Consider the following 124,816-nt stretch of genomic DNA (forward strand, 5'->3'; position numbering starts at 1 on the left):
GGCCATGTTTAATCTTAGGTGCCCTGTGATTGGGCGGATGGGGTCATATGCTGCAGCAGGCCTGGCTTGTCCGTGAAGCCAGGCCCGCATGCGTGAAGACTGTTCCTGAAGTCCTGTCCCGCCTCCTTATTTGAGCCGCCAGCCGCCGCCATCGTCTCCTCCTCCTCTCCCCCTGACCACGCCGGATCTGGAACATCATCAGTGAATCTTTCCCTGTTGACATTGTGGCAGACTGATCGATGAGGAGGGAGCAGCCGCCAGCGAGCGATCAGTTAGGGAGAGTCACGCCGCCTCCATGCACTAATTTCAGCCAGCGAGCACACATGCAGTATGCCTGACAGTGTAGTGTAAGTGGGGTGGGCAGTGCAGTGTGGTGGGCATTGTAGTGCAGTGGGGTGGACAGTGTAGTGTAAGTGGGGTGGACATTGTAGTGTAGTGGGATGGGCAGTGTAATGTAAGTGGGATGTGTAGTGTAGTGGGGTGGGCATTGTAATGTAGTGGGGTAGGCAGTTTAATGTAGTGTAGTGGGGTAGGCAGTGTAGTGGAGTGGGCTGGGCATTGTAGTGTAGTAGGATGGGCAGTGTAGTTTAGCGGGCAGTATAGCGTAGTGGGGTGGGCAGTATAGTGGAGTTTAGTGGGCAGTGTAGTGGGGTGTGTAGTGGAGATAAGTGGGCAGTGTAGTGTATTGGAGTTTAGTGGCCAGTGTAGAGTTTAGTGGAAGACTGTTCCTGAAGTCCCGTCCCGCCTCCATATTTGAGCCGCCGGCCGCCACCATCGTCTCCTCCTCCTCTCTGCCTGACCACGCCGGATCTGGAACTGGGACATCATCGGTGAATCTTTCCCCTTTGGCATTGTGGCAGACTGATCGATGACAAAAAGCAGATGAGTCGTCTCAGAGGAGGGAGCAGCCGCCAGCCAGCGATCAGTTAGGGAGAGTCACGCCGCCTCCATGCATTCATTTCAGCCAGCGAGCACACATGCAGCATGCCTGAAAGTGTAGTTGGGTGGGCAGTGTAGTGTAAGTGGGGCGGGCAGTGTAGTTTAGTGGGCAGTGCAGTGTAGTGGGATGGGCAGTGTATTGGAGTTTAGTGGGCAGTGTAGTGTGATGGAGTTTAGAGGCCAGGGTAGTGGAGTTTAGTGAGCAGTGTAGTATAGCGTAGTGGCGTTTAGTGGGCAGTGTAGTGTATTGGAGTTTAGTGGACAGTGTAGTGTATTGGAGTTTTAATGGACAGTGTAGTGGGGTAGTATAATGTAGTGGAGTTTAGTGGGCAGTGTAGTGTATTGGAGTTTAGTGGCCAGTGTAGTGAGATGGGAAGTGTAGTGGAGTTTAGTGGTCAGTATAGGAATCAGGCTGGTCGGCGAAGGAATCAGGTTGGTCAGTACCATTGTAGGAAAGGAAGGGACTCAGGAAGTCCGGAGGTTGGGGGTGCAAATTACTCACTTCCGCCCAATGCTCTTAAAGGGAATTTTTTTTTTTTAGAATGACATGAACATTATTTATTTGTATTTTATTATTGCATTTTTGATCCCAGATCTTGTGTTTAACCACTTGCTTACTGGGCACATAAACCCCCTTCGTTCCCAGGTGAAATTTCAGCTTCCGGCACTGCGTCGCTTTAACTGACAATTGCGCGGTCGTGCGACGCGACTCCCAAACAAAATTGGCGTCCTTTTTTCCCCACAAATAGAGCTTTCTTTTGGTGGTATTTGATCACCTCTGCGTTTTTTTTTTTTTGCGCTATAAACAAAAAAAGAGCGACAATTTAAAAAATATATATATTTTTTTTTACTTGTTGCTATAATAAATATCCCATTTTTTTTTTTTTTAAACTTTTTTTTCTCAGTTAAGGCCGATACGTATTTTTCGACGTATTTTTGTAAAAAAATAAATAAATAAAATAAAATCGCAATAAGCGACTGGTTTGCGCAAAAGTTATAGTGCCTACAAAATGGGGAACAGAATTATGATTTTTTTTATTATTTTTTTTTTTACTAGTAATGGCGGCGATCTGCGATTTTTATTGGGACTGGGATATTGCGGCGGACGTATCGGACACTTTTGACACAAATTTGGCGACATTCACATTTATACAGCGATCAGTGCTATAAAAATGCACTAATTACTGTATAAATGTGACTGGCATGGAAGGGGTTACCACTAGGGGGTGAGGAAGGAGTTAACTGTGTAGCCTGGGTGTGTTCCAACTGTGTGGGGGGAGGGGGGTGCCTGGGGGAGGTGACCGATGCTGTGTCTCTATGTACAAGAGACACAGATCGGTCTCCTCTCCTCTGACAGCACGTGGAGCTCTGTGTTTACACACAGAGCTCCACGTCCCTGCTGTCACCTGCCGTGTCACCGACGATCGCGTGTACCCGGCGGACATCGCGGCCGCCAGGTACACGCATCGGGTCTTCGGCGATGCGCCGGGACAGTTTTTACCCGCCGCGCGCCACCCAGTGGCGCGCGCGGGTAATGCACATAAAAGGCCGTGTTTAAACAGCCACTTGGCACTTGAGAGCCGCGCTGCGGACGTATTTTGTCTATAGCGCGGATCTCAAGTGGTTAAGAGTTTCTTCATGTAATCCCAGACAGACACCATGATGTTGAGATCAGGGCTCTGTGAGGGCCAAACCATCACTTCCGAGACTCCTTGTTCTGAAGATAGTTCCTAATGACATTGGCTGTCTGTTTGGGGTCATTGTCCTGCTGCAGAATACATTTGGGGTCATTCCAAAGGTGTTCTATTGGGCAGAGTTTAGGACTCTGTGCAGGCCAGTCAAGTTCCTCCACTCCAAACTCGCTCATTAATGTCTTTATGGACCTTGCTTTTGTGCACTGATCTAAATCATTTGGTGGATGAGGATTATGGTGTGGGATTGTTTTTCAGGGGTTAGGTTTGACCCTTTAGTTCCAGGGAAAAGAACTCTTATGCCGCGTACACACGATCGGTCCATCCGATGAGAACGGACCGATGGACCGCTCATCGGTTAACAGATGAAGCTGACTGATGGTCCGTCGTGCCTACACACCATCGGTTAAAAAAAACGATTGTGTCAGAACGCGGTGTTGTAAAACACAACGACGTGCTGAAAAAAACGAAGTTCAATGCTTCCAAGCATGCGTCGACTTGATCCTGAGCATGCATGGATTTTTAACCGATTGTCGTGCCTACTAACGATCGGTTTTGACCTATCGGTTAGCAATCCAACGGTTAAATTTAAAACAAGTTGGCTTTTTTTTAACCGATGGTTAAATAACCTATGGGGCCCACACACGATCGGTTTTGACCAATGAAAACAGTCCATCAGACCGTTGTACTCGGTTTAACCTATCGTGTGTACGAGGCCTTAGGTTGTCAGAATTCCAAAACATTTTGGACAATTTTATGCTCCCAACAGTTTGGGGATGGTCCCTTCCTGTTCCAACATGACTGTGCACCAGTGCACAAAGCAAGGTCCATAAAAGACATGGATGAGCGAGTTTGGGGTGGAGGAACTTGGAAAGTATGGATCGCTTTTCAGAGGACCAGCATTTTTTTACTGGTACTATGAACAAGCACACTGTGCTTTCACTTTAGGTGTAATCAGTGCAACTAGCTCCCCGCAGTGGCGATTTACAGTTCGGCTGAGGATCGGGGAGCTCGGTCTCAGCCGCCCTTCCTATCAAGGCATACAGGGGGCCCGGTCGCCATGACAACTTCTGCGCCCCCTATACGTCCGCCACTGACAAAGCCTCTACACATATATATGTGTGTGTGTGCGCGTGATTTAACCCTTCTGTGATTCGACCTTTATGATTGCTTAGTTAGTCCTATACTGTACTTAAGTCATCCAGTGTATACCACATATAAAATAAACATATTTCAAAATCAATGTCACAGTGTTCTGAAGCTCATTTTATTGTATTTGTTTACAGTAGGAAACAGAACATTCTGGGAGGATGTAGTACGTCGGAGGCATCCTAGATCAAGATCAGTACATTGGGCTTTTCTCCTCTCCTTTAGGGTTTGAGATTTTCTCAAAGTTTTTGTAAATAATATCAAAAATTTCAACCTGAAACAGATAATACAAATATATTTATCTTCAAAAAAAAAAAAAAGGTGTTTAGAAACAGTACTTGATTATTTTACATAGCACCCAAATTAAACCAGTGGTTGGCGTTAAGACTTTAAAGTGAAAAGCAAAAACGTAAAAAATCTGTAGCTATCCATAACAGTAATCAGTGTGTGATACCTTTTAAATTATTTCTCATTAGTCGGTATGCCTGACAGGGGTGTTTTCACTGTCAGGGCCATAAGACTGTGAAACTCTTCCACAATTAGTGGTGGCATTTTGGTGGTGGATATTTTTAAAAGACTCTTGGATGTGCATTTTAAAGAACACAACAGACAGGGATATGGAAAATAATTATAGATACTGACACATGTGCACCCACACAGGTTGAACAGGATGGACTATTGTCTTTATTCAAACTTTCCTACTATGAAACACATCAGACCGTAAATTTCAGGTAGCAGTTTCTATGGGCTGTAGTGGTGGCACCCATTAAAATGGTGGCGATTATGACAGGTGAAAACTACATATCAAAATGATCAACAGACGTTAAAAGGCAGCTGATGTAGCTTTTCCGGTAAACTGAGTTTGGCCATCTCCTAAATCTTCCTATTGGTCAAGGAGGCTGCCCATCACTAGAGTTCCCAATATGAGGCTTATGCTGCGTACACACGGTTGGAAATTCCGTCAGCAAAAATCCGATGTGAGCGTTTGGTCAGAAATTCCGACCGTGTGTATGCTCCAGACTTTTGCTGTCGGAATTTCTGCCAGCAAAAGATTGAGAGCAGTTCTTCATTTTTCAGATGGAAAAAATTCTGATTGGAAATTAAGATTGTCTGTAGCAATAACGATGTGCAAAATTCCGACGCATGCTCGGAAACAATTTGATGCATGCTCGAAAGCATTGAACTCAATTTTCTCGGTTCGTCGTAGTGTTGTACGTCACCGCGTTCTTGACGGTTGTAAGTTCAGAGAACTTGTGTGACCGTGGGTATGCAAGCCAAGCTTGAGCGGAATTTGTCGGGAAAAAACATCCAAGGTTTTTCCGACTGAAAATCCGATTGTGTGTACGCGGCATAAGGATTCTTCACAGGTTTTGAATAGGTCTTTGTTCCTGAACTTAGACACAAGCCAAATCAGAGGTAGAAATCTTTTTCAGAAAGAAAAAAGTTGTCACATACTCCTACTGAACCAACCCAGGCACTTGTGCAAAACAAAGAACACAATCACCCATACTACTAAACAGAAGCTGTACTTAACAAGGGGCTCATATACCAGTTTACAGCACCATGTGAAATGTAAGTGGGCAGCCTCCTGTAAAAGGAAAGACCACGTTAACTGAGAAGGTAGGGACAATGGAAAAAGCCCACAGCAACTCTTAACAGGTATTAGGCCCCTTTCACACGGTTTAGCGCTAAAAATAGCGCCTTAATACCGCCTGAAAAAACCCTGCCCGAGGGCTTTCACACTGAGGCGGTGCACTAGCAGGACCGCTCCTGCTAGCTGCATCTTTGGAGTGGTGAAGGAGCGGGGCGTTTACCGCTCCTCCACCGCTCCTTTCCATTGAAAGCAATGGGAAACCGCGGTAATCCCGCCGGCAATGCGCCTCTGCTAGCGGGGGTCAAAACCGTACCACTAGCGGCCGAATACCGCCGCAATTCCGACGGTATATCGGCGCCAAAATACCGTCAGCACACCTCCAGCCCCAGTGTGAAAGGGGCCTTAGGGAGGCCGTTTATGGGTCCTCAAGCCAGCATGCCCACTCTTTGTCAAATTTTCTTTTGCAACCCTGGTCTTTGTAAGTATCTCGATATAGATAGAGGTTCGAGTTAACCATGTATTTCCATAAAATGACAGGGGGAGATCGATATTAAACCACTCACTTCACATTCCAGTGCTACATTCACATGGCTGTAACACAGCCATAAACATTTTACTGATCATTAGGCAAGGAACAACAGTTTCTGCATAAATGATCAGTAAATAAATACATTTTTAATCAAAAAAGTTTATCATGTCAGAAATTCAGAGCTGTTCTATGTCCACTGCCTGTGTTATCCCAATGAGTCTAATAATTAGCCCCTCCAGTTGTTACTTTGGAATACAGAAAAATCAATGTGCATTTCTGTCAAATCAACAGCAGGGTCTTTAAAATGTCTAAAATATGGGGAACGGGGCATGCATTTCAGAGGTCTATTGCTTACTTACCGTACTTTTTTGTGCACTTAAAAAAAAGTACTCAAATAAATGAGACCCATGCCCCTTAGCCTGCTAATGTTCAAAGGAAACACTGGGCCAGATTCACAGATACGCCGTCGTATCTGTTGTTCTATCTATGCGACTGATTCATAGAATCAGTTACACATAGATAGCCATAAGATCTGACAGGTGTAATTGTTTTACACTGTCGGATCTTAAGATGCAATACCACGGCCGCCGCTGGGGGCAGTTTGCGTCGTAAACCAGCGTCGGGTATGCAAATTAGGTTTTTCGAGTTCGCTACGTCGCCGCTAGTCTAGTTTCCCATCGCAAAGTTAGTCTTTTTTTTTGGTGCCTTAACTTTACACAGCAATCGTATTGCTGTATAAAGTATGGCCGTCGTTCCCGCGTCGAAATTTAAAAAATAACGTCGTTTGCGTAAGCCGTCCGGGAATACGGAATTACGCTACGCGTGTCGCCGTTCGAAAAAATGACGTCACTTCGCGCAAAGCACGGCGGGAGTTCGGAAACGGAGCATGCGCTCCGGCGTAGGTTTTCATCGCAAGTGCTTGGTGAATCAGGCACTTGCGATGAAAAATTGCAGCGGTGTAACGTATCTACGATACATTACGCCGCCGCTCATCTACGTGAATCTGGCCCACTGTTCTTGTTTCATATGGCAACTAAACACTATTTCCCTTTTATTCTACCAGTACAGGACTGGTGAGAACACAAGCCAGAATCCAATTAATTGTCAGCAGATACAACAAAGGATGCTTTGATAAATATTTAAGTAATGAATCAGAACCTCTTATTAGAAAAATATGAAACTCACGTAGATATTTCTCACTTCAATGAGAGCTAATCTTAGCTCTACAAAGGCACCTTCATCTTTGTCATGGACCAGGGCTCTGTAGTCCATCTAGGAAAAAAAAAAAAAAGAAGGAGAGAGAGAGAGATCAAGAAAATGAGAGGCGGGGTAAAAATAATTCCGAATGACAGAAAGAATAATGTAAAATAAAGGAAAACAGGAGAGCAAAGTCTGAAATATACAGTCTCTCACCACATGTGTTTCCTTTGAAGCTTTAGCAACAGCATCTCCTCGTTCTGTGAAATACCTAAAAGGGCAAAACAGTAGACAAGTCTTTCCTTTATTTATATTTATCTAATGGATACATTTGGGAATGGAGAAAAAAAAAAAAAAAAAAAAAAAATTAAAAATTATATATATATATATATATATATATATATATATATATATATATATATATATATATATATATATATATATATATATATATATATATATATATATATATATATATATATATATATATATATATATATATATATATATATATATATATATATATATATATATATACATACATACATACATACATACATACACACAAATCTACCCCCCCTCAATTTTGAAAAAATCCCTATTCTACAATGGTAAAATTATTTTCATGGTTAAAACCACTGTCAGTCATTTATTTTCATATATTGGTCCCATATAATGTGTAGGACACAACAGGGAGTGAGATTTAATTCCTCCAAAGTGAGGGAAATGCTGCCTTAGATAGTTGTCCCTAGAACATGTGTCCCCATTGGAAGATTTCCCATCTATTTATGTTCTAGGGACTCAAAACTCTGAAATTTCCCTCACTTTTAGTACAGTGGCAATGGTCACCAGGAAAAGTAGAATAAATCTCCCTAGCAGGGACATCGACAGTAATAAAAACCTGACACAGATTCTAACCCCTCACAACTTTATTCAAATAAAAAAAATTAACAAAAAAATGGCTTAGATTCCACAGTGGATATTGAATTTAATATGTACAAAGGGTACACAACAAAAAGTCATCTGAAAAGGTGTTACCGTATATACTCGAGTATAAGCCGAGTTTTTCAGCAAATTTTTTTGTGCTGAAAATGCCCCCCTCGGCTTATACTCGAGTCACCTTTTTGCACCTGATCTCCCAGACTTTGGGGACTCGGTACCGGCCGGCGGTCCCCTGGAACCCAAACTTGGCACACATGTAGCCCCCCTCTGCAAGTGTGCAAAGTTTGTTGTCCGGGGGGGACCTACGGCCGGGGAGCACCGATTTTTCAAAACCGGCACCGCTTCCATAGACTCCCATGTTAAACGGTCATTTCTCCGGTGAGAAAAAAATAAAAAAAATAAAGGGGGGGGGGGAGGGAGAAGGGGGGTGGAAAAGGGTAAAGTGGAAAAAGGAGTCCTGCAGCCTGGGGAAATGTATGTAAAGACAATTAGAGCCGGTTCACACTGGGGCTCAGCCGCCTGACGAGTCGCGTCCAATTCTATGCAATAGAACCGTTCTAATAGGAGCGACGTAAGTCGCTTCGACTTAGAAAAAGGTTCTTGTACGACTTCGGGGGCGGCTTCAGGACGACTTGCAGAGTCGCCCCCGAAGTCGTGCCGCCACAGTGTGAACCGGCTCTTAGGAGAGGCCCAGGCCATTTGGATCCAGGGTGGGGAGAGCATAAGACCACCAGAGTGACCATACTTCGAGAAATTTGGAGTGCTAGTGTGCTAGACATTTTTTTCATTGATCAGGAGGTTGGTCAAAATGCTCTTCACCATTGCAAACTGGGAGTTGTATACTGTGGGTACTATGTAAAGGAAAGCGGTGTGAAATACTATTCCTCTGTATAGTTTTTATCATATTCTTAATCTTTTAGATATTGTAATAAAAATAGTAGGTTTTTAAAATAGTTGGTTTTGTGTTCTGGCACCTTTAAAATCCATCTTTCCTTTTTGCATTAATCCCCTAAACATAACAAGCAATTAACCTTTCCACTGTAGGTTTTTTTTTTTTTTTTCTGGAGCTGGACTTAACATGTATGGAACATTTCTAACTTGAGCTTTCTTTTGGCAAGTAGTTATACCAGTGGGTCTAGTTCTGCTTTAAGCAACTGCCACCTCCTCCTTTTCAAGCTCTTGACTTGGAGGCTGTAGCTGACCACAATCAGATTGTAACCTACCATGTCTAATATATTTACCAACATCATGCTTGGTTGGTGATAAATGTAGTGGAGCAAATCATCATTTAGCTGCTAATGGCAACTTAATATCGAATTAAAGCTCCTATATGGTAAAGGATGATACAATATCGAATTAAAGCTCCTATGGTAAAGGATGATATAATATCTAATTAAAGTTCCTATGGTAAAGGATGCTATAATATCGAATTAAAGCTCCTATATGGTAAAGGATGATACAATATCGAATTAAAGCTCCTATGGTAAAGGATGATATAATATCTAATTAAAGTTCCTATGGTAAAGGATGCTATAATATCGAATTAAAGCTCCTATATGGTAAAGGATGATACAATATCGAATTAAAGCTCCTATGGTAAAGGATGATATAATATCGAATTAAAGCTCCTATGGTAAAGGATGCTATAATATCGAATTAAAGCTCCTATGGTAAAGGATGATATAATATCGAATTAAAGCTCCTATGGTAAAGGATGATATAATATCGAATTAAAGCTCCTATATGGTAAAGGATGATATGATATAGAATTAAAGCTCCTATATGGTAAAGGATGATATGATATCGAATTAAAGCTCCTATGGTAAAGGAGGATATAATATCGAATTAAAGCTCCTATGGTAAAGGATGATATGATATTGAATTAAAGCTCCTATATGGTAAAGAATGCTATAATATCGAATTAAAGCTCCTATGGTAAAGGATGATATGATATTGAATTAAAGCTCCTATGGTAAAGGATGAAAGACTAGAAGGTTATAAAATGTGAAATCAAGTTTTAGGATATACTTACTTGTTGATATTAGTCTGAGTGGTTTCTACTTTGGTTTTTATGGCTGTAACACGTTCTAAGACTTTTTCCTATGTGTTTAAAGAAAGGAATAAATGTTTAAGAAAGTTTGTTAAACGACCATTTATTTGTAGAGGTTTTCAGTAAAAAAAAAAATAATAATAATAATAATATCTGTAGATTGTTGAATAACACATTTTATCTATAATGCCCCGTACACACCCAATCGGAAAAAAAAAAAATCAGATGAGAGCTTTTGGACGGGAATCCCGGCCGTGTGTATGCTCCATTGGACTTTCCCCCCCCAACTGGAAAATTGCTGAAAAAAATAAATAAATAAAAAAATAAAAAAAGGAGAAGGAGCAGGATCTCTCCCCCCCCCCCTGTCAGGAAAAATCCTAGCGTGAAAACCATTCGTCTGTATGCTTTTCCGACACATAAAAAACATGCATTCTCGGAAACAAATGGCCGCATGCTCAGAAGCATAGAACTTCATCTTTTCGGCTCGTCGTAGACTTTTACGTCTTGGCAGTCAAAAGTTCAACGAACTTCTGTGTGGCCATGTATGCACGGCAGACTTGAGAGGAATTCTGTCGGAAAAAACATCGGTTTCTTTTTTCCTGATGGGAAAACCGCTTGTGTGTACGGGGCATATGTCATTGCTATGAACTTTCACCTTTCAAACTGGCAACATAAATAAAGCACTCTGTATGAGAATATACACAAAATTGCATACCTGTACTGAAACTCCAAAGTCATTTCCATCCTCAATTTTTGGAATGACATGATGGATCCAAGTGATAATCTACAAGAAATAAAATGCGGATATCAGGTTTTTGTCATTTGCATTCACTTTTCACAGGCCACGGATTTCTATCACAGCCTTACCAGTGCACATCCCTCACGCAGAGTCCTTATCTCAGGTAGGACAGTGTTTAGGATTTTATGAATCTTTTCATTTTCCTTCAAGAATCCACATTTAGGAGCTGTGTAAACCATAAAATCCAAGTCAGCATAGCAAACATATCTGCAGTCAACCCAAATGCATTATTTTTGTTGTAGGTGAAACCTGGTGTGTGGTAAAAGCCAGCAGATGCGTTAGGCCTCGTACACACGATAGGTTAACCAGAGGACAATGGTCTGAAGGACCGTTGTCCTAGGTTAACCGATGAAGCTGACTGATGGTCCGTCGCGCCTACACACCATCGGTTAAATAACCGATCGTGTCAGAATGCGGTGACGTAAAACACAACGACGTGCTGAAAAAAATGAAGTTAAATGCTTCCAAGCATGCGTCGACTTGATTCTGAGCATGCGTGGGTTTTTTAACCGATGGTCGTGCCTACTAACGATCGGTTTTGACCCATCGGTTAGGCGTCCATCGGTTAAATTTTAAAGCAAGTTGGCTTTTTTTTAACCTAAGGTTAAATAACCTATGGGGCCCACGCACGATCAGTTTTGACCGATGAAAACGGTCCATCAGACCGTTGTCCTCTGGCTAACCCATCGTGTGTACGAGGCCTTAGCATATCTTGCGCCAGCTGAGATTCAAACCATGAATGGGCAGGCTGAATGTACCCAAGTTGATTGATCTAAATACGATAAGTGTGTACTGATTCTTTAATACAGAACTTGAAAGAAAGAAGGGACATGTGTTACCTTTCTTTTCTTCTTTATCGGTTTCCATTTTAGAATCCTGAAAAGAAAATATACTTTGTTCAAGTGTTTAAAAAACAAATACATAATTTAAAAAAGCATGAGCATGGCTGTAATAAAGATTTCTGTACCTCCATGGATTTGTACCCAGGTTTATGTCTAATTATTACAATTTAAGGGGCAGATCCACAGAGATCTGCACCCGCGCAGCGTATCAGAGATACGCTACGCCACCGTATCTTACCTGGCTTTAGTTCGAATCCTGGAAGAATTTGCGCCGTAAGTTACGGCGGCGTAGTCTATCTCTGGCGGCGGAATTCAAATCGGCGATTAGGGGGCGTGTTTCATTTAAATGGACGAATGAACTGCGCATGCTCCGTTTCTAAATTTCCCGCCGTGCATTTCGCTAAATGAGGTCGCAACGACGTCATTTTTTTTAACTTAGACGTGAATTACGTCCATCCCGATTCACGGATTACTTACGCAAAAAAAAAAATTCAAAATAAGCACGGGAACGACGGCCATACTTTAACATGGCAGGTCTAACTATACGCGACGAAATGCCAGCTTTAACTATACGCCGGAAAAAGCCAACTAGAGACGCCGTAAAAAATGCGCCGGCCGCTCGTATGTTCGTCGGAAATAGCTAATTTACATACCCGACGCGGAAAACGACGTGAACGCCACCCAGCGGACGCCGAAGTATTACATCTTATGCCGCGTACAGACGAGCAAACATGTACGATGAAACCGGTCCGCCAGACCGTTTTCACCGTACATGTATGCCCGGGGATTTCTGTATGGTGGCTGTACTCACCATCATACAGAAATCCGCACGTAAACAATACGCGGGGCGTGTCCGCGCCGTCGCGACGTGGGCGGCCCTGCCAGTTAAATGCTTCCACGCATTCGTCGAAGTCATTTGACGCATGCAAGGGATGGCGGGCGCTCGGACATGTACGGTAGGTCTGTACAGACGACCGAACATGTCCGAGCGGGCAGGATTCCAGCGGGCTGTTTTAAAACAAGTCCGGAAATATTTGCCCGCTGGGAAAAGGCCCGGCGGGCAAATGTTTGCTGGAATCCTGTCCGCTCGGGCCTACACACGACCGAACATGTCTGCTGAAACTGGTCCGCGGACCAGTTTCAGCAGACATGTTCGGTCGTCTGTACGGGGCCTTAGATCCGAAGGCGTACGAGGACGTACACCTGTCGAATCTTACCCAGATGCCGTCGTATCTTGGTTTGAGTATTCAAACCAAAGATACGACGCGGGTAATTTGAAAGTACGCCGGCGTATCAGTAGATACGCCGGCGTACTAGCTCTGTGGATCTGCCCCTAACTATTTTGGTTTGAGTGAGGAAAAATTAAAACTTCCATCAGATTTTCATTGCAGTTTGTTTCCTCACTGGGGAGATTTTTCTTAAATTGTTTTTATTCCAATGGGGCTTGTTAGAGTAGAAGAAATGACTGGAGAAACCATCCACTGGGAATGCATGCTCTGGTGACAGTGGAGTTGATTTACTAAAACTGGAGTGCTAAATCAAGTGCAGCTCTGCACAGAAACCAATCAGCTTCCGTATTTTTTTTTGTCAAAGCTTAAGCCCAGGTTCACATGGACAGGTTTGAAATTGTGCGCGTTCAGCTGAACTTGCGCGATTTTAAACCGGAAATGCAGTCCAACTTACAGGGCGATTTGACAGACATTTGTGCCGGTTCATGCACAGATGTCTATTCAAATGGCCCCTGAAGTCGCCAAAAGTAGTACAGGAACTACTTTTGGGAATTGGCGCTGTACCGATTCAGACAGTGTTGTTGCTAGCAATAGCCAGTGATTTGACATGTGAATCGCATGTCAAAACAGCCCGATGTGAACGTGGGCTAAATGAACAAGCTGAAATCGGAAGCGGATTGGTTACTATGCACAGTTGCACCAGATTTTGCACACTGCAGTTTTTAGTAAATCAACCCCATTGAAAGGCAATTTTTTTTCTTGGATCTTATGCCCCATACAGACGGTCATTTTTTGTGATGAAAAAAAAATGACGTTTGAAGTGATGAAAAAAAAACGACATTTTTGAAACTTCATTTTCAAAAACGATGTAGCACACACACCATCATTTTGAAAAATGATGAACAAAGTGACGGCACTCTAAAGGGGAAGTTCTATTCGCCTTGAGGCTGCTTTTAGCTGGTTACTTGTTAGTAAAAGATGATTCGTGCTTTTTTGTCTGTTACAGCGTGATGAATGTGCTTACTCCATTATGAATGGTAGTTTTACCTCCCGTCTCAAAACTTGCTTCTGGGCATGTGCGGGTTTAAAAACGTCGTTTTGCCCACACACTATCATTTTCATTGACACAAAAAATGACATTTTGAAAAACGACACAAAAAATTCGAGCATGTTCGAATTTTTTTTTTGTCATTTTTCAGAAGACATAAAATGACATTTTGCCCACACACGATCATTTTAATTGACATTTTTAAAAATGTCATTTTATTTCATCACAAAAAATGACCGTCTGTACGCGGCATTAGGGACAGGAAATCTGCCCTTGTAAGTTCTTTTCCTTACTGGCTCTATCCAAAACTAAAAGTTTGGAAGGTCTGCAACCCAATGACCAACTGAAGCAGCACACCTGGCAGGCTGACAATGTTGCTGCTAATTCATTAGCTTAGCTTTTCCCTTTATTGTTTACCCTTTTATGTCTCTCACCTCAGATTCTTGAGAAGGAGGGTCAGGAATAGGAATATTCAACTCAGCATGAAGTGAAGTCAGATCCTTGACACTGAAGAGGTCACTCTGAGAGAGGAGAAAATGATCAAGTCACCTGGACTGCAACTTTATAAAGTTCATATATTTGAGACAACCTGTAAGGAAGTTAACCCAAAAATTATTTAATATTTATAGGTGGAACCAGGGGCGGACTGACAACTCATGGGGCCCCTGGCAATAGAAGACTATGGGGCCCCTGGGCTTACAGATGGCCACCATGCCAGGAGGCAGTGCAGAGGCGGGGCAGCTAAAATCTCGGGATTTTCACATCAGAAGCATGTTAGTTTCAGACATATCAGGGACAGATGTAAAAAAAAAAAAACAAAAAAAAAAACACACATAGATTTGTACATACTATCCCTGGTTTTACTGAGCCTGGCAACCCTGATGGGGCCCCCTAGTGACATGGGGCCCTCGGGCAGTGCCCGAGTGACTCAATGGTCAGTCCGCCCCTGGGTGGAACCTAGTGAAAGAATTACCCCCCGACTTGCTCATACCTCTTGAGGCCTATGGTGACAATATCTCCACAATATAGATCCTGGCTCTGCTGCCATTCACTTCTGGGTGTAATATAAAATTATTTAAAAAAAACAAGCAGGGTGTAATCCCTTAACGCGGAGGTTCACCCTAAAAAACAATTTCTACCATGCCATCCAGCATACTAGCGCGAGCTACAGTGTGCCTTGATTTTTATTTTTTTGCGCCATACTCACAGTTTATATCCCTTAGTTAAGTTTCAGACTCCCCGCGGGGAATGGGCGTTCCTATGCAGAGGGAACATGATTGACAGCCGGCTATGGCGCATCACGCTTCCCGAAAATAGCCAGAGTAGGACTCGGCTCTTCATGGCGCCTGCGCACAGACTAGGAGCTGACTGCGCAGGCGCCGTGATGAGCCAAGTCCTATTTCGGCTATTTTCGGGAATGCGCCATAGCCGGCTGTCAATCATGTTCCCCTCTGCATAGGAACGCCTACTCCCCGTGGGGAGTCTGAAACGTAACTAAGGGATTAAACTGAGTGCGGCGCAAAAAAATAAAATAAAAGGCATACTGTAGCTCGCGCTAGTATGCTGGATGGCATGGTAGAGATTTTTTTTTTTTAGGGTGAACCCCCGCTTTAATAATGGTAATTACATTAGACCCAAAATCTCAAAATATATTCAGGTGGACTAAACTCTCAATGATATTATGGTGTAAACATATCAAGGAAACTACTTCTAGACTGCTAAAAGTTGGATTTAAAAGTCAAAATGTAAAGCTTTTTCTGTTTACTGCACACACGCAAACAACGTAAATGGACAATGAACCCCAATTCATTCTGCAGTTCATTTATACCTTCAACAGACTATCCAAGTAGTGAATTTTCTCTGGGACAAAATCAGATAAGAAGTTTTGGACCTGCAAAGAGAAGAAAAGTTATTAGCATCACAATATAATTCTAGTGGAGAACATTAACTTTATTTTTTGCTTGGTAGAGCTCTGTGACAATGCTTTGTGAATGTTTATCCTATTGCTGTGTATATGTATGTGTGGTTTCAGGAGTGACATTTTAAAAAGGCAAAACACAATCGGTACTGAGCATTAACATGCAAAAAGCTTGTATTATCATGTTACCGTAATGCACAAGTGCAAAGTCAGTCTTTAACTCTTCAGGCTGATTAATTTACAGGCTTATAATAACCTATTATATTTGTTAGATCGTTGAAGAAAGAGGTGTCAAAAAACATAACCCTCATCCAAAAAGCTGTGCTGGTCAATACTTGACATGGAGGGCTCCCTGAGATTAGGCCGCAGGCCTGCAACAGTAGATGGTTAGAAACAGTGGTGGCTGATGCTGTATATATTGTGGGGAAGGGGGCGGAAAATGAGACACCTGTTGCCACCCACAGGTCGGTTGCTAGTCGGTTGCTCGCCCAGAGGCGATTCAGTTTGCATGTGTTGCGCTATATAAATTTCTCACTCACTCATCTCCCCACACTTACCTCATCTAGCAGCTTTGGGTCCTTCCTGCATCTCCTCCTCTTCGGCGTCGGCTTCACCGTAGCTTTGTCCTCGGTGGCCTACCCCAACGGCCAATACAAATCGCTTCTCTTTTAGACCCGTTTCCTGATTGGCCAGGAGGAGAAGCAGGAAAACAATAGCGAATAATATGCTATTGTCACACAACAGGGTGGGCTCAGGGCGCAGTACTCTGCATCCCAAGCCAATCCCCTTTGAAGCCAATTAGAACCTCTGGTGCACGTGCTTATAAAAAAAAAATATTATAAAAAAATCAAAAACATTGGAACACATGTGTCCGGCGTCCTGCATGTAGATTAGGGGGGGCAGCCCTGCGCCCCTAATGGGTGGGCTGCCACTGGTCAGAGACTACGGGCATGCCTTAGAAGTGGTTTGAGAATGGAGACAAGCTTCAGCAGACACTCACAGACACATTACATGAATCTGTTAAACTATTAAAGCCAACAAATCAACACTTCCACATGTGTGTCCCCTTAAAAATGATGTGTCTCATGTAATATTTCTCCCAGCAAGATATATTACAAAAAAAATATATATATATATATATATATATATATATATATATATATATATATATATATATATATATATATATATATATATATATATATATATATAGATAGATAGATAGATAGATAGATAGATAGATAGATAGATAGATAGATAGATAGATAGATAGATAGATAGAAAGGGATAGACAACCCAGAAAATGTAAGATGAAAGAAATAAGCCAAGTAATCGAACTACTAGAAACCAGTCTAAAGAATATTTTTCCTTTACTGGCCCGAGTACACACCTAAACACAGACTGCAGTCTGCAGGGGCCCCGAAGGCTGCACAATATGTACCAAAAGACCGCATACGGCCTCCATGCTGCAGGCTGGGCCCCATGGCTCTATAGCCTTACTCGTGGCATATAATAAATGAAAATTAACTTGACATCACTGTTAAAGTTACCTGATTGTACCAATCCTGGCATAAATATATTAGTCTCGCGTGCGGGCCGCCTTTCTACCGTTTTTACCCCTTTTGTATGTTTTTTTTTTTTTTTCGGCTTGTTGTTACCCGTTTTCTCTGTGTGTGTTATAATACCAAATAAAAAGATAACAAAAAAAAAAAAGTTACCTGATTGTAAAGGTTTGTACAGAATCCATCCACCTGTAAAACAGAAATAAAAGATGTTAATATTCAGTGGCACTGGGCTCTTTTATTCTTAAAAAATTATATTAGACAACCAGAGGGTTACCTACTACCCAAAAACATTTTACGTGGCCTTGTGTTGAAAGTTATGGTCATGTTGTGTCAAGCTTTAGCATCATACTCAAAAAGACTTGAGGCTGTAATTAGTGGCAAAGATGCTTCAAAAAAAAAAATTGTTTTTATTTTTCATAAATTTGCAAAGATTTCAAACAAACTTCTTTTATGTTGTCATTATGGGGTATTGTAATATGTAAACCTCTCTGTCACTTGTAACCTATAGGTAAGCCTATAACAAGGCTTACCTATAGGTACTGTAAATATCACCTAAACGTGTGCCATTTCAGAGATATTTGCCATAAACTGCGCGATGATGTCATCGGCGCATGCGCTGTGAAGAAACGGCCCTCTGAGCTGTTTCTTTAATAGCAAGTGCTGTGACTGACGGCTCCCATGCGCATGTGTGACGTCACGCGACTCCGGACAGTCACAGAGCAAGAGTCCGCGTTCCCGAAAAGGAAGAGGGGCGAAGATGGATGCGGCCACCAGCAGGAACAACGTGAGCTTCGTTTGCAGGTAAGTGCCCAATATGCTTTTACTTTGCAGGGAAAAAAAGAGGAAGTAAAACCCACCAGGGTTTACTTCCTCTTTAACAGAGCATGTCAGAGCTCAAACCAAGCAATGAAGTCCAAGGAATTGTCTATAGACTTCCGAGACAGGATTGTATTGAGGCACAGATCTGGGGAAAGGGTACAGAAAAATGTCTACAGCATTGAAGGTCCCAATGAGCACAGTGGCCTCCATGATCCATAAGTGGAAGAAGTTTGTAACCACCAGGACCCTTCTTAGAGCGGGCTGCCTGGCCAAACTGAGTGATCGGGGGGAGTAGGGCCTTAGTCAGGGAGGTGACCAAGAACCTGATGGTCATTCTGACAGAGCTCCAGAGTTTATCTGTGGAGAGAGGAGAGACAGAAGACACACCTCAGTAAAAGGCACATGACATCCCGCCTGTAGTTTGCTAAAAGGCACCCGAAGGACACTCAAGTCCATGAGAAACAAAATTCACTGGTCTGATGAAAAAAGGATTGAACTCTTTGGCCTGCGTCATGTCTGGAGGAAACCAGGCACCGCTCATCACCTGTCCAATACCATCCTTTCAGCGAAGCATGGTGGTGGCAGCATAATGCTGTGGGGATGTTTTTCAGCAGCAGGAGACTGGGAGACTAGTCAGGATCGAGGGAAAGATGAATGCAGCAATGTACAGAGATATGTACAGAGATATCCTTAATGAAACCTGCTCCAGAGCGCTCTGGACCTTAGACTGGGGCGAAGGTTCATCTTCCAACAGGACAGCAACCCCAAGCACACGAGGAGTGTGCTAAACAAATTGTAGTCTTTATTAAAATAAAAACCTGGCCTCTGACGCGTTTCAGTGCAAAACACGTCAGTGGCCGGGTTTTTATTTTATTTTGCTGGGACTTGTAGTGCTGTCCTTTTAATAAAGGCTACAATTTGTTCAGAGTGCGGCTGTCCAGAGACAGAGTTATCTGCAACGGAGGATATTCATCTGGGTTCCCACCTGGAGCGGCTACTCCCTTTTCCCTTGCCATTTGAAATCACCAGGAAAGTGGAGCAAATGTTTTATTGAATTTTCCTGAAAGAGACTAGAGGATCATAATAGCACAAGAAAATAAAAAAAAATTATGGTATTCATTTTTTGAGTGTTTAACTCTTGAAATCCTAGAGTAACGTAGTTTAGAGATATACAGTATGTGATGTATTGCAAACAAATAGTTACTGTATATACAGTATCTTGCAAAAGTCAGTACACCCCTCACATTTTTGTAAATATTTTATTATATCTTTTCATGTGACAACACTGAAGAAATAACACTTTGCTACAATGTAAAGTAGTGAGTGTACAGCTTGTATAACAGTGTAAATTTGCTGTCCCTTCAAAATAACTCAACACACAACCATTAATGTCTAAACCGCTGGCAACAAAAGTGAGTACACCCCTAAGTGAAAATGTCCAAATTGGGCCCAATTAGCCATTGTCCCTCCCTGGTGTCACGTGACTCGTTAGTGTTACAAGGTCTCAGGTGTGAATGGGGAGCAGGTGTGTTAAAATTTGGTGTTATCGCTGTCACTCTCTCATACTGGTCACTGGAAGTTTCACATGGCACCTCATGGCAAAGAATCTAGGATCTAAAAAAGAAAAAAAAAGAAGAAGAATTGTTGCTCTACATAAAGATGGCCTAGGCGATAAGATGATTGCCAAGACCCCTGAAGCTGAGCTGCAGCACGGTTGCCAATACTATACAGCAGTTTAACAGGACAGGTTCCACTCAGAACAGGCCTTGCCATGGTCGATCAAAGAAGTTGAGTGCACATGCTCAGTGTCATATCCAGAGGTTGTCTTTGGGAAATAAGACGTATGAGTGCTGCCAGTTAGGTGGCACAACAAGGGTTCTCCGATCCAATGAGTTTTCACACAAATGTCATCTACTGGGAAACGCCAGATATATGTTTAATGATTGAAGTTTACAGCCTTGTTCTTGTATCAGCTTTACATTTTTGTGTGGTTTTACACTATGAGGCTTTTTTCTTTCCTATCTATATGATTTTCCAACATTGGAGTCCCATTCAATATACAGCAGATGTAGTGTTTCAATCATACACCTGAGACACCCAAGCTGGCAATTACCGTGATACAAAGGAGCTGCAGGCTCATGGTATTAATCTTACCCTTTGGTTCTTACAACACCTGAGTGCTGAAGCGTTGGATCTTGGCTAATCGGGAGAATCATTAACATGTTAGTGGTCATATCCACAAAGCAAGTTTTATCTCTGTAATAGGGATCCATCCTGTCCAGTAAGAGACCACTCTTTCTATATGGGACATCATGTGATCTATAATAGACTTCTTTCAACATTTATCATTGATCTCTGCAGATGAGAGCAATATATGGGACTTCTTGCTTAGATTTCATTTTAATTTTCAGCAATCATATGAGCACTAACAATTTTTTTTTTGTGTATGTTGAATGACAGTACACAGGCATGTATTCATACGTTGTTTAACTTCTGTAGTAATCTTTGTGGTTGATACAATAATTTGTTGCGATTATATGAGCACCGATCGTTTTTTTTTTTTTTTTGTTTGTTTGTTTTTGTGTGCGTGTGTGTGTGTATGTGTGTTGAATGATAGCACACTTAGGCTGCATTCACACCTGAGCGTAGGGCGTTCGGTCGTTTTTTCGGGCGTTTTTTTTCGCGCGTATTCATGCTTATTTGCGCGTTTGCATACAGCTATGTGCGACGTTTTTGTACTTCGGCGTTTCTTATTTTAGCCAATAGGAAAAATTATCATCTTTTCATCACTTGTTGCTATGTTGGTAGATTTTTTTTAATCTTCTGCATGGGCGACAAGTTCTATTGATTAAAGCGACGAAACGCCCATAGCAAACGCCCGTTGTCGCGCGATACGCTCAATACGCGCGTTTCCCATTACTTTCTATGGGGAAAAAAAAACGCTCAAACGCCGCTGTCGCGCGATTCGCGCGACAAAAAAAGGTCCGGGACTTGTTTGAGCTTCGCGCGACAGGCGTTTGGGCGTTCAGGTGTGAACAGTCACCATAGGGAATAATGTTAATTCTCCCCTCTGGCGTTTGTGAGCAGTGCGCTTCAGGCGTAAAAACGCCTAGGTGTGAATGGGGCCTAAGGCCCCTTTCAGACTGGGGCGGGAGCCGCGGTGGCGGTATAACGCCGCTAAAAATAGCGACGTTATACCGCCGGGATTGCCACGGGAATCGGCTGCTAGCGGTGCGGTATTAACCCCCGCTAGCAGCCGATAAAGGGTTAATACCGACCGCAATGCGCCTCAAAGGGTTAATACCGACCGCAATGCGTTTTCAATGGGAAGGAACGGGATACATGCCGCACGGCTGCAAAGATGCTGCTTACAGGAGATTTTTTTTCTCTCCCGCCAGCGCATCGCCTCAGTGTGAAAGCCCTCGGGCTTTCACATTGAGTAGGCAGTGCAGGAGTTTTTCAGGTGGTACAGCGCTAAAAATAGCGCTGTACCACCTGAAAAACTCCTCAGTGTGAAAGGGGTCTAACACTCAGTCAGACATTGTTTGATGTTTGTAGCAACCCTTGTGGTTGATACATTTATTTATTTCAATTTTTTTCACCTAGCACCATATCTCATGTATGCACTGGTCACTTTATTTATTACACTTCATTAAACTAAGTCACAATTATAAATTTATACATTTTTTGTGGTTAGTGCTTCTTCGATCAAAGTTCTGAGTTCTCCAATAACACATTTTATTGTATAATGTTAATCAAGCTGCACCTACGGTAACATGGCAGATTACAAATAAATGTTGCTTTGTACATGTCAGTATTTTAACTGAACAACACAGGTCTGCCAGCTCATCGTTTTAATTACTGACCTTTGAATTACACAGGTTCTAGGCTAGGGACAACCCAATGCAGGCAAGAATATATTGGATATGTCAGTACCATGTTGTAGATAGATCAGTGGTTGAGACTGAATCAATATGAGTAAGCTGACAATATGCAGCTTGCTAGTGCTTAATATCTTTTTCTTAAATTGGAGATCCACCCAAAAGGGAAAGCTCTGCCTGTTTGATGCCCTTCCTCCGCAGTCTTCTGGGACTTATCACAGGTTCCAGAAGACTACAGGACCATTCTCAAGGTGCGACTTGAACATGTGCAGTAGGAAATAGGGTGTGACCCCGCCAGGATTCACTTCCTGTTTCCCTTACTTGAGATGCCTGCACCTGCACCTGAAGCTGATTGAAGAATCGGCTCTGGCGCTGGATCCCTGGACAGGCAAGTGTCCCAATATTAAAAGTCAGCAGCTACAGCATTTTTTCTGAAAGAGCCTGGAGCTCCTATTTAGTCTGAACACTATACCACCTCTGTGCAATTTCCTTCAGGCTGGCCCCACGCTATACAATTTGATTGGTACAATCTCTTTTAGATTTACCAAAGCTATACAATAAAAGGACAATCCAAAACAATTATTTTGCATCCAATCAGCAGTCCATTGTACTATATTGTTGATGGTAGATCTAAAGGGGATTGTTCAATCAGATTGTGCAGTGTATGGACACCTTTAGGCCCCGTTCACACCAGAGTGATTTTCTGCTTGAAGCTCTAAAACGCTCAACAAGCCAAATCCCATTCATTTCAATGGCCCCTGTGCACATCTGAGCGTTCTGTCGCCTGAAGCACAATGCCTGAAGCTTAAAGTACATGAGCTTCTTTTTGGCAGATTACAAGCGTTTTTTGGCCCCCTAGACTTCAATACAAATGCCTGACTTGAGCGTTTTGTCGCTTGTTTTCTGCAGCTCTCTTCCCCCTAGTGCTTTTTATTGTCTAATCAAAAACGCCTGAAGCTGTAATACGCTTCTAAAACTCTTTTAAAAAAAGCTTGTAAAAAGCTGCGAAACTTAAAACACACACACACACACACACACACACAACTCTCAGCTGTGAATTAAGCCTTAGGCCGGGTACACACGGACAAACATGTATGGTGAAAGCGGTCCGTCGGACCGTTTTCACCATACATGTCTGCCAGAGGGCTTCTGTACGATGGTTGTACACACCATCGTACAGAAGTCCGCGCGTAAACAATACGCGGGGCGTGTCCGCGGTGTCGCCGCGTCGATGACGCGGTGTCGCCGCGACAATGACGCGGCGACGTGGGCGGCCCGCCTTTAAAATGCTTCCACGCATGCGTCGAAGTCATTCGACGCATGCGAGGGACGGCGGGCGCCTGGACATGTACGGTAGGTCTGTACTGACGACCGTACATGTCCGAGCGGGCTGAATTCCAGCGGGCTGTTTTAAAACAAGTCCAGGAATATTTGCCCGCTGGGAAAAGGCCCGGCGGGCAAATGTTTGCTGGAATTCGGCCCGCTCGCGCCCACACACGAGCAAACATGTCTGCTGAAACTGGCCTGCGGGCCAGTTTCAGCAGACATGTTTGCTCGTGAGTATGGGGCCTTAGAGTAATATGAAAACAGACCTAATGTATTTAATTGATAGAAAATCAGGAAGGCACTTGTACTACATCTTTGATGATAGATTTAAAGATGATTGTACAATCATATTGTATAGTGTATGGTCACCAGTTTTAGTGGCAGGGATGAACTCAGGCATGTGGATTCTAGCATGAACCTGCATATGCGATCCTGCCAGGAAGATGTCACTGTGGACCGCCAAACATAAGCGGGCAAGGCATTTCTCACCCTGCAGTTGCGCGTATAGACGCAGTCTGCAGTGACAACTTCCTGGTGCGATAACCCAGGCAGGGTTTGGACTAGCATCCAACGACGCCTGAGTTTATCCATACATAATGGTAACTGAATAACTTTATTTCACATGGATTATAAGGCTACTTTCACACTGGGGACGCTTTGCGTTAGCGGTAAAGCGCCATTTTACTGTTGTTTTAGCGGTGCTTTTCGGCCACTAGCGGAAGTCTTTTAACCCCTGCCGGTTGCCGAAGGAAGGGTTAAAACTGTCCGCGTTGCGACGCTGCCAATGCATTCCAATGGGCAGGGGCGGTTTAGGAGCGCCCCAAAGATGCTGCTTGCAGGACTTTTTGGAACATCCTGCAAGCACTCTGGCTTTCACACTAGGGTTTTTGGGGCGATATTTTTAGCGCTAAAAAGCCTGGAAAACACCTTCAGTGTGAAAGTAGTCTTAAGATTCTGCTTAGATATTATTATTATTATACAGGATTTATATAGCGCCAACAGTTTGCGCAGCGCTTTCGATGTTAAGTAGTATTTATATTCCTCGTCATTGTCTTGTTCCTTTGTGTCTTTAGGCCGTTTTTTTTCTGCATTGTATTGATTTATTTATTTTTCTCCCATAACCTCTGTATACAGTATCGGGATTTATCGTTTATCATTTATTGTTACGGTACTTTAACACTCAATAAAATGTCACTGAAAAAAAAAAATGTCTGTGCTTAAAAGGATGAGTCAGCAAACGTTGTTTTTTGAAAATATGAAGTATATGCAGATAAACTTTTTATGGCATTACTTGGGCTTCTATAGGCATTGTCAGGTGTGGAAAGCCCCGAAAAACGCCAGTCATTGTATAATCAGCCTTAGGCCTGCTTTATGTACTTCTTGCACTGTAACTTCCTGATCTAATTACTGGGCCTGAAGGGGTTTCCGTACATTACAGCGATAGGCGAAATAAAACATTGCCAGGGCACTATTTCTATAAAAGTCCTAAATCTCTTCTGTTTAGAGAAGTTCTAAAAGCTCCCAGTCTCATACATGTACTGCTGGCCTGAAATCTGCATTAACACACACTTACCTTTTCTTTGTTGGCAGGACTGATCTTCAGAGTGCATCCTCTAGACATGTCTGCAGGTTTTCTAAGGCCTCTTGTCTGTCCCTGGACTGTCCTTTGGTCACTTCTTCCACCAAGAGCTCTTTTGTATTCTTTTTTTCTGTCTTCGGGCCTTTCCTACATTCGTCTGATCTGCCTGCTATTGCTCGGTCTCAGATACTTTCAGTTTCTCTTTAAATGAACTGTGGCTGTTTAGAGGAAGGCGGGTATGGGAGTGCTTAACCAAAGGGACTTTCCAGCTCTAAACTGATTATACACATGCTGTGCATGCATATCATTTTATGGTCTAGGAACAGAAAGGAAAGGATAAATAATAATTAGGGGCTCAATTACACTTGTGATTGGGGATGTTAAAGACAAGGGCCCGGATTCACAAAGCACTTACGCCGATGTATAACAAGTTACGCCGACGTAAGTGCAAATGTGCACCGTCGTATCTGTGCGCAAGACCAGGCTACACCCCGCCGACGTATATTGCTTACGCCGGCGTAGAGTGGGCGCACATTTAGGCTGGGAGCATGGTGCCGCTCCCATTGATTAGTCATTCAAATATGCAAACGAGGGAAATACGGCGATTCACAAACCTGCGTGCGCCCGACGCCGGCTACGATAGGTGCGCGTAAGTTGTACGTCTGGCGTAAAGTTAAGCCCCATAAAGGAGGTGTAACCCAGCAGCAGACATGCAAAGGTCTGCACCAGGGAACCCAAGCCGGCGTATTTTACGTTGGACGTGTGTCTGGCTGGGCGTAGGTTACGTTCATGGCGTATGCAGTGATCCGGCGTATCTTAGGCAGTTGTTCCGACGTGGTTGTGAGCATGCGCAGGGGGATGCGTCCACGGCAGATGCGCAGTTCGTTAAACGTTCTTGTCTGGCGCTCGGACCATCATTTGCATGGGGTCACGCCTCATTTACATGGGTCAAACCCACTTCCACCTACGCCGGCCTGCGCCTTCGAAACCTACGCCACGCCGACGCAGCGTTGGGAGCACTGGCTTCCTGAATTCCATGCTTGCCTCTCTGCGCTGCGTCGGTGTAGCGTACGCGTTACGGCGGCGTAATGTGCGCCCAACTCTCTGTGAATCCGGGCCAAGGCGTTTAAGTCACATTGTTACGTCTCTCCTAAGGCAGACTGACAGGGGTGTACACTTGCCAGAGCAAAAGTTATCCCCTGTTGCATCAAGTGAATGGGCACACACCTCAAAAGCAGGTATAATTCACGCCGTTGCAGTGTGGTGGTGCAGAATTTATAGGGTTAAAACAGTCCATGAGGAGGCAACATATCGGATCATCATTGCCTGTGAAAAGCAATCCACTGCAGATTTCTTTTCAGAGGGGCGGCAAGCACTGCTGCATATGTGAACTTTGCCTCCCCTTTGCACTTTATAAGAAACCTCAGCGCACAAACTTTTTTTAATGGATTTCTATGCAGTAGAGGGACCACAAAGCTCCAGCTCCTTTGTGTAATGTAGGGTTTCCACCTGTCTGGGATTCACCCGGACAGTCCGGTTTTGAATCATTTGTCTGGGTTTCAGGCCCACATTTTTAAGACATGAATGATGCTCGGAACAGGGCCTGACAGGAGGGTGAGGGGGCACTATGCGCACAAATTGTCTCAGGTCTGTTATCCTATATTGCAGTGGTTATCAACTCTGTCCTCAGGGCTCACTAACAGGCCAGGTTTTATGTATTACCTTGGGGAGATGCAGACTACAATACTGCAATCACTGAGCAGAAAGTGATATCACCTGTGATGTATTTCAGTTATCTTGCAAACCTGGCCTGTTAATGGGCCCGGAGGACAGGGTTGATGACCACTGCTATAGTGTATATACAATATATTTATACACTATATTTTAGTGTATAAAAAAAAAAAAATCTGTCCGCCTCTAATGTGTTGGGTTTGGCTTGAAGAAAAAGTGGCAACCCTAGTGTAACGTGAAGGGTCAACATCAGTTCTGAGTCACAAAGAGCTGGGACATCTCAAACTGTGTGCCGGGGCAGTTTTGCCGGTGTGCCGTGGGATATTTCGGGAAGCTGTCACTGTAACAGCGTTCAGACTCCGTCAGAGTGACCATAAGACCCAGGGGCCAGGGTGGGAGGACAGGCAGTCTGTGTTGGAGTGCGGCCTGACACGCAATGCCCGACGGAGAGTGTATCGCAAGGAGGAAGTGTTTTTAGAGCATGCGCAATAGCCCAGAGAGGCTCCTTTTCTTAATCTTTTCGAGCCCTGTACCCGTGTACCAACCTCTGTGCCAGCACCATAGGTGTGTGCACAGGGCCGTTGATAGGGGGGGACCACCAGTCCTCCTGTAGGGGGCCCGGGCACACAGGGGGGGCCCAAACAGCAGGGGGAATTAGTGTGCTTTGGCGGAGGGGCAATTACAGAAGGATGCCCTGTGCAGCTCTCTGCAGCAGCTGAAAGCTAGTTTCTCCCCCTCCTGCCGGCTATAAGCTGTTGCAGGGAGAGACACAGACACAGGGCATCATTCCTGTAATTGCTTCCCCGACACTGGTTCCCCTCCCTTTTCTGCCTGCTTCTGACCCCCCCCCCCCATGTGCCACCTTGTCACTGTGAATATAATTTAATTTTTCTTATGTAAAAAAGGGCTAATTCACACAGTTTCTCTGTTATGTTTTGTTTCCACTAATAATGATTTTAGTGTATTTTTTTTAAAATATGGTCTTAATATTTTGGGAGGGGCCCTGCCAGGTAGGCTGTACTGGGCCCCGTGATTTCTAACAGCAGCCCTGTGTGTGCAGCATATTGCATTCAATGGCGGATCCATTTTTTTTTTTTTTTTTTACTATTTTGTTTTAAACTGCTTTGTGGCAACGGCGGATCCAGGGGGGGGGGGGGGCAACATGGCAATTGCTCCCCCCGAAGCAATCATGTCACATTGGCTTTTAAACTGCTTTGCGGTGCCTGCAGCTCCCGCTGCCGAGTCTCTAACTCTCTCTCCCTCTCTCATCACCAGGGCTGGTAGGCTGCTTTGAGCTGTAGCTGACTGCAGCACTCCCCTCTCTCCTGCGTGTATGACACCGGGCATCTCTGGCTGTGTGTGAGAGCTGGATCTGTGTTCGGCTGTGCTGCCTGTGCTAGACCTGCTCGTGTGATAGTAGATGGAGATGGAACACTGATTGAATCAGTGTTTTGTCTATCACACAAGCCCGTCTAGGGTGGGACTTTGCTAGAGCCGAACACAGAACTACAGCTCCTGTTTGTTCCATGACACACGTCGGGAGAGGAGATACCTGCTGTGTGTGATCGAGGCAATGCCATGGTGAGTGCCATGCACAGTGTGGCTGCATTAATAGACAAAAGTGGGGCTGCATTCATATACAGAAGTGGGACTGCATGTATATACAAAAGTGGGACTGCATGTATATACAAAAGTGGGACTGCATTCATAGACACAAGTGGGACTGCATTCATAGACACAAGTGGGACTGCATTCATAGACACAAGTGGGGCTGCATTGATATACAAAAGTGGGGCTGCATTGATATACAAAAGTGGGTCTGCATTGATATACAAAAGTGGGTCTGCATTGATATACAAAAGTGGGTCTGCATTGATATACAAAAGTGGGACTGCATTGATATACAAAAGTGGGACTGCATTGATATACAAAAGTGGGACTGCATTGATATACAAAAGTGGGACTGCATTAATATACAAAAGTGGGACTGAATTTATACACAAAGGTGGGGCTGCATTCATATGCACAGTGAGGCTGCAATGGTGGGCACTGATGAGGCTGCATTGATCTCTTGTACCATGTGTTCAGTCTCTGACCATCCCTTGTACCATGCCTGCAGTCTCTGACCATCTCTTATACCACGTCTGCAGTCTCTGACCATCCCTTGTACCATGCCTGCAGTCTCTGACCATCTCTTATACCACGTCTGCAGTCTCTGACCATCCCTTGTACCATGCCTGCAGTCTCTGACCATCTTTTATACCACGTCTGCAGTCTCTGACCATCCCTTGTACCATGCCTGCAGTCTCTGACCATCTCTTATACCACGTCTGCAGTCTCTGACCATCCCTTGTACCACGTCTGCAGTCTCTGACCATCCCTTGTACCACGTCTGCAGTCTCTGACTATCCCTTGTACCACGTCTGCAGTCTCTGACCATCTCCTGTACCACGTCTGCAGTCTCTGACCATCTCTTATACCACTTCTGCAGTCTCTGACCATCCCTTGTACCATGTCTGCAGTCTCTGACCATCTCTTGTACCACATCTGCAGTCTCTGACCATCCCTTGTACCACGTCTACAGTCTCTGACCATCTCCTGTACCACGTCTGCAGTCTCTGACCATCTCCTGTACCACGTCTGCAGTCTCTGACCATTTCTTGTACCACGTCTGCAGTCTTTGACCATCCCTTGTACCATGTCTGCAGTCTCTGACCATCCCTTGTACCACGTCTGCAGTCTCTGACCATCTCCTGTACCATGTCTGCAGTCTCTGACCATCTCTTGTACCATGCCTGCAGTCTCTGACCATCTCTTATACCATGTCTGCAGTCTCTGACCATCCCTTGTACCATGCCTGCAGTCTCTGACCATCTCTTGTACCACGTCTGCAGTCTCTGACCATCCCTTGTACCACGTCTGCAGTCTCTGACCATCTCTTATACCATGGCTGCAGTCTCTGACCATCCCTTGTACCATGCCTGCAGTCTCTGACCATCTCTTGTACCACGTCTGCAGTCTCTGACCATCCCTTGTACCACGTCTGCAGTCTCTGACCATCTCTTGTACCACGTCTGCAGTCTCTGACCATCCCTTGTACCACGTCTGCAGTCTCTGACCATCTCCTGTACCACGTCTGCAGTCTCTGACCATCTCTTGTACCATGTCTGCAGTCTCTGACCATCTCCTGTACCACGTCTGCAGTCTCTGACCATCTCTTGTACCATGTCTGCAGTCTCTGACCATCTCTTGTACCATGTCTGCAGTCTCTGACCATCTCTTGTATCATGTCTGCAGTCCCTGACAATCGTCTACAAACTATGGGATAGATTTATGGCATTTATATTTAAATATTTTTTACTAGTAATGGCGGCGATCATTGATTTTTTAGCGGTACTGCAACATTGCAGCGGACACATCGGACACCTAATTGAGTTCTGTAAGCAACACCTTATTTTCTGGCAGTGCCCCTCCCGAGACTAGACTCTGGATCCGCCCTTGATTGCATTAGGGTGTGCACTAGGGCTGCAACTAACGATTATTTTCATAATCGATTAGTTGGCCGATTATTGTTTTGATTAATCGGATAATAGCCTTAAAAAAAAAATTGCATTTTTAAATTTTTTTGGGCCAATTTGTTGGGCAGATTACAAAACACAAATTGCCGCAAAAACATATTACATGCTTTTCTGCAGCTTCTCCATTGAAGTATATTGAACAAAAAAAAAAAAAAATAGCACCGTTTTGCGTTAAAAAGTCCTTGTCCTTTCCAAATACGCAGCAGCTGAAAAAAAATCATGGATGTGAACGTAGTGTCCCACTGTATGGGACACTAGGCCAAGCACAGACATATCACGTATTGCTTACTTACTTCACTATCACTTTTCAGGGTTGTACACTAGAGTGTATGGCTGACATGCACCTTTTAAGTCGGTAATCACTACACTTATTTGAGAAGTGGCCATATGGAGGTAATACATGGCCCCATCTGGCCATATGCATTAAGTATATTTATACTCAACCCCACAGCCTTTCACTTCTGGTTTTTATTACTAGGACCTTTCACATAATAATTTTATGTGTAATTTCTATGTACAATTACACTTATTTCACAATCTCTCTTTCACACTTGGACATAAGTCCATTAGTCACTTTGCTACTAGGAACGATCACCTTGAATACACTCGTATCCTGTGAGTCTTATGACAACAGTCATACACAACCTTCTTACCTTCTCACACTTCGTTGGGAAATTTCTTTGCACATTTTATACTTGGCAACCCATAATCATAATTTTAGGATCAAGCAGAACGATGCCTATAAGTCTCTGTTGCATGAACTCCCGTTTCTCTCGTTCCACACTATTATTATTTTCATGACCCCCCACTACCAACTATTCTAATACAAACATAACCCCCACTCATGATTTTATGGGTTAGGCATAAGGTTATCCTAACTGCATGACACTTGCTGTGTTATTTGGCTTCTAGATAACAATGTCATCACGTTATGTTTGTAAATACATTTCAGCAAGATATGTTTATGGGACACGCCGCACCGCAGACCCAACAGCCTGTGGCTGTATCCAGCATTGCATCCATGTTAGTGTAGTCCCTTAGGATAACATTACTGGTCTAGCTGCTGGGGATGGGAGGAGTATAGAGGTCCGGCGACTCCCATAAATTAGATGAGATGACGTGACACTGACAAGCCTCCGAGGACGAATCACAATTCGAAACGTACGTCAGGCTACGTCACGTGCTACGTCACTTCCGGGTTACGTCGGGTGGTTCGGCTGGAACGCAAGCCAAACACCCAGACAGCACACGCTGTCGTGCTTAATAGCCAGGTGACGGTACCCAACGCCGGCTACTAGCAGCCCTTTGAGCTGTTAGACTGCAGACAACGACTTCGCCTTTTTTTGGTCTTTGTTTTTTAATTTTGTTTTTCTTTTTTATACATTTTAAACTTGTTACCTGCACATATTCTGAGTGTCTGCTCTGCACACTTTGGCGCCAGAGCCACGTGTGGATTCTGGTCTTATTACACCTATTGCAGTAGCCAGATTTATAGCAGGTTATGTTTTATTGTTTATTTTAAATAAATACATTTTTTGAACTTTGGATAAGCACTTTTTTGGCCATACGTTATTACACTATTGGAGCCCCTGGTCTTGTCTCCTTTGAGGAATCAACACAGCATAGGAGCGGAGACTCTGGATATCTGAAAGCTATAGGAAGGAGAAAAGTTGGAGCAGAGGAACGCCTAAATTACGTGCCTGTTACCCCAAGAGGGGACCTCTTTCTGGTGAGTGGGGAACCTGGAGGGGAGCACCGGGAGCACGTCGGAGTGTGGTATAGGAGCACCCCCCTCTTTTCACCATCCAGACCTCTACACTGGACTCCAACAAGATTTCCATATCCCAATATTATCTCCTTTCGGATATTTATAGACATTGTACACTACTGGCTTATACAGGCTATTAGCCAGCTGTTTATATTTCCATTTTACATTGTCCTGTGTATACCACAGGGTGGACTGGTGTTGTTGGCTGATTATCCCTTATCTGTGCATGTATTGTTTATGCAATTGTTTCCAATTATTGGTTTATTGTGGTTATCTCACTCAGCTATTTACAGCGACCATTTGCATATATAATGCTTGATGAAGATACATAGGGCGTACCTACTGTAATCTGTGTATGTTTAATCACTGATGCCCAAAAACTGTGCTAGTGTCCACATTACAGAGGTATATTAGCCCATACATCTCACTGACCACCAGCACATCATCGGAGCACATTTGTATGGTTCATTCCCTTTTCCCAGTGCTCTTGGTGTAGCTGTAGGTCACGTAGCTCATGTCCCCTCAGTCTTCTGACCCTGTGGGACCTCTACCAATATAAGACCTTAGTTGGTTCAGTCAATAAGTGGAGTATACATTTACGACTTTGGTCCAGGTAGACCCACACCGGGACTTTAAAGTGTAGCAATACGCTTAGGCAGCGCCATCATTCCTAACCCTTTACATACTATATGGATGTGAACGTGTCCATAGGAAAACATGTAAATGACTGTAGTGTGTTTCTGCAAAAAGCACCAAAAAACACAGAGGTGTGATCCCAGACCTGAGATGTTTAGTAACATAATGGGGTTAAAAAAACAAAAAGAGCAAATAATCGCTACTGTATGGGGTTCATTTTTTTACTGTGAGACAGTGAAAGTAATATTTGCAGTAGCGATTTGCTTTTTTGTACTATAAAGGGCTAATTTTAGTTTTTTTAACCCCATTATGTTACTGGCCGATTAATCAATTTATTAAAATTGTAATCGATTAATTTCATAATCGATTAGTTGTCGATTAATCGGTTAGTTGTTTCGGCCCTAGTGTGCACCCCAAGGTGCACACTAAGGCAAATGGGCCTATCTTGAGGAAGGGGCCTGAAGCTGCAGTTCCAATAGCCCCTATGTTAATCTAGCCCTGCACAGAGGCAGCAGATCTGCACCTCTCCAGTCCCCAGCAGCATGGCCTAGTCCTTAGCACTCTGGTCCTCACAAGGTTCTCTCCTGGTGCAGGCATAGCTCTCAACCATTCCTGATTTTGAGGGACTGTCCCTGATTTGGAACAAAGCCCCTCTGTCCCTCTTTTCTCCTCATTTGTCCCTCATTTTGATCTATATAGTTGTACATAAAATGTACTTTTTATCTTTCAAAAAGTGTTTCCCAGTGCTAAACCTTTCATCCATTTTCTAAATTGCTGCATTTGTACATTTACAGTATAAAGGTATATTAGTGGTAAAAAAAAAAAACACTTGTGAGTATAACCACTTAAGACCAGGACCATTATGCAGGTTAAGGACCTTGCCCCTTTTTGTGATTCGACACTGCGTCGCTTTAACTGACAATTGCGCGGTCGTGCGACGTGGCTCCCAAACAAAATTGACGTCCTTTTTTTCCCACAAATAGAGATTTCTTTTGGTGGCATTTGATCACCTCTGCGGTTTTTATTTTTTGCGCTATAAACAAAAATAGAGCGACAATTTTGAAAAAAATTCAATATTTTTTACTTTTTGCTATAATAAATATCCCCCAAAAATAGGCCGATAAGTATTCTTCCACCTATTTTTGGTAAAAGAAATCGCAATAAGCGTTTATCGATTGGTTTGCGCAAAATTTATAGGGCCGGATTCACGTACAGCCGCGTAAAATTGTGCGGGCGTAACGTATCTGATTTACGTTACGCCTCCGCAACTTACACAGGCAAGTGCTGTATTCTCAAAGCACTTGCTCCGTAAGTTGCGGTGGCGTAGCGTAAATCGGCCGGCGTAAGCCCGCCTAATTCAAATTTGGATCAGGGGGGCGTTTTTTATGTAAAACTACTGTGACCCGACGTGATTGACGTTTTTGCGGAACGGCGCATGCGCCGTCCGTGGAATTTCCCAGTGTGCATTGCTCCAAAGTACGCCGCAAGGACGTCATTGGTTTCGACGTGAACGTAAATGACGTCCAGCCCCATTCACGGACGACTTACACAAACGACGTAACTTTATCAAATTTCGACGCGGGAACGACGGCCATACTTAACATTGTTACGCCGCACTTATGCCTCATATAGCAGGGGCAACTATACGCCGGGAAAAGCCTAACGTAAACGTCGTAACTTTACTGCGTCTGCCGCGCGTACGTTCGGGAATTCGCGTATCTAGCAAATTTGCATACTCAACGCAGAATTTGACGGAAGCGCCACCTAGCGGTCAAAAAAAAATGCAGTTAAGATCCGACGGATCTAATGGATATCTATGCGTTACTGATTCTAAGAATCAGGCGCATAGATGCGACGGGTCAGATTTGGACTTACGACGGCGTACATGGCGCTGCGCTGTCGTAAATCCTTTCAGAATCTGGCCCATAGCGTTTACAAAATAGGGGATAGCTTTATTGCATTTTTATTAATAGTTTTTTTTTTACTACTAATGGTGGCGATCAGCGTTTTTTTTTTTTTCGTGACTGCGACATTATGGTGGACACATCGGACAATTTTGACACATTTTTGGGACCATTGTCATTTTCACAGCAAAAAGTGCTATAAAAATGCACTGTTTACTGTGAAAATGACAATTGCAGTTTAGGAGTTAACCACTAGGGGGCACTGTAGGGGTTAAGTGTGACCTAATATGTGTTTCTAACTGTAGGGGGGCGGGGCTGGGCTTAAAGAGACACGTACAGGTACGTGATTGTGCCCAGCCGTGCCATTCTGCTGACGTATATCGGCGTAAATGGGTCCTTAAGTGGTTAACTGATAATTTTATTGTATAATTCTCCTATAAGGGAGTGTGGCATGGGGTGTGTCCTATGCCAACATAATTTTGACAATAGGTATCCCTTGTTCCCACTTCAAAAAGTTGGGAGGTATGGGTAGGCACACACAGCAACAGGTCTACACACTATGGTACACACTACTGCTCTGCTCAGACCTCCACGCCCCTCAAGAACTACAAATCCCAGTGTGCTGAGCGGCTGCAGAATCTTCAGGTGAGGGGAGGGGGGGTTCCTCACTTAGCTGCACGGTCCGCAGTTCAGCGTTGGGGAAAGGGGAGACAAGCAGGCTGGAACAAGGACACACAGTCCAATCTGTGGCACGGCTCACAACACAGCAGCAGGGATGGGACCCCAGCTCTCCTCCAGCTGGCAGGTATTCAACTACACTCGTCTAATTCTATAAGAATATGTATGGAGGTGCAGTGTGGTGCAGCGGCAGTAAACACCCAGAGTCCAGGAACAGAACTGTATTGCAAATGTAGTTCAAACCAGCGCAACTATCCAACAGGAAGTCAACCCCACCAGGTGCACTCACAGTATGTTGCAGTGAATAGTGTAGCAGCTGGATTTTAGAAGCCCGGACAGCACCTGTCTCGAGGGATGGAATTCAGCCTGGCCGGTCTGTGCCCAAACAGGGAGGTTTCCAGGAACGATAGTGTGTCCCTGCTCTTCCCAACTGGAATCTCTCCCTACCACTAATACTGCCCCTGACAGATGGTTGACCTCTCCCTTCACTACCCACAGATGAAATGCATGCCAAGCCCGGGAACCAGGATCCTAAATAGACTCTGCCTGACCCAAGATGGCCACCAGAGTCACATGGAGCAGCAGTATGCACTCGGATAGCTTTCCCAGTGACCCAGGAAACGATAGAGGAACCATGTTCCTCTTCACGTTCTCTCCATCAGCAATGCCACTGTGGTTGAGTACCACCTGCATTGGAGAAAGTAGACTGCACCTGCCTACACCGCTTTCCTCTTTTGTCAGATGATGTCCTTGGCATTGCAACACAGTAAAGAACAAGAGAACTGCATTGAACATAGTTAAGGCACAACAGGAAAAAGTTTAAACAACAGAGTCAGAGTACTTAGCTGGGAGCTGCCAGTGGTTAGACTGCAAGGGTGGTGAACAACAATGTCCTCTATGGAGTCACATTGCAAGTGTAGCATTACCCCTGGAGGAGCTGCTGGATTTTTGGGCGGCACATTACCTCATGGCTCCTCCGAATTCCTAGGGGTGAATGATGCGTATTGCATATAGTAGATGTAAAAGAATGTCCACGACAGGTGCTCTTTGCTGTGCTCTTTATTACCCAGCCGGGTAAAAAACAGTAAACTTGTGGTGAGGAAAGTAAAGTTGAAGAAGAAGGAAGAATAGCAGATTCAGGCGTAATGATAGGGAAACAGTCCTGCTGTCGGAGTAGGTTTAGTGTACCCGGACAGGCCTCTCTCACTGACCTGGCAGCCGAAGTATCACTCGGACAATTTGTAGGATAAAGTCTCTGCCACAGACTCTCCTTGGTGAACTTGAACTTGGGGAAAAGTCTCTGCCACAGACCCTCCTCAGTGAGCCTCAGAAAGATACCTCTGCCACAGGCCCTCTCTGCATTGAATTCTTGGATGAGTTACGCCTGGATCTCCTTCAACTTGTCGCCCAGGTACCGACTGATAGGTGATCAATCCCTCAGTGTCCGGCTACCCCAATCCCCGTTGGTTTGTCCAGGCCCTTTTGGACTACCAGCCTCTCAATGGCACTCCTCAGACTGACTCCCCACCGAACAGCAGTACAGCTTGGGATCCTCAAAGGTGCGAACCCAGTCACTCACTGGGTCCCCGTTGCTGTTCAGATGCTCCGGGCCAACATGGCCCCGGAAACAGGAACACCGCGTGGCCCCCCCCCCCCCCCCCCGGCCAGGTAGGCCATAACGCCGGGGGCGCCGTGATGTGGTCACCCTAAAGGTGGGTGCCACACTGGACGAAGAAGGCCCAGAACTAATGGCCTCTGCCTCATAAATTCCCCAGCATGCACAGCGAGGTCAAACCCTCCTGATTGGCTGCTGGGTAAGAGCACCCAAACCTCGACTCCACCGCTGCCACCTGCAGCACCGGGGCTGGAAGAACACCCCAGTACAGCAGAATAAGCCTACAGAACAGCCAAGCTGAGACAGAGACCCTGTTTTGCACTTAACAATCTGGATCATAGTCTAACTACACTCTGATCTACCCTTAAATTTAACTAGCACCGGTACCATAAAGTACACAGGCGCTACACAAGTAATCATCTTTTGATTGTAACTTCAGTACCACAGGTAGATGAGGGTCAAAAGGGCCCTCTATACGCCCTTCACCCGTGCCCACAACTGATTCCTCAGACACACCTGAACCCTTTGTTGAGCTCACAGGGGCTGCTGGGCTGTCCGTAGATGCTGTACTGGGGCTTCCTGCGTCTGTAAGGGCCAGAGCCTCAAGCAAGAGAGGAGGCAAGTACCATTCAACAAGAACCTCCTGCACTGGTGAGACATCGAATACCCCTCTGACTGGTCTGGCGGAGCAGTCACCACTTAGCACACAGGGTTGAGGTGGAGAATCTCTTAATGGGATTGTGGCTCTCTGAGTCGTATACTGGAGTTTCAGGAAAGCGATGTTGTTCGTATTCAATAGTTTTTGTTGAAAAGCATTTTACAAGAGAAAGGTATAAATCACATTATAAGATAACATTGGGGGAATTCCAAACCATACATCTCCATAACCTTACAAAATAAAGACAAAATAAAGACAACTAACATCACAAATGGTAAGGAAATAAGGACCTACCGAAGAAGTCCATGGTTGCAGTGAGCCTAGCCTCCTACATACGGATAACCGAATCTTACCACCATGGTACTTGGCAACCTAAATGAGCCAAGGTCAAGTTAACCACTTTATCGTACCAATAAACCACCAAGGCACAAGGTGACCTCCACAACTCATGCCGCGTACACACGGTCGTTTTTCGGCATGAATTTTTTTTTCAGCATGTCCAAAAAACGAAGTTTTTCCAACTTCATCATTAAAAACGACGTTGCCCACACACCATCGTTTAAAAAAAATGATGAACAAAGCGCGGTGACGTACAACACGTACGACGGCACTCTAAAGGGGAAGTTCTATTCGCCTTGGGCTGCTTTTAGCTGATTCCTTGTTAGTAAAAGACGATTCGCGCTTTTTTGTCTGTTACAGCGTGATCAATGTGCTTACTCCATTATGAATGGTAGTTTTACCTTACGTCTCATAACTCGCTTCTGGGCATGCGCAGGTTTAAAACGTCGTTTTAGCCCACACACGATCATTTTTTACAACCCGAAAAAACGACATTTTAAAAAACGACATTAAAAAATGCAGCATGTTCGAATCTTTTTTTTTTGTTTTTCAGAAGCCGAAAAACGATGTGAAGCCCACACACCATCATTTTAAATGACGTTTTTTAAAAATTTCATTTTTTTTCATGCCGTAAAAAGGGCCGTGTGTACGCGGCATAAGCCTCAACAGGAGACATCCCATTGGCCAAATACACACTCCACAGTAGGCATAATACGTGGCTCCCGATTGGAGGCGATGACTTTGCAACCCAAAAAATCGACATCCCACACAATCAGTATGGGGACCCAGATTCCCAGAAAAAAAGGGGGGGGGGGAGTCAGACAGAAAATAACTAAAAAGAAAAGAAAGGAAAAAGGAGAAGGAAGGATGTGCAAAACACCTAAAACCCAGACCACAGATCTAAACCAAGTGAGTCTGGGTGTCTCCCGACAGATATTGAATCCCAAGGGGTCCAGGTTTTCTGGAACAGCTTGAGTTTATCATTTAGTATTGCAGATAGAAAAGCAGTACCCTAAAGAATGGAAAGCAGGGCCAGAGGAGCCATAGTGTCGGCCACAGATGAAGGTAACGGGTTCGGCCTGGCAGAGTAGTCGGCCACTGGAGCGGCAGCATCCACAAGAGGCAGAGCTGGAGTCGGAGCACCTCCATGTTGCAGCAGCCCGGAGGAGGAGGAGTCAGAGCCACCCAATCACACTGTAGCAGGCACTTGGATGGTTTCAGCTGGCTCCGGGCCAAGCCGAGCATCACAGCCATATTTTTTACTGTCAACCTTTTACTGGCCTGTTTTTAACCACTTCCTGCTGGCCGTGCGACTTTGTACGGTCGCATTGTGGATCCCAATTGCCGGGAGGCCGTCTATATACGGCCTCCAGCCACTGGGGGGCGCGCGTGCCCGCCGCATCACTGAGATGCCAATGCGCATGCCTGGCGGCCGCGATGTCCGCCGTGTACCCGCGATTGGCGGTTACACAGACAAGGACGTGGATCTGTGTGTGTAAACACACAGATCCACATCCTGTCAGGGAGAGAGGAGACCGATGCTGTGTCCCTTGTTCATAGAGACACAGATCGGTCACCTCCCCCAGTCAGTCCCCTCCCCCTACAGTTAGAACATTCACTAGACTACACATTTAACCCCTTCCTCGCCCCCTAGTGATAACCCCTTCCCTGCCAGTCAAATTTATACAGTACTTAGTGCATATTTATGCCTAAACTGAGAAAAATGTTTTTTTTTTTTTAAATTGGGATATTTATTATAGCAACAAGTAAAAAATATTGATTTTTTTTTTCAAAATTGTCGCTTTTTTTTGTTTATAGCGCAAAAAATAAAAACCGCAGAGGTGATCAAATGCCACCAAAAGAAAACTCTATTTGTAGGGAAAAAAGGACGTCAATTTTGTTTGGGAACCACGTCGCACGAATTGTCAGTTAAAGCGACGCAGTGCCGGAAGCTGAAATTTCGCCCAGGCAGGAGGGGGGTATATGTGCCCAGTAAGTAAGTGGTTAATGGCTGCCAGTAAAAATACTGATACCTCCCAACATTTTGAGATAAGAATGAGGGACACCTACTAGCAAAAGTATGTAGGCATAAGACACGCCTCCTGCCACACCGCCTTAAAGGAGAATTAACCAAAAAAAAAGGTTAATTAAATGCACAAGGGCTTTTTTTTACCACTACTATTCTTTTATTTTGGCTTTTAAATAAAAATGCAGCAATTTAGAAATTGGATGAAAGGTTTAGTACTGGGAAACACTTTTTGAAAGATAAAAAGTGAATTTTATATACAACCATATAGTTCAGACAACAATGAGGGACAAATGCGGGGGACAGAGGGACATTGCTTCAAATCAGGGACAGTCCCTCTAAATCAGGGATGGGAGCTATGCAAGCATTCACAATGTGCATGCAGTACTACTACTTGGGCACATTACAAAGCAACAGTGCCTAGTAAGGATGAGCTCCAGTATGTTCGCATAGTACACGTGCAGAGCCCACCAGAAAGTGTGCACGGCGCTGCGCTAATCACAGCCAGAGAGACATTGTCCCGATGCTCGGCTGCAGAGATCGGGAAATGTCTCTCTGGCTGTGATTAGCGCAGCGCCGTGAAGACTTCCTGGCGGGCTCTGCACGTGTACTATGCGAACACGCTGGAGTTCATCCTTAGTGCCTAGTGTAAGTACACCCTAAATATACTGTGGAAATATACAGTGGATTTGGTTCCAGGAACCTGCAATTCTCCTGCATCCATATCAGGGTTGCCAACCGTCAGTAAATTTACAAACAGTTTGTAAAATCCGTAATTTTTGCATCTGTCCATAAATGTTTATTTCGGACATACAGACTACACGTCCATAATGGACATTTATGGACAGATGCAAAAATTACGCATTTTACAAACTGTTTGTAAATTTACTGAAAGTTGACAACTCTGATCCATATTATAGCGGGAGTTCACCTGAAAAGTTAATTTTTAACATTAGATTCATGCTCGTTTTGTGAAGGGGAATCGGGTATTTTTTTTAAAAATCGAAGCAGTACTTACCGTTTTAGAGATACATCTTCTCCGCCGCGTAGGGTTGCCACCTCATCCCTTTAAAACCGAACACATATTAATTACACAGGTTCTGTGGCTAATTAGGGTGGTAATTAGACTCATTTGGTGCCTTACCTGCATTAAATCAGCCTCAGAACCTGTGTAATTCATATGTGTTCGGTTTTAAAGGGATGAGGTGGCAACCCTACCGCCACGTCCGGGTATGGGCTGCGGGACTGGGCGTTCCTATTTGATTGACAGGCTTCCGACGGTCGCATACATCGCGTCACGATTTTCCGAAAGTAGCTGAACGTCGGTGCGCAGGCGCCGTATAGAGCCGCACCGACGTTCGGCTTCTCGTGACGCGATGTATGCGACCGTCGGAAGCCTGTCAATCAATTAGAAACGCCCAGTCCCAAAGACCATACCCGGAAGCGGCGGAGAAGATCGATCTCTAAAACGGTAAGTACGGCTTCGATTTAAAAAAAAACTACCCAAATCCCCTTGAAAAAATGAGCATCAATATAATCTTAAAAAACTCCCGCTTTAAATAATTTAACATTTTAACATTTTTAACAAACATCATATACTGTATATATTTTTTTCTTGCCGTGTTTACTCTGAAAACAGCTACATGTAGTCTAACATCATAGCGGCCCAATAAGCCCACACACTGTCATTTAGAGTTGGTTGTTTATGATCCAAGCTGTCATGGGAGGGGTGATGCAGTCATGGGATAGGTGTACTGATCCCTCCGGCCACTGGGTGTCGCAGTTTCTCAGCCGGCGCGTATGACTTGCTTGCTGTCACTTCTTGGAAAGAGGAAGTAAGAGAAAAGAAAAGAGCGAGCAGGTAAGTGCGGCCGTAGCTTGGTAAGAGGGGCATAATACACACTGACAGGAGGTAGGTGGCTGTGTGGGGATATATATTGAAGACTGTGCGTGTACAGAACTAGGGGAAGCTGCTAACAGAAAATGAAGCGGGGTTGTGCTGTGTGAATGGCAACACTTTGTAGGACCACAGGTTCCAGCGTGTGGAGGGAATGAGGACATGGGAACCCCTGTTCCTTGGCTGTCCCCATTGGAGGATCCAGCCATCTCTGTGTTCCTCCTTCCTGGTGTGAAGACATACATATACTAGAAGTGTTCTATTACTCTATTATCCAATCACTCAATTTCTTTCCACACTCTCTCTGGGATATAGAAAGATTTTTACAGCCTGACTAGCAATATAACAGAAAAGAATTGTAGGAAAAATACCAGCAGGACTAGTGATCACCCTGATTGGTGTGACATGGATATAGTATGCGTTTATGTACATACTGGTGGTACCCTCAGCACTATAGCAGCCTTTCTCAACACACAGGACCCCCTTAAAATATCTTTCCAGGCTCGGGGAGCCCCTGCTAATTACTGTATCTATAACTTATGGTACAATAATGTGTAGGTCAGTGGGAAGAATGCTTCTTACACTTGTGGTCACTGAGAAGAGTTACCCCCTTACATATAGCTACAAAGATCAATGATGGCGGGAACTTTACTGAGAGGCAGAAACTGCTCAAGGAACCTCTGCAGGAACCCTAACGTTCCATGGAACCCTGGTTGATAAACAATGCTCTATAGCAGGGGTACTGAATTAAAATTCAAGGAGGTCCGGTCGCCAAAATTTTCTTTGGGCCGAGGTCCGAATCTCAAGTCTGTGCTATGACTCAGAAAGATTGTAGTCACAGGTGTCCCCATCACAGCAGCGCCCATTTACATCAGGCGTTCCCTTCACAGAGCTTCTTTACATCAGGTGTCCCCATCACAGCAGCGCCCATTTACATCAGGTGTCCCCATCACAGCGCCCCTTTACATCAGGTGTCCCCATCACAGCGCCCCTTTACATCAGGTGTCCCCATCACAGCGCCCCTTTACATCAGGTGTCCCCATCACAGCGCCCCTTTACATCAGGTGTCCCCATCACAGCGCACCGTTATATCAGGTGTCCCCATCACAGCAGCGCCCCCTTTACATCAGGTGCCCCCATCACAGCAGCGCCCCCTTTACATCAGGTGCCCCCATCAGAGCGCCCCTTTACATCCAGTGTCCCCATCAGAGTGCCCCTTTACATCCGGTGTCCCCATCACAGCAGCGCCCCTTTACATCAGGTGTCCCCATCACAGCGCCCCTTTACATCAGGCATTCCCGTCAGAGTGCCTCCTTACATCAGATGTCCCCATCAGAGTCCTCCTTAACATAAAATATGCCCATCAGCGTGTCCCTTAACATAAAATAAGGGTCACGTTGATGGGCACATTTAATGTTAAGGGACACTCTGATGGGTACATTTTATATTAAGGGGCACTCTGATGGGCACAACAAAATGTGGCCCTTAACATAAAATTTGCCCATCAGAGGGCTCCTTAACATAAAATATGTCCAACAGCGTGCCCCTTAACATAAAATTTGCCCATCAGAGTGCCCCTTAACATAAAATATGCCCATCAGCGTGCCCCTTAACATAAAATAAGGGTCACGCTGATGGGCACCTTTTATTTTAAGGGGCACTCTGATGGGCACATTTAATTTTAAGGTGCACGCGGATGGGTATATTTTTTTAGTGCACGCTGATGGGCACATTTTATGTTAAGGGGCACTCTGATGGGCACAAGAAAATGTGTCCATCATTGTGCCCCTTAACAAAATATGCCCATCACTGTGCACATTAAAAATATACTCATCAGTGTGCCCCTTACAATTAAATGTGCCCATAAGTGTGCCCCTTAAAATAACATTTTCCATCAGAGTGCCCCTTAACATTCACAACATATGCCCAGCAGTGTGCACAATAGAAATATGCCCTTGAGTTATCACTAATGGCCCACATACCTTGAATGCAGGAGGGCACTGAAATACCGAAGGGGGTGGAAGCTGCGAGATAAGGAGCCAGGATTCCGAAACCGCGAGCAGCAGGGGGCGGAGCGCACGTGACATCACGCCCCTATTTGCAAGGAGAGCCAGAAGTGGACCCGGGAACCGGAAAAAGCAGGGGGCGGGGCGCGCGTGACGTCACACCCCTAATCGCTGTCCGTGAGTCTTCTGTGAACTCCGGACCTACAGCGAGGAGCAGGGGGCAGGCGCGCGCACGCATGCAGGCAGCGTCACTGGTTGCTGGGGAAACCCCAGCGGTCCCAGCAAACCAACGCTTGCTGTCATTTTAGAATTATACTGGCGGTCCGGGCAGAAGCGGCACTCGGGCCGGACTCGGACCGCGGGCCGCCATTTAGTGACAGCTGCTCTATAGCAATGACCAAGGGTGTAAATACAAATCACGTGACCCTATAGCACAGTAATGATGGGGAACTTCAGTTAGCTCTGTCAGTACATGTCATTGACCTTAACCACTTGCTTACTGGGCACATATACCCCCTTCCTGCCCAGGAGAAATTTCCGCTTTCGGCACTGTGCCGCTTTAACTGACAATTGCGCGGTCGTGCGACGTGGCTCTCAAACAAAACTGATATCCATATTTTTTCCCCCACAAATAGAGCTTTCTTTTGGTGGTATTTGATCACCTCTGCGGTTTTTATTTTTTGCGTTATAAACAAAAAAAAAACGTAAATTTAAAAAAAAAACACAATATATTTTTTATTTTGCTATAATAAATATCCCAATAAAAAAAAAAAATTTCTCAGTTTAGGCCGATACATATTCTTCTGCATATCTTTGGTAAAAAAAAAAAAATCGCAATAAGCGTATACTGATTGGTTTGCGCAAAAGTTATATCGCCTACAAAATTGGGGACAGAATTATGATTTATTTTTTTATTGGGACTGCGACATTATATTGGACACTTTTGACACATTTTTGGGACCATTCACATTTATACAGCGATCAGTGCTATAATTATGCACTGGTTACTGTATAAATGTGACTGGCAGGGAAGGGGTTAACGGGGCAAGGAAGGGGTTAAATGTGTTCCCTGCTAGTGATTCTAACTGTGGGGGAAGGGGACTGACTGGGGGAGATGACCGATCTGTGTCCCTATGTACAAAGGACACAGCATCGGTCTCCTCTCCCTGACAGGACGTGGATCTATGTGTTTACACACACAGATCCACGTCCTTGTCTGTGTAACGGCCGATCGCGGGTAACCTGGCGGACATCGCGGCCGCCAGGCAGGCGCATCGGCACCTCAGTGACGCCGCGGCGCTCGTGCGGCCCCCAGTGGCCGGAGGAGCCGAGAACGTCAATAGAGCATCTGAGAGCCACTTTGTGGCCATCTTTTGTCTATGGCCGGGGCTCCAAGTGGTTAAAGCAGAGTTCCACCCAAAAGTGGAACTTCCTCTTTAAGGCCTCCTCCCAGCTCCTGTTTGTGAAGCAGAGCTTTTGGGGAGGAGGAGGGGGGAGCAGGTTCCCGAATTTAACAGGCACCTGCTCCCACTTCCATTCCGGCCGCCTAGGCGATCGGAAGAAGGAGCTCTCCCTCCTGAAGTGTTCTGGGACATATCACAGGCCCTAAAAGACTTCGGGACCAGTGACGGAGCGCAGAACCGCTTGCACATACGTAGTGGGCACCCGGCTGTGAAGCCACAAGCTGTCACAGCCAGGTGCCCAAAGTAGAGATGTCGGCGTTGCCGAAGTAGGACGCGGGAACTTTTCTGTGGACTGTGGCTGTTTATTAAAAGTCAGCAACTACACTTTTTGTAGCTACTGAATTTTAATAAACAAAAATATGACTGGAACTCTGCTTTAAAGCTGAACTCTACCCACGAAATCTTACTACAGATTTATGATGAAGTGTATGTATGTCTGGTAAAAAAAATATAAAAAATGTCTGCAGTATATACACATTTCCCCAAGTTTTATAATTGTAATGTTCTAACTTACAGGAAAATCCCTGTTTAAAGCTTTCAGAAATCCAAAGCGGTTATCGACCTTACAAGGATATTCTTTTCTTGACTACAGGGCAGGGCTGACAACACTGCTGGGGTTTTCAGTGCAGCGGAGATGGCGTCCTCCGCTTAACCACTTCCCGCCCGGCCTATAGCCGATTTACGTCCGGGAAGTGGTTATGAAATCCTGACAGGACGTTCCAGAAAGTCCTGCAGGATTTCATGCCGCGCGCGCCCGTGGGGGCGCGCATCGCGGCGATCGGTGATGCGGGGTGTCAGTCTGACACCCTGCATCTCCGATCTCGGTAAAGAGCCTCCGGCGGAGACTCTTTACCACGTGATCAGCCGTGTCCAATCACGGCTGATCACGATCACGATGTAAACAGGAAGAGCTGTTGATGGCTCTTCCTCCACTCGCGTCTGACAGTGACAAATAAAAACCGCAGAGGTGATCAAATACCACCAAAAGAAAGCTCTATTTGTGGGGGAAAAAGGACACCAATTTTGTTTGGGTACAGTGTAGCATGACCGCGCAATTGCCATTCAAAGTGCGACAGTGCTGAAAGCTGAAAATTGGCTTGGGCGGGAAGCTGCGTAAGTGCCTGGTATGGAAGTGGTTAAACAGAAAATTAAAGGCCAAGTTCACCTTTTGGGAGCATGTTGCTCTTAGTGACCCACCTCCCGCTGCCAGCACTCCTTGCTTTGTGACAGCAGGCCGGGAGCTATCTCCCCCCCCCCCCCCCCCCCCTTGCACCCACTGTCACAATTTGAAAACAGTGCATGGCTCTGCCCACATGGCCACATCATTCATTAAGAGTTTTCTTGTGAATAAATTAGACCAGTGTTTCTCAACCTTTTTTTCATCAAGGCACCCTTTAAAAAATATGGACAATCTCTAGGTACCCTTTAAAAAGTATGGACAGTCTTCAGGCGCCCATTCTAAAATGTAAAACCTATTATAATCGTTTTATATAATGCAACAACATCCACAAGTCCAAGTAGGACACCCAACATTAGAGGTGATTTATTCTTTCAAAGCAAATACATTTTGCAAACTGCTACTGACTAGTATCCCTATGTTTCTCTTCTTCCTCACTTTTTCTCCATCACTCAGCTAATGTTGCACCAATTCTGATGGAGAGGGGCAGGGGGAGGGTCAAACAAGGGTGCTATGCAGGTGACTGACATCCTTTTCGTCAACTGATGATGCTATTGGTTATTAGGAGGTTGTAATAGTGCATAATAAAAAACCTGTGATTTGGTGTGACTAAAAAGGCAGCCTTCATCCACACGCCGGCTTGTATACAATTTTTGAACAGTTTTTAGGCATTTTGCCTGTGCACCCTGGTTGAAAAAGGCTGAATTGGACTACAAGTACCATTGGGCCCTGCGGCCAAAGGCTTGTAGTTCTTAATGAACTGTGAGGGCTCTGGTGAGCATTCTTGTAGTCCAGGGCTCGACAAATCCCGGTCGCCAGGACTAGAAATAGCATCCTGGCGACTTGGCTTGGAAGGTTTTTTGTGAAGTCCCCAGCTCTTCCTTGTGTGAGCTGGCGCCATCTGGTGGTGGCCGTTGGTATTACAAGTTAAGCATTACAAGTTAAACAGCAATTCTAATGTAATTTTTCACTATTTTCACTGCCATCTTCTTCCCTCTAATTAGAACCCCCAAACATTATATATATTTTTTATCCTAACACCCTAGAGAATAAAATGGCGATCGTTGCAATACTTTCTGTCACGCCGTATTTGCGCAGCGGTCTTACAAGCGCACTTTTTTGGGAAAAAATTACACTTTTTTTAATTAAAAAATAAGACAACAGTAAAGTTATCCCCATTTTTTTTTTATAATTTTATGAAAGATAATGTTACGCCGAGTAAATTCATACCCAACATGTCACGCTTTAAAATTGCGTCCGCTCGTGGAATGCCGACAAACTTTTTCCCTTTAAAATCTTCATAGGCGACGTTTAAAAAAATCTACAGGTTGCATGTTTTGCGTTACAGAGAAGGTCTAGGGCTAGAATTATTGCTCGCGCTCTACCAATCGCGGTAATACCTCACATGTGTGGTTTGAACACCGTTTACATATGCAGGCGCGGCTCACGTATGTGTTCGCTTCTGCGCGCAAGATCGTCGGGACGGGGTGCGTTTTCTGGCTCCTAACTTTTTTAGCTGGCTCCTAGATTCCAAGCAAATTTGTCAAACCCTGTATGTAGTCCATTGATTTTTCCAGCCATTCAGTAACTGCTTGCCTGTATCGGAGGTATGGGCAGACAGTTTACTGAGTGTCTACATTATCTACTGATCACGGCTACAATGTAAAAAAATATTACAATTACATTTTTTTACTTGCAAAAAAGATGTGCTGTAATACTGAAATGTTTGATACAAGTTGCATGCAGGTTGTTTTTTATATAGTTTTATCAGCAATTCCTGCATGTTAATACTGTATATTTACATTTAGTATTGAAACTGTCCGACTCTTTTTTTTTTTTAATAAATCTAGCCCTGTTCAAGGGATATATTTCTATAATTTTCCTCTCTCTGTAATATACAAAGGTGTAAAGAGATGTTTGTGTGCATGGTAATGCATGTTATTTATATACATATTTTGCTATGTTTTTTTACACAAAAAAAACACAACTGCAAAGAAGCATTTCTGCAGAACTCTACGCTTATTTTTATTTATTTTTACATATTGCATACAGAAGTGTAAAGATTATACAGTAGATAGGTACATTACTGGAAACTAAAGCAATATCTGCATCATTCAAGTCCCAGCATTGCCTGAAACACTGTAAATGGGGATATATAAGAGTAATGGTAAAATCGAAGCACCATTGTGGCCTTAATTGACCTCCAGGGAAAACTGGAAGTTTAAAAGGAATTCTGTAGAAATATCGGAGAAGTAGCAAGTGTACTTATTGAGTTCATTCTCAGTCTGTGAATAATCCAAGAGTTCCATGAAGTAAGTCTATAACTGTTCCAGTACTACATTTGCCTTATTATATGTTTTGTAATAAGCTTTAATAAAACTTTTTGATTGACAAAAAAAAGTCTATAACTGCTCGTCGATTTAGGATATTTCAAGAGGGTATCCAGCGGGTTCAACCAGGTCTTGTGAGACAAGGTTTTGATGGTTGCAGTAACATAAGGTTTCACAAAGGGGTTGTTGGGGGGGGGGGGGGGGGGGGGGGGGGATAGGATTTTGGAGACATCAGAGGAGGTAAATGCTCTTTGTGGAAGTGGAGAGCATAGGCATTAATATGCGGTAAAACTATTTGAGCAAGAACAAAATCAGTGTACAGTGATGTACAACAAATCCAATCCCTATTATATCTTTGGATAGAAGCCAAATTACACAGTTCACACTCATGCAAATTCAGTCCACCATTTATGGGGTGCTGATGTAAACAATGAAAACTAATAGTCGCTCTTCTTCCACCCCAAATGAACTCTCTGAATGGCCTGTAAAGACTGCTCCATTAGATCAGGGTGGGCTTGGAATGTTTAAAAATGTTTGGGTAAGCTACAGTTTTAATGAAACTAGTCCTTGTAATTCTATTTCTTAGGTCTTTATGCTGGCTATATTGGCAAGGCCATGGCGAATGAGCAGCTCAGAGATGTTCTGGAACTTGCTTTAATTAACGAGCCAGAGGCTGTAACAACGGATCTGCTTGACAAGATGTTCGAAGTCCCTTTCAGAGAGCGATATCGTAGGCTGGATTTACCGAGTCTTCTTTCAGGAGGAGCACAGGTAAATGTTAATTATATCCCTTTTGTCCTTATAATATAATGTATACCAAGAAAGCTTGAACCCATGAAGATGCTTCCTCCACATTTTTACTGTAAGTTGCATCCATGAAGATTCACTTATTCTAACAATTGCTGTGTCTTTTTTCCCTCTATATGAACTCAGGGACCAGCTCTGCGGTCTGTAATCACAGCTCTCAATATACTAGAGAAATATGGGAAAAACCTTCTTTCACCAAATCGACCCAAATTCTGGAGAAGTGTCAAGTTTAATAATCCTGTATTCAAGACAACAGTGGATGCTGTTGAGGTGATATTTAATGTGTTAAATACTTTTAGTAATTTTATACCCTTTTGGAAAGTATACTTTGGGCCTGTTTGTTTGAGCTGTACCTTTTTTGTCATTACTTATGTTTGTTAATGCATTTATTTAAGATTATGCCAGCCCCTCTATTAGTGCCTGGCATAGCACACTGTGTAAGTTGTTTTGTTTTAAAAAAATGAGCGTTCTAAATACCGAATTTGTGGCCGCTTTACAGCTCCGTTGGATGTCTTCCGCGGGAGGGGTCGTGATCTCTCTCTGACGTTAGCCAGGGAGATCACATGGCTGCTCGTCTCCTCCGCAGAAATCAATCCATCAGAGCTGTAAAGCGGCCGCGAGTTACGTGACCGGCCTGAAGACATCTAAAATTCGGTATTTAGAACACTCGTTTTTCAAAACAACTTACACGGTGTGCTATGCCAGCCTCTAACAAAGGGGCTGGCAGTGACAATTTTAGGTTTTTGTCATACAAGACTAGCAGGGGGGCGGGGGGCGACGCTGGGCCAGAGACAGACAGAGAGAGGAATATGAAAGGCAAGAAGGGCAGCGTATGAGGGAGGAAGGCACTCTGACCATGGCTCAGCTTCGTGGTCAGCGCAGAGCGGGCATACAGGAAGTGGCAAGTTACTTTTTTTTTTAAATGCCTTTTTATTATACTAAAATTATGTCATTTGGGGGGAAAAAAGGCGTCAAAATCGCAACGGAACTTGGAGAAAGTAGTGCATGCACTGCTTTAAAAACAAAACTGTGTACTGTGGCACTATGTGATTTGGTGTCTGCAAACACACTGCTTTTATGATTTGCCTTTGGGGTGCCATGGCACCCACGGCTGATCACAAAGGCAGTGTTTTTTGAAGTGTAAACCGGCTCTTACAGAGTGTGGGAGGTGAACTCGAGCACGTAGTATGAAAAGGTGTAAGGTCCTGAACTGTATATTGTCTGCTCTCCTGTTTTTAAGAAAAGTAGCAAATAATTTTTAATTAAACGTGTAATTTAAAGGACAACTTCACTAGAATCAAAGTTTATACTTTTTAGAAGTGGGTGTAATTAACATTCATGTTTCAGCTCTGACAAAGCTGGAAGGTGGCAAGGGATTCTGGGTCGTTAAAGGGGTTGTAAAGGTTTGTGTTCTTTCACCTTAAAGCGGGGGTTCGCCCTGTTAAAAAAAAAAAAAAAGTTTTTTTTTATTAGACAATTAAATTCGGCATCGTAGCGCGAGCTACGGTATGCCGGTCTTACATTTTTTATGCCCGTACTCACCGTGCTATCGTTGATTGAAGAATCCGGGGAATGGGCGTTCCTATGGTGAGAGAAGGTGATTGACGGCCGGCCCTGGCACGTCACGCTTCTCCGGAAATAGCCGAAATAGGCTTGGCTATTCACGGCGCCTGCGCATAGCCTGTGCGCAGGCGCTGTGAATAGCCGAGACCTACTCCGGCTGTCTTCGGGGAGCGTGACGTGCCAGAGCCGGCCGTCAATCATCCTCCCTCTCCATAGGCACGCCCATTCCCCGCGGGAGTCGGATTCTTCAATCAACAATAGCACAGTGAGTACGGGGATTAAAAATTTAAGACCGGCATACCGTAGCTCGCGCTACGATGCCGAAAGTAATGGAATAATGGGTTGAAGGAGGGTGAACTACCGCTTTAATGCAGCCTATACATTAAGGTGATAAAACACCTGGCAATCCATGGGCCCCCCAGCCCCCCCTGTTTTTACTTGCCTGAGCCAGTTCACCTGCTCTAGGCGTCCCTGGCATCCTCTTCTCTACGGAGTCTCTGCATTAAATGGAAAGATTGTTAGCAGCGCAGCCATTGGCTCCCGCTGCTGTCAATCAAATCCAATGATGCGGCTGCTGGGTGGGGCCGAGTCATACACTCAGCGCCTATGGATGCTGAGTGTATAACACGGGAGCGCGCCCACAAGGTAACCCCTTCGGGAGAGAGCTTCCCAGAGGGGGTTAGTTATTGCGGGGAGTAGCCGCCGTGGGTCCCCAGACCACAAAACAAACTGCACAGTGGAGGTGAGTATGATATGTTTGTTATTTAAAAAAAAAAAACGAACCTTTACAACCACTTTAAGTTTACCTTGTGTAGGAGGCATTGTTTTTTTTTGTTGACAAGTCAAGTGTGCAAAACATTAGACATATTCAAGTTTAACCACTTCCCGACCGCCTCATGTACATTTACGTTGGCAGAATGGCACGGACAGGCACATGTACGTGCCTGCCTAGACGTGGGTCGGGGGTCCGATCGGGACCCCCCCGGTACTTGTGGCAGTCGGGTTCCCTCGGGGAGCGATCCGGGACGACGGCGCGGCTAATTGTTTATAGCCGCTCTGTCGCGATCGCTCCCCGGAGCTGAAGAACGGGGAGAGCTGTATGTAAACACGGCTTCCCCGTGCTTCACTGTGGCGGCGTATCGATCGAGTGATCCCTTATATAAGGGAGACTCGATCGATGACGTCAGTCCTACAGCCACACCTCCCTAAAGTTGTAAACACACACAAAGTGAACACTAACTCCTACAGCGCCCCCTGTGGTTAACTCCCAAACTGCAACTGTCATTTTCACAATAAACAATGCAATTTAAATGCATTTTTTGCGGTGAAAATGACAGTGGTCCCAAAAATGTGTCAAAATTGTCCGAAGTGTCCACTATAATGTCGCAGTCACGAAAAAAATCGCTGATCGCCGCCATTGGTAGTAAAAAAAAAACAATTAATAAAAATGCAATAAAACTATCCCCTATTTTGTAAACGCTATACATTTTGCGCAAACCAATCGATAAACGCTTATTGCGTTTTTTTTTTTTTTGTTTTTTTTTACCAAAAATAGGTATACGAATACGTATCGGCCTAAACTGAGGAAAAAAATTTTTTTTAGATCTGTGTTTTTGGGGGATATTTATTATAGCAAAAAGTAAAAAATATTGCATTTTCTTCAAAATTGTCGCTCTATTTTTGTTTATAGCGCAAAAAATAAAAACCGCAGAGGTGATCAAATACCACCAAAAGAAAGCTCTATTTGTGGGGGAAAAAAGGACGCCAATTTTGTTTAGGAGCCACGTTGCACGACCGCGCAATTGTCTGTTAAAGCGACGCAGTGCCGAATTGTAAAAACCCCTTGGGTCATTTAGCTGCGTATTGGTCCGGTCCTTAAGTGGTTAATAAACCTAAATCAGTAGACCCATCAATATGTTTTCTTAATTGCTTAGGTTTGTGGGGTGTGGGAATTTTATTGTTAGGCCATCCCAGGATTTAAAACCTCTAATGCAGTGGTTCTCAACCTGGGGGTCGGGGTCCCCAAATCCTGGACTGTTCCTGAAGCCCGCACTGCTCTCCCGGCCTTTTTGGTGGCCGCCCAGCAGGGCTGTCCCTGGAGTGATGGGGGGGGGGGGGGAACAAATTAGGATAGAGAGAGATAAGGGAAAGAAGTGAGAACAAAGAAAGAGTGGTACATCCAAAAATGTACCATAAGGGGTTTTAATACTGTACAAGTGAAAGGGACTCAGGGAGAGCTAAATGTCCATGGGTTAGGGGCACAAATTACTTGTCGTGCCTTGGGGGCTGACAACCCACGCTACAAAAATGATATTTTTTTGGTTAGGGGTCCCCACAACTTGGGAAATGTTATCAAGGGGTCACGGCACTAGGAAGGTTGAGAACCACTGCTCTAATGCATTCCTTATCTGAAGGTATGTGCAAACGCTTTCTATTGGACATATTTAAAGAAACCTTCAGTATGTACCAACTTTCTCCTACAGTTATTTTTTGTCTATGTCTTTTCTTTCGTGTCCTTTATCGTTAATACCTCAGTTTAATGTCCTATAGGGTGGACGCCATGTGTTGTCATTGTATGGATACACACACTCTCTTCCGGATGGCCTCAGCTTTCCAGATTCAGCGGCAGAGCCAGATACAACTGAAGTTGCTGCAGTAACTGCTGATGTCCTTATCCTCCATCGGGAACTTAATCTTCTGATTTCAGTTAGTGTTGCATTGTTGAACCTAAACCTTGTTATTACTATTAATTTTTCAAAAATGTACTACTCCCATTTTCTTTTAGAGTTTGCTGATATTGTTATGGGTTTCCTTTTACAGAATTCTCACCCACACCAGGATGAAGCTGCTCAAGAACTATTGGGAGCAAAACTGCCACAGGTAGGGTGACATGACCGTGTAGAGTAGATCATGAGGATATGCTGTGCTTAGGCTTAGTGTTACGTTTATTTTGCCTTTACGCAGTTCTGTCATAGGGAAATGCACTGCTGTCAAGCAAAAAGTGCATACAAGTGGTTGTAAACCTCAGACATGATATATGAACAAATCATATCCCTCTATAGTGTGTGCTTGTCTCAATCCAGAGCACTAAGTGTAATTTGTCTGATGTCTTGTTCCTTTACTATCTGCATGAGTCACGCAAAACATGACAGAAGAGGGATATCGAGCACACAGCCTGTGATTGACAGCCTTGGCTCTATTCCTGTGTGCTGTGTGAAGGTGGATGTGTCAGTCCCCCCCAAGCAACTCTCCTCATTGAGCTCTGCAGTGTATAATCTTGGCTCTCTGCTTTCTGACAGCTCAAACAAGCTTTATAAATACTGGACTTTGAACAATTTTAGAGAAGACTGCAGATAAATGTGCAAAAACTTATCTAAAGGTAGTCACTGTTGTTAACAAGTTAGTGAGTGAGTCCTGAGAGTCCGCCAAGTAAACCAGTGTATCATTCGCATAGAGAGAGATCTGCTCCTCTATACCATTTATGGGTAATCCACGAAGAAGTGGGGAAGTACGGATCCGAATAGCAAGGGGCTCCATAGCCAGGGCAAACAGAAGGGGCGATAGAGGGCAGCCCTGTCTGGTTCCCCTGGTAATCTGTGAGTTAATGCGAATACGGGCGAGTGGCATGGTATAGAGGAGTCTGATCCAGGCAATCAGCCGAGGGCCAAAGCCATATAACTGCAAGACTCGAAACGGGTATGGCCATTCCACACTGTCAAAGGCCTTGCAGGTGTCTAGGGACACCACAACCCGAGTAGGTGGACAGTCGTGCGTAAACGTCAAGTTATGGAACAGTCTGCGAATGTTCATCCTGGTCGACCGACCCGGTATGAAACCACTCTGATCACATCCCACCAAATGAGCAATCGCCCTATTCAGACGGTTTGCCAGAGCCTTAGCCAGAATTTTGGTATCGACATTGATAAGGGATATTGGCCGATAGGAGTCGCGTCTTACGAGCCGGCATCTGTGAGATCGCAAGTGAAAGTTCCTCCACAGACAGCGGCTCATCCAACTCTCCCCGAACCTGGTCCGTCAATCTAGGGAGTGACACTTGGCCTAAATAATCATCCAGCTGTGTCTCTGAGTAGTTAGCTCTGGAGGTGTAGAGGTCCTGATAGAAAGGCCTCTGCTATATCCTGAGGGACAGCACTAATCGTATTCCCTGAGACTAATATCCTGGGGATAGAGATAGGGGCACAGTCGGATCTGGTAAGATATGCAGGTAGTCTACCCGCGTTGTTGCCATGCTCAAAGGTCTTCTGAGTGACATAGAGCATACGTTTTTTTAATGAGATCTAGTAAACGAAGTTCGTATTCCCTGCGACTATAAGGCCATGGGGCCAACGTGGTCGCAGAAGGCCGTTTAGAGTACTCAGCCTCCACCTGCACCAAAGCCTGTTCTAGTTACTCAGTGCGCTGCTGGTTATTTTTACGCTGGATACCCGTAATTGACATAAAGGTTTCTCTCAGCACTGCCTTGGAAGCATCCCAGGCATTGCTGAATCCAGTGGTACCCTGGTTCAGTCTCCAGTATTCGGTCACACCCTTCTGGCACGGTACCTGCACAATCTCATTGTCAGGTCACCCGTAGCCAGGTGACAAGTGCACCCTGTTGGGGTCAGGGATGCACCACAGGGTGGTGAATCCTATGGCCGACTACTGCTAGCAGAGACGAAGCGTGAACCTAAGATCACCCAGGGCGCGGAGTCTAAGACCCAGTCTTGTATTCACCAGAGCCTTTGATGGTAAGGATGGTCTTGGCCGCGACTGGGTCCAGGTCGCATCCCCGAGATTCCTCAAGTCACACTCCGAAGCAGTCAGCAGGACAAACAGTGGTGATGGACAGGCCGAGGTCAGGGCAACAGGCAGACAAGGATAACCGTGGAACATGCAATAGTCAGGGGCACAGGCAGACAGGGAAGTCGGGGACAAGCCGAAACGGTACACGGAAGATGATCGTAGCACTCTGCAACCAGGAACTAGCAATACACTGCAGACAGGAACTGAGCATAGGAACACTGTTGAACAGCACTGCAGACCTGTAGAGCAACGGTTAATATAGGCTTCCTGGGATGGACTAGGGTGGAGCCATACAGGAAGAGGAAGTGATAAAAAGGGAAACCAGAACAGGGTCAGCCTCTAATGGACACATGGAGATCAGGTAACCAGACAGACTTGATGCATATTCATGACAGTACCCTCCCTCTTAAGGCCCCTCCCCCTCCCCAGCCTGGAGCCAGGGCTAAAGGGGAATCCCAGAAGAAACCTCCTCGACAAATGGGGCGCAAAGATCTCAGATGCAGAAATCCAAGACGCCTCCTCAGGACCAAATCCTCTCCAAAGCACAAGGTACTGAAGAATGCCTCTGCAGAGACGAGAATCCAGAACTTGAGTATCCTCATTGACCAGAACCGAAGTAGGGACAGGAGGAGAGGATTTATTGAGGACCAAAGACCTTTTAGAAATAAGTAAGGGCATGAGAGGGTCAACAGGAATCTGAGGAGGATCAAGCAGACCCTTAAAGATGAACTGGGGATTAAGCACAGGACCATCAGACTGGGCAGAGATCAGAGGAACCCTGAAGTCAGGTTGGTTAGAAGGTGACAGGGCACAGGAGTCAAGCTGGATAGCAGGGAAATCAGCAGAATGCAGAGAGCCCTGAAAACAAGGTAGAAAACCCCATTTGGCCGAATGAGGCAATCTATCCAAAGGATGGATTGAGCCCCTTAGACAGGTTGCAGGAGGGCCTGAACAAGAAAAGGTAGGAGACTCACTGGGCATGGGCCGACCTGGCATAGCTGATGCAGAGGCCGATTGAATAGCATAGTCAGGTGTAGTGATTACCCGAATCGCATCACAAGGCGTAGTGACTGCAGAACTCGCAGACAAGTTAGCCTGGCTGTGCGTTTTAGGGACAGTCAACGGTAAACTAGAGTGAATGATCGGCTCAGGTTCACAGACGGGCTCCCCATCCAGAGTGCTACATTGGCTAGAAAGTGCATCAGCCTGACTATTGGAGGACACATTCCGGACACCACTACATGTGGTAGGACGAGCAAAAGATTCTGAAATGGTGGCAACAGGTAGTTTCTCATTTGGGGCAACCTTGGGTAGGCAAGACGTGGAAGAGGAGGGGCCCCAAGCCAGGATCTGTCCGGCAGTCCAGTCAATGTGAGGAGAATGGAGTCTTAACCAAGGAAGACCCAAAACGATAGGAGCTGAGGTCTTAGGTAGAACAAGGAAGGATATCCACTCCTGGTGAAGTGTGCCTACTGACATCTTAACAGGGACTGTCTGGAAGCGAATAGGACCCCCCGGGAGAACAGTGCCATCAATCGCCGAGACCACCAATGGTGTGGTGAGGGGCAAAAGGGTAAGTCTCATGGACGATGCGATTTCCCAGTCTATGAAATTGCCAGCGGCTCCGGAATCCAGATATGCCGAGACCGAATGAGAAGAAGCACCAAAATGAAGGGACACAGGAAGAAAAAGACGAGAAGGTGAAGGAGATATTTCTGGATCCGATACTCCACCTTCCAGATGTATTGAACCCGAGCGTTTTTCGGGGCGAAGAGGGCAAGTGTCACGAAAATGACTTTTGCCCCCACAGTATAGACACAGGCCTAGAGTTCTGCGCCTGGCACGTTCCTCAGGGGATAGCCTGGTCCGACCCAGCTGCATGGGTTCCTCAGTTGGCAAGGGATGCTCCACGGGTCGAAGAGAGGGGAGCTCAGGCTGACTAAGGGCCAAGGGATGTTGGCGTCGCTTTTCTAGGGTCCTTTCCTGAAAGCGAATATCGATCTGATTACACAAGGAGATCACTCCGTCCAGATCAGTGGGGATGGTTCTTCCTGCTAGTTCATCCTTCACTCTATCAGATAGGCCATGCAAAAAAGTTGCGACTAAGGCCTCATTGTTCCAGCTCAGTTCAGCTGAGTGGATACGGAACTGAAGAGAATATTGTCCCACTGAACGGGACTCTTGGCGGAGACGTAAAAGGGCGCTGGCTGCTGAAGAGACACGAGCCGGTTCTTCAAAGATATTCCGAAAAAGTTTTAAGAAAACAGGCAGGCTAGAAACCACTGGATCATTCAATTCCCACAGAGGGGCAGCCCAGGCTAAGGCTTCCCCGGAGAGGAGAGAAATGATATAGGCTATCTTGGCCCGATCAGACAAGAAGTACTGGGGCAGGAGCTCAAAATGAATAGTGCATTGGCTAAGGAATCCCCTGCAGGCTTTGGAGTCTCCAGAAAAACGCATTGGAGGTGATAACTTCAGTGAATGCGACTCTGCGACTGGTGCAACAGGTGCAGCTGCTGGTTGTACTTGGGGTTGCGGATTCGGGGTTCCCAGCGAGGTCTGAAGCTGATCAAAGCGGGAAGCCAGATCCTGAAGGAAACGCATCACCTGATCCTGATTAGCTTCATGCGTCTCGAGTCTGCGAACAATGCACTGTAATGGATCATCTGCGGGGAGCGGCATGTCGGCCGGATTCATGGCTGTTCAAACTGTCAGGTCACCCGTAGCCAGGTGACAAGTGCACCCTGTTGGGGTCAGGGATGCACCACAGGGTGGTGAATCCTATGGCCGACTACTGCTAGCAGAGATGAAGCGTGAACCTAAGATCACCCAGGGCGCGGAGTCTAAGACCCAGTCTTGTATTCACCAGAGCCTTTGATGGTAAGGATGGTCTTGGCCGCGACTGGGTCCAGGTCGCATCCCCGAGATTCCTCAAGTCACACTCCGAAGCAGTCAGCAGGACAAACAGTGGTGATGGACAGGCCGAGGTCAGGGCAACAGGCAGACAAGGATAACCGTGGAACATGCAATAGTCAGGGGCACAGGCAGACAGGGAAGTCGGGGACAAGCCGAAACGGTACACGGAAGATGATCGTAGCACTCTGCAACCAGGAACTAGCAATACACTGCAGACAGGAACTGAGCATAGGAACACTGTTGAACAGCACTGCAGACCTGTAGAGCAACGGTTAATATAGGCTTCCTGGGATGGACTAGGGTGGAGCCATACAGGAAGAGGAAGTGATAAAAAGGGAAACCAGAACAGGGTCAGCCTCTAATGGACACATGGAGATCAGGTAACCAGACAGACTTGATGCATATTCATGACACTCATCCTCAAGCCAGTAGGAATTCAATCTCCAGACCCAAGGGCCTGTTTTTGGCAAGAGGAGGAGACCGAAATCCCTCTGGGCAAGTACGTAATTGAATGAACCAGTGGAAGTACATGCGCCGGGGCGAATGCCCTATCTATGCGAGACATAGTATGGAAGGAGTCCGAATGACAGGAAAACTGTCTGTCATCCGGGTGCTTCCAACGCCACAGCTCGGTAAGGGCAAATACCTGGGTCTAGTCAACAAAGGAGGGGTAGGGCCTGCCCCCACCCCGCAAGCGGTCCACTGTAGGGTCAAGTACATCGTTGAAATCGCCTACCAAGAGCAGGGGACCCGGGTCTCTGGATAGTAACAATAGCAACAGATGGGAGAGAACCTCTGGAGAAAACGGTGGAGGAATATAGATGTTTACTAACGTGAGACTTGTGGAAGCTATACGGAGGGTAAGTATAACAAATCGACCCACGGGATCAGACTTCACACGCAAAGTCTCAGCTGTGAGGGCCTTTGCCACCAAAATCGAGACCCCGCGGGAGAAACTGGAATAAGTGGCATGATATTGAGTAGCCAACCAGGGACGTTTAACCACTTGTCCACCGGAGGACGTCATATGACGTCCTCGACTTTGTGCGGTGATATCTGAATGATGCCTGCAGCTACAGGCATCATTCAGATATCGCCGTCTTCCGCCGCCAATTCTGTGCACGATAAGAACGATCAAATCGCTTGATCGCTCTTCTAGGCAGCGGGAGGGGACGTCTCCCGCCGCCATCCGGTGCTTCTCCGGGCTCTCCCGTGCCATCAGGTGCCCGGAGAGCGAATCAGTCGGCGCTGCCTGGAAAGCATAGAGATGACTGGTGACCAGATGGTCACCAGTCATCTCTATGACCGTCGGAGGCCCAGGCGCGATGTTATGATGTCACTCCCGTTACCCGGAAGTAAACAAAGCCGCAATCGCGGCTGTCGGCATGTGATCGTGATTTTTTTTCACCGATTTCATGCTTGTAAGCCTGGAGGAGAGATGTAGGGTCTTATTGACCTCGCATCTCTCCATAAAGAGGACCTGTCACACCGATTCCTATTACAAGGGATGTTTACATCACAAAGTGATAAAAAAAAAAAAAAATATGTAAAAAAAAAGTGTTAAAATAAAAATTAAATTAAATTTTTTAATTTTTTTTTCAAAACGCCCCTGTCCCCGTTATCTCGCGCGCAGAAGCGAACACGCATGCAAGTCCCGCCTACATATGTAAACGCCGTTCAAACCCCACATGTGAGGTATCGTAACATGCGTTAGAGCGTGTGCAACAATTCTAGCACTAGACCTCCTCTGTATATTGAAAATAGTAACCTGAAAAAAACAAAAAAAAAAGGAAGGAAGCAAATAATACTTGGGGGTGAGGGGATAAAGAAAAAACACCCCAATGTAAAGGAAAATCAAAAGGCAGAACCCTCACCCTCCTTCTCAACAGGAGTAGGTCACAGTTAGGCCCAGTCTCCGACCACTGGAGGGAAGGCACATAAATAGATTCCCAAAGGACCAAGCCCCTTTGAGGCAGGTAGGAGAAATGAAGGGTCACCTGGAAACTCGGGAACGGTCACCGGTAAGTTCAGTTGCAACGTTGTCTGGGGTGTTTCCCAAATCTTGCATCCAGCCAGGACATAGCTTCTTTAGGACAGGAGCAAAAGTGAGCTTTGCCTTTATATATGATGCTCAACTTAGCGGGTAACAACATTGCATGGGAAGGCCTTAATTGCAGAGGCGGTCTTTCACTGCAGCAAAGGATATGCGCTGGCGTTGTACTTCAGCAGAGAAGTCAGGATAGATGGAGATGTTATTACTGTTGAACTTGAGGGGACCTTTTTCTCTGGCCAGGTGTAGAATAATAACCTTGTCCCGGAAATTCAGGAATTTCGCAATGAGGGATCTTGGGGGGGGCAGGTTGCGGTGCGCCCTTTCAATTTCAAAGGTTTTGGAGAATTCCTCCACCCCGAGAACATCACGCAGCCACTTATGCAAAAATCTCTCCGGGCGGGAGCCCTCTGATCATTCCGGGAACCCCAAAAAACGGAGGTTGTTCCTCCTGGAACGGTTCTCCAAATCATCCAGCTTAGCTCTGAGGGCCCCAAACTCATCAGTGGCTGTGCGCACAGTGGCAGATAGGGACTGCACAATGTCCTCCAGGGAGCTGACACGACCCTCCACCTCCCCAGTCCTATCCCTTAGGTTTTGAACGTCCTGCTTCAGGTGGGAGAAATCAATATAAATGCTCTCCATCTGTATAGTGAGGGAAGACTTAACATCCTTAATGGCTACCAGGATCTCAGCCAGGGTAGGCTCAGCAGCGGAAGGGGGGCTCTGGGATGCAGAGTCCTCTGAGTAAGCCAGGGATTCAGAGGGTACATCCTGAGTGCGGAAAAACAGCAGGGACAGAGCCACTCACCCCTTGATAAGAGTCCTGTGCTTCAGATGGAGCAGGCTGCAGTGTGGCATCGTGCACTACTGGAGGATCGGTGCCATCTTGTCTCTTAAACCGGGCCAGTTGCTCCGCCACGGATTGGGGCGCAGGGGACCCATATTTGTTCACCATCATGCCTGGACCGGGTGCCCGCCGTCCTTAGGCGCAAAACTGTGCCTTTTGGTAGAGGATCGAGGGCAGGATGCCTGAAGGATAGCTGTATGGAGCCGGAGCTATGGGATCAAGCAGCCGCTCTCAAGAACTCCAAGCCACGCCATATCAAAAAAGTTGATTACAAAAAATTTAAAGTAACACATTTAAAACATTTAGAGCAAAAGCTCATTAAAGAATGTAAACAATTGTCCAAACTGTGTTAGCTTGTACTGTTTTGTCAAGAGGTGGATGTGTTTCGCAATCTGCTTCATCAGGACTGTTTATTCTTGATAAACGGTAGGCCTATCCAAAAGGGGTACAACATAATTAAACCTAAACATGCAAGGTAGACAGCATGGCATATAGAGCATATCCTCAATAAATGAGAGGGGAGAAAACCATTTACATGCCTCCAAAGTTAGGTAAGATAATGGTGTGCCATGCATAGTGCAGATGTAGCTTTGTATTTAACAGTATAACATCATAGAGAAAGAGAGAGGTTAGCTGTCTTGTTGTCATATATAGCCCCCCCTTTTTTTTTTAATTAATCCAAAACATAAAGAGAGAGAGGGGAAGGGGGGCTGGTAAGGGAGGGACACTTACTGAAAATAGGGGTCTCGCCCCAAACCAAATGGAAATAGGAGAAATGAGAGAAAAAATCAGACCAGGATGTGGAATCAACCACACATCTATTGATAGAAGATATCTCCTATGATTGTTAAAGATAATCTATATTGTATATCATAATCATCATATGCTCCTTCCCACAAATTGCGTATTAAGCCTTGCATCCACTTAGCCCATCACAATTGCCATAATAAGTGGGTCAAACAGCTTGCAGAGTATCCGCAGGGTATTAACCTGTACAGGTGGATTAGTGCCAGATATTCCTAGTATCTAGAAAAACACAATCGGTGTCCTCATTTAGAAGAATCCAGCTAATATATACAGAAGCACCCTCCAGAAGTGTGAAAAAAAACATTCAATACCGGCATATCATAAAAGGGGAAGAGATACTTACCAATATATATGAGAAGAGCCAATTGGTCTGATGTGCTGTTTTTTCTTAAAGCATGTGTTACTCTAAATAGCCTGACCCCTCTTCAAGCAGACCTCAGAAAATAATCTATAACCATTACTTTAATCCAATATTCAAAACCATCAATCCACCAGCCACAGCCATCCAATACAGCTTACCTCCAAGATTGTCATCTCCTGCATAGTATCGGCCACCATTGTCTCACTAAAAATCAACAGTCTTAAGTATCTGTGTTTGGCGCCAAAAAAACTGTGTGTAATCACCTAATAAATACACCAAAACAAAAAGAACCATTTAATTTATATGCTGCATCCCTGAATTTGATGCATCATTAAAACGTGTCCTTCCATTTAGATGCCACAAATTTAAGTCTACATTAATGGCTCCTGATTAAGAGGACCATGTCTGAGAAACGCGTTGAGCTTGAATGACTATTGTATGCAATTATCATAGTATTTGGGATCGATTGTTTTTACAATTGTAGTATATTTTAGTATAGTCTGCTACTGTATGGACTAATATTGTTTAAATTCAACTGAATTAAATAAATATTATTCTTCTACTAAATGCTATACCTTAAAAGTCCCATGATTAATACTATAAATATAATGAATACACCTGTGTCGCGCAAACATGTCCTACGTGAGTGTGGGAGGTCCACCCTCCCACAGCAAACAAATGCCTCCCTGCAATCACGTCCTTCTCGCACGTCTTCACCACAACGAGATCAAATAAAACGAAAGTACGCGCGTGCATGGTAAACGCCACTTTCTGACCATAATCGACAAGGGAATCCCTCCTATCAAAATTCATGCCAGGCACACTCCCGACCATGGAAAAGTTACAAAGGAGGCACAATATACATACTTATTGTGCAGGACACAAAGCCACAAGACAGAATCCATCAGTCTCTTATATGGCAAAGGATCAAAGTATCATCCGTCCTAGAGCAGCATTCATTTTGTGTATGCTGATCGTGACGATATATGTCATTCCCAAAAGAATGCAAAAAAAGGAGGACTTAAAGGGGTTGTGAAGGCTTGTGTTTTTTCACTTTAACCACTTCAGTACCTTGGGTGTTTTTCAGATTTGGTGTTTACAAGACTAAAACTGTTTTTTTTTGCTAGAAAATTACTTAAAACCCCCAAACATTATATATTTTTTTTCTCTAACACCCTAGAGAATAAAATGGCGATCATTGCAATACTTTTTGTCACACCATTTTTGCGCAGCGGTCTTACAAGCGCAATTTTTTGGGAAAAAATTTACTTTTTTTAATTAAAAAATAAGACCGCAATAAATTTGGCCCAATTTTTTTATATATTGTGAAAGATAATGTTACGCTGAGTAAAATGATACCCAACATGTCACGCATAAAAATTGCGCCTGCTCGTGGCATGGCGTCAAACTTTTACCCTTAAAAATCTCGATAGGTGACGTTTAAAAAAATTCTATAGGTTGCATTTTTTGAGCTACCGAGGAGGTCTAGGGCTATAATTATGGCTCTCGCTCTAACGATCGCGGCGATACCTCACTTGTGTGGTTTGAACACCGTTTTCATATGCGGACGCTACTCACGTATGCGTTCGCTTCTGCGAGCGAGCTCGTCGGGACGGGCGCTTTAAATCTTTTTTTTTATTTTTTTATTTTTTTACTGGAAAAAAAAAATTGATCACTTTTATTCCAATAACAAGGAATGTAAACATCATTTGTAATAGAAAAAAGCATGACAGGTCCTCTTAAATATGAGATCTGGGGTCAAAAAGACCTCAGATCTCATATTTAGACTTAAATGCAAAAAAAAATGAAAATTTTGTCATTTGAAAAAATGACAACAAAAAAATGTGCCTTTAAGACGCATGGGCGGGACTGACGTTTTGATGTCACTTCCGCCCAGCAATGCTATGGGGACCGGTGGTGGCCATCTTGCCCTCACTCTCGCATCCCCACACAGCAGGTTGAAGGACCCGATCGCTCCCGACGGCTCCGATAAGTGGCGGAGGACGCGGGAGAGCGGCGGGAGGGGGGGCCCTCTTCCGCTGCCGATAACGGTGATCTCGCGGCGAATCCACTGCGGAGACCCCCGTTATCTTTTACAGGACCGCTCACACTAAAGATGGATATCTCGGTTGTGGCAGCAGCTGCTGCCATTACCGAGATATCCATCTTTAAAATGCCGCCGTATATAGTCGTAAGGCGGTCGGGAAGTGGTTAATGCATCCAGCCCCCCTGTTTTTTACTTACCTGAGCCCTGGAATTTCCCATGCCGGGGACGTGCCGTCCCTCTGCCTGGGGATCTCGGCTCTTGATTGGATAGATTGATAGCAGCTATTTGCTCCCGCTGCTGTCAATCAAATCCAATGACGCGGCCGCCGGGGGCGGGGCTAAGTCCTACATTCGTGTCTATTGACGCAAATGCTGTACTCGGGAGCGCACCCGCAAGGTAACCCCCCCCCCGGGAAAGCGCTTCTCCTACTAAGGGGGGTTATCTGATGCGGGGAGGAGCCACGAGAGCTGCCCAGGGACCCCAGAAGAGAATGTTAAGTGCCACGTTGAGCAAAACAAACTGCACAGTGGAGGCAAGTATGAAATGTTTGTTATTCAAAAAAAATAATACTCTAACCTTTACAATCACTTTAAAGGGACCCAGGACTAGGTATTGGCGGACCACAGATGTAGGGGATGACCTCATATATCCAACCACCTCAACTCCACCACCTTGGCCAGGTGGAGACCTGTGAACAGACCCTCTGCCCCCAGATCATATCCAAATATGGGTCCCCATATAATTAGATTAATCTGCAGCACCCAAAAGGTGTATAGCGTGCCACTCATTCACTCCAAAGCAAGAAGGCATCATTGGTCCCTCCTGACAATTGTATGATGCCTGCATGTTACATTTATGGCTAAAACCTGACACATCCCCCATCCCCCATAACTCAGGTTAATACGCAGTGGATATTCTGTGAGCGGTTATCCTATCGCAATTATCATATGTAGGTCAACGTGGATGTATGGCTTAATATGCAATTTGTGGGAAGGAGCATATGATGATTATGATCTCTAATATAGATTGTTATTTTTAACATCATAGGAGATATCTTCTATCAATAGATGTGTGGTTGATTCCACATCCTGATCTGATTTATTTTTTCCTCCTCTTTCCCTTTGGTTTGGGGTGAGACCCCTATTTTCTAGTGTCTGCCCCTTGCCGGCCCCCCTTCCCCTCCTTTATGTTTTCGATTAAGTTAAAAAAGGGGTTATATATATGACAAGATGACAGCTAATATCCTGGTCTTTTCCTGTGTTCTGTGTTGCCTGGATGATTTTGAAAGGGTTCTCTTTCTCTATGATGTTATCCTATTCCTATTAAAATGGTTGTAAACCCTAATGACAAAAATGGAAACAAAATGATGTATTACTTGCCTTAGATTGAATCCCCGGTAGCGGTCCTCGTCTCCCCCTCTGGCCGCCGACATCTTTCCTGGAGTGACTTGCGGTATCTCAGCCGGAGCCACGATGACGTTGAGCCACTGGTAACGGCACACGGACTGAAGCAACGGCACATAGGTGCCATTGCTTCAGTTTGCCCCAGTGCGCATGTGCTGATGACATTGGCACATGCAGGGGATATCTCCTAAACCGTGCAGATTTAGGCAATATCCTTGGTAGCTACAGGTAAGCTTTAATATAGGCTTACCTGTAGCATAAAGTGGGTTTAAAGTGTTTACAACCACTTTAAATACAAAGTTACATCTGCACTATACATGGCACGCAATTATCTTACCTAACTTTGGAGGCATGTAAATGGGTTTCTCCCCTCTTTCTTAATTTATTGAGGATATGCTGTATATGCCATGCTGTCTACCTTGCATGTTTAGGTTTAATTATGTTGTATTTCTTGTGGATAGGCCTACTGTTTGTCGAGGAAGTAGATTGCGAAAGGCATCGACCTCTTGACAGAACAGTATAAGCTAACACAGTTTGGCCAATTGTTTACATTCTTATATGAGCTTTTGCTCTGAATGTTTTAAATGTGTTACTTTCAAATTTTTGTAATAAACGTTTTTGATATAATATTGGTTGCTGCGTCTCCTGATACTGATAAAGTCTGTACATTTGTTCTCTTTTTTTTTTTTTTTTTTTTTTCTGGAAATAAAGCTTCTCCTTCCTGTCTCCCATATTTCATGTTGGCCTATCACTATTAAGTTGGGAATATGTGTGTGTGTTGGGGGTGGGGTAATCGAGCTTTGGCACTACTACCTGACAACAGCATTTTTGGGGGGGGGGTATTTTGAATGACATATTCACGTTAACGTTTTTTTTACGCACAAATATTCTTTCTGTTCCTATAGCCATCTTTCGTTACAGATGCCATTCCCTTCACTCAGCCTCACTCCTCAGGTAATCAATCATGTAGCATATTTGTAGTTATAATTTCTGTCTTTCCAACTTTAGTTACATACAGTATTCTCATTGCAAAGTTGTTGAAATCCTAGTAATCCAATTTTATAGGAAACCGTTTTGGAAAGGTTGCTGTTTTTACTGATTTATGCATTCTTTCTGATACCATGGTTTCTAAAAATCTATTTTCTGTTTATTTTTATTGAAAATATAGGAGAGGTTCTGTGATTGGTAGATATGAGTAACGGATATCTTTCATATACTGTCATATCAGATACATTATGCGCTGCTTAGTTGTAAGCATGTTGCAGATAGCCCTGTGTGATCAGAGAGAAGTATATATTGATAGTGCAAACAACATTTGTTCTGTTATTGAAAAACTAACAGTAAAAAAGTCAAGCAGTTTCTGGAAAAATAGTGGGCAAAAATGTGCTGTTGATCTTGTCTTAAAATGGCTATACAGTTATTTTTCATTCATCCATCAGGCTGAATAAAAATCGTACAAATTCCTCCATCCACCCAAACGAGGTGAATGAGTGAATTCCTCCCCAAACCCCCTCCTTCCTTGGACAATATTTTCTGACAGAGGCACCCGTCGCTGTCAGAATACACAGTGTCTACAGCTAAAAGGTTTTCAATGTGATCAAACAATTTGGCTTCTGTCAAGTGGAGGATGCCCACACACTGATCAGATTTCAATCCATGTGTGGCAAGCTTTACATGGATTTTTTTAGGTCTTCTACCGATTAAACAGTCAGTTTATAATCTTTGTTTTTTTTTTCCTCAGAAGTCATTTCTGCTGGATGCTGCCTTTGTGGTGTGAAGAATGTCTCTGTATTGTGCACTTCATGTAATGAGACCCTCTGTTTGGCATGTGATCAGCGAGTACACTCTCATCCCAACCGATCACATCACCTGCGTTCTCCGTATGGTATTTCCACTACTCACAGGTACTGGCCACTTCTTGGTTTTAGCCATTGTAAGGTTAGCAAAAGACCATCTAGCAGACTTTAATGTGTTTTTTTTTTTTTTTTACAAGGCATAAGGAAGAGGACTTTATTTCACACCTTTCCTCTCGTCCTCCTTGGGAATGTATGACTTGCAGTACTTTAAACAGAGGTGGTTCGGTGCTGTGCATCACTTGTAAACGTCCTCGTGGCTGTAATAACATCATGTCCAGCATGTTACAAGAAACTTCCTTGCAGAAGGATATATGGGAGTGCCAAGCCTGTACCCTACAAAATCCCTCTTCTGCTGTTCTGTGTGCAGTTTGTGACCGACCTCGACTAGCTCGGAAACCATCTAGAGAAAATGCTGAGTCCATTTTGTCATTGTCTAAAGATGGCACAGATACTAGGGATCGTTACAAAACTATGCCCCTTCCTCAAAAGACTAGCCCTTTGTTGACAGAGAAAGAAATGCAGCAGTCATTTGCATTTGGTAACAAAATGGAGAGTGTGGAAAGGGCTACCCAAATGTCAAGGATCTTCGGTGCAGAAGATATTGGTGCTTTCCCAAAGAAGGATGGCTTAGATAACACATGCACATCTGAGAAATCCATCAATGACCCAGTCCATTCTTTAAGAAGCAGTCTGGTTAATGTTGCTGAATCATCAAAAGGAAGCCTTGAGCAAGGAATAAAAGTGAGAAAACTAGAGGTAATATATGGGGCAGCTAGCACTCAGTTTATGTGCCATGATATGTTCAGATTTGTTGTGTGACTATTGTTCTATGATCTACAGGGCTGGGAATGCTCCCACTGCACCTTTTACAACAAACATAGTGGACGTGTCTGTGAAATGTGTGACCGCACAAGTGAAGTGGCAAGTCCTGCCAGAGATAAAAAGATACTGGATGTCCACAGGCAATTACTAAACCAGGAGGAGATGAGGCAGAAGCAGCTAAAAGAAGATGGTGTCAAATTGGTGGCCTTAATTAAGGTAATGGTAATTTGTCACTGTATCTTGCACATTGAATGACTTGTTATTACAGATCTGTACGTGGGCACGAGCCCCTTCACAATATATTAAATCCATCACTGGCCGACTTTTAAGCTGTATGGAGACACAGAATATACAAATAAATAACTTTTTTCTTTTTTAAATGCATTCTTTAGAGAAAAGGGTTTTAATTGTTATAACAAATTACAGCAAAACACAAACCACCCCAAGAAGAACTGTATTGTTAAACACTGCCCACTAAATGTACTCCAATACTACTGCGTGTGTTTTTTAAACCAGCAGAGTGGTGGACGTATGTTTCTGGTAAGCTGTTCTTAAATGTCACTGCAGAAAACACACACGGCTAATGCGCACATGAATTTCTGTAATCTGAGCTGTTGAGAGCCCCAGGTTCTGTACTAACGATCGGGAACTGGGAAGTCTGGTACCTGATCGCTGTGACAAACAAGTCCCTGGGGAAAAAAAAAGGGGTAGATCGGAGTTTTGATCAAGGTCAGTGTTATGGTCAGAGTCTGTGTATTTTAGGTAGGATTTTAAAAAAATAAATAAATTCTTAATTCGTATCCGTATATTTTAGGTAGGAATAGAAAAATGCACACTAGTCTTGGCCCTATTATAGGTACAAATAACATACACATATGTGGTATTGCTGCAATTGTCAGGAGCAGGTCAGTTTATTTTTAGTGGCAGGTTTGATAATAGCAAGAAATATATACTACAACATTTTAAAACTTGTTTTTTTTTTTTTTTATTACTACTGCCAGTTTTCCTTTTGATAATAAAAGCAAAAATTAAGATATCATTTTGTAACCAAATAAAAGTCCACTATGTCCAAAAAAAAAAACAAGATATAGCTGGATACACCAAGTAGATGATATGTACCGTCTTACTAACACATGTCAAAGATGCAAAACTGTGTTCAGGTTAGGATTTGTTTTACCCTCCTCATGACAGGGTTAAGGAGACTTAAAGTGGTATTAAAGGAGAAGTATAGCCAAAGCTTGTTTGGCTGTACTTCTCCTATGGATCACAGGAGTGCAACACAAACTGAAGTCAGCTCTCTGCTGACATCACAGAAGTCGGTCCCAGCACTGCGTCATGCCGACAATGGAAGTCTGGATCCACCAGGTGCTGGACCAACACCCAGCTCAGCCTCTCAGCGAGCCGCTGAGAGCCTGAGAAGGTCGCTCCGCCTCCTCCCTGCGCTCCGAAGCTGCATCCACCTAGGTAAGTATAAATAAATAAAAAAAAAAGACAGACCCCTTCCTCGCCCTCTAGTGTTAACCTCTTTCCTGCCAGTCACATTTATACAGTAATCAGTGCATATTTATAGCACTGTTCACTGTATGAATGTGAATGGTCCCAAAAATGTGTCAAAAGTGTCAGATGAGTCCGCCATAATGTCGCAGTCCCAATATTTTTTTTTTTTTTTTTTAAATTGGATATTTATTATAGCAAAAAGTAAAAAATATTGTTTTTTTTTTCAAAATCTACGCTCTTTTTTTTGTTTATAGCACAAAAAATAAAAACCCGCAGAGGTGATCAAATACCACCAAAAGAAAGCTCTATTTGTGGGGGAAAAAAAAGGATGACAATTCAGTTTGGGAGCCACGTCGCACGACCGCGTAACTGTCAGTTAAGGGGGCGCAGTGCCGGAAACTGTAATTTCGCCTGGGCAGGAAGGGGGTATATGTGCACAGTAAGCAAGTGGTTAAAAAAAACAATAACAAACATGTCATGCGTACATGCTCTGTACAGTGGTTTTGCACAGAGCTTCCCCGATCCTGCTCTTCTGTGCGAGTGTCCCCAAAGGGAATCCTTTCCTTCCAGTCATCTTCGTGTAAATATAGAAGCGACGTCACTTCCGGTTTACTCAGCTGCCAATGGCACAGTTTAAAAAAAAAAAAGACAAAATTCAGAATCACAGTTTTTGGCGATCTGAATACTTTGAAGTGCAAAGGAGGAATTTGGGAATGTTTACATTCCTTGCGACAGCAGTAAAAGTGATCCCATTTTTTTAAAAATCAGACAGTGTTTAAATCACACATGTGAGGTATCGCTGTGATCATCGGAGTGAGAACAATAATTATAGCACTAGACCTCCTCTGTAACTCTAACCTGGTAACCCCCCCCTTTTTTTTTTTAAGCGCTGCCTTTGGAGGTTTTTAGGTACCGTAGTTTGTGTACTATTGATATGTGCCCTTTGTCGAAAAGTGACTGTGTAGGAGTTTTTTTTTCAATGGGGGATACCATTTCACGGGCACAATTGAAAGCTATGCAAAGAGCGGAGGGACACCGTAGATGTCAGATTGTGCCTCACTGTAAACCCGTGGGGCAACAGCGAGGCACAATATGACTAATGCGGTATCCCTCCGCTGTTTGCATAGCATTAAATTGTGTCCGAGAAATGGTATATCCCATAAAAAAAAAGCCCTACGATGTGCGCATGCGCTATGGGACGTCACTCCAGCTGATCGACAACTCAGCTGGAGTGTCCTTCCGTTCTGCGCATGCGCGGGCACACAGTTTCGTCAGAACAGTGGCTGTCAAAATTACATCTGGATATTTCCAGTGTAAATTCACTCGGAGAGCTGCGGGGGAGGAGGAGATATACTCCACAGACCCAAAATATTTAGATGGAGATTTTTTGCCATGCTTTGCACTCCCAGAAGTTCCTTTCAACTTTTTTTCCCCTGCAACTAACAGGAAGGAGAGGCTCATGGTGTGTCCCCTGAAGAGGTGTACAGTACCATTCAATACTCTGGAACAGAGGTGCCCTTAGGGTGGCTGCAGACAGAACTTCCCTATGTACTGGAACGGGTGATTGAAGCTGCCCAGAAAGCAGCACCTGACCTAGGGGCTTTTACAGCAGAAGAGGCTCGTACCGCATGGGTGTCTAGTGGAGGTGACATGGAGGATGCTGTGCACTTATGTATTATACAGCGGAGGAGTAAGGTACAATGATTAAGACATACATGCTCTTTGATCTCTCATTTATTAATGTTAAATACATTAAGACTGATCATCATCCATCTTCTTGTTTATTAATGTCCATCCTTGGGGCACTTTTACACTGATATGTTTTTCCTTGCAAGAAAAAGGTTTCCCTTTTTAAACCCTATGGGATTTTTCACACCACTGCATTACAGATGCAGTGCGTTTTGAAAAGTCCTGCATGCTGCATCTTTGGTGCAGTTTTGAAAACTGCACAAAAAACGCAGCTTCCCATTGAAATGAATGGCAATTGTGGTAAAAACGCACTGCGATTTTGTGTGTTTGGTGCTTTTTTGAGTCGCATGTCTACCTTTCACAGGTGCAGGCAACTTAGAAATGCACAGCAAACACATCTGAAGCACAGCAAAATTGTCGTAAAAACGCATATGCATTTTTAACACGATTTTGCGACAGAGCAGTGTGAAAGGACTCCAAGTCCCAGCAATGCTACTTTTGATTTCAAACTATACTGACAATCTGTATGCTGTGTTTTTTTTTTTGTATTGTTTCACTGGTCGAATGTTGCAGCCATTTTCATTGTTGCATAAAAAAAAATTATCAAACGGTAAATAAGATTATACCAGTAGTATTGGCTAAGGCAGATTTGCATTAATTAGTGTCCTGCATTAATTATCTTGCATGTGAAGAAAATGGAGAACTATTAACATCCCTCAAGGTGTTGAAAATTGCGAGTGTTGCCTCGTTAGGGTTAAGTAGCAAAGTCTATAAACTGTGCCAACATCCCTGTTGTTTGTAGTAGGTGTATCTTGATCAATGGACTCGAATCAAGGCTGCTTGGGGCCTGATTGATTGACCATAGATCAAGAGAAAAGGAAAGGGAGGTTTGTTTGGGACTTTAAAGGCACTAGTAAGCAACTGTATAAAATATATATAAAAATTTATTTAACAATTATAGAAATACAAATTATACAAAAAAGCAGAACAGTTGGGACAAACCCCACAGATAAGATCGATCACAGGACCGTTTTTTCTAATCAGTGGAGTCGTGGTCTCGACCGGTTTCGCAGTATAAAACTGCTTCTTCAGGAGAAATGTCTATAGGGTACATATGTAAGATATGAACAACATAGAAAAAATAATAACAAGCAATTGTGTACAATAATTTGATAAAGAAATTTCATAAGCTCAGTGTTGCGTCTTGTAGGAGAGTCAAAGACTACTCACCTTGATTGCCAAAGTGGTCGTGGATTGGCTTAGGCAGTGGCCCCCTAAGGCGCACGTGGGGGATAGTAAGAACGGGCTCTAATAGAAAAGGTTTAATAGGTTATTCCTAATACTAAATGTATTGGGGGACGGTTGTGCAGGGAGGGGGGAGGAGGGGAATGAGAGTGAGGGAAAGAAGAAAAACCAACGGAAACAAAGAAACGGAGCAAAGAAAAAAGAAAAGAAAGTAGGGAATGGGGGAGGAAGGGAGGAAAAAAGGGAAAGGGAGGAAAGAATGAAAAAGAGGGGGGGGGGGGGGGAGGGGGACGGGGGAAGAAGGAAAGACAAGAGGGAAGAGAGGAAGTGAAGGGAAAGGGGAGAAAAAAGTGGAAGGTAGGAAAGTAGGGCAGGGGAGGACAATAATTGGGATAGAAAACGTGGGGAAAGCTTGATCAAAACGCCATGAAAAGGAAAGAAGGGGAAAAAAAAGAAGAAAGGAAAAAGGGGAATGAAAAAAGGGAGGGGGGGGAGAAGAGGGGGGGGGGGAAGGAAGAAAGGCGGAAAAAGGGGGGTGGGGAGAGGAGAGAGGGGATTGGTAGAGAGAGGGGAAGGAATAGAAAGGGAGGGGGGAGGGGGGGAAAAAGGGGGGGGGAGGGGGGAAAGAATTGGATTAAGGACAGGAGGGAAAAACAGAAGGGGAGGGGGGAGGTATAGTAATGAGGTGGTGGATAGTGAAAATCAAAGATACCCGAATGAAAAAGTTAAAAATTAAAAAGAGCAACCAAGGAAACTAATAATTCAGCAGCGGGACACCAGGGAGTGACGATCAGTGCTGGAATGGAAGGGGTTAAATAAAACTGCAGCTTACCGTCCAAAACAATGTAATCAGTTTAGTGAATACTGGGGTGGAGGACACATGGTAGTGACAATTAGATACCGACAAGTAATGAAAGAGCCAGTATGGATAAACACCAGCAAGCCAATCTAAGAAAGATATGGTAACAAACGATAGATTGAAAATAATGATCTTAAATTATGAATGGCACAGGGGTAGTTGAAACAGGGTCAGTATAGATAATATGTGCTTACCACAGAATGTGTAGTGTCCGTCAATCCCCAGGGAGAGCACCGTGCATCTCACCCAAGCCGCTCGTGGAGCAGCTTAAATGAGGAATCCCAAGACACGTCATACGTCACGTGGGCGTGACGCAGACGTGACTCACCGTTCAGACGGCCGCGCATTGGTCAATGCGTGGCCTTGCAGACATGATACCCAATGGCCAGAGGCCGGGTTCGATGCTGCAAACAGCGGGCTCCGATTGGAGCCCGTGGTCTGAAGGGTCCGGCGTGCGCCAATCAGAAAAAGGGGGGCGAGGCCGCGGCCGGCCCGATCACATGACAAGGTCCTGAGCTGACAAGGCACAGCACTGAGGCGTACATAGGAAAATTACAATGTAAACATTGATGTGTAGGTATCGCAAAGGTTATCATTATAAATATATACAGGGGGATATACCTGCAATACATTAAATTGTGGAGTATTTAAACAGTAATAATTCAAAAATCAGGGAAAAAACAATCAAAACGAGAAGATTCAGTTAAGATGTAACAGGCATCTAAAATGTAATGATGACATTAGAGGGGGTAGAAATACAGACAGAGATGATATTTATAATTAGGAAGAGTTGCAGGGGGACAAAAAGGATTTGTTTTGGATGATAGTGACATTCTGGTGGAGCAATCAAGCATATCAGGTTCAAATTGATTGTAGGTGAATGAATAGTCAATCCATCAAAGTCCCCCCTATATGAAGGACTTGTATGAATTGACCTCATTCAAACCTGGATAAGTCATAGCGTTCAAATGTTCTATCCATAAACATTCCTTTTGGAGAATGGATTTGTCCCAATCACCACCACGTGGATGCGGTGGAATGACCTCCAATATAAGGAAGCGTATCACTGTCAAGTCATACCTATTAGGGTTGTCCAGATACCGATACTAGTATCGGTATCGGGACCGATACCGAGTATTTGCGGGAGTACTCGTACTCGCGCAAATGCTCCCGATACCTAAATAGAATACTTTTTTTGTATTTATCAACATGTTCTATGAAAATTCTTTGAGTTTTTTACTACTGCGTGACAAGCAAATAAAACATTTTTATTCATTTTTACTCATTTTTATTCTTTTATAATGTCTTGAGTTAGAGTTCTTCATAATTCTAAAGAAAATATCCTTAGTCTGTATTGTGGTTTGAAAACTGTCACATGACATTTAAAAAAAGTATCGGTATTCGGTATCGGCGACTACATGAAAAAAAGTATCGGTACTTGTACTCAGTCCTAAAAAAGTGGTATCGGGACAACCCTAATACCTATGATAAAGTCCTATATGACGTCCAATAGTGGTCAATTTACCAACTTTTGTGTCATATAGGTGGTCACCAATACGTTGGCGGAATTCTCTGATTGTTTTTCCAACATAAAAAGCATTACAGTTGCACACCATTAAATAAACCACACCCTTGGTACCACAATCGGCATAGAAAGAAGGGGAAAAAACTTCATTATTAGGTAAAATAAATCGTTTACCCTCCAATACCCACGGGCAACGTGGACAATTGCCGCATTGATATGTTCCCCTGAGTGCTGGAGGGGATGAGCGTTCTTGTGTATAGTGACTCTGGGTAAGTCGGTCTCGCAGTGAGGATGCACGGCGGTAGACCATTTCAGGATGTACTTTCACATGTTTGGACAGGGTATTGTCATCCGTAAGGATATGCCAATGTCTATTGAGGATATCACGTTAGACATTGTGATGAGCTGAATAAGTAGTGATAAAACGTACAGAATTGTTAACTGGGGTGGTAGTATTTCTCTGTTTAAGTGTATCGTATAACAATGAATTCCTAGAGCGTGAGCAGGCCCTGTTGTAAGCTTTTTTAAGGTTTGTCCGGGCATAGCCACGGTCAAGTAGGCGCAACCTTAGTGCGTCTGCTTGTTTTTTGAAATCGCTGGGTAGTGTGCAATTCCTGCGTAGTCTTAAATATTGGGCGAAAGGAATACTTCTAATTAATGGCTTAGGGTGAGCACTGGTAGCAAACAATAGGGTATTTCCGGCCGTAGGTTTACGGTACAAGTCCGTATGTAGAATACCGTCACTTTGTTTGATGACAGTCAGGTCAAGGAATGGGACCCGAGTGTCATCAAATTCGACGGTAAATCTAAGGTTAAATTCATTTACATTAAGTAGACGTACAAATTCCAATAGGGACTCAGAAGTACCAGTCCAGATAATAAACAAATCATCTATAAATCTATACCAAAGTAAAACTTGATCCAAAAATCTTCGAAAAGTGTCGTTAGTGTGTAATGAGCGTTCCCAGCCGCCAAGATATAAATTGGCATAGGCTGGGGCGCAGGATGTGCCCATCGCTACGCCCTGATTTTGTAAAAATAATTCGTCGTTGAACGTAAAGTAATTTTTTGTTAGGATAAATGATAATAGCTGTAAAATAAATTTAACCAGGGACCATGAGGTGTTTTCCTGTTAATATAAAAAGGACCCAGCCGTTCTGACACCCTGCTTGTGGGGGATGCTCGAGTACAAAGCCTCGACATCCAGAGCCACGAGCAGGGCGTCAGGAGGGACTTGGGTCCCCTCGATGTGTTTCAAAAGGTCAGAGGTGTCACGAATGTATGATGGAAGACTCGTGACATGGGGCATGAGGAAGGCATCTACAAATTTACTAGCATTGTCTGTAAGAGATCCCATGCCAGACACAATAGGTCGGCCGGGGGGGTTTTTACATTTTTATGCGTTTTGGGCAAGGAGTAAAAAGTGGGTAATCGGGGAAATTTGGGGATCAAGTATTCTAAAGTGTCCTTATCAATCAATCCTAAAAGGTAGGCATCTGTACAGAGAGATCTGAGTTCTGTAGTAAAATTAGAAACAAAGGTGGAGGGGATCCGACTGTACCAGTCGGTGTTGTTTAATATTGAATAGCACATGTTTTGATAAAATTCATGTGTCATGAGTACAATATTTCCACCTTTGTCCGATTGTTTGATTACAGTATCGGTACATTTCTGCAGAGATTTAAGGGCTTTGGTCTGTCTAACGGTTAAATTAGGAGATATTGTATGCCATTCCTGTCTTTTGAGATCTCGGATTGTAGCCTGTACAAACGCCCAAATCGATGGGCAGGTCATAAGGTCAGGAAATCTTCTAGAGGGGAGACGAAAGGGTTTGCGTGGGGGTCTAGTGGTTGGAATGGATGCAATTGGTTCATCTACAGCAGTTGATACTGGATCGGTATCATCAGGATTACTCTCGTCATATAAGAGCATTAAGTCTCGGAGGGCACGAAATTCGTTCATAGTGAATTGTTTGGTTCTCTCCGCTAATTCACGCTCTAAATTAATTAGGCCACGATCTCTATCAAAAATAAACTTATATGTCAGATTGCGAGCAAATAAATAAAGGTCTTTGATAGTATGTGTTATCTTCAAAGAATCAAGAGGACAAAAACCTAAACCCAGCTGTAATACTGAGGATTGATCCTCGGATAGTATTAATGAGGTCAAATTGATTATGTTAAGGCTGGTATTTTCAGAGGAGTTGGTTGTAATGGGGGCGGTAGGTTTGGCATTGATTTTAGAACAAATGTATCTAGGTTTCCCTGCTGCTTCTTCAGGTCTAAAAAAATGGCCTCATCATTGATCTTTGTGTACTTGTTGGTCATCAAAGATGAGTTAATGACTTTAGGTATTGCTCCATGTAGGGATGTGGATCTACCTAGGTTGTCAGTAGACAGGTTGGTGTCCACAAGATCCCGTGCAGTTGGTACCCGTGTCTTTGTTGCCTTAGCAGTTTGTCTATCCTTTTTAGCTGGTAAGGGTGGGGGGGTAGTCCCTCCATATCTCAGCCTTTTTCGGGCGGATTTAGTGCCTTTAGAAGTAGTGGGAGGTCTTGTTCCACTTTGTTGGGAAGTTAAAGAGGAAATGGAGGAGTCGGATTCCACTTCAGTGTTGGAATTACCAAGATGCTGAACGTGTCTATTACCCCTCCTATTGCTCTGGTTGGTGGACTCTTCCTAATTATAAATATCATCTCTGTCTGTATTTCTACCCCCTCTAATGTCATCATTACATTTTAGATGCCTGTTACATCTTAACTGAATCTTCTCGTTTTGATTGTTTTTTCCCTGATTTTTGAATTATTACTGTTTAAATACTCCACAATTTAATGTATTGCAGGTATATCCCCCTGTATATATTTATAATGATAACCTTTGCGATACCTACACATCAATGTTTACATTGTAATTTTCCTATGTACGCCTCAGTGCTGTGCCTTGTCAGCTCAGGACCTTGTCATGTGATCGGGCCGGCCGCGGCCTCGCCCCCCTTTTTCTGATTGGCGCACGCCGGACCCTTCAGACCACGGGCTCCAATCGGAGCCCGCTGTTTGCAGCATCGAACCCGGCCTCTGGCCATTGGGTATCATGTCTGCAAGGCCACGCATTGACCAATGCGCGGCCGTCTGAACGGTGAGTCACGTCTGCGTCACGCCCACGTGACATATGACGTGTCTTGGGATTCCTCATTTAAGCTGCTCCACGAGCGGCTTGGGTGAGATGCACGGTGCTCTCCCTGGGGATTGACGGACACTACACATTCTGTGGTAAGCACATATTATCTATACTGACCCTGTTTCAACTACCCCTGTGCCATTCTATCATTTAAGATCATTATTTTCAATCTATCGTTTGTTACCATATCTTTCTTAGATTGGCTTGCTGGTGTTTATCCATACTGGCTCTTTCATTACTTGTCGGTATCTAATTGTCACTACCATGTGTCCTCCACCCCAGTATTCACTAAACTGATTACATTGTTTTGGACGGTAAGCTGCAGTTTTATTTAACCCCTTCCATTCCAGCACTGATCGTCACTCCCTGGTGTCCCGCTGCTGAATTATTAGTTTCCTTGGTTGCTCTTATTAATTTTTAACTTTTTCATTCGGGTATCTTTGATTTTCACTATCCACCACCTCATTACTATACCTCCCCCCTCCCCTTCTGTTTTTCCCTCCTGTCCTTAATCCAATTCTTTCCCCCCTCCCCCCCCCTTTTTTCCCCCCCTCCCCCCTCCCTTTCTATTCCTTCCCCTCTCTCTACCAATCCCCTCTCTCTCCTCTCCCCACCCCCTTTTTCCGCCTTTCTTCCTCCCCCCCCCCCCCTCTTCCCCCCCCCCCTCCCTTTTTTCATTCCCCTTTTTCCTTTCTTCTTTTTTTTCCCCTTCTTTCCTTTTCATGGCGTTTTGATCAAGCTTTCCCCACGTTTTCTATCCCAATTATTGTCCTCCCCTGCCCTACTTTCCTACCTTCCACTTTTTTCTCCCCTTTCCCTTCACTTCCTCTCTTCCCTCTTGTCTTTCCTTCTTCACCCTTCCTCTTTCCCCCCCCCCCCTCTTTTTCATTCTTTCCTCCCTTTCCCTTCCCCTTTTTTCCTCCCTTCCTCCCCCATTCCCTACTTTCTTTTCTTTTTTCTTTGCTCCGTTTCTTCGTTTCCGTTGGTTTTTCTTCTTTCCCTCACTCTCATTCCCCTCCTCCCCCCTCCCTGCACAACCGTCCCCCAATACATTTAGTATTAGGAATAACCTATTAAACCTTTTCTATTAGAGCCCGTTCTTACTATCCCCCACGTGCGCCTTAGGGGGCCACTGCCTAAGCCAATCCACGACCACTTTGGCAATCAAGGTGAGTAGTCTTTGACTCTCCTACAAGACGCAACACTGAGCTTATGAAATTTCTTTATCAAATTATTGTACACAATTGCTTGTTATTATTTTTTCTATGTTGTTCATATCTTACATATGTACCCTATAGACATTTCTCCTGAAGAAGCAGTTTTATACTGCGAAACTGGTCGAGACCACGACTCCACTGATTAGAAAAAACGGTCCTGTGATCGATCTTATCTGTGGGGTTTGTCCCAACTGTTCTGCTTTTTTTCTGTATAATTTGTATTTCTATAATTGTTAAATAAATTTTTATATATATTTTATACAGTTGCTTACTAGTGCCTTTAAAGTCCCAAACAAACCTCCCTTTCCTTTTCTCTTGATCTATGGTCAATCAATCAGGCCCCAAGCAGCCTTGATTCGAGTCCATTGATCAAGATACACCTACTACATCCCTCAAGGTGTTTTGCACTGCTGTTCTGTTTTTTCGTTTTTTTTTTTTTTTTTTTTCTTTAAGGCACCAGCCTTTTGCTGTTTGTTTAGGCTCCGTTCACATCTAGGCGTTGCTATTTTCCAGGCGTTTTTTTTTTGGCGCTTTTGCACAGGCGTTTTGAAGTTCAAAATGTTACCAATGTAAAAGCAGTAAAACGCCTGTAATCTGCCAAAAAACAAGCTCCTGTACTTTTTTGAGCAACAGGCGTTTTGCTTTCGGCGATACAGAACGCTCAGATGTGAACAGGGGTCATAGAAATCGATAGGATTTGTCTTGTTGGGTGTTTTTAGAGCTGAGGCTTGGAGCAGAAAAACAACCAAAAATGCCAAGATGTGAATAGAACCTAAGAGAAGACCTGGCATGTCTTATTTAATTGGACTATCCAAATTATAACATACCGTTTTCAAACCTTTAATGCAGTGGCTTTAACCAGTGACCAGGACTGCTCTGCTCATTACTGGGTGCCTTTTCCACTATCAAAATGTTGCTGTCTATAGACATACTATCAGCCTGATGCATGGACTAGAGGAAAAAATGGAGGCGGTATGCTGGCTTCACACAGTCAGATTTTGTTCCAAATTTTTTAATTATAGTAGACTTATCCTAGAAAAAAAGATCTCTACCACCACTTCTGGTTCTCGGACATAAGGACTTAATTAAGTAAAAATGGCAAAAAAATTTATCTTTTTGACGCCACATCTCTCAATAAAGATGACCTGTCATGTTCCTTTCTATTGCAAGGAATATTTACATTTCTTATAATACAAATAAAAGTGATCAAAACAAATAAAGGGACAGTGTAAAAAAAAAAAAAGGAAAAATACAAGAATTTATTTTAAAGCGCCCATCCCTCCGTGCTCACACGCAGAAGCGAACACACGTGTAAGTCACGTCCTAATGTGTAAACGGTGTTCAAACCACACATGTGAGGTATCGCTGCGATCGTTGGAGCAAGAGCAATAGTTCTAGCACAGGACTTCCCCTAACACTAAATGGGGAAACCTGTAGAAGTTTTTAAAACGTTGCCTATGGTCATTTGGCATCATTGGCGTAATTTGTCGCCATTCCACGAGCATGCGCAGTTTTAAAGCATGACATGTTGGGTATCCATTTACTTGACATAACATCATCTTTCACATTATACAATAAAATTGGGGTATCAATCGTGTTTTTTATTTTAATTTATTTTCTTTAATTTATGTTCTTTAATTTATTAAAGTGTATTTTTTCCCAACAAATTGTGTTTGAAAGACCGCTGCACAAATACTGTGCAACATAAAATATTGCAATTCTAGCCTTTTTATTCTCTAGGGTCTCTGCTGAAATATATATATATATATATATATATATATATATATATATATATATATATATATATATATATATATATATATATATATATATATATATATATAATGTTTGGGGATTCAAAGTAATTTTCTAGTAAAAAATACAAATTTTAAACTTGTAAACAAAAAGTTCCAGAAAAGGCCTGGTCAGCAACTGGTTTGTTAACCACTTCACTTCCCCCTGGGTGGATGTCTGGAATTCCAGACATCATCCTGGTATTTGTTTTTAAAGATATCCTAATGACTAATTAGCTGCTGGATTGCTTTTACAGGCCACTGGCGCGCCTCTACCATTTTATTCTCTAGAGCCTCTCCTTAAAAAAATATAATGTTTGGGGGTTCAAAGTAATTTTCTAGCAAAAAATACAGATATTTAGAAGTGTCAGAAAAATGTGTTGTCTTCAAGTGGTTAAAATGACTGCTGTTTATGTGAAATACTCAGAAATATAGTTTCTTAATGGCTGTAGAATGCTTGTAGGTTGCATCCGGTTTGTGGTATTGATCAGAAGACTTTGTTCAGCATTGTGGTCTTTATGCTTTGACATACAGGTAGAAGAACTATGTACATTGGGTTTCCAAAACCGCGATAATGTGGTTGCTGCCCTTTTTGAAACTGCTGGGGATGTTGGAAAAGCACTCTGTACACTACAGAAAACACTTTTAGAGCCCTTTCTTCAGCGTGTGTGGGAAGACACAGAAGTTCCCTTTCAGCTTGATTCAAAAGATAAGCAGGTATGTATGTTGTATAACTAAAACTTGTCTTCCATACCCGAGTTGGAGCTAATGATCACTGTGGCATCAAGCTGCCAAGGCTTTATGGCACAATTATGGATAGGCTGTAGTCTCTTAAAGTCAATATTTTTTCTTGATCCAGCACTTTGCCTGTCTGCAGCAGTGGTGGTCTTTCACCCAGCTCTCAAAGGACAGATTTATAGCAGTTGAAACCATTGTCTCCTGCTGCTGTTAATCAAATTCAAGGAGGAGGGAGTGGGGGCGTGGCCTAGGCAGGCTGTGTTTGTCTACAGATGCACAAAGCCTGACTTTGGAGCATGACCCCACAGCACATGATTTGTTATGGGGGCACATTCAGGAGAGAGGGAGCAGAAAGCGCTGGTGGGGGACTTTAGAAGAAGAGGTAAGGGGCCGCTCTGTGCAAACCTTTTTTTCATTCTAGGTTAAATATCACTATAAATATAATTGTTTTACTTTTTATTTGTCAATAAAAGGCCCCTACCACTTGGGCCATATTTTGTTCCGATTAGGAGGGGTTTAGCTCACAGATCGCCTGCTGATCGGAGCAGAGTAGGCTGATGACACATCCGTATCTGCTCAGTTTCTGCTGAGCGGACATGGATAGAACCTGCTGTGCTCTATGGGTGACCTGGAGTAAATTGACGCCACTGTCCATTTACACCTGACTATCCTTCGATCCACTACGCTTAAACATAAAAGAATGGATCCCATTTGCCTTTTTTTTTTTTTTTTTTTTTAGCAAACCCGGAGGTAGGCAGATGTAAACGGACACAAGTCTGTACATAGGGATAAATGGACCTTCTGATCAGGTCCGCCTGAAAAATTTATAAGCAGTCTTGATTGGAACGGTTGTGTGAATAGGGCCGAAAAGGGTGTAGTTGTAACAGTTTGTGATCCCATAGGCACTTCTACGAAGATTGCTTGCAGAACATTCGCTGCACAGTTGGGGCCGCGCTGAACTGGTTTTGTCGCTGCTTCAGGAAGGCGAAGGACGCTATAGCCTGCAGGATGTTGTTGAGGCAGTAAGAGAATCTCAGGACCGGGATTTCATCAAGAGGATGCTAACGCAGGAGTGTGCAGTCTGCTTATGGGAGTTTCCGCGCAACAAGGTGAATTCTCCAACTTTTCATGCCATGCAGCTCATCTGACTGTCATTTCCTTAGTGGTGATGGCTAAAGTCAGCTAATATTTTATAATGCACGCAAAGCAAATTTCCCTTTTTGGACAATGCCGTTGACAGCTGCATATAAATTGCTGCAGAATGCAGTGCTTCACTTTTAAACATTGTTGTATAGTAGAACAACTAACAGAAAGCATTGCAGACTTCCTGTATGGATAGAAGCATCCACATCACAATTAAGAGAGATAACTGGCTTTGTTTATCAAGTTATCTAGCTTGAGGCGATTGTTATCGAAAAAGGAAGAACAGATAGCATTGTCCAAACTTTAAAGTGATTGTAATCTGCTGCACTTTTTTTTTCTTGCCTGCAAGGCGAAGGCATAATATGCTAGTATGCATACTAGCACATTATGTAAAACTTGCCTCAAAACGAAGCCTTCCAGCGAGGTGATGTCATCGCTGGAGACAGTGTCCATCTTCACCGGGTCTTCGTTCTGGATTCACGGACTCCGGCTCTGTGACTGACCGGAGCCGCGATGACATCACTCCTGCATGGGAGCTTCTGGTCACAAAACGGGGCTCTGAAGAAACGACAAGTGCGGCAGTGATTTCACTGGCTGCATGTACAGTAAATATCTCAAACGGTTCATGTTTAGAGGATATTTACACTACCTATGGGTAAGTCATATTATAGTCGTTTTATATTGAACTACAGTGCAGTGGATTTATGGAGAGTGGAGCAGCCAGAATCTGAAGCAGCTGTACGTAGTAACCAGTCAGCTTCTTTTCTTTTTCTTTTATTTTCTTTTTCAACGCTTAATTGAACAACCTGAAGTTAGAAGCTCATTGGTTACTATGCACAGCTGCTCCAGACTGTTTGCTCTCACTCCCCAAGGGTGTTTTTCATATTGCATATACTTTTTACAGCTGCTATACTAGTCCTTCACACTGTCATTTTCTGCCAGCTACCTTCAACCAGATTTGTAATTCAGAAATTACCAAACAAATCAGTACAACCTAGAACTAACTATTCTATTAATATGTGAAACCATCAGATCTGTTGGTTTATAGGTTAACTTCAGTAAAATTTGCAATTGAAACCGATTGATATTACCTTATGATTGCCCTATAGATGAATTGATCCATTGCAACTTCTTTTTTGCAAAGGTTTTTTTTTTTAAATCATATAGTTTTTATTGAAAAACACAAACACATCCACTTTCCAATGCGCTACAAAAAACAAACACAGGCCACATATCATTGAGGAGACCGAAATAACCATAAAGCATAACCATACACCCCAGTATAGCATTTGTTCCAACACATACGTTTGAAGACAATTATTAAGTGGTACAGAGAATCAGTCGTGTATGTAGGATCAAGAACCCAATTAGATTATGTGTGTCCTCCACTTTGCGCTGTTCCCCACTCTGCTGCCGACCCAAATGGGGTCATGGAGCAGAACAGGGTGCCAGTCTCCCAAAAACAGTGGGGGGCGGCTCAAATTAGTCATAAACATTAAACTGTTGGGTAAAACATACAAAAAGAAAAAACAATCGACCTCTGCAGGGGCCTGTAAATATATATTGGCCTCCCTCTGGGAGGCAGTGTGGGAGTATTGTTGGCTCCTCTCCTTCTCACTAGCTCCATTGGTTCCCATCTAGCATAACCGCCTAGGACGATGTAGTAGCTGGTGCGAGTCTGCCCCCCAAAATTCTATTTTGTACAAGTCAAAATGGTGCCAGACCTGGGACGTCCAACCAGGGATCCCAGATATTTTCTAATTTTTCCGGACTACCCCGGTGTCTGTATGCGAGTTGTTCCCTAATAAGAGAATAGTTTACGGATGCAATCCATTCTGAGTGTGTGGGGGCTATTGCAGACAACCACTTTCTGGCAATAAGTTTCCGGGCCAAAAACAGGATCCTAATGATGGCAATAAATGTGTGTGGCGGGTATAATTCCTCATCTAGCCAGCCCAACAGACAGAGTTTAAGATCAGTCTTAAAGTTAAGGTTCCATATGCTATTAATAGTGGTTATCACCGCAGCCCAATATCGTTGCAATTTCGGGCATCGCCAAAGCATATGCACAAGTGTCCCGTTGTCAACCGAACAACGGGGGCAAAGCGGGTCATCTCTTCTGTGCCATTTATGTAACTTTTCAGGAGTGCGGTATGTACGGTGAATAATGAAAAGTTGGGTGAGCTTCTGAGCCGAGGAGAGCGACACCTTAAGAACATTGCCCAATATTGCGTCCTATGTCGTCCCCCCAGCCAGCCCTATACCTCAAAGTCATCACCTTAGAGATGTGACAAAGAAGGGAGCTATACAAAGATGAAATTTGTCCTTTTCTGGATGACGACATAGCCAGCTGTGTAAGCACCACCGGTCTAGTGAGCTCCCATGTGGAGGTCGTGGCCTGCACCGCAATGGCGTGTCGAAGTTGTAGGTACTGCAAAAACGACGTGTTGGGCAGGTCAAATTCCGCACGCAGGGACTGGAAGTCCCGGAGTACGCCTCCACAATATAGTTGTGATATATACTTCACTCCCTGCCTTGACCAGTTGGAGAAGTTTTGTAGTTTGTTGAGTTCTAAATAATTACGATTGTTCCATATACGCGACCAGTTTGTGTATCCCGTGTATTGCAGGTGCTGTTTAGTTTTGTTCCATATCCTATCTATAAGTACGAGCGTGGGGTATTGGGTCTCGGTACCTAGTTCGCCCGCCTCTATACACTCCACCAGATTATCCCCAGATACCTGCATTATGTTCCGAATGGGATCCGAGGTTTCCGGCCGCAGCCACCCTGTTAAGTGTTGTAACTGGGCCGCCATAAAATAATAATCAGTGTGGACTTGTCCCAATTTATTGTAAAGCCGGAGAAAGTTCCAAAGGTGTGAACCAGCTCCATAAGGCTAATTAGGGAAGCTGACGTGTCGCCCAAAAACAGAAGCGCATCGTCAGCCTTTAGTGGCAATTTATCCTCGAGTTCTCCCCTCTTGAATCCTCTAATGCCTGGGTTCCCCCGTATGGCAGCCGCCAAGGGCTCTATGGCCAGGGCGAAAAGCAGGGGGGACAGGGGACAACCCTGTCTTTTTTTGCAAAGGTTTTTATTAACAAATCGCATAGTCATACCGAGCCAACTAAGACAAAAGTTCGGAGCGTACAACATAAGTCGAAGTACAGCTCAAAAGACAGTGGAATAAGGGCAAATTATTGCAATAAAACTGGTCCACAGTATGAAAGTGAAGTTCCGATGTTCTTAAAGGTTAGAATATAATACTATATAACTAGAGAATGCCTAACCTCAAAACCTGTGAGGAGATGCACTAAGCTACAGTGTGTTGTCTGCCACTGAAATGGAGAAGAGTCATGCCCCGTACTCCGATGAGAGCTTGTGGCCGGGAATCCCGACCGTGTGTATGCTCCATCAGACTCTGCCGGAAAACAAAAAGAGAGAAGGATCTCCTTTTTCTTTTTTTTTTTTTTTTTTTTTTTTTGCCAGGAGAAAAACCTAGTGGGAAAACCGTTCGTCTGTATGCAATTTCAACGCACAAAAACAACATGCATGCTTAGAATCAAGTCGACGCATGCTCGGAAGCATTGAACTTCATTTTTTCTCGGCTCGTCGTAGTGTTGTACGTCACCGCGTTTTTGACTGTCGGAATTTTTTTTCCGAAGGGTGTACGTGGCATCAGTGAACTGAAGTATATAAAGGAGTATACGGCAAAGAAGACCTCCCTGGTAGAATAGGAGGATTCTAAAGATGCAGGAAAAAAGATAAAGTGGGGGGGGGGGAGTAGAAAGAAGACAGAGAAAGTGGTCTCAGATGACAATTTACCTTAAAGCATCATGATGTCAGCAACGTATGGTCAAATCATAAAGGATGAGCATAGGCTATCCGGGGTTGCCACACTAGCACAAACTGGTCATGGGAATCAGACAGTATAGATGTTCGTTTCTCACTGGTCATAACATTGTTCAGGCGATGTTTCACTGCTTGAAAACTGAGTCCTTCGCTATAGTGAACTTAGTTGCAATAAAGAGGTGCGTTGCCAGTTTACATTCTGCCTGTATTATTGAGTCTATAGGTTTAAAGAGGAGGGTTTTGCAAGGTTTCCTCTTCACATCTGAGATCTATGGTCTAGTCCAGTGGTCCCCAACCTTTTTGGCACCGGGGACCGGCTGCGTGGACAAAATTTTGCCAAGGCCCGGTTGGGGGGAGGTTGGGGATGGCATGCGGGGGGTAAGCGATTTTTTGCGGGCAATTTGTCAGCGCATTATTTCTATTACATTGTAGTAATAAATGAAATAGTTAAACCCACCATAATGCAGAATCAGTGGCAGCCTACCCCCCACATTACATTCCCAACCTCCACTTTAATATCCTCAGCCCCCCTCATATGACAGTTCTTGGTCACCCCAATTTAACTTCTTCAGGCCCCCCCACATTACAGTCCTCAGTCCCCACACTCCAGTCTCGGTCCCCCCCCCCTCCACACTCCAGTGCTCAGCTCCTCTTTAATGTCCTCAGCCCCTCCCCCCCACATCACAGCAATCCTGAGGCTCGGATTCCCCCCCCCATTCAGATATTAGCGCTTTACTTCACCCCCTCACCAGTGCTGGGACTAGGTCATCCAGCGCCCAGGGCGAAGATGGCAAAGTGCGCTCCTCCGGTTCAAACTTGAGCCCCTTTCACACGGGCTTTGCGATCAGGTCTGTCTGTCAGTTTTTTAGGCGGACCTGATCGGAACCTCCATTCACTCCTATGAAGCGGCACAATTTTGTGCATGATCCTGACTGCGCGTGAACCTAGCCTTATAGCGGTTTCACACTGGTGCGCTGTGGTTTGACCACGGTGCGATTTGTATGTGTGATTTACTTGCAGTTTTAGGTGTGCTCCTGTTGAATTCTAGTGGACTGTGTGTTTTCTGATTGCACATCAAGGATGCAGCATGCAAGTCTGAGATTTGCTTTCATGAAAACAGTCTAATAGAATTGAATGGGAGCGCACCTAAAACTACGGGTAAACTGCATATACAATCGCACCGCGGCCAGACCACAGCACACCAGTGTGAATCTACTATTGGCCCCCGTTCACATTGACTGTGGCTTTGAAATTGTGCGACCTAACCTGAAAATGGCACAATTTTAGAGCCGCATCTCAGTGTGACTTTTGGGTTGCGACTTTGAAGACACCTGTGTGGCTTCATTCAGATGTCTATTGAAGTCGCACCCTAAATCGCATGTACTACTTTTTCAAATTGATGCAGCGACTCAAAGTTGGCGTTGCATTGATTTGAACACTGCCTTGCTGGTAATAGGATGTGACTTGTCAAACTGCATGACAAATTGCTTCAATGTGAGGGGGGGGGGGGGCTAAAAGATTAGAAAAGAGAGAATTGGTGAGGAGGTTGGGGTGGTAAAAGTATGTGCTAATGTCTTAGTCATTAGTGACAGAATGTGCTAGGCTGCATGGTGAGTACAGGACAATTATGAGAGCTAAGAGCAAACTGGGATGGAAAGGGTGTAAGATCCCTGTCTGGAATGCTGAGCTGAGACTGCAGCATGGTGAAGATTTATGGAGGGACAGCAGATAAAGGACCACGGAGAAGGGGAAAAAACTAAGCAGGGGAGCGAGGAGGATAGGTGCCGAGTGACTTACTGTGTGATCGTGCAGATAAGGCAGAGAAAAGTGTAGACGGAGAGGAGCGGAGATGAGCTGCTGACCACAGTGAAAGTAACAGGGAAGAAGGTGAAGTGACCCGGCAAGGAGAGCAAGTTGAGGGCGGAAGTGCAGCTTGCTTGAGGAGAGTTAGCAGCAGTAAACAGGGAATAGTAGAGTTGGCTGATTGGCTGCTAGGATGAAGGACAGTCCTAGCAGCCAATCGCCTGTGTGATAATCTCAGGCAGCTCCGCCTTCCACCCAGAATTGTTCCGCCTCCTGCTGTCGGCTCTGTGAGGATTACAGAGCAACGGCAGGAGGAAGAAAAGTGTAATGCCGCCTGCTCGCACCCGCGGCCCGGCTGCAGAAGGGCTGCGGCCCGGTAGTGGGCCGCGGACCGGGGGTTGACGACCACTGGTCTAGTCCATAGGGCAGTGCCACCAGACGCGGTCCATCAACCCTGGCTGGCAACACATGCGGAAGCAGGCTGATGAATATTGTGGAACTATATGGTCCAGCCGAACTTGTGTGTAGAACCAGCTGTATTATACCCATGGAGTGTGAACATGACCTGCAAATACTTTTGAAAGCCAAAAGAAAATAGGGTGTCAGATGAGACCTGGGGATCTTCTAAATAAAATGACAAAGCTGAAGGTAGCAGAAATGTTCTTGCAGCGGTATCTAATGCCACAATTGGAGCGCATCGAACATCATGATTCTAGTTGGGGTGGGCAGGGAATGAATATCCGAAAACCCGTATTGATCTATTGCAACTCCTAATGCTCTAGTTGCTGTTTTAGTTGTAAGCCTGAGTGACATTTATTTTCTATGAAAAGGTATAGTGACCACATCTGGCTGTCTTTTTACCCTTCTGCTTTATTCCTTAGATGCGCTCTCTCACTTCATGTGAGTGTTGTATCTGCCCTGACTGCTTTCGGATGCACTTTACGGTTGCAGTAAAAGAGAAACACATCAGAGACATGGTGTGTCCAGCATGTGAGGAGCCTGAAATTAGCGATGAGGTTGAACTCCTGCATTATTTCTCTACATTGGATATCTTGGTAAGTTTAAGCAAAAAGCTGTTCTTATGTGACAGCATATTTAGAGCCACTGAGCAGTTTTTCTGAGTGTTTTATTCTCCAGATCAGTGCTCTGTAGAAGATACGCAGAACAAAAGTGATAGACGGAAGTATTAAAAAGTGAGTACACCCCTCACATTTTGTAAATATTTTATTATAGCTTTTCATGTGAAAACACTGAAGAAATGAAACTGTAAATGTAAAGTAGTGTACAGCTTCTATAACAGTGTGAATTTGCTGTCCCCTCAAAATAACTCAACACACAGCCATTAATGTCTAAACCGCTGGCAACGAAACTGAGTACACCCCTGAGTAAAAATGTCCAAATTGGGCCCAATTAGCCATTTTCCCTCCCCGGTATCATGTGACTCTTTAGTGTTACAAAGTCTCAGGTGTCAATGGGTAGCAGGTGTGTTAAATTTGGTGTTATCCCTCACTCTCTGACTGGTCACTGGAAGAATTGTTGCTCTACATAAAGATGGCCTAGGCCAGTGATGGTGAACCTTGGCACCCCAGATGTTTTGGAACAACATATCCCATGATGCTCAACTACACTACAGAGTGCATGAGCATCATGGAAATTTTTTGTTCCAAAACATCAGAGGTGCCAAGGTTCGCCAGCACTGGCCTAGGCTATAAGAAGATTATGAAGACCCTGAAACTGAGCTGCAGCATGGTAGCCAAGACCATACAGCGGTTTAACAGGACAGGTTCCACTCGGAGCAGGCCTCACCATGGTTGACCAAAGAAGTTGAGTGCACATGCTCGGCGTCATATGCAGAGGTTGTCTTTGGGACGTATGAGTGCTGTCGGCATTGCTGCAGAGGTTGAAGGGGTCAGCCTGTCAGTGCTCAGACCATACGAAGAGAAGAGGACTCCAGTGGTAACCTGTGAAGCTCTGGTGAACTCCATTCATAAGAAGGTTAAGGCAGTGCTGGAAAATAATGGTGGCCACACAAAATATTGACACTTTGGGCTCAATTTGGACATTTTCACTTAGGGGTGTACTCACTTTTGTTGCCAGCAGTTTAGACATTAATGGCTGTGCGTTGTTATTTTGAGGGGACCGCAAATTAACACTATTATACAAGCTGTACACTCACTACTTTACATTGTAGCAAGGTGTCATTTCTTCAGTGTTGTCACATGAAAACGTATAATGAAATATTTACAAAAATGTGAGGGGTGTACTCACTTTTGTGAGATACTGTAGGTTACAAGCAAATTTCATGATAGTTTACATAAAATCAGATTAACACAGCTCACCACAATTCTATAACATGATGATAAAATGTAAAATAAACATTTCTTCCAATTCACCTAATTATTGTTCGTACTATTTGAGCCATTCACCTTACTCATGTTAATTTGAATGTGCAGTTGTCACCAAACTGTTCTTGGATGGTTGGGAAAAGTTGCTCTTGGAGGATGTTTTTGTACCATTCTTTATTCATGGCTGTGTTCTTAGGCAAAATTGTCAGTGAGCCCACTCCCTTGGCTCAGAAGCAACCCCACACATGAATGGTCTCAGATGCTTTACTGTTGGCATGACACAGGACTGATGGTAGCGCTCACCTTTTCCCCAGGCAAGGTTTTTTTCAGGATGCCCCAAACAATCGGGATTAATCACAGAAAATTACTTTACCCCAGTCCTCAGCAGTTCAATCCATGTACCTTTTGCAGAATATCAGTCTGTCCCAATGTATTTTCCTGGAGACAAGTGTGTTCTTTGCACCAGGCCATCCTCCAAAAGTCTTTGCCTCACTGTGCATGCGGATGCACTCACCTGCCTGCTGCCATTCCCGAGCAAGCTCTGCACTGGTGGTGCCCCAACCCCCGCAGCAACTGTAGGAGACGGTCCTGGTGTATGCTGGGCTTTCTTGGGCGCCCTAAAGCCTCCTTCACAACAATTGAACCTTTCTATTTGGAGTTCTTGATGATCCAATAAATGGTTGATTTAGGTTCAATCTTAATAGCAGCAATATCCTTGCCTGTGAACCCATTTTTGTGCAAAGCATCTTGCAGGTAACCATGGTTAACAGAGGAAGAACAATGATTTCAAGCACCACTTTCCTTTTAAAGCTTCCCGTCTGTTAGGGCTCTTTCACACGGAGCGGACCGTTTCCGGGTCCGCTCCGTGTGTCTCCGTCGGCTCAGCGGGGATCCCCGCTCAGCTGTCGGCGGATAGGGCGGTCCCCGCACACAGTGCAGGGACCGCCCTGTCTCTGCTCCGCTGTCCCCTATGGGGAACCTGATGCAGACGGACCGTCTGTCCGTCTGCATCAGTTCCGCTCCGCCGAACGGAAGAAAAATAGGGTTTCTTCCGTTCGGAAAAGCGGATCCCGACTGACGCGGACGCTAGCGGATGCTCCATCCGCTAACGGACGCGTTCCCATAGGGATTCATTACAAGTCCGTTAACGGACGAACGGTGTGCTAGTGTGAAAGGACCCTTATTCTAACTCGGTAAGTATTAGAGTGATTTCCAGCCTTGTCCTCATCAACACTGACACCTGTGTTAACAAGAGAATCACTGACATGTCAGCTGGTCCATTTTCCTGGCAAAGAGGGACTTTGCAATTAATTGCAATTCATCAGATCACTCTTCATAACATTCTGGAGTATATGCAAATTGCCATAATAAAAACTGAGTTGGCAGCCTTGGTAAAATTAATATTTGTGTCATTCTCAAAACTTTTGGCCATGGCGGTACATGGTAAATATCAGGAATATGAAATGTTGGGATACATATTCTTTGACTTCTGCCCACTGCAATCTGTATATTATTGTTTCTTGACATCAGGAATACACAAATATACATTATCCGCTATGTAAACCAGCAACTGACACTTCTTGCAGATGTTGGTTCTCGATCTCAGCTACAGTCAGGTTCTCTGCTGTCAAACCAGCCAAACTGGTTCCACAGAACGTGATGACTTATGTTAGGTTGTCTGACCACAGGCAGTTTGAAGACTCCATTGACAAAAATGAAAGCCTTTGGCCTGCAGATGAATGCTGTCAATATGACCTGGGCACCCAGGTATCAGTGACTTTTGATCACCAAAGGGATAAACACTTATTACTTACTGTACTTATTGTATTTGGATGTTCCATGGTGTAGATTCAGGTTGAGTGAAACTAATGTGGTTTGCTGAAAGATTTGAAGATTCTGGGGAAGTACTTTAATGGTCTCTTCCGTTGTTTATCTTAGTTACGGGATACTCTGGATGTAGATGCATACGATTTGTTCCACAAAAAGCTGACAGAGCGAACCCTGATGAAAGATCCAAAGTTTCTCTGGTGCACTCATGTGAGTATTTGCTGAATAACTGCTTTTAATAAAGACCTAACTGATGGGCTCTATGCTTTTTTAACCACTTCAGCCACCGTGATGTACCTGTACGTCACCAGGTGGAAGGTGTTATACTGGGATGATGACTGTAGCTTTTTTTTTATAATCATGTTTCATTAAGGTTTTACAATACAAAAAAAATCATAGAAATCACATCCATGAGAAGTAGGCTGTATACATTCATAGATTAAGGTCATATAGTATACATTTTGCCTGGTCAAATACATTATAGTAAATATAAATACCAGATAAACAGTAGAGCACAGTCATAAAACCAGCCAATGTAATGACAGTAGCAAGGTTTCACAAAGGTATTATGACACCCATGTGAGAAAAAAGAAACAACAAATGACACATATCCTAAAAAAATAAATGAAACACAAAGGATAAACCGGGGGCAGCAGGTCATTTAAATCAGCGATGCTTTGTAATTTTAAAGCACTCCTAGCAGCTAATTAGCCACTGGATCACTTTTACAGGCAGCGGAAGGGGGTCCCTCTTGTCACCTTCCTGAGCTCTCCCGTCTCATCGGGGAGCACGGGACTAAAGCCAGCTGACTCTAGAGATGACTGAGGACTGGAACATCCTGATCATCTCCTATGGTTTAAGAACCCAGAAGTAATGAGTAGTTTTTAACAATGTAAACAACCTGTCATGAATAGGAAAAGGGTACCTAGGAACCCTGGGACTTTGAAGCGGTGCTAATGAAGTGTAGCAAGACACCAATTATAAAAAAATAGAAACATTTAATTTATTGATACAAACAAATATAAATAAAAACCATCCATAATCTTTGAATGTGTCAAGCTTCAACAATGTGAAACGACTCGTTGTAGTTCACTCGACATGTTTCGCTCACATTTGAGCTTCAAGAGCTTAGAACTAACTACAATATATCAAAAGAAATGGGTATAAGGAAGATGGTCAATGGAAAAATATAACAAGTATATTATATACAATATAGATGTAACAAAACATGTTTGAATAAATACAGTATACAATAATTGATAATTTAATAAATTCAACGTAATAACAATTCCAAATTTGATTATGTTTAAGCAGGAAAATGGGCGCAAGGGACTTACCACAACATACAAAATTAGGTTTCAAATCAGTAAAGCCAAAGATGGAGTACTTCAGGACAAAAATGCCTGTACAAAACATAATCAAATTTGGAATTGTTATTACGTTGAATTCATTAATTATCAATTATTGTATACTGTATTTATTCAAACATGTTTTGTTACATCTATATTGTTTATAATATACTTGTTATATTTTTCCATTGACCATCTTCCTTATACCTATTTCTTTTGATATTATAGTTGGTTAATATATTTTTTATAATTGGTGTCTTGCTACACTTCATTAGCACCGCTTCAAAGTCCCAGGGTTCCTAGGTACCCTTTCCCTCTTTTTTCTCTTTATGCATATATGGGATGAGGTGCTTCAATTTGAGTATCTGTATATCCACACAATATCACATCTGTCATGAATAGCTTTCCATCCATGAACGGCTTGCTTACTGTTGTGATCTGTGATAGGCCCAAAGCATGGTACAGGGCTACCTGTACCATGTGATTAGCTTAGCCAATCACAGAACACAACCATAAGCAAGCTGTTCATGAATGGTTAACCCATTCATGACAGCTAAAACTATTGCTTATAATGTGATCATCACTGTATAAGCAATAACGGTGTTAAAAAACCCTGATCACCCACCCGGAGTAGTACAGTGGTGATGCAAAGTTACTCTGATGACAGGATGTTAAAAAATATACAAAAAACGTCTTTTTTTTTCTTTTTTTTTTAAATACGGTCACCAGTCAGTATCCCTGATTACTGCTACACCAGTCATATGATGACTATGTACTACACTGGTGACAGTATGTTAAAAAAATAAAAATAAAATGTCTTTTACTAAATGCCTCAGACTGTCTACTTTCCAAAAATGGGTCATTTGAGGGGTATTTGTACTCTCATGCATTTTGGGGCCTTAAAGAGAGATGGCCCTCAGTACATCAGGATTGATAATATATATATATATATATATATATATATATATATATATATATATATATTAACAATATTTTCTACTTTTTTGTTAAAGAACATATCCAAAAAAATCAAACTTCTTCATGAATTTAGTCCAAAATGTATCCTGCTACATGTGTAAACAATATCAATAAGTGTATATTAATTGGTTTGTGCAAAAGTTATTGCGTCTACAAAATAGGGGACAGCTTTATGGCTTTTTTTTTTACTAGTATTGGCGGTGATCAGGGTTTTTTTTATTTGCGGGACTGCGACATTGCGGCGGACTGATCGGACAGTTGATACTTTTTTGGGACCAGTGACATTATTACAGTAATCAAAGCTAAAAATGGCTACTGATCGCTGTATAAATGACACAGCAGGGAAGGGGTTAACACTAGAGATCGATCAAGGGGAGGTCCTAGGGAGGTGTTTTTAACTGTGAGGGGAGTGAACTGACTGGAAGTACAGAGAGATTGCTGTTCCTGATCACTAGGAACAGACTATCTCGCACTACTCTCCTATCAGTATGGGGATCTGCTTTGTTTACATTGATAGATCCCTGTTCTGCCTCTCTGAAGAGTAATTGCGGGTGATCAAGGGACACCACGGCCTGCCGGACCCACACATCGGTTCACCCGCTGCGCAGTGGGTGCGCGTGCCCACAGCGACTCGTGCACGAAACTAAATATGGGTACGTCATTTCGCGCAGTAGGGATCCCCTGCCGCAGTGTGTGTGTGTGTGTGTGTGTGTGTGTGTGTGTGTATATATATATATATATATATATATATTGCGATTCTCCCACTCAGGACACCGTCTCCCCATTGTAGAATTCGGTGGGCAGTCTTTAAGTGGTTAAAGTGGACTTTTCAATAACTTTACAAGTCTGCGTATATAAATTCCTGACATGCCACAATATACAGCGACGGTATCCTGTTTCCGAAAATGTCCACTTTATTAAAAAAACAATCATTGGTCTGCAGACCAGTGACTTTGCCTAGGCTGAGATGATGTCATCAATCTGCTTTAGGCAGGAGGAACCATTTCTTCAGTCCCCTTTAGTTTGTACCAAGTCACAAGGTGTAAAGCTGCAATAGGGGGCAGATCTGTGTCAGACATTCATGAACACACAGGTACCAGGTTTTACATGAATTTGTCAACTCTGAAACACAATAATGCATTGTCGAAGAGTATTGTGAACTTTGCAAGAGGTAATACATACCTAGAAGTGTTATGCTCACACAATATCTACACATGCATCCATTTAAGGAGATTATATATATATATATATATATATATATATATATATATATATATATATTAATCTTGTTCCATTTTAAATATAACAGTAAACTTATTGTTCTATACAATCCAAGTTATCGTGCTGAGCTAAGCAAGTAAACTGCTATTTTTCTATTTCAGTGCTCATTTGGATTCATTTATGAACGAGATCAACTAGATGTCAAATGTCCTCAGTGTAAATGTAGTTTTTGCAGGAACTGCAAGAGACTAGTAAGTGCTTCAAATGCATGGAAAGATGGGCTAGAAGATGTCACTGTTGCAGACCCAAGTTACTTTCTGATTCTTTTTGCAATAACGCACTACAGTTCATTTACATGGTTAAGCCCTTCCCACCCAGACCCAGCGTCCGTTTAACTAGATTATAATGTCAGGGGTAGGGGAGGGCAGGAAGTTGCCCCATTGCATGACCATTGTGATTGGCTGTCACAGTGGTCACATGATTGGAAGTCAACTTTGGAGAAAACTAGGGCCGAAACAACTGAAATTAATCGATTACCATTTTCATAATCGTTAAATTAGCCCTTTTATAGTACAAAAAGAGCAAATTGCTACTGTAAATTTTACTTTCACTGTCCCACAGTAAAGAAGGAACCCCTTACAGTAGCGATTATTTGCTCTTTTTGTACTAATTTTAGTTTTTTTTAGCCCCATTATGTTACTAAACATCTCAGGCCTGGTCACACCTCTGTGTTTTTTGGTTCTTTTTGCAGAAACATACTACAGTTCATTTACATGATTTCCTATGGACACGTTCACATCCATGATTTTTTTTAAAGCTGCTGCGTATTTGGAAAGGGCAAGGACTTTTTTTTTTAATGCAAAACTATGCTATTTTAGTTCAATATACTTCAATGGAGAAGCTGCAGAAAAGCGTGTAATGTGTTTTTTTGCAGCAATTTATGTTTTTTAATCGAACTAATTTGCCCAAAAAAAAACAAATGCAAATCGCAGCAAAATTACTTTATTTTTTAATTTTTTTAAGTTATTAACCCATTAATCGAAACAACAATCGGCCAACTAATCGATTATGAAAATCGTTGCAGACCTACCGCAAACACCCTGTAACTTTGTGTTATGCAGATAGTTGCAGCATGGTTAAAACTGAAGGTAAAGTAAAATATTGCTTTTCAACTGGATCACTTTTTCAAAGCGGTGGTGGACACCACTGCAAGTGTTAATAAACCCTTTTAAAGCAGCACTCCAGCCCAAAAACTGAATAGCTCATTAAAAGATAAAATAAAAAGTATCTTTTTGGTGTGATATCCAGTTCAAGGCTTTTCCCACAGTAATTCATTTTTGATGCTGGATAATCGAAATGACTGGGTTAAATGTACAGCATCACCTTGATCACCCTTCACTAAATCTAGGCTGTCTTGGCCCCTGGTGGGATGTTAACAGGCAGCCTGGGCTCAGATTCTTTCTACACTGCATGGTGCTAACCTCTCATTGCTTAGACATCATGAAGTGCAGCAGTAAGGACCACCACAGGAAAAGTGGAAGGCCTGTGGTGTCCTCAGGCTAGCCAGAAACCCTTGAAAAAAAAGTTTGTATGAACCTTATGGGGTGGGGGAGTATCTGTAAACAAGATTTCATCTGCGAATATATTTTTGAAACTAGTATCAGTACCAGAATCTGTGTTGATATTGGCTATCTCCTGTATATCAGCAATACGATTAGGTCAGAGAGAAGTCAAATACTAGGAGTCGGTTAGATGTGATGTGAGGAAAATGCCCACAGAAGGAGAGAGGAGAATGTTGACCTCCATTACGGTGCTCAAGCTCCTTCATTGTCCATTTACAGGCTGGAGGCAGAAGGAGACTTTTTCTATATTGCTTTAAATGTATATCGGGGGTCGGCAACCTTTTAATCGTGATCAGGTGACTGGTAGATCGCAGTCTGGACTTGCTGACTCTCCATTTCAGAGCATCAAACAGAGTGCAATGCAGAGGGACTACTTGTAAAGTTAGAGCTGTAGAAGGGAGCAAGAGACACATGCCCACTCTGTAGTGCTGGCTCCTGTTCTATGTGGAGTAATACCAACTGCGCTCCACCTCTTATCCCGGCTAGCGATCTCCAGAGAGGTGCCAGCAATAGAAAAGAAGAGATCTTCAGGTCAGTGTGAAGCAATACACTGGGCATAATAGTATAGGGCTGCTTTCACACTGATGTGTTGTGGTTTACCCACACTGTGGGTGCAGTGCAGCTACAGCTTTCCTGTGCTTAGCCATAGACTTCTATTATATCGTGCTATTTTACCACCCCCTAACTTTACGTGTAAGGAGCACAAGTGCTGCTTGTCTGAAAAGCAATTCAAGTGTGTGTTGCTAGGTGGTGAGGAGGCGATATATTGCCTTAACACCTGATTTAAACCCATGATTGCCGTGCAATGCATGCATTTGCGACGCAGTAGTCTTGCAGTTAGACGTTTAAATCGGGTGTGAGGAGGTGACACTGTGCCCGGTGATCTTTGACTTCTTCTGTATTGTTCAGGTAGATCTCCACCTCTCTAAGGTTGCCTTATACAAATACAGTAGCTGCTGACTTGTAATGTAATATAAGGACACTTCACTGTCCAGAGATCCATCAATGTTCTCAATTGGTTTGATTCCTCAATCGGCTTCAGTGCAGGTGCCAGCATCATAACTAAAGGAAACCGGCAATGAAGCCTTGTGGCGTAACAGCCGGTTTCCTATTGCCCATGCGCGAGTCGCGCTGCGCTTTGTGAATGGACTGGCCCCGTAGTCTTCTGGGACTTGTGATGTGTCCCAGAAGGCTGCAGGAGAAGGGGGGTGGGGGTGAACGTCTGGCTCAGATTTCTCTGGCACATCTGACCGGAAGTGGCAGCGGGTACCTGTCAAAACCAGGTACCTGGGGGATGAAAATAAGCTGCACTTCCCCTTTTGGGTGAAGTTCCACTTTTAAAAAAAAACTTTTGAGGTGCCAGAAATATAATGTTCCTATGATATGACGGCACTTAAAGGGGTTGTAAAGTTTTTTATTTTATTTTCTAAATGGGTTCCTTTAAGCTAGTGCATTGTTGGTTCACTTACCTTTTCCTTCGATTTCTCTTTTAAATGTTGTTTTCTTTGTCTAAATTTCTCACTTCCTGTTCTTCCTCAGTAAGCTGTTCTGACTGACTATCCACCGCTTGGATGATGAGGACAAGCTTACTGAGGAGAAACAGGAAATTAGAAATTCAGACAAAGAAAAAAAATATTTAGAAGGGAAATGGAAGGAAAATGTAAGTGAACCAAAAATGCACTGGCTTAAAGGAACCTATTTAGAAAATAAAAAACAAACCTTTCCAACCCCTTTTATTCCTAAGCACATGGTGTCAGCCCTGTCTAATTAATTTTCTGATGGATTGCAAAGAACACAGACCTCTCCTCATCTCCATACACCCCCCCCCCCCCCAATCCCCTTTCACTGAGTTCACTGGATCTCTGGAAAAATTTAAAAATTCAACTGAGAAAAGTCTGGTCATCCACCTGGTTTTGCTGCTTTTGTTAGAGTGAGGAAAGTACTGCCAATGGTGTTTTTTAATGCTGTCTGTGCCTTCCTGTTCTAGTAACAACCACTCCCCCTATTTAAGGTAAATTCCCCCCGTGAGCTCACAGACAGAAATAAAAACCAATCCAACCAATTGTTGACTAGAGTTAGGCTTCGAGTGTGGGTATTGCAGCATCATGGTCCCCAAAGTGCTAGTGAATTAATCTTCAGTGTACAAAATAATTTTCTATTAGATAATTGTACACATGTAAAGTCCTTTTTAGTGCATTTCATCATCAGTATGTCTTTATCTGCCTTGTCTCGGTAAACTCTTTTTGACCTGACTTCAATTATCGTAATTCCCCCTTATTTTTCATTCGTCCTTCATTACCTAACTCTTTGTAGTGGGAGGAGCAGCACCGAAATCTAAGTTGTGAAGATTTCCAGAACTGGAAGAGAGAAAATGATGCTGAATATCAGGCGCAAGGCTTGGCTGTATATCTGCAGGAAAATGGAATCAGTGAGTAGATTCTAAAATTATTTTCTCATCCTCATCATGGCTGGAATCTTGTATAGCTTTAAATGTCGCTTATTTTTTTTTCCAGCATGCCCACACTGCAAATTTTCCTATGCCCTTGCACGAGGTGGTTGCATGCACTTCGTTTGTTCTCAGTGTCGCCATCAGTTCTGCAGTGGATGTTACAATACATTTCACCTCAAAAATGTAAGTAAATTGTTTAATGGTGTAATATGTAACTTGCTGTATTATCAATAAATTGTTTGATTGTAGGCCGATACTCCATGATGTTTGTTAGCATTTCTGGTCCAAAATTATTTTTTTATTGATGAATTTGAGAATCACAAAGCAACTGGTCACCCACACAGGGGGGTCATAACGAAGGAGCATAAAGTAGAAATATAATGCCACTCCTCAGGGTCAATAGAGGTTGTTGGATCACGTTCCCACTGGGATTTATAAGAGATGGAAATTCAATGGCATTTAGGGAGGAGTATATCTTCAAGATGGTGCCTGGAGAGTCAGGAGAATTTAAGCAGGTATGTTCAAAGGCCGTTTTTAGAAAGGGTTAATTGGAATTGTGTCTTAGAGAGGACACCCAGTGGCAGAGTTGGGTGTAACAAAAAACTCCACAGTCCGTGCTTCGTGAGCTTCCTGGATTGAGGGACATAAGGAAAACGTTCAAGACTTAAGGAAATGGTGGACCTCTGTGAAGTCATGAGACCACCACCGGTTGTTCAAGACCTGGTGGAAATAAAGGGATGTTGAGGAGGGGTAGAAAAGGGGACATAAGGTTGCACAGAGTCTCAAGCTACAGTGTGGCTGATGCTGAAATTGGTGCGCAATTGGGGAGCTCCAAGAATACCCACAGCGGAATATCCATGATTGCATGGAGCAGAGCTAGTTGGGAGCTTTGTGCGGCCATGTAGTAATGTTAGCATTTCTACGACTAGACATTCCCTTATGCCTTGTACACGATCGGAATTTCAGATGGAAAGGTCTGACAGAATTTTTTTCATCGGATATTCCGACTGTGTGTGTGCCCCATCAGAGTTTTTCCATCGGAAATTCCGACAGACTTAAAAAGAGAACATGTTCTCTTTTTTCGATGGAAATTCCGTTCCTCTGTATGGAACTCCGAGGAAGAAAAAAACATGCATGCTCAGTATCAATTCGACGCATGCTCGGAAGCATTGAACTTAATTTTTTTCGGCTCGTCGTGTTGTACGTCGCCACGTTTTGGACGGTCAGAATTTGGTGTGACAGTGTGTATGCAAGACAGCTTGAACATCATTCCGTCATAAAAATCCATCTGAGTTTATCTTGACGGAAATTCCGATCATGTGTACGGGGCATACGTTGTTACCCAAGGGAGGTGACCATAGCCCTTAGCCCTTCTGGTTCATAATAGCAACTGTGTTAGAAAGCAGCTGCTGGTGTGGGCTGTTTCAGTGCCGGTGCTGAGGCACTGTAAACGGCACATTTAATTCAGTGGTGCAATGTGGTGTACTGCTTTGCAATGTGCTGCAGTGACAGAAAGTACAGCATGCAGCAGAATGGTGTCCTGAACTGAACCCATTTGTAAACAAGACAAATTACAGCCCAACACACCTGGTGTAAACTGACCCTGAGACAGTTGTAGACAGCATAGACATGTGTACCAGCAGTTCCCAGCTAATGATATGTTTGTGGGCAGGTGAATAGTACTGTGGCCTAAATTTTTTACATTTACACCCTTCCCTTAGTCGCTTGACCTCCGAAAGATTTACCCCCCTTCATGACCAGGTAATTTTTTGCTATGTAGCACTGTGTTACTTTTAAGGCCCCTTTCACACTGAGGAGTTTTTCAGGCGGTACAGCGCTAAAAATAGCACCTAAATACCGCCTGACAAACTCCTGCCCAGCCCGAGGGCTTTCACAAAGAGGCGATGCGCTGGCAGGAGAGAAAAAAATCAGCAGGCAGCATCTTTGGAGCGGTATGTATACCGCTCGTTCCCATTTAAAACAATGGGAAAACGCAGTAATACTCTGCAGAGGCGCATTGCAGGCGGTATTAACCCTTTATCGGCTGCTAGCGGGGGTTAATACCGCACCAATAGCGGCCGAATCCCGCGGCAATTCCGACGGTATAGCGCTGCTATTTTTAGCAGCGCTATACCGCCACCGCGCCTTCCGCCCCAGTGTGAAAGGGGCCTAACTGACCATTGTGCGGCAGTGTTAATTTTGGCAGCAAATTTCAATTACGTTTTAGTCTTGGTCCCATTTTAGTCTTCTGCAATTGTTTTATGTATTTAGTCGACTAAATCCCCAGTACATTGTAGTCAACTAAAACGAATCGTAGATACTTTACACCGCCGCAAGTTTTCATCGCAAGTGCCTGATTCACAAAGCACTTGCAATGAAAACCTACGCCGGCGGCCTCCGGCGTAAGCCCGCGTAATTCAAAGGGGCGTGTGCCATTTAAATTGGGCGCGCTCCCGCGCCGGATCCTACTGCGCATGCTCCCTTTTGAATTTCCCGCCGTGCTTTGCGCAAAGTGACGTAATTTTTTCGAACGGCGACGTGCATATAGCGTACTTCCGTATTCCCGGACGTCTTACGCAAGAAGGAAATTTTTTTTTTTAATTTCGACACGGGAACGACAGCCATACTTTATACAGCACATTTGTGTGCTGTGTAAAGTTAGGGCACCTAAAATGACGACTAACTTTGCGACGGGAAACTAGACTAGCAGCGACGTAGCGAAAAACCGCCGTGGATCGCCGTAACTACTAATTTGCATACCCGACGCTGGTTTACGACGCGAACTCCCCCCAGCGGCGGCCGCGGTATTGCATCCTAAGATCCGACAGTGTAAAACAATTACACCTGTCGGATCTAAGGGCTATCTATGTGTAACTGATTCTATGAATCGGTCGCATAGATACTCTGAGAGATACGACGGAGTATCTGAGATACTCCGTCGTATCTCTGCTATGAATCTGGCCCATAGTCCTCAGAGTCTTCTGCATAAAAATGTACAACACACCAGTAGTGCCTGAATGTTGAAAATGCAAGTGCTCTCCTCCACTTCTATATCCTAGCCGCTCACCTCACGTTCTGACCCCTGTTTCACCAGAAGGTCAGAAAAAGCAGGTTCCCTCTTGGGGATATAAACGACTCGGCTGGTCATGGAGCCCCTATTCCGTCCGTGCTGCTTCTGACTGATTAGATAGATACTAGCCAGTACAGATTCCCTCAATGGGGTCCGGTGCACATAGGAATAGAAAAGGCAAAATCTAGTGCTCTCTGAATTTCAAAACTGTTTATTTGCTCTTTTAAAACTTTAAAACATTACTCACAAATGTAGCACTTAAACAGTGCAGGTTTTAGAACGCATAGAAAGGACAAGATGTTCACGGGATGACATGGCCACTGCGGCGACTCCCCCCCCCCTCCCATACGCGTTACGTCGAATTGGCATGACTACTTCAGTAAGGGGTGGAGACTGGATGTCTCACCGCTGTTTAAATAGACTAATGCTCTCAAATCAGGTGCACTGCATCATCACTCCCCGGTCCCGCCCACCATGCTGAACCAGGCCTCATGGCACACACATTTGGGCTGACACAGGAAACAGGAAGTGGTGAAAAACTGCACCAATACACATGGGGACATCTGACAAATGGGGAGAAAAAAATGACTGCTAAATATGTTTGAAAAAAAATCCAGATAAGTGTATATTGATTGGTTTGGGCAAAAAAAAATTTATAGCGTCTATGGGATGTTTTTTTTTTTTTTTTTTTACTAGTAATGGTGGTGATCAGCGATTTTATAGCGGGACTATGATATTGCGGCAGACATTCTGACACTTTTTGGGGACCAGTGACACTAATACAGTGCTAAAAATGTGCACTGTCACTGTACTAATGACACTGGCTGGGAAGGGATTAACAAAAGGGGCAATCAAAGGGTTATGATTTAGGTGATGTCATTTTTTTTTATCAATGCTTAAATATTCATGGCTTTATTTTGTCCCACAGAAATGCACAGTCCAGTCCTGCACAGTGAGAATGTCTCTTCATGCCCATCATCCCAGAGACTGCTTATTCTATCTGCGAGACTGGGAGGTGCCTCGTCTACAGAGACTTCTAACAGTGAGTAGACCTTTCTTTTTCTGTTTTACACTTTTTGTTAAACAATTCATCATCAAACCCCACTGCAGTGGTATGAACTTAACTCATAGGAGGCATGGCTGAAAACTGCCTCATCTATGCACTGAGACTGTGTTGGGCAAGACTGCACAGCGGAGCCCATGGCATATGGTGTGAACAGGTCTTTAGAACCATTTAGCTGGTTAAACACTTCTCTGTGTTTTAAGACACCGGCTTCCGTAAAGGTAAGTATATTGCCTCTTTGTGCAGGATTTGCTTTTTCCTGTTTTGACCCTGTAACTTTAGATGAGTTAAAGGGAAATACAATGTGTAAATATCAAATATAGTTAATGAAAGTGTTTTAATATGTTTAGCACAGAGAGAGCTCTCCTCATTTTTTTAAGAGTTAATTGTTTCTCTTACTATCAACAAGGTATTACCGGGCATGTTCAAACATTAATTATGTTTATGTAATGCATTTTCCAATTTGGTATTTTAAACTGCTAAAGTACAGATTTGTGCATGCCTGGTCAGTACCTAAAGCAGGTTATGTATAATATAAAGTAAACTGAAGCTAATGGAAGTAAATTGCATACAAGAGAATAAGATAGGAGAAAAATGACAACTTAGGCCCCATACACACGAGAGGATTTATCCGCGGATACGGTCCAGCGGACCGTATCCGCGGATAATTCCTCTCGAGGATTTCAGCAGATTTCTATGCGATGGCGTGTACACACCATCGCATTGAAATCCGCGCGGAAATCCTCTGGCGATGACGCGTCGCGCCGTCGCCGCGATTATGACGCGGCGACGGGCGCGACGCTGTCATATAAGGAATTCCACGCATGCGTCAAATCATTACGACGCGTGCGGGGAATCCCTTTGGACGGATGGATCCGGTGAGTCTGTACAGACGAGCGGATCCATCCGTTGGGATGGATACCAGCAGATGGATTTGTTGAGCATGTCAGCAAATATCCATCTGCTGGAAATCCATCCCAGGGGAGATTTATCCGCGGATAAATATCCGACGGAGTGTACACACCATAGAATCTATCCGCAGAAACCCATTTGATGGGATTTATCTGCGGATAGATTCTATGGTGTGTATGGGGCCTCACATGTGCAATACTGATGGTTTTATAGAGGGTGACTTCCTGCTATTGCCATGCCTGTTTTAGCTGAATATTACAGCTTTATGTTACTAGGCTGTAATGGTCATTTTTTCCTTTGACCATTGATCTGTAATGGAACGTTTTAATTTTCTACAACACTTTTTTTTTTTGTTCCTTTCTTCCTTCAGAATAACTAGTAGTAGTTTCTATTTATTTAGAACAAGAGCAAATATTCATGACTGACTGTGTGACATTTCTGTCTTGTTTTTTAAGATGTCCAATGTGCAGTTTAACACGGATCCCCCAACTGGAACACAAGCTGGACCTGGAGGTGAAGAATAAATAATAGATATTTTACATTTTTACAGTGCATTGAAACACATTAACCTTTTGGGCGCCGGCTGCACGCAAATATGCGGCCTCTCGGCGGGTGGGCCTTGGCACAGAGTGGCCACATATTTGCGTGCATTAGTGCAAATACAGCGGTGTCGAGAGCATGCTTCCCCTGCGTGCTTCCAACATAGTTACCTGCGGTCACATGATCCTAAACCGCTCAAAGTGTTACTAAACCCACAACAGTAATATCGGTCTGTATATGCAGTAAAGCATGCTTGTTCTACTCACAGTGAAACCTAAGGGGTTAATCCTCTGTGTATAAGGCTGTGTGATCCTGTCTCTCTGATCCTAACTGACTCCAACCCAGTCGGGATGCACATGCTCAGTTTGGTGTGTATTGTTAGAGAGTTTTTTTTTTTAATTGGGAGAGTGCATGTGATCAGCACAGGGCCAATCTGCACTGTTCAGACAGGATCAGGGGAGAATGAAAACGCCTCCCTACAAGCTTTAAGCAGATACTGACAGAAGTCACAAGAATGCTCTAACTGCTGATTGGGGGGGGGGGGGAGTTTTTAAGCAGTTTATATTTACTAAAACTATTGCTTTTCCATGTTCTGTGTACTGTGGGAGACCAGATATAGTGAATGCAGGGTCCTAGGTTTAGTAACACTTCCAGACTGGGTTCACATATGAGCACGCAACGGCTCACAGCGGGAGTCCAGTGCGTCCTCGTTCACCGTTTCAGCTCTGATTTTTGGCTGAATTCGGACCTGAAACGGACCAAAAGATGCACAGGGCTCCTGTGAAAATTGCACCGGAGCTACTGTGGTGAGGTGTACCTAAAGGGCCGGGAGGCGCCGGGTCCAAAGGATTTACTGAAAGCCTGTTGTGAAAATATAGGGACCTCTGTTTTTTGTAAATGCTAGCTACATGGCTTTCATGTTTTTCTTAGAGCTGTAATGTTTTGAGTCATTGATCTGGAAAAAGCATGGAGTTCTGACTTCACATACTTTTTTGCTAGTACCTAGTCAGTGATTCTTAAGGCTGCATTCCAACCTGAGCGTTTTTACATTGCTTTTACAACATTTTTAACTGTGATTATACCACAATTTTGTTCAGGTCACCAATGTAAAAGGCAGAAAAACACCTGTAAGCTGCCCTAAAGAAGCCCATGTTATTTTTTGAGCTTAGCGTTTTTCTAGGCATTTTGCTTCAGGTGACAAAACGCTCAGATGTGAACAGGTGCCATTGAAATGAATGGGATATTGCTTGTTGGGCGTTTTTTAGGCATTTTACAAGTGTTTTATGAGCTGAAAAAGCTCAGGTGTGAATGCAGCCTAAAGCGTAACTTTACCCATAACAGCGTGATAAAAAAATTCCTTTAGCAACGAACTTGCATTTCACATTAATCTTTATGCAACCAAAACTAATGTGTAAATTTCCTCCAGCCTAGCTTCTGTTCCGCTTTTTTTTTTTTTCTTTTTCCCCTCACTTTTTGCTGGAGGCCGCCATTTTGCTGCAGCCCAGAACCCCTGAGCTGCACTATAGACTGTCAGCAGATCGGCCTCTACATTTTCGGAACAGTGACGAAAAATAGAGAGCAACTGAGCATGTGTAGAGCAGGGTGTATTACTTGATTTTAAATCGCACAGTGTTTTCCATGTATTCCAATGGCTCTAGTTCACACCATGCTATCAGTTTCTGCACCAGAAACTGACTGCATGGTGTGAACTAGAGCCATTGGAATACATGGAAAACACTGTGCATGCATTTTTAGTGTGGGAAAAAAAGCAAATGGAACTGCTTCTGGTGTGAACTGGCACGAACACCTTCATGAGGAGGGTAAAACAAATCTTAATGCCTGAACACAGTTTTGCAACTTTCACATGCATTAGTAAAACTGTATATTGCATAACTACCATACTTAACAGACTCATCTGATAGATATCTCCTTGATTATTTTTTTTGTTTGTTTTTTATCATCCAAGAAAATATAGCACAAAATTGTAAAAAAAAATTATTTATATATATATATATATATATATATATATATATATATATATATATATATATATATATATATATATATATATATAATGTAGCTGTATATTTCTTGCTTTTATCATAATCTACCACAAAAGAACAACACAAAATAAATTCTACTCCTGATTGTTTGTTTGTACCAATAGAAACAATAGTGCATATTTTTTATCCTACCTAAAAATAAAAAATAAATAAAAACAGACACGAATACTAAAATTTAAAAATGTGTGCTTTTTTTTATTTTTATATATATATATATATATATATATATATATATATATATATATATATATATATATATATATATATATATATATATATATATATATATATATATATATATATATATATATATATATATATAATTTTTAACACACACTTTCTTTTCTCCTCTAGCAATGAGATAAAGATACAATGTATCGTTCTCTCCATTCAAGAGGAGAAAAAACAAACATCCTAGATGACTGATCAGAGGTTGTCACAGTGATCAGGTACCAGGCCTCCTGGTTCCTGATTGTTGATATAAAACTTGAGCCTTTTGATGAGAGCCCGGTCTTTGTGCTGGGAGTGCGCTATATATATGCGTATGCTTATTGTGAAGTAAATTAATTTAATGTTCCTTCTTTTTTAGGCGGGTGTCGGGTCATGGAGCAGAAAGAAAGCCTGGATGGAATGAGGGATGAGGCATGTGGAAAACAAACAGCAGTGGGCTATGCTGGTTTGTGTGAGTGAGTATCATTCTATACTTTTTCCCTGAATGGATATTGAGCTACTGTATTTTTTTTCTTTAAAAAATTATTATTTTGAAAACATGATTTAAATTATTGGAATTTTAGAAAGAGGGAAGACGGGATGTTTACGGTGCAGTTGATGTTACAGTACTGATGAGAACGAACTTGTCTTATATCCATAAAAAATACAAATTTAGTTTTATTAACCTCTTGACCACTGGGCACTTAAACCCCCTTCCTGACCAGACCAATTTTCAGCTTTCGGTGCTCTCACAATTTGAATGACAATTACTCCGTCATACAACATTGTACCCATTTGAAATTGTTGTCCTTTTTTTCACACAAATAGAGCTTTCTTTTGGTGGTATTAGATCACCTCTGGGTTTTTTATTTTTTGCGCTATAAAAGAAAAACGACCGAAAATTCTGTAAAAAAATTAAAAAAAAACTTGTTTCTGTCATATTCGCAGGTTATTTCTCACACACAGCATATGCATACCACGAATAACACCCCAAAACACATTCTGCTATTCCTCCCGAGTATGGCGATACCCCATGTGTGCAACTTTTACACGGCGTGGCCACATACAGAGGCCCAACATGCAGGGAGCGCCAACAGGCGTTCTGGAACACCCAGGCCAATTCTGACATTTCTCTCCTACATGGAAAAATCACAATTTATTTGCTAGAAAATTACATAGAACCCCAAAACATTATATATGCGGAGTATTGGGGTATTGCTGAGTATTGGGGTATTGCGGAGTATTGGGGTATTGCGGAGTATTGGGGTATTGCGGAGTATTGGGGTATTGCGGAGTATTGGGGTATTGGGGGTATTGCAGAGTATTGGGGGTATTGCGGAGTATTGGGGTATTGCGGAGTATTTGGGTATTGCAGAGTATTGCAGAGTATTGGGGTATTGCAGAGTATTGGGGTATTGCAGAGTATTTGGGTATTGCAGAGTATCGCGCAGGGTATTGCAGAGTATCGGGGTATTGCAGAGTATCGGGGTATTGCAGAGTATCGGGGTATTGCAGAGTATCGGGGTATTGCAGAGTATCGGGGGGTATGGCAGAGTATCGGGGGGTATGGCAGAGTATCGGGGGGTATGGCAGAGTATGGGGGGGTATGGCAGAGTATGGGGGGGTATGGCAGAGTATGGGGGGGGTATGGCAGAGTATGGGGGGGTATGGCAGAGTATGGGGGGGTATGGCAGAGTATGTATGGGGGGGTATGGCAGAGTAAGTATGGGGGGTATGGCAGAGTAAGTATGGGGGGTATGGCAGAGTAAGTATGGGGGGTATGGCAGAGTAAGTATGGGGGGTATGGCAGAGTAAGTATGGGGGGTATGGCAGAGTAAGTATGGGGGGTATGGCAGAGTAAGTATGGGGGGTATGGCAGAGTATTGCTGAGCTGGGAGGGATGGCTGGATCTGTGACTGCAGTTGTCACAGATCCAGCCACAGCACTGCTGACACCCCGCGCTCCCCCCCCTCCTCTCCTCTCGCACTGTACCGAACGGTACAGAGAGGAGAGGGAGGAACCGGCGTCATCAAATGACGCCGGTTTGTTTACAAGTGATCGCTCCGTCATTTGACGGAGCGATCACGTGGTAAACAGCCGCGATTCGCGGCAATTTACCGTGATCCGTGATGCGCCGGGTCTTCTAGACCCGGCGAGCACGGACACTTCCGCGAGCGCGCCCCAGGGGACGCGCAAACGCGGAAGTGCACGAGGACGTCCCAGGGACGTCCTGTCACAGTAACTCGACCGCGCTGTAGCAGTATTTTTGCTATGGCGCGGTCGGCAAGTGGTTAAATACAAAAGACATTAAAACCAATGGTCCAATCAGAATTGCGGGGTATAGTGGTCGCCAAGTAACAGATTTACAATTTAAACCATGTAGAAATCGCACATCCCATCTAGCGTCCTTTTGTGGCTTGCTCGGACTACTTCCTGTAATTCCTAGTGAAGGTCTTCACATCATGACTCCACGTCTCTGAGGTTTGGTGATCGCTTGGTCCAGCAGGATTCTTTGGGTAAGCATGTGTGTACTGTCCGGTTTGTCTAGCACTCGTGTCATCCACTATCAATTTTTGTATGTACATTTTGCACCTATGCAGTTTTCCATATGTAATTCTGTATGGCTAATATAATGTTCTTTATCCACCTAGTTGTAATAACTTGAATGGATATCGCTTTCCCCTGAAGATGCGTATTTCGCGAAACATGTCGGGAATGTGCGATTTCTACATGGTTTAAATTGTAAATCTGTTACTTGACGACCACTATACCCCGCAATTTTGATTGGACCATTGGTTTTAATGTCTTTTTGTATTTAATAAAACAATTTTTTTTTTTTTATGGATATAAGACGAGTTCGTTCTCATCAGTACTGTAACATCAACTGCACCGTAAACATCCCGTCTTCCCTCTTTCTAAAATTCCAATATTTTTGTTTGGGATGAGGTGCCTATAAAAAAATAGGTGATTCTATATGTGTTTGGACTATCTCAAAATGATTTAAATTATGATTTATGCCATCTCTGTCTAACATATCTCCTTGTAAGTCACTAACTTCTTATTAACAACTTGAGCTGCTGAGAGCCTTTTTCTCAGTATAGCCCCCTTTTGAATTTCAGTTCCGCACCTTGAGTCTTGATTCCACTCCTTTATACCTCTTACCTTTTCATAGTCTTCCTTTGCATACCATACATTTATTTTTCTCAGGACAAATAAGGCTTTGATTTCATAGCAAACTTGGGTACATGTATTTTTATTCAAAGCCTACTCCACATTTTAACTTCCCTTTTTAAATAGTTTGTTTGGGTCAAGCTGGCGCAAATTGGCTAATTACCCAGCAAGTGAAACTGTTGGTGCAGTAAATAGTTTGGGTCAGCTTAAACAAAATTAACTATTAAGGGATATTAAATATGGAGTTAGGCTTTAATGGGTTTTAATTTTAGAATATATTGAAAAAAATTTTTTTTTTAGCAATGAAACTTTAAGATAATTTGTGAAGACCCAAGTACCTACTCTAAAGTATAACTTACAAAGTCGTCTGTTTAAAAGGATAACGGTCCAATGGTTTGTAAGCAAAATGGTAAAACAAAGTGAACCTTTTGTCTTTTAATTCAGCTGAGCATTACTCCCCTTTTTATGATTGCCACACACACAAGAAAAACGAATGGCTTATGTATATTGTTGGAATGACATTAAGCTTAGCTCTAGTCAGGATGGAGAGGACACAAATGGGTACAATGGCAACATTATGACAGGTTTAATCGATAATTCAGAATGACATTGCAGTAGCTTATATGGGAATTTGACACTTTGGCAGACGTCATTCAGATCATCCAATGTTAAAGGAAATGTTATAAAAAAAAAAACATGGACAGAACCTGTGGCAACATTTTGTATTTATGAATGTTACCTTCAGCTTCTCTACATAAGGTTACCTCCTATTTTACTCCAAAGGTACCTCTATTAGATTGTGCTTTGTAACACCCCACACTGGTCACACTATACAAGATATTTGAATGGTATTTCAAATGTGTCCTGATAGGTGATATTAAACAAAAAGGAAAAAAGTGCAATAGCAATGTTTAAGTAATTATTACTCCTAAAAATATTACAGAATATATTTGCTGTCATGTTTACAGACAGTTTTACAATAAGTTACCATTGGTTTTTAGCTCCGAAATTTTCAGAAAATATCCACTTATACTGTATGTACATTGATGCACAATACTGTATGGTAAAGTAGTCATGTGTGGTCTTTTCCAGATCTCATTATAAGGAATACCTTGTCAGCCGCATTAATGCGCTCTATTTGGACCCCTGTATACTTTATGACTTAGACGAGGTTGTTACTGTGTGTAAACGCTACTTGCCAGGCTGTCCTCCCAAAAAAGAAAATGAAGATGAGGCCACTTACAAAAATCATCTTATTCAAGTATGTTTTCATTTCATTTTTTATTCTGTTATTACTATGCATTAATAAGTACTCTCCTAATATCTGTTCTGGGACTCTTCCCATTTAGGTACTGATGACAGAGATCCCACTGAATCTTCATGTCCAAAGAAGTCAACACTCCTAACTGCCTTCTTTTTGCTTGCTTTATGTACAGTCATGGAAGCTTTAAGTTTCTCAAACAGAATAAAAAATATCTATATTGTTACTTTGGTGTCCTTTGTTTTGTTATTTATATGACTTGTAATTTTGGGAGGGCAGGAGATCCCACAGGAGATCCCACCAATAAATCTAGTCGCTGAACCCTGCAGCTTTAGTTACATATATATTTGTTCTTGGCTGTCTGCTTTTAAATGCTGCACGTAAACGTATAAGGCTTTGAATAGACTGAAAAAAATTATATTTTAAATCAAGTTATTATAAATTTACCAGATCCCTCACTTATGTGTATTGGGTAAAAAAAACGAAACCACACTCTTCTTTTTTTTTTTTTTTTTAACCCCGGTATACGATCTGTGTTATGTTGTGGTCTTGGTTTCAAGCCAAGATATGCTGTATATGACAAATTCTAAAATTGGTGTACATTTCATTGTGTTGCGAGTTTTCACTGCTGCTAATTTGATCTGGATAAAATGCTGGGTGTGGGGAAGCACAGATCTATTTCAGACAGTTCAGAAGAATGCATCAGTGCAACTTCAGGGTCGTGTTCAAACTTAAACCGTAACTAAACGCAAAACCTTTTTTGGGGGGGGTTTTGGATATAGTGGAGAGATTAAAACATCTGTCAGCATTTATCGCTGCCTGTGCCCCCCGTTAGTGAGGTTCCCCCTCTTTGTCTTCTAATTTTCACTGAAAATAAGTCCTAAATTTTGAGTTGACACCAGAACCCTAATAGAGGGTAAATCTTCCAATGGGAACACTAGTTCTGGTGCCACCCCAGGATTCCATCACTTTGGATGTTTTTTCTCTCGCTTCTGGTTTTAGCTATGGGAAAGGAAGTACAGGGAGATCTCTCCTAAGAGACATAGATGGCAAAAAAAAAAACCCCTTCCTTATTTTATCGTAAATTAAAAAAAAAATGTTTTGCATTTAGTCACAATTAATCCAATAGAATAAGTAGCTGGTTTTAATGGTAATTTCACCCACTATTTAGTCATTCCAGTTTTTGGAAGATGCTGGAGTGTTAAACCACCTAAAAAAAGTTTTTTGCTTTAAGTTCTGGTTAGAGTGAAGAAAAGCTAGGTGTGGCGCGATAACAACAAATGGGTTGACTTGGGCAGGAAGGCCCATAGTGAAATAAAAAGCTCAAAGATTTTTTTACTGTTTCTGCCTTTGTTTTTATTAAAAACATAAATTGCATTACTTCCCATTCCTGACCTATGTTACTAGGACAGGGTGAAGGGAAATCTCACCCCACTGGGGAGGAATACAGAGGTTGCTATCCATCTCCACTCTATCCAAGAACTAAGGTTTTTCTGGTTTTGGGCTTCAGCACCTATACAACGATTGAAATATGGTCATTCCCTGCTGAATCAGAAGTATTTTGATCAGTGGTTGGCCATCAGTCCTCAACAGAAGTCAATTGTTTGATCAACTTCTGTCAAAGGGACATGTTGGAAAACGTTTCTCGATTAATGGCTACAGCCAGTGATCAGTGTATTCTGATATCCCCCTTATTTGTGTTGACTCGTTAAACCAAAAAAAAAAAAGTGTATGGCCAGCTTAACCACTTAAGCCCAGGATCATTTTGCTGGCCAAAGGCAGGCCACTTTTTGCGATTCAGCACTGCGTCGCTTTAACAGACAATTGCGCGGCTGTGCAACTTGGCTCCCAAACAAAATTGATGTCCTTTTTTTTCCCCACAAATAGCGCTTTCTTTTGGTGGTATTTAATCACCTCTGCGGTTTTTATTATAAACAAAAAAGGAGCGACAATTTTGAAAAATCAATATTTACTTTTTGCTATAATATATCTAAAAAAAATATATATTTCCTCAGTTTAGGCCGATACGTATTCTTCTACATATTTTTGGTAAAAGAAATCGCAATAAGCGTATATTGATTGGTTTGCGCAAAAGTTATAGCGTCTACAAAATAGCGGATAGAATTATGGCATTTGTTTTATTATTATAATTTTTTTTACTAGTAATGACGGGCATCTGCGATTTTTATCATGACTGCGACATTATGGCGAACACATCGGATACTTTGACACATTTTTGGGACCATTATCATTTCACAGCGATCAGTGCTAAAAAAAGGAACTGATTACTGTAAAAATTACACTGGCAGTGAAGGGGTTAACCACTAGGTGGCGCTGAAAGGGGTTAAGTGTGCCCTAGGGAGTGCTTCTAAGTGTAGGGGGGATGGGCTTTGTGTGACACAACCGTGATCACAGCTTCCGATTTACAGGAAGCTGTGATCACTGTCCTGTCACGAGGAAGACTGGGGGAAATTCTTGTTTACATCAGCATTTCCCCCTTCTTCCTCACCGTGACACGATCGTGGGTATGCCCGCGGACCTCGAGTATGTATGTCTGGCCGCGGTTTATCATGGCTGCTGAGCCCTGACACCGTGGTCAGCTTACGTGCCTCCATCAGCCGCAGCTATCTGCAGCTCTCCTCTGTCCCCCTCCCTGCCTGTCGGCTCGTCTTTGCCATTCTGTGCCCGCCCCTTCTCTTCCCTTCCTGCTGCGATAATATCTGTATTACAAACATACCATTCCCTCTGTTCACTAACATTATGTCTCCTAGTGTCTGCATAAAAAAAAATGCAGATTTATACCTTTTATATCAGCGTCTCCTAGCAGTCACATGACTGCTTGGCTCTCTCCTTCTCTCCTCCTGGCTGATGTCAGCGGGAGTTCTCTATAGCTGTCAGCCTGGGAGAGGAGAGAACTGAGGAGTCACGTGAGCGCCGGAGACGCTCTGATATAAAGGGATAAATCTGCATTTTTTTTTATTATTATTTAGCACAGAAGCTAGGACATGTTATTTAACAGAGGGGATGGTATGTTTATGATATAGTGACTTCACAACCAATTTATATCTTTGGATTTACCAATAGTTTTAACATACAAATTTCACCAAAGGTAGGCTTTATGTGTATATTTTATTGTATACTCAGTCTGAGTTGCCCAGGTTTGTAACAGATGCTATGTACGTGCAAATGGGGATCATCTTAAAAAAAACAGGTTAGTGAAAAGGTAACAACTGTTAACTGAACCAGGTGGTATGATACCAAAATATACATAATAACATATAACAGAATTCTAGGAAACTAATACCACTGGTACTGGACCGTGCAGCGGTCGGCAAGTGGTTAAGCTCTACATGTTTTGCGAAGATCACTTCTTTAGGAGCTTGTGTATTTTCTAAGGAGAGAAAAATAATCAATACATTTTCACAATATAACTATATAAGATACAGGTAGGTACAAGGTCTCAATTTGACACAGTATGCAATTGGCACCAAGACTGAGCTTAGGAGCAAGCAGAACACACGGCATGCAAAGTGCGGAGCGAGCAATAAGTGGGGGCGTGCCGGATTGAAAGAGGTAAAAAGTAGTAAGTAAAATATATATATATATATATATATATATATATATATATATATATATATATATATATATATATATATATATATATACACATATATATATGTATATATACACACGCGCGCGCACACACACACACCCCAAGGAAGGTTGCAACACCTAGACTGTGTAAGAAAAGAAAAAGAAAATATATATAGATACGTGGCACGCTACACCCAAATCTGGATATTTTTTGTGGTATACAGGATCTGATAAATGCCTACCCTTTTATAGGAGCGTTAAGTATTTAGGGGCTAAAGGTATTTTATCTGTAGTATGTGGCTGGGACCTCCACGTATAACTTCAAATGTGTTTAGTGGCAACAAATTGCCATTTATAGAACAAAAGGAGTTAAATTAAATAAAGAAGGAATGGCTCCTTTTAAGCTATAGATTTTTTGCTGCTAAGCACATTTAAGTTATATGTGAAGGTCCCAGGTTTTTATGTGGCCACCATTATTTTCCAGCACTGCCTTAACCCTCTTGGGCATGGAGCTTCACAGGTTGGAGTCCTCGTCCACTTCTCCATGACGACATCACGGAGCTGGTGGATGTTGGAGACCAACTTCTGTTTTTAGGATGCCCCACGGATGCTTACTAGGGTTTAGGCCTGTAGACATGCTTGGCCAGTCCATCACCTTTACTCTCAGCTTCTTTAGCAAGGCAGTGGTTGCCTTGGAGGTGTGATTGGGGTCGTTTTCATGTTGGAATACTGCCATGCGGCCCAGTCTTTCGAAGGGAGGGGATCATGCTCTGCTTCAGTATGTCACAGTACATGTTGGCATTCATGGTTCCCTCAAGGAACTGTAGCTCCCCAACGTCGGTAGCACTCGTGTAGCCCCAAACCATGACACTCCCACCACCATGCTTGACTGTAGGCAAGACACGCTTGTCTTTGTACTCACCTGATTGCTGACACACGCTTGACACTATCTGAACCAAATACGTTTATCTTGGTCTCATCAGACCACAGGACATGGTTCCGGTAATCCATGTCTTTAGTCTGCTTATTTTCAGCAAACTGTTAGCGGGCTTTCTTGTGCATCATCTTTAGAAGAGGCTTCCTTCTGGGACAACTGCCATGCAGACCAATATTATGCAGTGTGTGACATATGGTCTGAGTACTGACAGCCTGTTCACCCCCACCCCTTCAACCTATTTCCCAAAGACGACCTCTGGATTTGACACTGAGCATGTGCACTCATTTTTAGTCGATCATGGTGAGGCCTGTTCTGAGTGGAACCTGTCCTGTTAAACTGCTGTATGGTCTTGGCCACCATGTTGCAGCTCAGTTTCAGGGTCCTGGCAATCTTCTTATAGCCTAGGCCATCTTTAAGTATAGCAACTTTTTTTCAGATCCTCAGAGATCTTTGCCATGAGGTGCCATGTTGAACTTCCAGTGACCAGTATGAGAGAGTGAGAGCGATAACACCAAATTTAACACACCTGCTCCCCATTTACACCTGAGACCTTGTAACACTATCGCGTCACATGACACCAGGGAGGGAAAATGGCTAATTTGGCCCATTTCAGACATTTTCACTTAAGGTTGTACTCACTTTTATTGCCAGCAGTTTAGACATTAAAGTGGTTGTAAAGGTTTAATTTAATTAAATTTTTTTAAATAACAAACATGTCATACTTGCCTCCACTGTGCAGTTCGTTTTGCACAGGGTGGCCCCGATCCTCCTGTTCTGGGTTCACTCGGCAGCTGTCTCGGCTCCTTCCCGCAATAGCTGATCCCCTCTGGGAAGCTCTCTCATACACATAGACACAGAGTGTATGCTTCGGTCCCGGCGACAGCGTCATTGAATTTGATTGACAGCAGCGGGAGCCAATGGTTGCGCTGCTATCAATCTATCCAATCAACGCCGAGAAGCAGTGGAGAACAACTGCAATCAAGCGTTTGCGATAACTGGTAATGAGTGTTTCACATTGCTGTGGAGCAATTTTGTCCCACTCTTCTTTGCAGAATTGTTTTAATTCAGCCACATTGGAGGGGTTTCCAACATGAACGGCCTGTGTAAGGTCATGATACCGCATCTCAATTGGATTTAAGTCTGGGCTTTAACTAGGCCACTCCAAAACCTGAATTTTGCTTTGTTTGAACCATTTGGAGGTGGACTTTTTGGTAGAGCTCAGAATTCATGGTTCCATCAATTATGGTAAGTCGTCCAGGTCCTGAAGCTGCAAATCAGCCCCAGACTATCACACTACCACCATTATGTCTGACTGTTAGCATGATGTTCTTGTTATGAAATGCTGTATTCATTTTATGCCAGATGTAAAGGGGCGCACAAAGTAAAAATTTTTTTGTCTCATCAGTCCACAGAATATTTGCCTAAAAGTCTTGAGGATAATTAAGATGTTTTTTGATAAATGTGAGATGAGCCTTTTGTGTTCTTTTTGGTCAGCAGTGGCTTTGGCCTTGGAACTGTTCCATGGATGCCATTTTTGCCCAGTCTTTCTGATTGTTAAATCATGAACACTGATCTTACCTGAGGCAAGTGAGGCCTGCAGTTCTTTAGATGTTCTGGGTTCTTTTATGACCTCCTGGATGAGTTTTTGTGATCTGTTAGGCTGGGTTCACACTGGTGCGACAAATGCTCCGACATTGGTAGCTTATGTCGCATGACGTGTGAAAATCAATGTTTCCCTATGGGAGCCGTCTTAACTGGTCCGACACAAGTCGGTCCAACTTTGAAAATGCTCCCTGTACTACTTTGGTCTGACTTTGATCCTACTTCAGCCCATTGAATATCACTGAAATTGGATCAAAGTCGGAACGCCGTCTTGCATGCGTCGATTTTGGCATGCGACTTTTGCTCTGCTGATTATGAGGGGGAAATCAACACCAAATTTTAAATAAATAAAATGGCATGGGTTCCCCCTCCAAAGGCATACCAGGCCCTTCTGGTATGAATTTTAAGTGGAACCCCCTATGCCGAAAAAAACGACGTGGTCGTCCCCCAAAATCCATACTAGACCCTTATCTGAGCATGCAGCCTGGCCGGTCAGAAAAGGGTGTGGGGACGAGCGAGCCCCCCCTCCTGAACCTCCAGGACTATACCAGGCCGCATGCGCTCAAAATGGGGGGTGGGTGCTTTGGGGCAGGGGGGCGCCCCCCACCCCAAAGCACCATGTCCCTATGTTGATGACGACAAGGGCCTCTTTCTGACAACCCTGGCTGGTTGTTGGGGTTGTTGGGGTCTGTGGGTGGGGGGCCCCCCACCCTATGTGAATGAGTATGGGGTACATTGTATCCCTACCCATTCACCTGGGGGGAAAAATGTAAAAAAAAACACAGGGCAGGTTTTTAAAGCTGAGGTCTACACAAAAAGTGAACCTCCGCTTTTCGAAACCCCCTCCGGTGTCACATTTGGCACCTTTCAGGGGGAGGGGGGTGCCGGTATTTGCACCCACTTACGGGCATAGTTAGCCGCAGAATCTGTGGGTATCTATGCCACGCCCCCTGCCCCAAAGCAGCCACCCCCCCATGTTGAAGTCATGCGGCCTGGTACGGTTTAGGAGGGAGGGCGCTCGCTCGTCCCTAACCCCTTTCCTGACCGGCCGGGATGCGTGCTCGGATAAGGGTCTGGTATGGATTTTGAGGGGACCCCCACGCTGTTTTTTTCGATGTAGGGGGGTTCCCCTTAGACCCAATAGCCTGGTATGCTTTTGGAGGGGGAACCCATGCCAGTTTTTTATTTAAAATTTGACTTGGAGTTTCCCCTCAAGATACATACCAAACACAGTGCCTGGTATTGGCGGGGATCCAAGTCGTATCCCCGTTCATTGAAAGTCGTGCGTATGTCAGCTTCAAGTCGCAGGGCAAAGTCGGATCCAAAGTAGGACGGCTGTCGTGTGGCAACAGTGTGAACCCGGCCTTGGCATGCTTCACTTTATCAGTTTCAATTTATGTGATTTCTTGATTCAACAGATCTGGAAGTAATCAGGCCTGGGTGTGGCAAGCCAGATTTAACCCAGCTTTCCAAAAAATGTTGGTTAATCACAGTTCATTCATGATTCAGCATTGGCGGGGGCAATTACTTTTTCACATAGGGCCAGGCAGGTTTGAACACCTTACTAAATGAAATAATAAACTGCATCTTGAATTTACTCTGGTTATCTTTCTGTAATATTAAAGTTTGTTTGATCTGAATCATTTAAGTGTGACAAACATGCAGAAAAAAAATCAGAAAGGGGGCAAATACTTTTTCACAGCATTGTATATCCACGTGTGTTTGAGCTTTGCTGTGCACACCCTAATGCAATAGGCTGCACGCCCCTATGTGTGGTGCTCATAGGTGACCTCTCTGGCTTACATATGTTGAATCACTGCGACACTGTCACTAAGTACACTAAATGAGCGAAAACGGGTCTGTAAAAAGAACAAGATCTACGCTTTTTGCTGAGCCATGTGTTCTAACTTCACCGCAGGTATTCAACCTGTGTGTGTGTGTGTGTGTGTGTGTGTGTCTCAGGTACCGGTTTCTCACTGTTTGTTTTTCCATACTGGCTCCGACATGACGTGTCGTTGAAAGTGCAAGTTTACAAGACAACCTGTCACTTTGCCCTGAGTGGAGCTAGAATGGGAAGTAGAGGGCCAACTTTATGTCCTATTTACTTTGTAAAAAATCACTATGTTTTGGATAGAGCAGGGAAAGGCTAGATCCTCTGTAAGGTTTGTATCTGCGTGATAGGAAATCCATCAAGCAGTGATGCAGATCAAAACAAACACTTTTGTAGTAGAGAATTAAAGGGTGGGGACTTCTGATATTTTGGTCATTCAGTATCTGTCCTTATGACTAAGCACAATAGTGTGAATTGTGTTAAGGCTTTTTCGGTGCTGTAGATGTTGATTCAAATAAAGTCTTTGTCTTCTACCACAGTTTGTTTCGATGGACAACTGGGCAAAGCTGGTGAGTCAAAAGTAAAGCGGGAGTGTGGATGCAAGCCAATTTTACTGTCGGCAGTTGTGTTTTTATGTAAATTAGGAGCAATTCCGTCTTGTGAAAAAAAATTAGAAGCAATTCCATAAGGCATTTGTGACACATTTCTGGCGGTAGGGATGGGAAGGGAATTCATAAAAAAAAAAAAATTCATTGTTGGTATTAACACGTGCAATAAGTTCATGTAGTTAAGTGTAACAGGCTATATCATATCAAAAAAACATCACTTTTAGTTATACTTTAAACAGTCTGATGGTGAACAGTCTCAGGGATATGCAATTAGCGGACCTCCAGCTGTTGCAGAACTACAAATCCCATGAGGCATAGCAAGACTCTGACAGCCACAAGCATGACACCCAGAGGCAGAGGCATGATGGGACTTGTAGTTTTGCAACAGCTGGAGGTCCGCTAATTGCATATCACAGGCTGTATGCAAGTCTATATCGGTATACAGTGTCTAGCACTGAGCAGTCTAGTGTGGTGCAGTCTATATATATCTAAGCAGTCTATATCAGTGTCTAGCACTGAACAGTCTAGTGGTGTGCAGTATATATAATATAAAATCTCTAAGCAGTCTATATCAGTGTACAGTTTCTAGCACTGAGCAGTCTAGTGATGTACAGTCTATATATCAGTGCCTAGCACTGAGCAGTCTGGTGGTGTGCAGTGTCTAGCACTCAGCAGTCTAGTGGTGTGCAGTCTATATATCAGTGTCTAGCACTGAGCAGTCTGGTGGTGTGCAGTCTATATCAGTGTACAGTGTCTAGCACTGAGCAGTCTAGTGATGTGCAGTATATATATATATATATATATATATATATATAATCTGTGTCTAGCACTGAGCAGTCTAGTGATGTACAGTCTATATATCAGTGTCTAGCACTGAGCAGTCTGGTGGTGTGCAGGCTATACTGTATATCACTGAGCAGTCTATATCAATGTTCTGTGTCTGTACACCGATATAGACTGCACAACAACACTAGACTGCTCAGTGCTGTACACTGATATAGACTGCACAACACTAGACTGCTCAGTGTTAGTGTCTAGCACTGAGCATTCTAGGGGTGTGCAGTGTCCAGCACTGAGCAGTCTAGTGTTGTGCAGTCTATATATATCTGAGCAGCCTATATCAGTGTGCAGTGTCTAGCACTGAGCAGTCTAGTGTTGTGCAGTATATATATATCTGAGCAGCCTATATCAGTGTGCAGTGTCTAGCACTGAGCAGTCTATATATCTGAGCAGCCTATATCAGTGTGCAGTGTCTAGCACTGAGCAGTCTAGTGGTGTGCAGTGTATATTAGTGTCTAGCAATGAGTAGTCTAGTGGTGTGCAGTGTATATTAGTGTCTAGCACTGAGCAGTCTATATCGGTGTGCAGTGGTCTAGCACTGAGCAGTCTGGTGGTGTGCAGTCTATATATCAGTGTCCAGCAGTGAACAGTCTAGTGGTGTGCAATCTATATCAGTGTACAGTGTCTGGTGTTATGCAGTGTGTAGCACTGTGTGCAGTCTCTATCAGTGTGCAGTGTGTAGCACTGTGCAGTCTCTATCAGTGTGCAGTGTGCAGCACTGTGCAGTCTCTATTGGTGTGCAGCACTGTGCAGTCTATATTGGTGTGCAGTGTGTAGCACTGTGCAGTCTCTATTGGTGTGCAGTGTGTAGCACTGTGCAGTCTCTATTGGTGTGCAGTGTGTAGCACTGAGCAGTCTCTATCGGTGTGTAGTGTTGAGCAGTGTGTAGCACTGTGCAGTCTCTATCAGAGTCTAGTGTGTAGTGTGCAGTAGTCTCTATCAGTGTAGCAGGCAGACACTGGTTGCCTATGACAGGCAGGGGATGTGTGTTGTGTTGAGCTCAGGGCAGGTCACGTGATTTCTGGGAAAAGGAGGAAGCGGCAGAGAAATAGCCTCGAGAACCTGGGGGCGTGTGTGAGAGAGCTGACAAGAAGAATAGAAACTGCGAGACGAAAGGCTTGTAGAGTGGAAACAGAAGTATACATAAAGGCGTAAGGTAGGTACTGTGGTTTTTCTCATGTCTAGTAAGATAACCATGACGTGTAGTAGAAGTTGTACTGTAGCTGGAACTGACAATAACATCGAAAGTGGAGTCCACATGTCTGCTGTGTGTGGGGGTTTGTTGTGGAGTCTCTGCGGGCTTGTTTTTCTGCTTGTAGTGTCCAGTTATGAGTGCACCTTGTAGTGTCCAGTTATGAGTGTACCTTGTAGTGTCCAGTTATGAGTGTACCTTGTAGTGTCCTGTTATGAGTGTACCTTGTAGTGTCCAGTTATGAGTGCACCTTGTAGTGTCCAGTTATGAGTGTACCTTGTAGTGTCCAGTTATGAGTGTACCTTGTAGTGTCCAGTTATGAGTGTACCTTGTAGTGTCCAGTTATGAGTGTACCTTGTAGTGTCCAGTTATGAGTGTACCTTGTAGTGTCCAGTTATGAGTGTACCTT

The 124,816-nt window shown here is 43.6% G+C and overlaps 3 protein-coding genes and 1 long non-coding RNA gene across 9 annotated transcripts in view; 3 read left to right on the forward strand and 1 right to left on the reverse strand.

The window, feature by feature from the left end:
• Window positions 1–3,875: 3,875 nt before the first annotated feature.
• Window positions 3,876–25,326, reverse strand: PSME2 (proteasome activator subunit 2). The gene is made up of 11 exons (XM_040354620.1): window positions 25,092–25,326; window positions 17,646–17,678; window positions 15,838–15,900; window positions 14,444–14,530; window positions 11,730–11,766; window positions 10,959–11,056; window positions 10,807–10,875; window positions 10,074–10,141; window positions 7,316–7,370; window positions 7,088–7,174; window positions 3,876–4,053 (listed from the first exon to the last, which is right to left on the reverse strand). Exons 1-11 carry the CDS (start codon window positions 25,137–25,139, stop codon window positions 3,973–3,975), a joined length of 726 nt encoding a protein of 241 aa, XP_040210554.1. The 5' UTR covers window positions 25,140–25,326; the 3' UTR covers window positions 3,876–3,972.
• A 16,509-nt stretch (window positions 25,327–41,835) lies between these two features.
• On the forward strand, window positions 41,836–114,029 carry RNF31 (ring finger protein 31). 5 transcript variants are annotated; one of them, XM_040354636.1, is made up of 22 exons: window positions 41,836–41,891; window positions 49,490–49,674; window positions 49,837–49,980; window positions 53,824–53,979; window positions 54,094–54,153; window positions 67,416–67,464; window positions 68,252–68,414; window positions 68,504–69,122; window positions 69,207–69,404; window positions 72,132–72,380; window positions 82,724–82,906; window positions 83,830–84,036; window positions 90,604–90,777; window positions 94,006–94,104; window positions 97,604–97,693; window positions 101,378–101,492; window positions 101,578–101,696; window positions 105,512–105,625; window positions 107,014–107,071; window positions 109,751–109,847; window positions 113,635–113,803; window positions 113,892–114,029. In XM_040354636.1, the coding sequence occupies exons 2-22, from the start codon at window positions 49,519–49,521 to the stop codon at window positions 113,946–113,948; spliced, it is 3,276 nt and encodes a 1,091-aa protein (XP_040210570.1). In that variant the 5' UTR covers window positions 41,836–41,891; window positions 49,490–49,518; the 3' UTR covers window positions 113,949–114,029. The 5 variants fall into 5 exon arrangements, with proteins under 5 accessions (XP_040210570.1, XP_040210572.1, XP_040210566.1 ...); XM_040354638.1 differs by lacking the exon at window positions 41,836–41,891 and adding an exon at window positions 41,914–41,942; XM_040354632.1 differs by lacking the exon at window positions 41,836–41,891 and adding an exon at window positions 41,980–42,156 and having other exon boundaries at window positions 68,255–68,414.
• On the forward strand, window positions 72,390–81,639 carry LOC120941322. Its single transcript, XR_005749538.1, has 2 exons — window positions 72,390–73,095; window positions 80,794–81,639. It is a non-coding gene; the product is annotated as an uncharacterized LOC120941322 (long non-coding RNA).
• A 10,197-nt stretch (window positions 114,030–124,226) lies between the features above and the next one.
• Window positions 124,227–124,816, forward strand: part of IRF9 (interferon regulatory factor 9) — a 44,257-nt gene continuing 43,667 nt past the window's right edge. The window contains exon 1 of one of the 2 annotated variants that reach the window (XM_040354662.1): window positions 124,227–124,371. The gene's annotated coding sequence lies outside the window, so the exon portion shown is untranslated. The remainder of the gene's footprint in view (window positions 124,372–124,816) is intronic. The other variant, XM_040354656.1, reaches the window with a different exon arrangement.

This window comes from Rana temporaria, chromosome 1 (genome assembly GCF_905171775.1).
Source record: "Rana temporaria chromosome 1, aRanTem1.1, whole genome shotgun sequence".
NCBI lineage: Eukaryota > Metazoa > Chordata > Amphibia > Anura > Ranidae > Rana > Rana temporaria.

Coding starts and splice junctions, on each gene's coding strand:
- PSME2 (XM_040354620.1), bottom strand. CDS start 25,139: ATGTCTAGAGGATGCACTCTGAAGATCAGTCCTGCCAACAAAGAAAAG. Junction 11,057..11,729: donor CGATAAAGAAGAAAAGAAAG/GTAACACATGTC, acceptor TGGTTTACACAG/CTCCTAAATGTGGATTCTTG. Junction 10,142..10,806: donor ACTTTGGAGTTTCAGTACAG/GTATGCAATTTT, acceptor TTAAACACATAG/GAAAAAGTCTTAGAACGTGT.
- RNF31 (XM_040354630.1), top strand. CDS start 42,090: ATGGGAACCCCTGTTCCTTGGCTGTCCCCATTGGAGGATCCAGCCATC. Junction 68,415..68,503: donor GGTATTTCCACTACTCACAG/GTACTGGCCACT, acceptor TTTTTTTACAAG/GCATAAGGAAGAGGACTTTA. Junction 94,105..97,603: donor AGTTTCTCTGGTGCACTCAT/GTGAGTATTTGC, acceptor TTTCTATTTCAG/TGCTCATTTGGATTCATTTA.